A 144179-nucleotide genomic window follows, 5' to 3' on the forward strand; every position below is an offset into this window, starting at 1 on the left:
GGTACTGTGCGTGGTGTATTAGTTGGTAGAGAGTATAAACTCAGATTAATGACTGAGTAGACGGCAGGTAGTCTAGTGGTTTAGAGCATTGGGCCTGTAACTGAAAGGTTGGAATCCCAGAGCCAACTAGGTGAAGCATCTCATGAGCCCTTGAGCAAGGCACTTAGCCGTGACCGCTCCTGTTGTTCTGGGGACCATGGTCTGCTTAATGACTCACGGTGTGGTTGTGTTCAGGAAGACCAGTGGTACTATCGACGTGATCGGAGGAGGGACTGCTACCATCAGCAGAGTGGAGGGACGACGAAGACACAACCTGGAGGGAAACAACATCCAGGTACACACACACACACACACACACACACACACACACACACACACACACACACACACACACACACACACACACACACACACACACACACACACACCTGGAGGGAAACAACATCCAGGTACACACACACACACACACACACACACACACACACACACACACACACACACACACACACACACACACACACACACACACACACACACCTGGAGGGAAACAACATCCAGGTACACACACACACACACACCTGGAGAGAAACTACATCCAGGTACACACACACACACACACACACACACACACACACACACACACACACACACACACACACACCTGGAGAGAAACTACATCCAGGTACACACACACACACACCTGGAGAGAAACTACATCCAGGTACACACACACACACACACACACACACACACACACACACACACACACACACACACACACACACACACACACACCTGGAGGGAAACAACATCCAGGTACACACACACACACACACACACACACACACACACACACACACACACACACCTGGAGAGAAACTACATCCAGGTACACACACACAACCCAATATTTAGGTAGTTGTTCTTAATGTTTTGTAAAGTCAGTGTATATTATGGGGAGCTAAACAGAAAAATATATATTATTAATTGAAATAAAATAATGAGCCATACATTGACACATCGAGTCCAAAACGTCAGTTATAAACAATAAATAACTAGCTAGTTTTAAATGTTCCAGGAACGCTTCTGTCATTTCTGGAGGAAAACAGTCCTGTTATGAAAAGCTTATGTTGACACCCAGAGTCACATGAGTTTATGTTGAAGGCTAAAGCAGAGCGTGTTTTTAAAGGACTATTTAGTCTGGTAATACTGGTGTCTGGACAACCCTACACGGACACATGAAAGGACCTTCATAGAAGTCAATGTAACTGTTCCATTGGCTGTTGAATCACATACCCGCTTGTGATTTGGCCGTTTCTTCGTTGTCTAGGTGATTTCGGAACACTCGTCGTCGGACGCTGAGCCAAACCCCAACAAGATGCCCCCCTTCTTCCCCCCCGGCCCCCTCCCCCCAAACATCCCTCCTCCCCCATTCCTCCCCCCTCCTCCCAACGTCAGCCAGGCTCCCCCTCTCATCCCCCCACCAAGTAAGTCTACACCTCTCTCACTTTGTCTCTCTCTCATCTTTCTTTCTGTCTCTCGCCATCTCTCTCTCTCATCGTTCTTTCCCTCTCTAACTTTCTCTCCCACATTTCTCTCCCTTTTATATATTTGAATATTCACCCTGTTTAACTTTCCCACAGAGAGGAATTTGCTAACAATTGTTTTTATTTGGTAGGAATACCTATGAATGTCCCTCCTCCTGGTAAGAACAATACTCCAACTATACTCACTATTACTACACAAAATACACAATGACATTCATGATGTGGGAAAGACTGAGGAGTTCCACATATTAGAATACTATACAGCTTTATGTCTTAATGTACCGTTAGAATGTGGTGATGTCATAATGTGGTATAGACTCAACAGTTAGAATGTGTCAGTGTGGTGATGTCATAATGTGGTATAGACTCAACAGTTAGAATGTGTCAGTATGGTGATGTCATAATGTGGTATAGACTCAACAGTTAGAATGTGTCAGTGTGGTGATGTCATAATGTGGTATAGGCTCAACAGTTATGTGTCAGTGTGGTGATGTCATAATGTGGTATAGGCTCAACAGTTAGTGTGTGTGTGTCTTAATAGTAACACTGTGTGTGTGCAGGTTTCCCTCCTCCCAGCGGCCCCCCTCCCTCTCTCATCCCCACCTTGGACAGGTAAGACACCTCCACAGCTCCACCTTATAGACATGGATAGATTGACCCCTAGTCTCTCCCCTCCTATGTACTTGTAGAGATCTAAGGCAGCGTTTACACAGGCAGCCCAATTCTGATCTGTTAAACCAATTATTTACAAAAGAGCTGATCTGTTTAAATAGCATTAGCGCGTTGACTGGAAGTCTATGGGTATCTGCTAGCATGCTAGTCAACGCGCTAACGCTATTTAACATTGGCTCACGAAAACTACCTCTAACTTCCTTCATACTGGACACAGAGACATAAAAATGGTGTCCATCTGACTCTGGGGAAGTAGATAAAGAGCATCATTGTCAAATCCTGAAATATCCATTTAATATGATTGATTGGATCAATATGTAATTGGCATCTAAAGTATGCGATAAAATGATCATGACGACTTTGATATATTGAACGTTTTTGTTGCGTGTTTTATTTATAGCAGTGGGCATCCAGGTGGATATGATGGCCGTCCCGTTCCACCATACCCCTTCCCCACAGGTAGGGGGCGACAACACACACTATCACTTTCAATCAGTATTCTATTATATATAAGTCTGTCCAAAATGGATCCCTATTCCCTATGTAGTGCGCTACCGTTGACTAAGGTGCCATTTCGGATGCAGCCTCACTCTCAATCACTTTCAATTAATAAGTTATTATATTAAATTGTATTAAATCAATCCATGGGCTTCACTTAGCAACATATGTAGGATGGGACCCAATTTGGCCTATATAATGCACTTATTTTAAGCAGGGCCAATAGGGGTGTGGTCAAAAGTAGTGCACTATATAGGGAATAGGGTTCCAGTTGGGTAGTACCCATTTATGAACTTGATCCAAAGTTTGATTGATATTAGGGCCGGTACGATACCAGTATCGCGATACTCGTTAGTATCGTGTCAAGAAAACAAAACACAAAGCAGATTTACCTTCTTTAGGAAAACAGCCCTGATGTTGGAAACAAACATCATTATGTTGGAAACAAACATCATTATGTTGGAAACAAACATCATTATGTTGGAAACAAACATCATTATGTTGGAAACAAACATCATTATGTTGGAAACAAACATCATTATGTTGGAAACAAACATCATTATGTTGGAAACAAACATCATTATGATGGAAACAAACATCATTATGATGGAAACAAACATCATTATGTTGGAAACAAACATCATTATGTTGGAAACAAACATCATTATGATGGAAACAGCCCTGATGTTGGAAACAAACATCACTTATGATGGAAACAAACATCATTATGATGGAAACAAACATCATTATGTTGGAAACAAACATCATTATGTTGGAAACAAACATCATTATGATGGAAACAAACATCATTATGATGGAAACAAACATCATTATGTTGGAAACAAACATCATTATGATGGAAACAAACATCATTATGTTGGAAACAAACATCATTATGATGGAAACAAACATCATTATGTGGAAACAAACATCATTGATGTTGGAAACAAACATCATTATGATGGAAACAAACATCATTATGTTGGAAACAAACATCATTATGATGGAAACAAACATCATTATGTTGGAAACAAACATCATTATGATGGAAACAAACATCATTATGTTGGAAACAAACATCATTATGTTGGAAACAAACATCATTATGATGGAAACAAACATCATTATGATGGAAACAGACATCATTATGATGGAAACAGACATCATTATGTTGGAAACAAACATCATTATGTTGGAAACAGACATCATTATGTTGGAAACAGACATCATTATGATGGAAACAGCCCTGATGTTGGAAACAAACATCATTATGTTGGAAACAAACATCATTATGTTGGAAACAGACATCATTATGTTGGAAACAGACATCATTATGTTGGAAAACAGCCCTGATGTTGGAAACAAACATCATTATGTTGGAAACAGACATCATTATGTTGGAAACAGACATCATTATGTTGGAAACAGACATCATTATGTTGGAAACAGACATCATTATGATGGAAACAGACATCATTATGTTGGAAACAAACATCATTATGTTGGAAACAAACATCATTATGTTGGAAACAAACATCATTATGATGGAAACAAACATCATTATGATGGAAACAAACATCATTATGATGGAAACAGACATCATTATGTTGGAAACAGACATCATTATGTTGGAAACAAACATCATTATGTTGGAAACAAACATCATTATGTTGGAAACAAACATCATTATGATGGAAACAAACATCATTATGATGGAAACAAACATCATTATGTTGGAAACAAACATCATTATGTTGGAAACAGCCCTGATGTAGGAAACAAACATCATTATGTTGGAAAACAGCCCTGATGTTGGAAACAAACATCGTTATGTTGGAAACAAACATCGTTATGTTGGAAACAAACATCGTTATGTTGGAAACAAACATCGTTATGATGGAAACAAACATCATTATGTTGGAAACAAACATCATTATGTTGGAAACAGCCCTGATGTTGGAAACACACATCATTATGTTGGAAACAAACATCATTATGCTGGAAACAAACATCATTATGCTGGAAACAAACATCATTATGATGGAAACAAACATCATTATGTTGGAAACAAACATCATTATGATGGAAACAAACATCATTATGTTGGAAACAAACATCATTATGTTGGAAACAAACATCATTATGATGGAAACAAACATCATTATGATGGAAACAAACATCATTATGTTGGAAACAAACATCATTATGTTGGAAACAAACATCATTATGTTGGAAACAAACATCATTATGTTGGAAACAAACATCATTATGATGGAAACAAACATCATTATGTTGGAAACAAACATCATTATGTTGGAAACAAACATCATTATGATGGAAACAAACATCATTATGATGGAAACAAACATCATTATGTTGGAAACAAACATCATTATGTTGGAAACAAACATCATTATGTTGGAAACAAACATCATTATGATGGAAACAGCCCTGATGTTGGAAACAAACATCATTATGTTGGAAACAAACATCATTATGATGGAAACAAACATCATTATGATGGAAACAAACATCATTATGATGGAAACAAACATCATTATGATGGAAACAAACATCATTATGTTGGAAACAAACATCATTATGATGGGAAACAAACATCATTATGATGGAAACAAACATCATTATGATGGAAACAGCCCTATGTGGAAACAAACATCATTATGATGGAAACAGCCCTGATGTTGGAAACAAACATCATTATGATGGAAAACAGCCCTGATGTTGGAAACAAACATCATTATGTTGGTAAACAGCCCTGATGTTGGAAACAAACATCATTATGTTGGAAACAAACATCATTATGATGGAAACAAACATCATTATGTGGAAACAAACATCATTATGTTGGAAACAAACATCATTATGATGGAAACAAACATCATTATGTTGGAAACAAACATCATTATGATGGAAACAAACATCATTATGTTGGAAACAAACATCATTATGTTGGAAACAAACATCATTATGATGGAAACAAACATCATTATGATGGAAACAAACATCATTATGTTGGAAACAAACATCATTATGTTGGAAACAAACATCATTATGATGGAAACAAACATCATTATGTTGGAAACAAACATCATTATGATGGAAACAAACATCATTATGTTGGAAACAAACATCATTATGTTGGAAACAAACATCATTATGTTGGAAACAAACATCATTATGTTGGCAAACAGAGTCACATTTATTTATTTTCCAAGTTGTAGCACACCATATTTTTCATCCAGCAGGTTTTTAAAGCACCAAACAGTTTAGTCTGTTACGATACTGCTATCGTCTCGGGTAATTGATATGGGATGTATTTTAACTCCACGTGTAAGTTTTGATATGTACACACACAATATTGTAATAATCCATCATGTTTATTATCCCTCAGGTGGTTTCCCTCCTCCTATGACAGGTATGTCCTCATCACTACAGTATACAGTGAGGGGAAAAAAGTATTTGATCCCCTGCTGATTTTGTACATTTGCCCACTGACAAAGAAATGATCAGTCTGTAATTTTAATGGTAGGTTTATTTGAACAGTGAGAGACAGAATAACAACAACAAAATCCAGAAAAACGCATGTCAGAAATGTTATAAATTGATTTGCATTTTAATGAGGGAAATAAGTATTTGACCCCTCTGCAAAACATGACTTAGTACTTGGTGGCAAAACCCTTGTTGGCAATCACAGAGGTCAGACGTTTCTTGTAGTTGGCCAACAGGTTTGCACACATCTCAGGAGGGATTTTGTCCCACTCCTCTTTGCAGATCTTCTCCAAGTCTTTAAGGTTTCGAGGCTGACCTTTGGCAACTCGAACCTTCAGCTCCCTCCACAGATTTTCTATGGGATTAAGGTCTGGAGACTGGCTAGGCCACTCCAGGACCTTAATGTGCTTCTTCTTGACCCATTCCTTTGTTGCCTTGGCCGTGTGTTTTGGGTTATTGTCATGCTGGAATACCCATCCACGACCCATTTTCAATACCCTGGCTGATGGAAGGAGGTTCTCACCCAAGATTTGACGGTACATGGCCCCGTCCATCGTCCCTTTGATGCAGTGAAGTTGTCCTGTCCCCTTAGCAGAAAAACACCCCCAAAGGATAATGTTTCCACCTCCATGTTTGATGGTGGGGATGGTGTTCTTGGGGTCATAGGCAGCATTCCTCCTCCTCCAAACACAGCAAGTTGAGTTGATGCCAAAGAGCTCCATTTTGGTCTCATCTGACCACAACACTTTCACCAGTTGTCCTCTGAATCATTCAGATGTTCATTGGCAAACTTCAGACGGGCATGTATGTGCTTTCTTGAGCAGGGGGACCTTGCGGGCGCTGCAGGATTTCAGTCCTTCACGGCGTAGTGTGTTACTAATTGTTTTCTTGGTGACTATGGTCCCAGCTGCCTTGAGATCATTGACAAGATCCTCCCGTGTAGTTCTGGGCTGATTCCTCACCGTTCTCATGATCATTGCAACCCCACGAGGTGAGATCTTGCATGGAGCCCCAGGCCGAGGGAGATTGACAGTTCTTTTGTGTTTCTTCCATTTGCGGATAATCGCACCAACTGTTGTCACCTTCTCACCAAGCTGCTTGGTGATGGTCTTGTAGCCCATTCCAGCCTTGTGTAGGTCTACAATCTTGTCCCTGACATCCTTGGAGAGCTCTTTGGTCTTGGCCATGGTGGAGAGTTTGGAATCTGATTGATTGATTGCTTCTGTGGACAGGTGTCTTTTATACAGGTAACAAACTGAGATTAGGAGCACTCCCTTTAAGAGTGTGCTCCTAATCTCAGCTCGTTACCTGTATAAAAGACACCTGGGAGCCAGAAATCTTTCTGATTGAGAGGGGGTCAAATACTTATTTCCCTCATTAAAATGCAAATCATTTTATAACATTTTTGACATGCGTTTTTCTGGATTTTTTTGTTGTTATTCTGTCTCTCACTGTTCAAATAAACCTACCATTAAAATTATAGACTGATCATTTCTTTGTCAGTGGGCAAACATACAAAATACAGTATATCCTCCTCCTCCTCACTACAGTATATCCTCCTCCTCCTCCTCACTACAGTATATCCTCCTCCTCCTCACTACAGTATATCCTCCTCTTCCTCCTCAATACAGTATCTCCTCCTCTCCCTTCTCAATACAGTATCTCCTCTTCCTCCTCAATACAGTATATCATCCTCCTCACTACAGTATATCGTCCTCCTCCTCCATACAGTATCTCCTCTTCCTCCTCAATACAGTATCTCCTCCTCCTCCATACAGTATCTCCTCCTCCTCCTCACTACAGTATCTCCTCCTCCTCCTCAATACAGTATATCATCCTCCTCACTACAGTATTTCCTCCTCCTCCTCACTACAGTATATCATCCTCCTCACTACAGTATATCATCCTCCTCCTCACCACAGTATCTCCTCCTCCTCCTCCTCACTACTATAACGTCTCTGTCTCCAGGTGGCTACCCTCCTCCTATGCCAGGTGTGGTGTCTCCATGGCCTCCTATGATGGACCAGTCTAAACAGTGGGACTACTACCCTCCAGGTAAACCAGTCTAAACAGTAGTACTACTACCCTCCAGGTAAACCAGTCTAAACAGTAGTACTACTACCCTCCAGGTAAACCAGTCTAAACAGTAGTACTACTACCCTCCAGGTAAACCAGTCTAAACAGTAGTACTACTATCCTCCAGGTAAACCAGTAGTACTACTACCCTCCAGGTAAACCAGTCTAAACAGTAGTACTACTACCCTCCAGGTAAACCAGTCTAAACAGTAGTACTACTACCCTCCAGGTAAACCAGTCTAAACAGGAGGGTGGTATAGACAATGTATTTATTTAATGTGATCAGTGGTAGATCTATGTAATAGCAGAAGTTAAAGGTCCTATCTGATTGAGCTGACGTATGCAGCGGTTACCGTGACTACGGTGTCCGTGAACACAGGAACATTGCCTTTAACAGGGTCATAGCTGACAAAGCAGGTTCAGATTGAATCCCAGCCTTACTCTCTGTTAGTCAGCGCCTCTACAAACTGTTTATGGGTGTCAGCTGTTTTTTACTAGTGATCAATAACCAACCTGTCAATCAATAACCAATCAATCAGTGTGACCTGATGTTCTTTACTGTACTACTACCCACCAGGACCGGGACCAGGACCAGGACCCAGACGGGAGGACAAGAGGGAGAAGGAGAGAGAGAGACCCAGGGAGAGACCACATGAGAGGGAGAGAGAGAGGGAGCACAGCCCTTCCACTATGGCTTACAACAGGTTAGCCGAGGACGACGCGGCGACCGTGTTCTCCTAACAGTACATCTTCCCCCACTGTCCCTGTCCCCGTACCGGGCTCGGACCAACGGTCCTCTGCTCGCTAACACAAGTGACCGCATTCCTTGGCAAACCGGTTGAGCTATAGAAACATATTGAATATGATAGCTAGCTGTGGAGTTCGCTTACGGCACATTCTTAACGGCAGCTAGCCTAGTGGTTAGAGGAGGCAGCTAGCCTAGTGGTTAGAGGAGGCAGGTAGCCTAGTGGTTAGAGGAGGCAGCTAGCCTAGTGGTTAGAGGAGGCAGGTAGCCTAGTGGTTAGAGGAGGCAGCTAGCCTAGTGGTTAGAGGAGGCAGGTAGCCTAGTGGTTAGAGGAGGCAGCTAGCCTAGTGGTTAGAGGGGAGGCAGGTAGCCTAGTGGTTAGAGGAGGCAGCTAGCCTAGTGGTTAGAGGGGAGGCAGCTAGCCTAGTGGTTAGAGGAGGCAGGTAGCCTAGTGGTTAGAGGAGGCAGCTAGCCTAGTGGTTAGAGGAGGCAGCTAGCCTGGTGGTTAGAGGAGGCAGCTAGCCTAGTGGTTAGAGGAGGCAGCTAGCCTAGTGGTTAGAGGAGGCAGCTAGCCTAGTGGTTAGAGGAGGCAGCTAGCCTAGTGGTTAGAGGAGGCAGCTAGCCTAGTGGTTAGAGGAGGCAGCTAGCCTAGTGGTTAGAGGGGAGGCAGCTAGCCTAGTGGTTAGAGGGGAGGCAGCTAGCCTAGTGGTTAGAGGGGAGGCAGCTAGCCTAGTGGTTAGAGGGGAGGCACGCTAGCCTAGTGGTTAGAGGGGAGGCAGCTAGCCTAGTGGTTAGAGGGGAGGCAGCTAGCCTAGTGGTTAGAGGGGAGGCAGCTAGCCTAGTGGTTAGAGGGGAGGCAGCTAGCCTAGTGGTTAGAGGGGAGGCAGCTAGCCTAGTGGTTAGAGGGGAGGCAGCTAGCCTAGTGGTTAGAGGGGAGGCAGCTAGCCTAGTGGTTAGAGGGGAGGGCAGCTAGCCTAGTGGTTAGAGGGGAGGGCAGCTAGCCTAGTGGTTAGAGGGGAGGCAGCTAGCCTAGTGGTTAGAGGGAGGCAGCTAGCCTAGTGGTTAGAGGGGAGGCAGCTAGCCTAGTGGTTAGAGGGGAGGCAGCTAGCCTAGTGGTTAGAGGGGAGGCAGCTAGCCTAGTGGTTAGAGGGGAGGCAGCTAGCCTAGTGGTTAGAGGGGCGGCAGGTAGCCTAGTGGTTAGAGCGTTGAGCCAGTAACCCAAAAGTTGCTAGATTGAACCCCCGAGCTGACAAGGTAAAAATCTGTCGTTCTGCCCCTGAACAAGGCAGTTAACCCACTGTTCCTAGGCCGTCATTGTAAATAAGAATTTGTTCTTAACTGACTTGCCTACTTAAATAAAAATTAACTCTGTTACTAGGGCCCAATAAAATCTGGAGACCGCGGACGGAATCGCAGAATCCAGACAATAAAAACTAAACGCATTGAACATTAATTAATTTGCCCCAAGTCTATGATAAGAGATTAGCAGAGTGCCATCAGTGATTCGTATTTCCACCAACTTTCTGAAGAGGCAACGAGGAATGCGTGGTTGCGCTCAGCTACCCCTTTATGTAGCCGTTAGCCACGATGCTAATGGAAAATCTTCTGGTAGGTGCAACGTTTTCCGTTAACATTTAATTGAGAAGTTTTTTTTTTAACTACAAAGTAGCCTATGCTTTTACCTGGCTGAATGACATCATGATTATTTGCATTGGCGCGATTTGTTTTGCAAACTCTTACCATCACATGTGCTATAAAAACGCAGCTAACATCCTCTTGCTAGGTGGGTAATGGAATTAAAGGGTAACTACAACCCTGCATAAAATATCAACAAACATGACCAGATCTCAAACCTGGTTTTAAACTTTGTGTTGTGGACTTAGTTGTTTTTCTATTAATGTGTGAAACTGAGGCAAACCGAAACCTTGAGAAACAGAATTTTATTGGGCCTTATGTTACACGTTAACACACATTCAGATGCATGGTCACACATACACACCTCATCCAGTTTCACATGTTCTCTACCAAGAGAGAGCAAGATCTGTTTAAACAACGACCAACAGATTGACACACCTCATCTCACTGTCCAATCAGAAAGCATCTGTTTAACAACGACCAGATTGAACAGTGAGTTGTTTCAATCAGAAAAGATGATTAGTCATGTCGCTGTCCAGCGTCCAATGAGATATTCTGTCTGTCTGTGGTCTCCATAGTGATGAGGAGCGGTACCGCGGTTACCGGGAGTACCAGGCGGAGCGTGGCTACAGCGGCGGTGACCGTGGAGGAGGTGACCGTGGAGGGGGGGAGCGTGGAGGCGTAGACCGTGGGGGTGATCGTGGAGGGGGGGAGCGTGGTGGTGACCGTGGCAGTGGTGGTGAGCGTGGTGGTGGTGGAGGGGAGCGTCACAGAGAGAGGTCGAGCCGTGAGAAGGAGGAGAGACACAGAGAGAGAAGACACAGAGAGAAGGAGGAGGGGAGACACAAGTCATCACGCAGGTACGCCCCCCCCCCCCCCACACACACACACACACACACACTATTTCACCTCTTTGTTGTATCAGAATCAGAACTGTCTTCCTTTTCTCTCCCCCCCCCCCCCCTCTCTCTCTCTCCCCCTCTCTCTCTCTCCCTCTCCCCCTCTCTCTCTCTCCCCCTCTCTCTCTCTCCCCCTCTCTCTCTCTCCCCCTCTCTCTCTCACTCTGAGCAGTAGCAGCAGGAGGAGACATGATAGTGAAGAAGGAGACGGGCACAGGAGACACAAACACAAGAAGAGCAAGAGAAGCAAGGAGGGCAAGGAACCTAGTGATGACATGGGAGGAGACCAGGAGAACCAGGACACCATGGAGTGATGAAGAGAACACCCTCCTCTGCCTCTCTCTCCTCCGCATCTCTCTCCCTCTGTTTCCCTCTATACGTCCCTCCATCTCTCTCCCTCTGTTTCCCTCTATACGTCCCTCCATCTCTCTCCCTCTGTTTCCCTCTATACGTCCCTCCATCTCTCTCCCTCTGTTTCCCTCTATACGTCCCTCCATCTCTCTCCCTCTGTTTCCCTCTATACGTCCCTCCATCTCTCTCCCTCTGTTTCCCTCTATACGTCCCTCCATCTCTCTCCCTCTGTTTCCCTCTATACGTCCCTCCATCTCTCTCCCTCTGTTTCCCTCTATACGTCCCTCCATCTCTCTCCCTCTGTTTCCCTCTATACGTCCCTCCATCTCTCTCCCTCTGTTTCCCTCTATACGTCCCTCCATCTCTCTCCCTCTGTTTCCCTCTATACGTCCCTCCATCTCTCTCCCTCTGTTTCCCTCTATACGTCCCTCCATCTCTCTCCCTCTGTTTCCCTCTATACGTCCCTCCATCTCTCTCCCTCTGTTTCCCTCTATACGTCCCTCCATCTCTCTCCCTCTGTTTCCCTCTATACGTCCCTCCATCTCTCTCCCTCTGTTTCCCTCTATACGTCCCTCCATCTCTCTCCCTCTGTTTCCCTCTATACGTCCCTCCATCTCTCTCCCTCTGTTTCCCTCTATACGTCCCTCCATCTCTCTCTCTCTGTTTCCCTCTATACGTCCCTCCATCTCTCTCCCTCTGTTTCCCTCTATACGTCCCTCCATCTCTCTCCCTCTGTTTCCCTCTATACGTCCCTCCATCTCTCTCCCTCTGTTTCCCTCTATACGTCCCTCCATCTCTCTCCCTCTGTTTCCCTCTATACGTCCCTCCATCTCTCTCCCTCTGTTTCCCTCTATACGTCCCTCCATCTCTCTCCCTCTGTTTCCCTCTATACGTCCCTCCATCTCTCTCCCTCTGTTTCCCTCTATACGTCCCTCCATCTCTCTCCCTCTGTTTCCCTCTATACGTCCCTCCATCTCTCTCCCTCTGTTTCCCTCTATACGTCCCTCCATCTCTCTCCCTCTGTTTCCCTCTATACGTCCCTCCATCTCTCTCCCTCTGTTTCCCTCTATACGTCCCTCCATCTCTCTCCCTCTGTTTCCCTCTATACGTCCCTCCATCTCTCTCCCTCTGTTTCCCTCTATACGTCCCTCCATCTCTCTCCCTCTGTTTCCCTCTATACGTCCCTCCATCTTTCTCTCTCCATCACTCCCTCGGAGCACTGTTGTAGTTGATCATGCTCAGAGATTGTTGTTGTTTACCCGTTCCCTTCGTCGTCATGACGATCATAAACAACCCTCATCTTCTGTCATTTATTTTCGTCCCTCTATTTTCTTAACCAAACACCTCGCTGAAAGATGTCAATTTGTTGAATTAAAAAACAAGCTTTTGATAACTTCTGTGTGTGCCTGGGTGGTTTCTGTGTGTGCCTGGGTGGTTTCTGGGTGGTTTCTGTGTGAGGCTGGGTGGTTTCTGGGTGGTTTCTGTGTGAGGCTGGGTGGTTTCTGTGTGAGCCTGGGTGGTTTCTGTGTGTGCCTGGGTGGTTTCTGTGTGGGGCTGGGTGGTTTCTGGCTGGGTGGTGTCTGTGGGGCTGGGTGGTTTCTGGCTGGGTGGTTTCTGTGTGAGGCTGGGTGGTTTCTGTGTGTGCCTGGGTGGTTTCTGTGTGAGGCTGGGTGGTTTCTGGGTGGTTTCTGTGTGAGGCTGGGTGGTTTCTGGCTGGGTGGTGTCTGTGGGGCTGGGTGGTTTCTGGCTGGGTGGTTTCTGTGTGTGCCTGGGTGGTTTCTGTGTGAGGCTGGGTGGTTTCTGGGTGGTTTCTGTGTGAGGCTGGGTGGTGTCTGTGGGGCTGGGTGGTTTCTGTGTGGGGCTGGGTGGTTTCTGGGTGGTTTCTGTGTGAGGCTGGGTGGTGTCTGTGGGGCTGGGTGGTTTCTGTGTGGGGCTGGGTGGTTTCTGTGTGGGGCTGGGTGGTGTCTGTGTGGGGCTGGGTGGTTTCTGGCTGGGTGATGTGTCTTTGCTCTTCCTTCCTCTATGACTGACGGAGGGGTAATGAAGCAATAAGGCCTGAGGGGGTGTGGTAGATGATAGCAGATTATAGGCTGTGAGGCTTTTAAAGCACCGTTCCCGCGCTGGGGGAGAAGGCATTCACGCTAAACGCTGCATGTCGGCTCAATCAGAAATCACATTTCTATGGTGGAATCTGTAACGCTTCAGCGATAACACATTAAATAGCGCCCTCAATCTAGGCCAAAGGCTTTGTCCTGTTAATGTTTAGCTACAGTAAGGGATACATAGACTACAATAGAAGCCATAAGGGATACATAGAGGCTACATTAGAAGCCATAAGGGATACATAGAGACCACATGACAAGTCATAAGGGATACATAGAGACTACATTAGAAGCCATAAGGGATACATAGAGACTACATTAGAAGCCATAAGGGATACATAGAGGCTAAATTACAAGCCATAAGGGGTACATAGACTACATGACAAGTCATAAGGGATACAGTGCATTCGGAAAGTATTCAGACACCTTGACTTTTTCCACATTTTGTTACGTTACAACCTTGTTCTAAAATGGATTAAATTGTTTTTTTCCCCCTCATCAATCTACACACAATACCCCATAATGACATCACAATACCCCATAATGACATCACAATACCCCATAATGACATCACAAACACCCCATAATGACAAAGCAAAACAGTTTAGAAATGTTAGAAAATGTAATAAAAAATAAAAACTGACATCACATTTGCATAAGTATTCAGACCCTTTACTCAGTACTTTGTTGATGGACCTTTGGCAGCGATTACAGCCTCAAGTCTTCTTGGGTATGACGCTACAAGCTCGGCACACCTGTATTTGGGGAGTTTCTCCCATTCTTCTCTGCAGATCCTCTCAAGCTCTGTCAGGTTGGATGGGGAGACTGGTAGACTGGATTACTGTAAAAGTACTATGAGACATTTTTAAAGGGGCTATAGAATAACTATCTTTAAACTAATGACTCGGGACGTCGGTTATAAGATTAAAGCGTATTTTAATAATACTTAACGTTACATTTGACCACTTTAGATTCTATAAAACAAAAGAAAGTTGCTAGCGAAAGGCAGGTTTATCACTTGCCACTTGCTCATAAGTGGAGCGTTTTCGTTCTCACTTCCACTTCCTGTCGCAAAGCATTTTGGTAATTGCAGTCTAAGACGCAGTATGCGGAAATAGCTCCATCATTACATGGCTGCTAAATTTCAGATGGTTCGTCTAAACAAGTCATGCATAGTGTAGAGAGAATCTGAACCACTGAAATATATTTTCAAGAACTCATTTTTAATGATATATTTTTTCAGCTGTTTGAAGCTGTTGTACAAAACCGAGAGTAAAAAAATATGCCTACATTTACGGACGGGAAGCAGAGAAATAGCACACATCAGACTTGCTTTCAACCAGAAGACATATCTATAACTGACGTGAATTTTTGGTCGGGTCGCCCACAAAGTTACATATTTAGGGTGACCATACGTCCTCTTTTTCCCGGACATGTCCTCTTTTTGGACCTAAAAAAATGCGTCCAGCCGGGATTTCTAAATCGCCCAAAATGTCGGGGATTCGGCTTTTGCTTTCTACTGTCGCCATTCATTGTGTGCGTTTTGGGGTTTTTGCATTGCTTTCACCTTTCTCTTTAGGTCACGCCTTCTCACACGCCACCATTGGTGGGTCATGTAGGCCTACGCAAACATTGGTCAAACTGCATCTCAATCATTACCTTCACCATGGCAACAGCCAAGAGCCATAGCAGCAGCTTGCTTGTCAACAGTGGCACATGGCTCCAGAACAGCGTAAAAATGCCCAAACGCAAATTTAAATTCACAGACGATTTACAGAGAAAATTCCCGTGTTTTCGTCTTGGTCGGGATCCGTGTGAAGCAGAATGCATGACCTGCAAAGCTGGCACGTACGTGTCAGTGTCAAATAAAGGTGCTAGCGACCTAGAAGCCCACATAAGCTCCGCAAAACACAATTTTCAGCTAAAGGAGAGAGTTCGTCAGGTAAATTTGACTGACTATTTTATGAGAGCAGGTAAAACAGAAGATGCTGTTACTGCTGCGGAGGGAGTTTTTGCCTTCCACAACACTAGGGTGACCATACTCTTTTTCCGGGACATGTCCTCTTTTTTGATAACTAAAATATGGTCACTCTATACATATTACACTTTTAATTAGTTCGTGAGGAAGAGAACTCCAGACCGACATTGAGAAATGAATTTGTCAAATGACCTGGGTGTCATGGATGTTGGAAATGTTAAAGGTACAGTTGGGTATCTAGTGGACTGGATTACTGTAAAGTTCCATGGCTGTGTCTACACAGGAAGCCCAATTCAAATCTTTTTCTTTACTCATTGGTCTTTTGACCAATCAGATAAAATCTGATGTGAAAAGATCTGATGTGATTAGTCAAAAATACCAATTAGTGGTAAAAATATCAGAATTGGGCTGCCTGTGTAAACGCAGCCTAGAAAACATTTTGAATCACATTATTCTAGGTGAAATAGGCCCCCAGACACCACAGGAGGTTTTGTGAAGGGAGGAAGGACGATATACATTTCTGGAATGGTGTGAAAGGAATGGAAACCATATGTCTCATGTGTCTTGATACCATTTCATTCATTCTGTCCTCCCCAATTGAAGTGCCACCAGCCACCTGTGCCGCACACACTCACGTTGTACAGCTGATGTAGGCCTAGAAAAGTGAACTAATTTGAATCACGTTATTCTAGATCAGCCTTTTTCAAACCTCTCCTCCGGGACTCCCAAGAGATCCGTGTTTTAGTTTTTGCCCTAGAATTAACACCTATTGCATCTTGCCTATGCCGCTCGGTCATCGCTCATCCATATCTTTATATGTATATATTCTTATTCCATCCCTTTACTTAGATTTGTGTGTGTTATTTATTATTATTCTTGTTGTGGAATTGTGAGATTAGATTAGCCCCCAGGTACCCATCTAATAATTTAATTTATATTACAGCTGTCCACCAATAAGGCATCAGAACCAGAGACTCTGATACCGCCTGTTTTAAATGGAAGAGTCTATCTGGGAAGAACACTTTTTATTTACCGGCGCTGTTGAGTGGAACAAACTACCACAGTAACTCCATGCCGAGCATAACTTCATTTAAATAATGTGTAAAGCTGACTAATGGTGGTTTATATTCCATGTCAGTATGTAAGGCTCTACGCTATGACAATGTCCTCCTGTCCTTTGTATTGTGTTGTGTGGAGCCGAGGCCTACTATGACTAGAAAAATATTAAAGAGGACCACAATGGAAATATGTTTTCAAACATATTTTTGTGTCATTCTCGATGATTGTAAATGCTTTATCAACGTGTGGTTGCATTGACAGGCATAATCACCAGTGCTACAATAACAGATCTCAAACATTGGGGTTTTTATCTTTCAGGCCTTACTAAGCTTTTAAATTGATCCTACATTCTAACACCATTCACCTGATAAGAACATATAAATACACCTCTTCTTCGACGAAACACTAAATATAACTCAAGCATTTTAAATCTAAATATTACTTTAACATCAAGATCAGGGGAGAGCGCGAACGCAGTCCCCCACTACCAGAAATTATGCAATCGAGATTTCCACATTTGGGAAATTCGCAGGGGTCAGCACAGCCGGAGTGCAATGGCTGAGCCTCGCCCTGGGTGAACCGCCTTCTTGATCACGGTGTCTCCCTTGCCAGGTAAGTATGAGTTGTACACGTTGGTAGAGGGGCACTCATTCCAGGACAAAGGTGTTTGACTAACGGTTACCACTTGTACTACTGACAATACCACATCATATCGACCAGGGTCTAATAACGTTTACTAATACAGTTGCGGACAAAGCGGTGGAAAAGCGATGCACTTTGTTAAATTATATTATATCACTGTCTGACTGTATTCCCATCATGCAACACGGTAGAAATGCTAAATACATTGAACTGTTTGTCTAAATGTCCGTCTGATTACACACAAGTAGGCGATGTACCAAAATGCTGAAATCACATTCGTGCTCCCACAGCCAACCGAAAGACACCAACTATTTCTGGTGTTTTGTAGCGTTCCAGACATTGTAGGAATAGTTTCATCACGCTTGTTTTCTGCTCTCAGTAAAATATGATTCCACCATCGACCACAGGGTGGCATACGACTCCAGATACGGAGGAGAAACAGTCGCCGACTACTTCATCAACAACAAGACATAGCAGCTACTCGGGGTGTGCTCACATGGACATACTCGTATTTGTAATTGTATCTGTAACTTGACAGTTGATAGTCGTTTTAATATGCCTAAATAGATGTTGGCTAAATAACTTCCTGCAAATTCTCACTGCAAAAACAAACCTGGGGATGATGAGCAGCGCGCTGAGGTGTGCGGCGTGTGTGTGTGTGTGTGTGTGTGTGCGTGGGGGGGACAGCCACGTTTGCTGTCACTCAGTCAGAATACGCATTAGCATCTCAACTTTATTCCCTACCCTTTACCTGCTAGTGAGATATTATGCACCACAATATGCTGCTGAGAGGAGAACTGCTCATAAGAGTAAAGGTTGCAAGGATATCATGTCAAAGTGGGTTATCATGTCAAAGTGGGTTATCCTCTCTTGGGTAGGGGGCAGTATTTTGACATCCGGATGAAAAGCGTGACCAAAGTAAACTGCCTGTTACTCAGGCCCAGATGCTAGGATATGCATATAATTGGTAGATTTGGATAGACTCTAAAGTTTCTAATAATGTCTGTGAGTATAACAGAACAGATTTGGCAGGTGAAACCCCGAGGACAAACCATCCAGGGGGGAAAATAGTGAGGTCATAGGATTTTCCAATATTTTCTCTGGGATACCCTTATTATTAGGAACCTGGTTGCAGTTCCTATGGCTTCCACTAGACGTCAACAGTCTTTAGAAATTGTTCAATGTTTTTTTTTTGTCTTTATTTATCTAGGCAAGTCTGTTAAGAACAAATTCTTATTTAGGAACAGCGGGTTAACTGCCTTGTTCAGGGGCAGAATAACAGATTTGTACCTTGTCAGCTCAGGGATTTGAACTTGCAACCTTTCGGTTACTGGCCCAACTTTCTAACCACTAGGCTACCCTGCCGTCCCAGGCAGTGATACAGCCCGACATGATGCTTTCGATTGTGCATCTGTAAAAGTTTGAGGGTTTTAGGTGACAAGCCAATTTTCTTTAGCCTCCTGAGTTTGAAGAGGCTCTGTTGCGCCTTCTTCACCACGCTGGTAGCGAAACGAGTAGAGACCATCCCCCAGGCAGTGGCCATGGTAGCCACGGAACCCCATTTTTCTTTTAAGAAATGAAGAAGTAGTCCTATTCATTGTAAGTGTCACTCCAGGTGGATTCCACTGTTTTGGTGCGTGTGAACAGGAGCGCACTCCACGTTGTTTTTATCCGGTATTAGAAACAGTTTATTCTGTCTTAAATTTTATCGATTATTTACGTTGTAGGGTACCTGAGGTTGGATTAGGAACGTTGTTTGAAATGTTTGACCCAAGTTTACAGGTAACTTATTAGATACTTTGTAGGCATGTTGGGCGAGTTGAAACCGGTGTATTTCTGAATCAAACGCGCCAAATAATTTGACTTTTTGGGACATAAAGAAGGACATTATCGAACGAAAGGACCATTTGTGATGTTTCTATCCAAATCTCCTAATAATTTGCAAATATTTGACTCTGGGCCCGAGTATTTGGCAGTTTACTCTGAGCACGCTTTTCATCCGAAAATGAAAATACTGCCCCCTATACCTTAAAAAGTAAATTATATCGCTATTTCTGACTTTTGTGTCGCACCTGCCTGGTTGAAAAATGATTTTCATGTGTTTGTATGCGTGGCACTGTCCTCAGATAATCGCATGGTGTGCTTTCGCCGTAAAGCCTTTTTGAAATCTGACACAGCGGCTGGATTAACAAGATAAACTTTATTTTGATGTATAACACATGTATTTTCAAGAATGTTAAATATTTGAATTTAGTATTTTTGAGTTTCGCGCTCTGCAATTTCACCGGATGTTGGCCAGGTGGGAAGCTACTGCCCATAAGAAGTTAACAAAAGTAAAATATTTTTAAGACATGAAAACATGTTAAAAAGTGACTGTTAAAAAGCTGTCTTCGGTCCTTTGTACAGGAACAGGGTGAGTCCTTATCAAGCTCGCCCCCTCCTGCTCTTCCGAATCAATAACCGTCCAGTCTTTCGGGGCCCAGAGGAGATCCCTCCCCGAGGCGCATCGCCCCAGGCACAGCAGCGCTGTCAGGCCGTGGCCGCTGGGACCTTGGGTGTTGTGGGTGACCCTTCGTTTGGGGTCGAGGCCCCCTTTCTTCTGTACCACCCCAGGGCTTCCGTGGCTACCTTGGCCTCTGCCTGGGGGGTGGTCTCTACTCCTTTCACTACCAGCGAGGTGAAGAAGGCGCAACAGAGCCTCTTCAAACTCAGGAGGCTAAAGAAATTTGGCTTGTCACCTAAAACCCTCTAACTTTTACAGATGCACAATCGAAAGCATCATATCGGGCTGTTTCACTGCCTGGTATGGCAACTGCAGTGCCCGCAACAGCATGGCTCTTCAGAGGGTGGTGTTGTCTACCCAATGCCAGGGGGCAAACTACCCGCCCTCCAGGACACCTACAGCCCCCGATGTCACAGGAAGGCCAAAAAGATCATCAAGGACAACAACCACCCGAGCCACTGCCTGTTCACCCCGCTATCAGAAGACAAAATGTATCTATAAGGCCTTAGTTCACACTGGTTGATGCTTATTTATAAAACCCTTTTAGGCCTCACACCTCCCTATCTGAGATACCTACTGCAGCCCTCATTCTCCACATACAACATCCGTTCTGCCAGTCACATTCTGTTAAAGGTCCCCAAAGCACACACACAACCGTTCGGATCGCTGCAGCTAGTGACTGCAGAAACACTCTACAGAAACATTTAGACAACGGATATGATTTGAAATGTGTTAACTTTTACAAAGAAATCAGGGGAGAGCGCGAACGCAGTCCCCCACTACCAGAAATTATGCAATCGAGATTTCCACATTTGGGAAATTCGCAGGGGTCAGCACAGCCGGAGTGCAATGGCTGAGCCTCGCCCTGGGTGAACCGCCTTCTTGATCACGGTGTCTCCCTTGCCAGGTAAGTATGAGTTGTACACGTTGGTAGAGGGGCACTCATTCCAGGACAAAGGTGTTTTACTAACGGTTACCACTTGTACTACTGACAATACCACATCATATCGACCAGGGTCTAATAATGTTTACTAATGCAGTTGCGGACAAAGCGGTGGAAAAGCGATGCACTTTGTTTTATTATATTATATCACTGTCTGACTATTTTCCCATCATGCAACACGGTAGAAATTATACACACATTGAATTGTTTGTCTAAATGTCCGTCTGATTACACACAAGTAGGCGATGTACCAAAATGTTGAAATCACATTCGTGCTCCCACAGCCAACCGAAAGACACCAACTATTTCTGGTGTTTTGTAGCGTTCCAGACATTGTAGGAATAGTTTCATCACGCTTGTTTTCTGCTCTCAGTAAAATATGATTCCACCATCGACCACAGGGTGGCATACGACCCCAGATACGGAGGAGAAACAGTCGCCTACTACTGCAAATCAAATCTTATTGGTCACTTTCACGTGATTATCAGACGTTATTGCGGGTATAGCGAAGTGCTTCTAGCTCTGACAGTGCAGTAATATCTAACAAATTACACAACATTTACCCAATACATACAAATCTCAGTAGGAATGAATTTAGACTATATAAATATGGATGAGCGATGTCAGATCTGAACGGACTAAGATACAGTAGAAAAGTCCCACACAGCAAACTGTCCTTAAAAAGACGACTATGCCCGACGGCTAATATACATTCGGTTTTGGTTGAAAGTTGAAAAGACGTCCGTCTACGGCCCGTTTTGGTTGAAAGTGAAAGTTGAAATCATGTATTTTTCAGGTCGTTGTTTAAACGACTTGCAAATAACATAATTTCAGTGTACTTGTAACCTATACACGTGGAGGCAGTAACCACAAAATGGTCTGTCATTTTTTTAAATGAACAATCACACTACTCATTACATTACTCTAGTATTTGCACAAAACATTCAGTCAAAGAACACGATATAAAACAATGATAATAAACAAAATACAGTTAAGTTCAAATAAATATAATTAATTGAATAATTATCCATCAAAATGATAGATGTATTTCGCTGCGTTAGCAACAGCGCCGTTGTTGTGGAGACTTGGAAACCACCACTTCCGGCTCTACCAGGAGCTTGAGGTGGTCTGCCACAGCTCTCTGAACATCATGGTCAGTGGTCTTGCTGTTCCATTTCTAGACTGCAGCTCTTAACACCAAAATAAACACAGTAAGTTATAGAAAAGACTAATGGATATGGAGGATCTTACAGGTTCCCCACGACAATTAAATCAGCATTCAGGGCTCAAACCACAGGTTTATCACTAATCAATGGTGGATATTTTGTGTGGTCCAGTAATAATTATAATGTATTACATTTATTCAGAATAATTTACAAGTGGATAAATGTGTTTTGCTTTTCCGCGTCTATCAAAAAATATAAAACAATATATTTACAAGATAAGTTGTTAAAGTTGTCCTTCTCAGGGGTTGACGATTGATTAGGGCCGGGCTCAAACTTGCACGCAGTGTAGAAAAGACGAGGGCCTGTTTGAATGGCGCCAGTTGTCTCCTTCACTCCTCCCTAATAGACTATTATAATCACATTCATTGGTAAACTCTGAACAACTGCAGCCTAATATATGTGTCAATATGCAGAGATCACAAGTAAACAATTCAGCTTAAATGGTGGAATGTTTAGCGGACTGGTTGCTCAGGAGACAAAGGCAGATGATGTCAGACGTATAGAAGGCATGTGACTTGAGCTCATAGGAAGGAGCCAGCACTGCGGCGATGTGACAAACAAGTGCTGTAGGCTACTATATATAGATATGGTACCAATATATATATATTGTTCCTGATTGCTTGGTACAGTGTAAACAACACAAAATAAATGATAGGTGTACCAGAGAGTTGATCTGTACTGTTGATCTGTACACCTCTCCCTCCCTCCCCCCACCCCCCCTTTCTCCTCCCTCTCTCTTCTTCTCCCTCCTTCCCTCCACCTCTCCCTTTCTCTCTTCCCTCTCTCCACCTATCCCTCTCTCCTCCCTCCACCTCTCTCCTCCCTCCACCCCCCCTTTCTCTCCTCCCTCTCTCCACCTATCCCTCTCTCCCTCCTCCCCTCTACCTCTCCCTCCTCCCCTCTCTCCACCCCCTCTCTCCTCCCTCCACCTCTCTCCTCCCTCCACCCCCCTTTCTCTCCTCCCTCTCTCCACCTATCCCTCTCTCCTTCCCTCCCTCTATCTCTCCCTCCTCCCCTCTACCTCTACCTCCTCCCCTCTATCTCTCCCTCCTCCCCTCTACCTCTCCCTCCTCCCCTCTACCTCTACCTCCTCCCCTCTACCTCTCCCTCCTCCCCTCTCTCCACCCCCTCTCTCCTCCCTCCACCTCTCTCCTCCCTCCACCCCCCTTTCTCTCCTCCCTCTCTCCACCTATCCCTCTCTCCTTCCCTCCCTCTATCTCTCCCTCCTCCCCTCTACCTCTCCCTCCTCCCCTCTACCTCTCCCTCCTCCCCTCTACCTCTCCCTCCTCCCCTCTCTCCACCCCCTCTCTCCTCCCTCCACCTCTCTCCTCCCTCCATCCCCCTTTCTCTCCTCCCTCTCTCCACCTATCCCTCTCTCCTTCCCTCCCTCTATCTCTCCCTCCTCCCCTCTACCTCTCCCTCCTCCCCTCTACCTCTCCCTCCTCCCCTCTACCTCTCCCTCCTCCCCTCTCTCCACCCCCTCTCTCCTCCCTGCACCTCTCTCCTCCCTCCACCCCCCTTTCTCTCCTCCCTCTCTCCACCTATCCCTCTCTCCTTCCCTCCCTCTATCTCTCCCTCCTCCCCTCTACCTCTCCAACCTCCCCTCTACCTCTCCCTCTCTCCACCTATCCCTCTCTCCTTCCCTCCCTCTATCTCTCCCTCCACCTCTCTCCTCCCTCCACCCCCCCTTTCGCTCCTCCCTCTCTCCACCTATCCCTCTCTCCTTCCCTCCCTCTATCTCTCCCTCCTCCGCTCTACCTCTACCTCCTCCCCTCTCCACTTCATGTCCCAACACAGAAAGTCCGTGTTTAAGGAACAAGAGGAAGAAATGGACTTTACAGGTAGAAGACAAAAACATCAGAGGTTTGTAACGTTCTTTATAATTTAATGTAGAAAAGTTTTGTGGAGAAGTTAGGCTTTCATGGAGAGACAGATGATTTAAGGGAAAGACATTGAAGAATTGTAAAGTTAATACAATACTGATTTCAACTTTCCAAAATGATAAGTTTAGTCTTATTTACATTGGTGTTGATTGATATTGATTAGCCTAATCAATATGATCCAATGTGATGTTATAGGCTACAGAGATATGAGGTAGAGTATTATTGGTAAAGGCGACTGACAGCACATTATCGTGATTATTATCCGCATGACGAAACTGCGTTAGAAGATGTGCATCGGAATTATGTAAAGCTGTCACTATAGAAACACTCTGTGTCGTCAAGTCAGTCAAGTAAATGTGACGAGCAACAATGGTCATAGAAACTATTTGAATGTAGGGCTAAATCAAAGTTGAAAATGCTTTCCTGCGACACGGATCAGGAAGGTGGTGGTCCGTTTTGCTCATTGCTGTGCGCTCGATATAAGTTGGCCGGCGCACCGTTGCGTAATGTTACCCACTGGTTTAATCGTTGTCAGAACACCTTTCTTCTGAATACAAGCCCCGGTACAACGGGCGAGAGAAACTGATCGCACCTCATGTTAACTCAAGCAGTGCATGGGTGTATTCACTAAGGGCACTATTCCAACTTATGAAATGACGCCTTTCTTATACACGCCTTTCGTATACACGCCTTTCCTACGTACTTGTCATCAGTTTATATTCAGACTTACCTTATTAAGTTGAATAACGGGTCTTTGCAGGCGTGGCTCCCTCGCGTGCGCTGAATAAATGTAATTTAACCGCTGAAAACACCCACTTGCTGGGCAACAGATTTTCTGGTGGAGTTTTCATTCAACAGCGTTTTCGCAGGAAATATATTGATAAATAATAAATACAGCGGTTTGATTCATCCTGAAAGTTGTCATATTCAAGTTCAATCCATGAAACATTGGAAGGTGTAAAAAAGTATACAATAGGGGTTGATTAGGGAGGGGTCCTATACATCTACCCTAATTCTCACTAATCATGGAACTGTATAACAACGGTCCAGTCGTCGTGAACCGAGCACCGGGCTACAGGTTTAACCTGCTCCGTGGGGTCTGAGATCCATAACGATTCAAACAGGCCCACATTCTAATGCTAACGACACTCAGGAACAACTTACACTGACTTGACAGAGGAAAGAAAGGTGAACAGAATGGAATGATGCAAAATGTAAGATACAATTTGAAGAAAACGAAAACTCAAGTGACAGTTATAAATGTATGTCGGTATTACTGACCGTGGTTCTCGATAGTGGCTGGTATTTAATGACATTATACAAATTGTAAAATAAAACGGAGAAAAGCCCGGACATAGCCTATAATTAAAACATTCTGAAGCATACATCAACTTGGCATGTTAAAGTGCGGGTGTTAAAATTGCATCCACACCTATTATGAGGGCACACCAGTAGCGGTGGGGGGTAAAATCACTGTTAATTCACGTCTTTCAACCGTGAGATAGACGATGGGCCTAAAGGCCGAGACAATAAGAAGACACAGTGGCAGAATAAATTCAACCACCACAAAACCGGAAAGCAACATCTGTCCGGTTAAATCCACACAGCATATTACATGTAACAGACATGACCTACAGACCTACAGACCTACAGACATGACCTACAGCATGGTCAAGCAAGGTCGTGTGTCTGACATTTTCTGACTACTAAACAACTATTGATTTAGAACCACAGAGAGTTACTGCACGTTGTAAAGAATGGTTCATGGTACTGATGTCTGTGCGTGTTCATACATGTAGAAAAAACATGTTGACTCACCCTACTTGTAGAGAAACACCAATGACATCCTCCTCTCTGTCATGTTGACAAAACGGTCTATCACTCTGTTATACAGTACACTGTTATACAGTACACAGTCTATCACTCTGTTATACAGTACACTGTCTATCACTCTGTTATACAGTACACAGTCTATCACTCTGTTATACAGTACACAGTCTATCACTGTTATACAGTACACTGTCTATCACTCTGTTATACAGTACACAGTCTATCACTCTGTTATACAGTACACAGTCTATCACTCTGTTATACAGTACACAGTCTATCACTCTGTTATACAGTACACTGTCTATCACTGTTATACAGTACACAGTCTATCACTCTGTTATACAGTACACTGTCTATCACTCTGTTATACAGTACACAGTCTATCACTGTTATACAGTACACAGTCTATCACTCTGTTATACAGTACACTGTCTATCACTGTTATACAGTACACTGTCTATCACTCTGTTATACAGTACACAGTCTATCACTGTTATACAGTACACTGTCTATCACTCTGTTATACAGTACACGGTCTATCACTCTGTTATACAGTACACAGTCTATCACTGTTATACAGTACACTGTCTATCACTGTTATACAGTACACGGTCTATCACTCTGTTATACAGTACACGGTCTATCACTGTTATACAGTACACTGTCTATCACTGTTATACAGTACACTGTCTATCACTGTTATACAGTACACAGTCTATCACTCTGTCATACAGTACACGGTCTATCACTCTGTCATACAGTACACAGTCTATCACTCTGTTATACAGTACACTGTCTATCACTCTGTTATACAGTACACAGTCTATCACTCTGTTATACAGTACACAGTCTATCACTCTGTTATACAGTACACAGTCTATCACTGTTATACAGTACACAGTCTATCACTCTGTTATACAGTACACTGTCTATCACTCTGTTATACAGTACACAGTCTATCACTCTGTTATACAGTACACTGTCTATCACTGTTATACAGTACACAGTCTATCACTCTGTTATACAGTACACGGTCTATCACTCTGTTATACAGTACACAGTCTATCACTCTGTCATACAGTACACTGTTATACAGTACACGGTCTATCACTCTGTCATACAGTACACTGTCTATCACTCTGTTATACAGTACACAGTCTATCACTCTGTTATACAGTACACTGTTATACAGTACACAGTCTATCACTCTGTTATACAGTACACAGTCTATCACTCTGTTATACAGTACACAGTCTATCACTCTGTTATACAGTACACTGTCTATCACTGTTATACAGTACACAGTCTATCACTCTGTTAAACAGTACACAGTCTATCACTCTGTTATACAGTACACAGTCTATCACTCTGTTATACAGTACACTGTCTATCACTGTTATACAGTACACAGTCTATCACTCTGTTATACAGTACACTGTCTATCACTGTTATACAGTACACAGTCTATCACTCTGTTATACAGTACACTGTTATACAGTACACAGTCTATCACTCTGTTATACAGTACACAGTCTATCACTGTTATACAGTACACAGTCTATCACTCTGTTATACAGTACACAGTCTATCACTCTGTTATACAGTACACAGTCTATCACTCTGTTATACAGTACACAGTCTATCACTCTGTTATACAGTACACAGTCTATCACTCTGTTATACAGTACACAGTCTATCACTCTGTTATACAGTACACTGTCTATCACTCTGTTATACAGTACACAGTCTATCACTCTGTTATACAGTACACAGTCTATCACTCTGTTATACAGTACACGGTCTATCACTGTCATACAGTACATGCTTTTATTTTCTGTTGTCCTAAACTACGTGTCTAAAATGCTCGTTAGCCTAACTTCCATTCATGGGCAACGTTAGCTAGTAAACATTAGCCTTCTACATCTAGCTACATGTTGAACTTCCATCCTCTCAGGCCAGGAGCACAACAATGTATGAATTAATGGTTGGATCAGAATCACCGTTATAATCATTAGCCAGTATGGAGAATTAAATAAAACCACAAGTCCAAATCCCCATCTCCATCCATGTCTAATTTAGGAAAGGACCAGTTTACACTAGCTAGCCACCACAAGACAACGAGATAAAACAATTCAAGTTGTTTCTGTCAATGACGTATGAATAGGATTTGATAGGAGTGACGCCAAAATCCAAACTGGTCTACCTTGACACTTTTTTTGGTGCGCCAGGACCAATCACAGTTTAGCTCAACGATGATTGGCTAATTTCTAATACTTTTTTTTTTATCAAGGGACATATTCTCTCTGGCTTCCCTTTGCCTTCAATGCTACAGGCAACATTGTCATACCGGTTTGGACCAGACAGCATCAGATACATGGTCTACACATACTGAGACAGAGAGGAGCTGTTTCACTGACCAGACAGCATCAGATACATGGTCTACACATACTGAGACAGAGAGGTGCTGTTTCACTGACCAGACAGCATCAGATACATGGTCTACACATACTGAGACAGAGAGGAGCTGTTTCACTGTCCAGACAGCATCAGATACATGGTCTACACATACTGAGACAGAGAGGAGCTGTTTCTCTGTCCAGACAGCATCAGATACATGGTCTACACATACTGAGACAGAGAGGAGCTGTTTCACTGTCCAGACAGCATCAGATACATGGTCTACACATACTGAGACAGAGAGGTGCTGTTTCACTGACCAGACAGCATCAGATACATGGTCTACACATACTGAGACAGAGAGGAGCTGTTTCACTGTCCAGACAGCATCAGATACATGGTCTACACATACTGAGACAGAGAGGTGCTGTTTCACTGTCCAGACAGCATCAGATACATGGTCTACACATACTGAGACAGAGAGGTGCTGTTTCACTGTCCAGACAGCATCAGATACATGGTCTACATGTAGAGAGACAGAGAGGTGCTGTTTCACTGTCCAGACAGCATCAGATACATGGTCTACACATACTGAGACAGAGAGGTTCTGTTTCACTGTCCAGACAGCATCAGATACATGGTCTACACATACTGAGACAGAGAGGTGCTGTTTCACTGTCCAGACAGCATCAGATACATGGTCTACACACACTGAGACAGAGAGGAGCTGTTTCACTGTCCAGACAGCATCAGATACATGGTCTACATGTAGAGAGACAGAGAGGTTCTGTTTCACTGTCCAGACAGCATCAGATACATGGTCTACACATACTGAGACAGAGAGGAGCTGTTTCACTGTCCAGACAGCATCAGATACATGGTCTACACATACTGAGACAGAGAGGTTCTGTTTCACTGTCCAGACAGCATCAGATACATGGTCTACACATACTGAGACAGAGAGGAGCTGTTTCACTGTCCAGACAGCATCAGATACATGGTCTACACATACTGAGACAGAGAGGAGCTGTTTCACTGTCCAGACAGCATCAGATACATGGTCTACATGTAGAGAGACAGAGAGGTGCTGTTTCACTGTCCAGACAGCATCAGATACATGGTCTACATGTAGAGAGACAGAGAGGAGCTGTTTCACTGTCCAGACAGCATCAGATACATGGTCTACACATACTGAGACAGAGAGGTGCTGTTTCACTGACCAGACAGCATCAGATACATGGTCTACACATACTGAGACAGAGAGGTGCTGTTTCACTGTCCAGACAGCATCAGATACATGGTCTACACATACTGAGACAGAGAGGAGCTGTTTCACTGTCCAGACAGCATCAGATACATGGTCTACACATACTGAGACAGAGAGGTGCTGTTTCACTGACCAGACAGCATCAGATACATGGTCTACACATACTGAGACAGAGAGGTGCTGTTTCACTGACCAGACAGCATCAGATACATGGTCTACACATACTGAGACAGAGAGGTGCTGTTTCACTGTCCAGACAGCATCAGATACATGGTCTACACATACTGAGACAGAGAGGTTCTGTTTCACTGACCAGACAGCATCAGATACATGGTCTACACATACTGAGACAGAGAGGTTCTGTTTCACTGACCAGACAGCATCAGATACATGGTCTACACATACTGAGACAGAGAGGTTCTGTTTCACTGACCAGACAGCATCAGATACATGGTCTACACATACTGAGACAGAGAGGTGCTGTTTCACTGACCAGACAGCATCAGATACATGGTCTACACATACTGAGACAGAGAGGTTCTGTTTCACTGACCAGACAGCATCAGATACATGGTCTACACATACTGAGACAGAGAGGTGCTGTTTCACTGTCCAGACAGCATCAGATACATGGTCTACACATACTGAGACAGAGAGGTGCTGTTTCACTGACCAGACAGCATCAGATACATGGTCTACACATACTGAGACAGAGAGGTGCTGTTTCACTGTCCAGACAGCATCAGATACATGGTCTACACATACTGAGACAGAGAGGAGCTGTTTCACTGTCCAGACAGCATCAGATACATGGTCTACACATACTGAGACAGAGAGGTGCTGTTTCACTGACCAGACAGCATCAGATACATGGTCTACACATACTGAGACAGAGAGGTGCTGTTTCACTGACCAGACAGCATCAGATACATGGTCTACACATACTGAGACAGAGAGGTGCTGTTTCACTGTCCAGACAGCATCAGATACATGGTCTACACATACTGAGACAGAGAGGTTCTGTTTCACTGACCAGACAGCATCAGATACATGGTCTACACATACTGAGACAGAGAGGTTCTGTTTCACTGACCAGACAGCATCAGATACATGGTCTACACATACTGAGACAGAGAGGTTCTGTTTCACTGACCAGACAGCATCAGATACATGGTCTACACATACTGAGACAGAGAGGTTCTGTTTCACTGACCAGACAGCATCAGATACATGGTCTACACATACTGAGACAGAGAGGTGCTGTTTCACTGACCAGACAGCATCAGATACATGGTCTACACATACTGAGACAGAGAGGTTCTGTTTCACTGACCAGACAGCATCAGATACATGGTCTACACATACTGAAACAGAGAGGTGCTGTTTCACTGTCCAGACAGCATCAGATACATGGTCTACATGTAGAGAGACAGAGAGGTGCTGTTTCACTGTCCAGACAGCATCAGATACATGGTCTACATGTAGAGAGACAGAGGGGCGCTGTTTCGCTCGCTCGAATGCTTTCTCCTGTGAGATACATTCAGCCTCTTGTGAATTGAAGGACAATTATTAAGCACAGAGAGACGAAAGATACATTATTTTATGTTTTTTCCTTGGTCAATTTTTTTACGAAGCCTGGCTTCCCTTGGTATAGAATAAATACCTGTCAGCTATGTTAACTGTCTCTAATGTCTACTTGTTAAATGTTTATGTCTACTACCGTCTGTCAATCTAAACTGTAACATATTTTTAGTTGTGTGTAGACTAGCTGTTGTTATGACGTCAGCTAATGGGGATCCAAGTCAAATCAAATCAAATGAATAACATATTGGACTGTGTATGTTTAAATGCAACATGAAGTCTCTGTTTGAACTCTGACCTCAGACAGTAAATGTGTTGTTAATGGTTCTTCAACAATGTTCAGAAATATTGACTGTTCTGTTATTTATTATTGTAGCTGAGTGAGCTGTGACTTACATCTAAAATGAGTCTTTCTGGGGAGAGAGAGGAGGAGACCACTGCCTCTAAAATGAGTCTCTCTGGGGAGAGAGAGGAGGAGACCACTGCCTCTAAAATGAGCCTCTCTGGGGAGAGAGAGGAGGAGACCACTGTCTCTAAAATGAGTCTCTCTGGGGAAAGAGAGGAGACCTCTGCCTCCAAAATGACTCAAGACACCAGTTCTAAGAGGTAAGAGATGAATTGTAAAATATATAGTTCGCTTAAAAATATCAAACTAATGAAGAGAATAGTGTTCCCAAATTACAATAAATATAGGACTAAATCATTAATTTAAAAGGCCAAAAATGTATTTACGAATTGCAGACAGTAGCTTTAAAATAAACTTCAGGACTTCTATGAGTTCAGCTATACAGTTGTTGAAATGATGTAGATGAGGTATTGATGTGATATTGATGAGGTGATCTGTCTCCCTGTTTTGTTCAGTGTCCAGAAGCCCAGAGCAGAGTCCCCTACAACCAGCCTGCTATCAATAAAGAGTGATCAGCCACCTGCTTTCAGCCAGGAACCATTACCAGATGACAATAAGGAAGTGGAGAGTTTGGACAGTGAGGATGTATTAAAGATCACATACAACCTTCTGGTCAGCAGAAGTAAGACTGTGTTTCATACAATATCACAAAGTAAGGTACACACACACACACACACACACACACACACACACACACACACACACACACACACACACACACACACACACACACACACACACACACACACACACACACACACACACACACACACACACACACACACACACACACACACACACACACTAACTGATGAGTCCCAACTCTCATTGTTTTCCTACAGGTCAAACTCTGCTGACAGTCCAACAAGACATTAAGGCTAAACTGAAACACAAGTATCAACACATATCTGAAGGAATTGGACACCATGGAAACCAAAGTCTGTTAAAGGACATCTACACAGAGCTCTACATCACAGAGGGTGGAAGTGGAGGGCTCAATAATGAACATGAGGTTAGACAGATAGAGATGGCATCCAAGAAACAAACCACACAAGAGACACCAATCAAATGCAACGACATCTTCAAGCCTTTACCTGGACAAGACAAACCTATCAGAACTGTGCTGACAAAAGGAATCGCTGGCATTGGAAAAACAGTCTCTGTGCAGAAGTTCCTCCTTGACTGGGCAGAGGGGAAAGCAAATCAGGACGTTCATTTCATGTTTCCTCTTCCTTTCCGTGATCTGAACCTGAAAAAGGACCAATACAGTCTGATGCAACTTCTTTCCCACTACTTCCCAGAGCTGAAAGAGATTGACAGCATTGAAGATGGTGAAACCAAAACTGTTTTCATTTTTGATGGTCTGGATGAGTGTCGACTTCCTCTAGACTTCAAAAACGATGAGAAGTGCTGTGATGTCACGAAGCCAACCTCAGTGGACGTGCTACTGACAAACCTCATCGAGGGGAATCTGCTTCCCTCTGCTCTCCTCTGGATAACCACACGACCTGCAGCAGCCAATCAGATCCCTCCTGAGTGTGTTGACCAGGTGACAGAGGTACGAGGGTTCAATGATCCACAGAAGGAGGAGTACTTCAGGAAGAAAATCACAGATCAGAATCTGGCCAATGATATCATCAAAAACATGAAGACATCAAGGAGCCTCCACATCATGTGCCACATACCAGTCTTCTGTTGGATATCAGCCACTGTCCTTGAGATGATACTGAAAGAGGCAGAGAAGGATGAAGTCCCCAAAACTCTGACACAGGTGTACTCACACTTCATTCTCATCCAAATCATTGTGAAGAACAGGAAGTACAACAAAGCCACAGAAACAAACCCAAAGGAACTTTCTCAGTCAGACAAAGAGATGATCCTGAAACTGGCCAAGCTGGCTTTCCAACAGCTGCAGAAGGGCAACCTGATCTTCTATGAGGAGGACCTGAGAGAGTGTGGCCTTGATGTCACAGAGGCATCAGAGTACTCAGCATTGTGTACAGAGATCTTTAAAGAAGAATCTGGGCTGTACCAAGAGAAGGTCTACAGCTTTGTGCATCTGAGCATTCAGGAGTTTCTAGCAGCAGTGCATGCTTTAGAATCATGTCTGGACAAGAAGGAAAATGTTTTCTCCCCCACTAGTGATGAAGAGAAGGAGTCAATCCGGTTGTCTGACTTACACAGGAGAGCAGTGGACCAGGCTTTGAAGAGTGAGAATGGACACCTGGACCTGTTCCTCCGCTTCCTTCTGGGTCTCTCACTGGAGTCCAATCAGAATCTGTTACGAGGCCTTCTGACACAGACAGGAAGTACAACACAGAGCAATAAGAAAACAGTGGAGAGAACAGTCAGGTACCTTTCAGACAAGATCGACAAGGAATCCTCACCAGAAAGGATCATCAACTTGTTCCACTGTCTGAATGAACTTGGTGCCAACTCTCTAGTTGAAGACATGCAGACCTCCCTGCGATCAGGAACTCTTTCAGAAACAAGACTAAAACCTGACCAATGTTCAGCCCTGGTCTACCTGTTACTGATGTCAGAGGAGGTGCTGGAGGAGTTTGACCTGAAGACATACAACACATCAGAGGAAGGTTATCAGAGGTTGCTGCCGGTAGTGAAAACCTGCAAGAGAGCACTGTAAGTTCTGTTATTGAGTTGATGTATACAGTATCATTATAATGAAGGATTTGTATATCTAACATATTATCTCCTCTCTGCAGACTGAATGGCCGTAAAGTCACATATAAATCCTGTGAGACTCTGGCCTCAGCTCTGCAGACACCAAACTCCCCCCTGAGAGAACTGGACCTCAGCTACAATGACCTGGGAGACAGAGGAGTGGAGCTGCTCTGTGTTGGACTAACCAGTCCACTCTGCAACATACAGACACTAGTGTGAGCTTACTATCTTCAGTATTAGTTATTATGTGGATGTTTTAAACATGTGTTAATCATGTGATCTTCTGCCCTCTAGTCTAGGTCAGTGTGGTCTGACAGAGGGTTGCTGTTCACATCTGGCCTCAGTCCTGAGTTCACCCAACTCACAACTGAAACAACTGGAGCTGAGAGACAATGATCTGCAGGACTCAGGAGTTACACTGCTGTCTGCTGGACTGGAGGATCCAGACTGTAAACTACACACACTGGGGTAAGTACAGCTGTTTCAGTCAGGTCTGTACTGAGCTGAGTTACACTGCTGTCTGCTGGACTGGAGGATCCAGACTGTAAACTACACACACTGGGGTAAGTACAGCTGTTTCAGTCAGGTCAGTACTGAGCTGAGTTACACTGCTCTCTGCTGGACTGGAGGATCCAGACTGTAAACTACACACACTGGGGTAAGTACAGCTGTTTCAGTCAGGTCTGTACTGAGCTGAGTTACACTGCTGTCTGCTGGACTGGAGGATCCAGACTGTAAACTACACACACTGGGGTAAGTACAGCTGTTTCAGTCAGGTCGGTACTGAGCTGAGTTACACTGCTGTCTGCTGGCCTGGAGGATCCAGACTGTAAACTACACACACTGGGGTAAGTACAGCTGTTTCAGTCAGGTCGGTACTGAGCTGAGTTACACTGCTGTCTGCTGGACTGGAGGATCCAGACTGTAAACTACACACACTGGGGTAAGTACAGCTGTTTCAGTCAGGTTGGTACTGAGCTGAGTTACACTGCTGTCTGCTGGACTGGAGGATCCAGACTGTAAACTACACACACTGGGGTAAGTACAGCTGTTTCAGTCAGGTCGGTACTGAGCTGAGTTACACTGCTGTCTGCTGGACTGGAGGATCCAGACTGTAAACTACACACACTGGGGTAAGTACAGCTGTTTCAGTCAGGTCTGTACTGAGCTGAGTTACACTGCTGTCTGCTGGACTGGAGGATCCAGACTGTAAACTACACACACTGAGGTAAGTACAGCTGTTTCAGTCAGGTCTGTACTGAGCTGAGTTACACTGCTGTCTGCTGGACTGGAGGATCCAGACTGTAAACTACACACACTGAGGTAAGTACAGCTGTTTCAGTCAGGTCTGTACTGAGCTGAGTTACACTGCTGTCTGCTGGACTGGAGGATCCAGACTGTAAACTACACACACTGAGGTAAGTACAGCTGTTTCAGTCAGGTTGGTACTCAAATCCAATTTTATTTGTCATATGCGCCGAATACAACAGGTGTAGACCTTACAGTGAAATGCTTACTTACAAGCCCTTAACCAACAATGCAGTTCAATAAATAGTTAAGACAATATTTACGAAATAAAAAGTAAAACAATAAAATGACATAACAATAATGAGGCTATATACAGGGGATACTGGTACCTAGTCAATGTGTGGGGGTACAGGTTAGTAATGAGGCTATATACAGGGGGTACTGGTACCGAGTCAATGTGTGGGGGTACAGGTTAGTAATGAGGCTATATACAGGGGGTACTGGTACCTAGTCAATGTGTGGGGGTACAGGTTAGTAATGAGGCTATATACAGGGGGTACCGGTACCGAGTCAATGTGTGGGGGTACAGGTTAGTAATGAGGCTATATACAGGGGGTACCGGTACCTAGTCAATGTGTGGGGGTACAGGTTAGTCGAGGTAATTTGGGGGTAAAGTGATAAATAATAAACAGCGAGTAGCAGCAGTGTAAAAACAAAAGGGGGGGTGTCAATGTAAATAGTCCAGGTGGCCATTTGGCTAATTGTTCAGCAGTCTGATGGCTTGGGGGTAGAAGCTGTACTGAGCTTAGTAAAACAAATACTCTGAAAATCTGATGTTTCATGACATTGTTTGTGTCATGGACAAATGTATTGGTGTCCTACAAGATGATTGACACCAGTACATCAACCTAGACAGCTGTTGTGTGTCTCTCTGTAGGCTGTCTGGCTGTCTGGTCACAGAGGAGGGCTGTGCAGCTCTGTCTTCAGCTCTGAGGTCAAACCCCTCCCACCTGAAAGAGCTGGACCTGAGCTACAATCACCCAGGAGACTCTGCAGGGGGACTGCTTTCAGCTGCTCTGGTGGATCCCACATATAAACTGATGAAGCTGAAGTAAGTCACAATAGATGTCCTAATAGTGTGAGCAGTGGTTGTGTCATATGTAGTGTAGTAGGGTCAGTAACATGAGGACATGATGGTAGATTTAAGGGGAAGTTTATCCAGCAGGCTTAGCACTCCAACACAGCATACATCATCACCACATGAATACTCTTCTTCTGCATCTCTGATATCCTGGTGGAGCTGTACTCCGTTCTGAATGCAGTAGGTAGGATAGAATACCTGTATGTCTCTAATAATGAATTGTACTCTGTTCTGTATGCAGTAGGTAGGATAGAATACCTGTATGTCTCTAGTAATGAATTGTACTCTGTTCTGTATGCAGTAGGTAGGATAGAATACCTACATGTCTCTAGTAATGAATTGTACTCCGTTCTGTATGCAGTAGGTAGGATAGAATACCTGTATGTCTCTAGTAATGAATTGTACTCTGTTCTGTATGCAGTAGGTAGGATAGAATACCTGTATGTCTCTAGTAATGAATTGTACTCCGTTCTGTATGCAGTAGGTAGGATAGAATACCTGTATGTCTCTAGTAATGAATTGTACTCTGTTCTGTGTGCACTAGGTAGGATAGAATACCTGTATGTCTCTAGTAATGAATTGTACTCTGTTCTGTATGCAGTAGGTAGGATAGAATACCTGTATGTCTCTAGTCATGAACTTGGATAGTGCACCAGAACACAACAATGTGCTTTAAATGTTGACTGCTTTATTAGGTCTTTGTCAGTCAATAACCTGTTTCTCCTACAGTGTGGATCATGGTGGAGAGTGCAGGCTGAAATCAGGGCTGAAGAAATGTAAGTCTCTTCAATCCTAATTAACTGCATATTCAGAACTATAGTAACTAATCAATACTTGTTCTGTATCTACAAAACAACATTTTATATCAAGATGTGGTTTGATTAAACTCTCCTTTTGTCTACAGATGCCTGTCATCTCACCCTGGACCCAAATACAGCAAACCCAAACCTGATACTGTCTGAGGGGAACAGGAAGGTGACATGTGTGGAAGAGGAGCAGAATTATGAAGACCATCCAGACAGATTTGATAGTCATCTCCAAGTTCTCTGCAGAGAAGGCTTATCTGGATCTCGTTATTACTGGGAGGTGGAGAGGGATGGTAGCATGGCTGACATTGGTGTGGTGTACAAAGGAATGAAGAGGAAGGGATGGGAGGATGACAGTTGGATTGGAGGCAATAGGGAGTCCTGGTGTTTACTCTGCTCTCATAGTGGTTATTGCTTTTACCATCCTGGAGTCAGTAGATCCATCTCTGGTCCTGTTTCTAACAGAGTTGGAGTGTATCTGGACTGGCCAGCTGGTACTTTGTCCTTCTATAGTGTGTCCTCCTCTGGTACACTGACACACCTTTACACAGAACACACCACATTCACTGAACCCCTCTATCCTGGGTTTGGGATTTCCTTCTTCTCAGAGACCTCAGTGACCCTGTGTCAGATAGATGACCAACACATTCAGAGGTGAGTCATATAGCAATGTTTCATCATTTGTTTTCCTCTGGAATCATTTCTACAATTACATTAGTAGTGGTGTGTTTTCATGTGTTCTGTTGGACCTACAGACAGTTACATTAGTAGTAGTGGTGTGTTTTAATGTGTTCTGTTGGACCTACAGACAGTTAGATTAGTAGTAGTGGTGTGTTTTAATGTGTTCTGTTGGACCTACAGACAGTTAGATTAGTAGTAGTGGTGTGTTTTAATGTGTTCTGTTGGACCTACAGACAGTTAGATTAGTAGTAGTGGTGTGTTTTAATGTGTTCTGTTGGACCTACAGACAGTTAGATTAGTAGTGGTGTGTTTTAATGTGTTCTGTTGGACCTACAGACAGTTAGATTAGTAGTAGTGGTGTGTTTTAATGTGTTCTGTTGGACCTACAGACAGTTAGATTAGTAGTGGTGTGTTTTAATGTGTTCTGTTGGACCTACAGACAGTTAGATTAGTAGTAGTGGTGTGTTTTAATGTGTTCTGTTGGACCTACAGTTAGATTAGTAGTGGTGTGTTTTAATGTGTTCTGTTGGACCTACAGACAGTTAGATTAGTAGTAGTGGTGTGTTTTAATGTGTTCTGTTGGACCTACAGACAGTTAGATTAGTAGTAGTGGTGTGTTTTAATGTGTTCTGTTGGACCTACAGACAGTTAGATTAGTAGTAGTGGTGTGTTTTAATGTGTTCTGTTGGACCTACAGACAGTTAGATTAGTAGTAGTGGTGTGTTTTAATGTGTTCTGTTGGACCTACAGACAGTTAGATTAGTAGTAGTGGTGTGTTTTAATGTGTTCTGTTGGACCTACAGACAGTTAGATTAGTAGTAGTGGTGTGTTTTAATGTGTTCTGTTGGACCTACAGACAGTTAGATTAGTAGTAGTGGTGTGTTTTAATGCTTTCATTTAGATGTTTCCTCTAATGTCATTATCTCTCTAACCACTAGAGGGCATCAGAACCTGTTGAATAGGACAGCCTCACTGTCATGTCAGTCTCAATTTTGTGTCACAAGCGCAGTCCAGTGTTTTGAGGGGGGTAGAGTGTGTGTAACTCATGATACCTGGTGACTTCACATCTCTAGGGGGGTATGTAACTCATGATACCTGGTGACTTCTCTGTAGCTCAGTTGGTAGAGCATGGTGTTTGCAACGCCAGGGTTGTGGGTTCGATTCCCACGGGGGGCCAACACAGGAAAAAAAATGTATGAAATGTATGCATTCACTACTGTAAGTCGCTCTGGATAAGAGCGTCTGCTAAATGACTAAAATGTAAAAAAAACAAAAATGTAAAATGTACTTCACATCTCTAGGGGGGGTATGTAACTGATGATACCTGGTGACTTCACATCTCTAGGGGCTTTCCTCAAGATATGCAATGTCACATGTAATGTCACCATCAGTATTGATTTGATCAAAGTTGACATAGAGGGTTATGTCACATTTACATAATTTAGCATATGCTCTTCCCCGGTGGGAATCGAACCCTCAACCCTAACATTGCAAGCACCATGCTCTTCCCCGGTGGGAATCGAACCCACAACCCTAACATTGCAAGCACCATGCTCTTCCAACTGAGCTACACAGGACCACATTTTGAAGTTGACATAGTATGTTATGTCACATTTCACAATGCACCCTACATAGGGAGCTGTTCTGTCACCCTTTATGCACTTGTTGTATTGTTATGAAGACTGTATGTATGCTATATAAAGCCTTTATAAGTTGTATTTAGTTTACTAACAGTCTATCCTTCTGCTTTACCAACACCAGAGACCATGGTGGAGAGAGTTGGATCAAGCCTGGACCTGAGGACACCAGAGACCATGGTGGAGAGAGTTGTATCAAGCCTGGACCTGAGGACACCGGAGACCATGGTGGAGAGAGTTGTATCAAGCCTGGACCTGAGGACACCGGAGACCATGGTGGAGAGAGTTGTATCAAGCCTGGACCTGAGAACACCAGAGACCATGGTGGAGAGAGTTGTATCAAGCCTGGACCTGAGGACACCGGAGACCATGGTGGAGAGAGTTGGATCAAGCCTGGACCTGAGAACACCAGAGACCATGGTGGAGAGAGTTGGATCAAGCCTGGACCTGAGGACACCGGAAACCATGGTGGAGAGAGTTGGATCAAGCCTGGACCTGAGGACACCAGAGACCATGGTGGAGAGAGTTGGATCAAGCCTGGACCTGAGGACACCAGAGACCATGGTGGAGAGAGTTGTATCAAGCCTGGACCTGAGAAATGTGAGTGTTAACTGATAATTGTTTGTTAAATCAAAATACTTTTAAAGCATTCATTATAGTTGAGTCCCAGACAAAGAACACAATCCACAATCATGATCTATTGTCAAAACAAACTTAAAGGTAGAGTCAGCGATTATAACGTAGATGCACAAAGCAAACAGTTTAGAGGGTCAATTTCTACAACAACTAAGAGCGTTGTACCGCAAGGCTAGACCACTGTTTTGTTTCCGTGGTTACCACGCTGTAAGAGAGTGAAGAGAACCCTTCCACATGGGCAGATACTGTGTGTGAGAGAAGTCAGGCATCTTGCTCATCACAATATCTGTGGTGCTGCTTGTACGTCATCATTTATCTGACTCTACCTTTAAGCTCTCATCCTAGGATCTACCAGAAATCAGACCCCCAACATCTACAAAACATGGACCAGAACGATGTTGTTTCCTGCTTCCACAAACATTAATTAATATAACACTAATGTCAGATTATGGTATGCTAATGAGTGTACATTCTGAGACTGTTGCTCACTTATATTCATTTTTATTAAAAGTCTATTTAATAATTATTAATTAATTATTCCATGAGATTGTCAATTTTAAATAACAACTACTTTTGACTTCAGGGATTCCTCAGAGCTGTAAGACTTGTGACAATGTTGAGGTAAGTCATAATGTCAATTCTTACTTTTACATACCTGCAGGAGTCAGGCACAGTCTCAAAGCCAGGTGTGTACTGACCAACCATTCATACTGGGATATAGAGAGTCCTGTGTTCTGCTTTAGTAATATAAACACAGTCTCAAAGCCAGGTGTGTACTGACCAACCATTCATACTGGGATATAGACAGTCCTGTGTTCTGCTTTAGTAATATAAACACAGTCTCAAAGCCAGGTGTGTACTGACCAACCATTCATACTGGGATATAGACAGTCCTGTGTTCTGCTTTAGTAATATAAACACAGTCTCAAAGCCAGGTGTGTACTGACCAACCATTCATACTGGGATATAGACAGTCCTGTGTTCTGCTTTAGTAATATAAACACAGTCTCAAAGCCAGGTGTGTACTGACCAACCATTCATACTGGGATATAGACAGACCTGTGTTCTGCTTTAGTAATATAAACACAGTCTCAAAGCCAGGTGTGTACTGACCAACCATTCATACTGGGATATAGACAGTCCTGTGTTCTGCTTTAGTAATATTAACACAGTCTCAAAGCCAGGTGTGTACTGACCAACCATTCATACTGGGATATAGACAGTCCTGTGTTCTGCTTGTAGGCATGCAGGATTTTAGATGTTGTCATATTTTGTCATTAGACAGTTTAATTGATAATTCACCAGCATTCCATGGAACATTGAATACATACATTAGATTAGTTACTTTTATTAATGGGCCAGTTTCCCGGACACAGATTAAGCCAAGTCCTGGACCTTAAAGAACTTTATATTGAAACTTCCATTGAGCATGCTTTAAATCCAGCACTAGACTCAATCTGTGTCCAGGAAGCTGGCCCCATATGTATTACTGACATGCTTGCTCTTGTTCAGGACTCCACACACTGGCTTCAGATTGAACCCTTGACTTCCACTGTCCAGGGAGTGACAATGTTCAGGTAAAATAACTACTTTTAACATTTCATTCTACTTGCTAGTGTATTTCCCCATTACCTTTGGGAATAGTCTTCTAATCCAACCTCTCCATTTGACCATTGACCCTCTCTACCATATCTTGTTGTTTCCCTCAGACACAGGACACCCAAAGGGAGTTATGAGTGCACAGTGTCTGGGCTCCGCTGGCTGTGTGAGAGATTTGTCATTCTGAAGTATCACTTCAGGAACTGGGATCCCTACAGTCATCTTCTGAAAGACATGCAGTACACACAAGGTGGTCCATTGCTGGACATCACTATGGAGTTAGGTGAACTGGAGGAAGTTCATCTGCCACACTTTGTCTGTTTAGGTAAAACCATATAGAAATAGTATTCAGAAAGACATTTCCATGTAACTGAGTTTCACTTCCTGAATGAATGAATGAGCTATTCTGGGAGTTTGAGTTTACTGTGATCTGGTACTGCATATTCTTTGTGTTTTAGTTGGATGAATAATACAATATTTGTCTTTCTGCCTCCTTTTTATTGTGTTGTTCAGGGACTAACCCTTCCCTGAGGAATAAGATGAAGATTCTTCATGTAGAGGAACATGGAGTGTCTTTAGAGGAAGTGCATGAGGTCACCAGATTCCATGCTAAGATTCTCCATCCCAAGTTCTCAGCTTTCTCTATTATACTGAGATATATATTTTCTTGGAAAGTAGATGTCCACTGTGAGCTGATGCTCTATCTGACAGTGAAAAGGGAAACATTAATTTCTCGCCTATACCTGTTCCCCAGTAACCGCGGCCAAATACAGGTGAGGGACCATTATTTTAGAGATTACCTTAACTAACCAGTGGTGCAGTTTATGTTGACCCTCATTAAATGAAGATAAGTGTGTTGCTAGTTTTCTGAATAATGTTTGAATTAGACTATACATTGACTGGCTGGGTATTCCATGCCTCGTGTCGCAGGCTGTGAAACAACAGGAAATGTCTGAAGGGTCTAAAAGGATTCTCATCACAAATCCAGAGCAGTCCCTAAAACTGAATAGTTCCTTCAGACTGAACATTCCCTGTTCTACCTCCATCAATCCACAGGTACAGTTTCAGTAGAATAAGAACATGAATCTGACATTTAAGTTACATCTCTCTGTCACATCTCTCTGTCTCTCTCTCTGTCACATCTCTCTCTCTCTGTCTCTCTCTCTGTCACATCTCTGTCTCGTTCTCTGTCACATCTCTCTCTATCTCTATGCTACTAGTAATGGGGTACAGGAGGGGGTTCAGGTGGGGCTAGTCTCCCAGGTAGTGGAGGAGATGTCCACTACTAGTAATGGGGTACAGGATGGGGTTCAGGTGGAGCTAGTCTACCAGTCAGTGGAGGAGATGTCCACTACTAGTAATGGGGTACAGGAGGGGGTTCAGGTGGGGCTAGTCTCCCAGGTAGTGGAGGAGATGTCCACTACTAGTAATGGGGTACAGGATGGGGTTCAGGTGGAGCTAGTCTACCAGTCAGTGGAGGAGATGTCCACTACTAGTAATGGGGTACAGGAGGGGGTTCAGGTGGGGCTAGTCTCCCAGGTAGTGGAGGAGATGTCCACTACTAGTAATGGGGTACAGGAGGGGGTTCAGGTGGGGCTAGTCTCCCAGGTAGTGGAGGAGATGTCCACTACTAGTAATGGGGTACAGGAGGGGGTTCAGGTGGGGCTAGTCTACCAGTCAGTGGAGGAGATGTCCACTACTAGTAATGGGGTTCAGGTGGGGCTAGTCTACCAGTCAGTGGAGGAGATGACCGGTACTAGTGATGTGATACAAGTGGGGAGGTTTTATTTTATTTTTATTTCACCTTTATTTGACCAGGTAGGCTAGTTGAGAACAAGTTCTCATTTACAATTGCGACCTGGTCAAGATAAAGCAAAGCAGTTCGACACATACAACAACACAGAGTTACACATGGAATAAAACAAACATACAGTCAATAATACAGTAGAAAAAGTCTATATACAGTGTGCAAATGAGGTAGGATAAGAGAGGTAAGGCAATAAATAGGCCATAGTGGCAAAATAATTACAATATAGCAATTAAACACTGGAATGGTAGATGTGCATAAGATGAATATGCAAGTGGAGATACTGGGGTGCAAAGGAGAAAGATAAATGAATAAATACAGTATGGGGATGAGGTGTTGGGTAGGCTATTTACAGATGGGCTATGTACAGGTGCAGTGATATGTGAGCTGCTCTGACAGCTGGTGCTTAAAGCTAGTGAGGGAGATATGAGTCTCCAGCATCAGTGATTCTTGCAGTTCGTTCCAGTCATTGGCAGCAGAGAACTGGAAGGAAAGGCGGCCAAAGGAAGAATTGGCTTTGGGGGTGACCAGTGAGATATACCTGCTGGAGCGCGTGCTACGGGTGGGTGCTGCTATGGTGACCAGTGAGCTGAGATAAGGCAGGGCTTTACCTAGCAGAGACTTATAGATGACCTGGAGCCAGTGGGTTTGGCGACGAGTATGAAGCGAGGTCCAGCCAACGAGAGCGTACAGGTCGCAGTGGTGGGTAGGTGACAAAACGGATGGCACTGTTATAGACTGCATCCAGTTTGCTGAGTAGAGTGTTGGAGGCTATTTTATAAATGACATCACCGAAGTCAAGGATCGGTAGGATGGTCAGTTTTATGAGGGTATGTTTGGCAGCATGAGTGAAGGATGTTTTGTTGCGAAATAGGAAGCCAATTCTAGATTTAACTTTGGATTGGAGATGCTTAATGTGAGTCTGGAAGGAGAGTTTACAGTCTAACCAGACACCTAGGTATTTGTAGTTGCCCACATATTCTAAGTCAGAACCGTCCAGCGTAGTGATGCTGGACGGGCGGGCAGGTGCGGGCAGCGATCGGTTGAAGAGCATGCATTTAGTTTTACTTGTATTTAAGAGCAGTTGGAGGCCACGGAAGGAGAGTTGTATGGCATTGAAGCTCGTCTGGAGGTTAGTTAACACAGTGTCCAAAAGGGCCAGAGGTATACAGAATGGTGTCGTCTGCGTAGAGGTGGATCAGAGAATCACCAGCAGCAAGAGGGACATCATTGATGTGTACAGAGAAGAGAGTTGGCCTGAGAATTTAAGCCTGTGGCACCCCCATAGAGACTGTCAGAGGCCCGGACAACAGGCCCTCCGATTTGACACACTGAACTCTATCAGAGAAGTAGTTGGTGAACCAGGCGAGGCAATCATTTGAGAAACCAAGGCTGTTGAGTCTGCCGATGAGGATGTGGTGATTGACAGAGTCGAAAGCCTTGGCCAGGTCAATGAATATGGCTGCACAGTAATGTCTTATCGATGGCGGTTATGATATCATTTAGGTCCTTGAGCGTGGCTGAGGTGCACCCATGACCAGCTCTAAAACCAGATTGCATAGCGGAGAAGGTACGGTGGGATTCGAAATGGCCGGTAATCTGTTTGTTAACTTGGCTTTCGAAGACTTTAGAAAGGCAGGGCAGGATGGATATAGGTCTATAACATTTTGGGTCTAGAGTGTCACCCCCTTTGAAGAGGGGGATGACCGCGGCAGCTTTCCAATCTTTGGGAATCTCAGACGATACAAAAGAGGTTGAACAGGCTGGTAATAATTTCGGCAGATAATTTTAGAAAGAGAGGGTCCAGATTGTCTAGCCTGGCTGATTTGTACGGGTCCCAATTTTGCAGCTCTTTCAGAACATCAGCTATCTGGATTTGGGTGAAGGAGAAATGGGGAGGCTTGGGCGACTTGCTCTGGGGGGGAGGGGGGGGGGGGGGGGCAGGGCTGATGATCGAGGTAGGGGTAGCCAGGTGGAAAGCATGGCCAGCCGTAGAAAAATGCTTATTGAAATTCTCAATTATAGTGGATTTATTGGTGGTGACAGAGTTTCCTAGCCTCAGTGCAGTAGGCAGCTGGGAGAAGGTGCTCTTATTCTCCATGGACTTTAGTGTCCCTGAACTTTTTTGAGTTTATGCTACAGGATGAACATTTCCGCTTGAAAAATCTAGCCTTAGCTTTCCTAACTGCCTGTGAATATTGGTTCCTAACTTCCCTGAAAAGTTGCATATCACGGGGGCTATTCGATGCTAATGCAGAACACCACAGGATATTTTTGTGCTGGTCAAGGGCAGTGTCTGGAGAGAACCAAGGGCTATATCTGTTCCTGGTTCAACATTTTTTTTAAATGGTGTGTTGAGATGGATGTAGCAGAGGGAAGTCAGGGGTCTGTGGCCTCAGTTGAGGAGGATCAGAAGAAGGATATGGATATTTCAGCTGATAGCAGCTGGCGATGACTCAATTCACAATCTAGGTGAGGTAAATGGGTTCCTGGACCAGATTTGGGGAAATCTGTTAAATTGGCCTGGGTATTAGAAGTAATAAAACAGAAAAGGCTTAATATAGTTTTTCAACAGGAGATACATAGTGATGAAGCTAATGAGGTTGACTGGGGAATATGGTGGGAGGGGCAGCATATACTCAGTCATAGTACTACTTTCAGTGCTGGGACGGCAATTTAGTTTTCCTCAGGCTTAAGGGTGACTGTGGTATCTAGAGATTGTCAAGGGTTGGGTTTTATTGGTCAATGTTTTTTTTGTATTGTTTCTGCTCCTAATGAGGGTAGAGAGCGTATTGCTGTATTTGATCAAATAAAGGAAACCTTAAGACAGTGTGACCAAGAGGGGTGTATGGTTTTAGGGGGAGACTGGAATGGTACAATGGATTTTACTGTTGATCGCACTGCTGAAGAACCTCACCTGCGGTCAGCTACTTGTCTGTCTGGTCTACTAACTGAGTTTGAGCTTTCTGATATGGGGAGAGTAAGAAATGAAAAAGTTAGGCAGTACACATGATTAAAAGTTAATGAAGGTGGTGTCAGTGCAGCAAGGTTAGACAGGTTGTATGTATCTGATCACTACTGTAGTAGTTAATGAAGGTGGTGTCGGTGCAGCAAGGTTAGATAGGTTGTATGTATCTGAGCTCTACTGTAGTAGTTAATGAAGGTGGTGTCAGTGCAGCAAGGTTAGACAGGTTGTATGTATCTGATCACTACTGTAGTAGTTAATGAAGGTGGTGTCAGTGCAGCAAGGATAGACAGGTTGTATGTATCTGAGCTCTACTGTAGTAGTTAATGAAGCTGGTGTCAGTGCAGCAAGGTTAGACAGGTTGTATGTATCTGAGCACTACTGTAGTAGTTAATGAAGGTGGTGTCGGTGCAGCAAGGTTAGACAGGTTGTATGTATCTGAGCACTACTGTAGTAGTTAATGAAGGTGGTGTCAGTGCAGCAAGGTTAGACAGGTTGTATGTATCTGAGCACTACTGTAGTAGTTAATGAAGGTGGTGTCAGTGCAGCAAGGTTAGACAGGTTGTATGTATCTGATCACTACTGTAGTAGTTAATGAAGGTGGTGTCGGTGCAGCAAGGTTAGACAGGTTATATGTATCTGAGCTATACTGTAGTAGGGTTGTAAGGTGACATTACTCCTGATGGTTTTTCTGATCACCATATTGTTACTGTTGATATTCACTTGTCCTGTTATTAAGGTCATCACCATATTGGTATTTTAATGTGAAGATATTACATGACGTCATGTTTTGGGGAAAGTTTTCGTTGTTCTGGGAAAAATTGAGGGTTATTAATTAGAATTTTGAATCCTTGAGACAATGGTGGGAGGTTGGGAAGGCCCAAATATGTGTGTCTTGTCAACAGTGTACTGCTCTGTCTAGTATTGAAGTTAAAGAGACTATCAGGGTCCTTGAACAGGGCATCAAATCTATTGAATTGAAGTTGCTCACTCAGAGGGACCCCGGAGCCCCTGGCATCGATGGTTTACCATCTGAGTTCTATAAGCACTGGGGTGCTACCCCAGCTGTCTATTGGGGGGGATTTTTATGAAGTGGTGTGAATCTTTTCATGAGGATTCTCTTCCTGTATCCTGTCAACGTGCTGTGCTTTCATTGTTGCCAAAAAGGGGGATTTGGCCCTTTAAAAAAAAACTGGTGACCTGTTGCATTGCTGTGTGCAGAATATAAAATGATATCTAAGTGTCTCTCAAACAGGTTGAAAGAATATCTGGGGCTGTTGGTCCACAAGGACCAGTCTGACTGTGTACCTGACCGCTCTATCGTTGAGAACTTGTTTCTGATAAGAGATGTTTTAGATGTTTGTAAACTGTCTGATGTGAATGTGGGTTTACTTTCTTTGGATCAGGAGAAGGCTTTTGACTGTGTGGACCACCAGTACTTGTTCAAAACAATGAAAGCCTTTGGGTTTGGGGATGTTTTTTTGTCTTGGATGAGTTTACTGTATGCTGGGGCCTCATGTATGATGAAGGTGGGGGGTTGGGTTGAGTTGCCCCATCCCTGTCCATAGGGGTATTAGGCAGGGATGCCCAACTTCAGGACAGTTATATTGTCTGGCAATTGAACCAATGCTTTGTTTTTTAAGAGCGAGGCTTACTGGTTTCTCTGTGCCAGGGGTTATGAAGGGTCCCACGATAGCACTGTCTGCGTATGCAGATGACGTGACAGTTTTTATTACAGGGGGTGAGGATGTTAAGGTTCTCTCAAACGCTCTAAAGGTGTGTGAGGGGGCCTCCTCAGGTAGAGTTAATTGGGGAAGGAGTGATTCACTGTGGGCAGGTCAGCTTCAGATAGGGTCCAATCCACGATTGGGATGAAGACTTTTTCTAGGCTCCGATGTCGTTCAGAAATAGAACTGGGATGATGTAGTGAAGGTGTGTTCCAGATTGTCTAGGTGGAAATGGGTGGTACCCCAGCTGTCTTATAGGGGAAGGGTGCTGGTAGATAATAACCTAGCCACCTCTACCCTGTGGCACAGACTAATGATTTTACAGCCACCTGATACAAGAGCTGTCCATTTCTTCTGGTCGGGACAACATTGGATTAAAGCTGCAGCCCTGTACCTGCCACTGCACGAGGGTGGACAAGGCCTGGTGGACATCTCTTCTAGGATCATGGCTTTCTGGCTTCAAGCAGCCCAGAGACTGTTGTACAGTGATGGTTCTAGCTGGGTGGATACAGTCTACACAGTGATGAGGAGAGCAGGCTGTTTGGGCTTAGACAAGCACCCTTTCCTCTTAAAGCTGGAGGGGGGTGATTTTGTCTGGCCTGACTCCATTCTATGAGTCTGTTATGCAGACTTGGAGAGTTTGTCATGTTGGGGAGGGGTGTCCATTCTGAGTCTGAAACTCTGGTACATCTGTTCTTACAGTGTCCCAGGTTGTGGGGATGATTGACCTGATCACTGGTTGGTTCTCAGCTCTAGGAGAGGTTTTCTCTTCCCAAATGTTTATATTTAGGACAAAGTCCAGGTTTAGTAGAAGGGCTGTAGTTCTCTTAACTTTGTGTCAGGGACAGCTAAATTAACAACATGGAAGACATGAAAGAACAGTATTCGAGGACAGGGGTCTGTGGACGTGGTGGGAATGCTGGAGGGGATGTTGGCAGCCAGACTGAGGGTTGAGTTTGCCTGTTACAAAATGGTTAACATTGATCTGTTTGAGTATATGGGGTATTCAGAGGCTGTTGTGTTGAGTTACTGTGGAGGAAGATTTGGTGTTGTGTTTTTAATTGATGTTTAACCATGTTTTTGTTTGTTGTGGGTTCCCAGACCCAATAATGTTTTTTTAAAACTCTTTCTCTCTCACTCTCTCCAGAAGATTCAGCTCATACATAGAGACAACACACCAAGCTTTTTCAGGGCGGTTATGAAAATTACAGGGATTGAGATGGAGTTAATCGGTGATGATGAGAGGATAGTATGGAAAGAAAATGTACCAAAAGGTAGGAGCACATGTCAATTATCACTTTGTACTTTTGTACCAGATGCTATTTAGAGTGATATAACCTCATGTTGTTTCTTTCAGATGAATACATCACTGAAACCCATTCAACTAGTAAGTAAACATGAGAGATACAAACCAATGACATGAGGGCCAGTCAACATGGTTTATTATAGGACCTGGACTAGTTCTGATTGTTTTCAAGAACAATGACATCTCCTCCAGGACTTGATGTAGATTAGCCTGGTTCTGAATGACCCAATGACATCTCCTCCAGGACTTGATGTAGATTAACCTGGTTCTGAATGACCCAATGACATCTCCTCCAGGAATTGATGTAGATTAGCCTGGTTCTGAATGACCCAATGACATCTCCTCCAGAACTTAACCACTCTAGGGAAGGTGGGACGAAATCGTCCCACCTACGTAACAGCCAGTGGAATCCTGTGGCGCGTTATTCAAATACCTTAGAAATGCTATTACTTCAATTTCTCAAACATATGACTATTTTACACCATTTTAAAGACAAGACTCTCGTTAATCTAACCACACTGTCCGATTTCAAAAAGGCTTTACAACGAAAGCAAAACATTAGATTATGTCAGCAGAGTACCCAGCCAGAAATAATCAGACACCCATTTTTCAAGCTAGCATATAATGTCACATAAACCCAAACCACAGCTAAATGCAGAACTAACCTTTGATGATCTTCATCAGATGACAACCCTAGGACATTATGTTATACAATACATGCATGTTTTGTTCAATCAAGTTCATATTTATATCAAAAACCAGCTTTTTACATTAGTATGTGACGTTCAGAACTAGCATACCCCCCGCAAACTTCCGGTGAATTTACTAAATTACTCACAATAAACGTTCACAAAAAACATAACAATTATTTTAAAAATTATAGATACAGAACTCCTCTATGCACTCGCTATGTCCGATTTTAAAATAGCTTTTCGGTGAAAGCACATTTTGCAATATTCTAAGTACATAGCCCGGCATCACAGGGCTAGCTATTTAGACACCCACCAAGTTTGGCACTCACCAAAGTCAGATTTACTATAAGAAAAATGTTATTACCTTTGCTGTTCTTTGTCAGAATGCACTCCCAGGACTTCTACTTCAATAACAAATGTTAGTTATGTTAAAATATCCTCTGTTTTGTTCGTGCGTTCAAGACACTATCCGAAGTGTAAAGAAGGGTGAAGCGCCCGACGCGTTTCGTGACAAAAACATTCTAAATATTCCATTAACGTACTTCGAAGCATGTCAACCGCTGTTTAAAATCAATTTTTATGCCATTTTTCTCGTAAAAAAGCGATAATATTCTGACCGGGAAACCGTGTTTTAGTACAAAGAGAGAGGAAATAAAAACATGGGGTTGCCTCGTGCACGCGCCTCAGTCTCATTGTCCTCTGATAGACCACTTACCAAAGGCGCTAATGTTTTTCAGCCAGGGGCTGCCTCGACATCATTCAGCTTTTTCCCGGGTTCTGAGAGCCTATGGGAGCCGTAGGAAGTGTCACGTTACAGCAAAGATCCTAAGTTTTCAATAAAAAGAGTCAAGAAGCCCAAGGAATGGTCAGACAGGGCACTTCCTGTACAGAATTTTCTCAGGTTTTTGCCTGCCATATGAGTTCTGTTATACTCACAGATACCATTCAAACAGTTTTAGAAACTTTAGGGTGTTTTCTATCCAAAGCCAATAATTATATGCATATTCTAGTTTCTGGGCAGTAGTAATAACCAGATTAAATCGGGTACGTTTTTTTATCCGGCCGTGTAAATACTGCCCCCTAGCCCTAACAGGTTAATGTAGATTATCCTGGTTCTGAATGACCCAGACTGTTTTTCTATGTCTGTGAAACCGGCCTTAAATGTGAATGTCATATTTTCACTGATGCAGGTCGTTATTGTAAAATATATATTTTTCTCAATACTTGTTATTTTAGGAGGAAAGTGTCTGTTTCTAAATTACTGAAATGTAAATGTACAAATGTAGTTATTTTGTAACCTGACTCTCTCAGGTGCTGTGTCGGGGGCAGGGCGTCCGGCTGAGAGCAGTCTGACTGGTTCTGCAGAGCAGCAGCTGCATTCTGTACGGACAAAGTTTGTGAAACGAGTGTCAAGAGCTGTCCTGAATGAACTGCTGGACGGACTCCTGCAACACACAGTCATCAACCAGGAGGAAATGGAGTCCGTGAAGGTGATAGCTGAGAGGACAGAGAAGGCACGTGACATCATCGACATGGTGTTGAGAAAAGGAACTGAGTCATGTTCCAGGATGATCAACCTTCTTGGGGAGCTGGACCCCTGTCTTTACACAGAGCTTCAGATCAACAGTGTTGGAGTACCAACCTAATGGTAGAATGGATAGTAACAGTGTTGGGGTACCAACCTAATGGTAGAATGGATAGTAACAGTGTTGGGGTACCAACCTAATGCTAGAATGGACAGTAACGGAGTCAACAAACTCTGTCACACACTCTGTTACTGTGACGACCCTCCCACTTTGCAGAATTCTTTCTCTTTGCTCTTGTTTTCCTTAATAGGATGATGGTGGGCGGAGCTGGGAGGGTCGTCAGCAAAATGGGACATCTGGTGTCATGACGTTGCCCTCTTTGGGTACAGCGAGCACAGTTGACCCCCCCTCCCTCTGCACCAGCCTTTTCTATGTACCATCCCCCAACCTCTATACTCCTGACCCAGGCTGCTGTGGTCAGAAGAGGTCGTAAATTCCCATGAGGAGAATCTCTCCTCATGGCCACAGTATAGAGACAGAGTGGGTTTCATAGAGAACAAAGGAGTTCTTCCACCTCACAGAACTGGAGAACCGAACGACATCTATGTTCTGGAGAAGGTATAAAAGATTGGTGAAGAATCCAGCTACGAACTGGTCCGTTTGGTACAATTTTGTGAAACTCATGAGAGACAATATGGCCACATTACCATGGCGCTGTTTATATAATAGCCTCAGTTGTGAGACTTACATCTAATGGTTGTATAAAATGAATGAATAAGGATAAAGCTATTTGTGATATGATGGGATGCTATGTAATGATGTTAATTTGAGAGATATATATTGATTGCAATTGTTCCTGAATGAGTGAGCGTTCATGTGCAAAGGATTAGCATTTCAATTGTTATAATTATCAACTCTGTAGTGCCTTCTCAGCTGACCCCCACTCCCTTTTGTCTAACAAGCCGCCATTCCGGTTTAGCCCACTAGGGCACATTCCTCTAGCATTTCTTTGTAAACATATCTACTGTTTGTTATGCATTTCTGTGAATTACTTAGTTAGTAAATAAATACTTTTAAGACAATTGATGTATGGATGACTCATAGTGAAGACTGGGTTCGTGCAGATAACCAACAATTTACGACGTTTGGAATGAGACTGACGAGGTAAAGAATACGTCATTAATCAGAAGACTAATTGATCAGATATTAAAAATATCTGAAAGTTATATTAGGAAAATTATAACTTTGTAATCTGAATATTTTCCTTGGTGCCCCGACTTCCTAGTTAATTACAGTTACACGATTAATCAGTTAATCGCGTAATAATAATTACAGAGAGTTATAAATATGTCTTCAGTTTTAATGATGCCAAAGACACGACACTGTGCTCCCCCCATACATCGAGGAGACTTAATGCAGACACACTGTTGGTTTTGGCATTTTGGGGCTTCTTTGTGTTCATTTATTTTGGCACCTCTCAACACCCATCATTATCATCATCTATGAACACATCCACTCACGCCTACTGACTACACACACCAAAGAATATAAAAGGGGTGACCAAGATCCAATCAGATTACAGTTGACAACATCACTACCCACACAGGAAATCTGCTTATGGCATTAAACTTGCTTTATATGTGAGGTAACCAATCAGAAAGCTAGTTGATGGCCGGTAAACCAATCAGAAAGCTAGTTGATTCCGTATGAACCTAAGTGATCTTGGTGATACCAACCCTCCTCCCAGAGAGCTACTGGGTCTGCAGGCTTTTGCTTCAGCCCTGCTCTAACACACCTCATTCTGCCAGTCAAGGTTCTGATTAGATTGATTAGTAGAATCAGGTGTGTTAGAGCAGGGTCAGAGCAAAAGCCTGCACTGCCAGTAGTATCTCCTATCATGTTACCACACAGATGTGACTGACTAGCTCAGCGGTTTCCAACCTTTTCCATTCTGGAGACCATCAAATCACCGTCAAAAGCTCTTGACGACAACCATTCACAGAGTCGCTGATTTTTTTTCACATCAAATATATTGATGGTCAAATCCTATCAATACATGTGAATGTAACAAGGTCGGTACAGGCCTATTATTATTATTATTGTTATTATTATTATAATAAACTATTTGCATTGTGAAAAAGAACGTAAAATAGCTTATAATACCATTAATACTCCATACTGCTATTATTTTTTAATAATAAAATACTACAATCTAAAAATAATTGTGGACCAGCTGCACCACCCCCAGGGACCACTGGTCTGGAGTCCTTCTGCCAAACCTGGTTGTTGTGTCACACTGCCCCCTCCTGGTTACACTGCTAAACATCACCTAATTAAATCTAATCGTTAAATAAAAAATGTAACTGCACTTTTACTAGATAGAATCTTAATTTATAGGCTGAATGAAGTGTATGAAGACTTTGCATGACATAAATATCAACAAATAAACCTATAGGTGTTGAATCCGCCCACTGTTTAAACAGGAAGTCCATTTATAAGGAAGCAGAGGAAAGGGTCTCTCTTATTATAGATCAATGGTGCCGCTACTTTGCTTCACCTCCGTTCTGCCAGTAAGAAGACCTAGCAAGAAATAAGGCTCGTGACCGCGGAGATATTCCTTCAAAATAAAAGTCCCAAAATGATGAGTGTGATTTTTTTCAAACTCAAATTCGTAACATTTTATGAGGAAATATTAGCAGACTTAGAATGTATGAAAAAAAGCAAAAGAATCCATCGTATTTATATCACAAATAATATTATAGCTTTGACATTTGTTAACAGCATTAAAAGTCATGGCCCATGGCAGCTCCTTCCAGTCAGCCCTGGGGGCGCTACGGTGTGTGATGGAGAGGGTGGCTGCCGCAGGCCTGAAGCTCCACCCCGAGAAGTGACACTTCATGAGGAGAGAGGTGTCCTTCTTGGGCCACCAAGTGGGGGAGGAGGGTGTCAGCACAATGGAGGACAAGGTGGGAGCTGTCCGAGACTGGCCCACCCCCAACGATCAGCAACAGCTGAAGAGCATCCTGGGCCTGGCCTCGTACTACAGGAGGTTTGTACGGGGCTTCCTGGGCCTGGCCTCGTACTACAGGAGGTTTGTACGGGGCTTCTCAAGCATCGCTGCTCCCCTGAACCACCTGCTGCCAAAGGACAAGGCCTTCACCTGAACAGTGGAGTGGGAGGAGGCCTTCACCTGGACAGTGGAGTGGGAGGAGGTCTTCACCTGGACAGTGGAGTGGGAGGAGGTCTTCACCTGGACAGTGGAGTGGGAGGAGGCCTTCACCTGGACAGTGGAGTGCGAGGAGGCCTTCACCTGGACAGTGGAGTGGGAGGAGGCCTTCACCTGGACAGTGGAGTGCGAGGAGACCTTCACCTGGACAGTGGAGTGGGAGGAGGTCTTCACCTGGACAGTGGAGTGCGAGGAGGCCTTCACCTGGACAGTGGAGTGCGAGGAGACCTTCACCTGGACAGTGGAGTGCGAGGAGGCCTTCACCTGGACAGTGGAGTGCGAGGAGGTCTTCACCTGGACAGTGGAGTGGGAGGAGGCCTTCACCTGAACAGTGGAGTGGGAGGAGGTCTTCACCTGAACAGTGGAGTGCGAGGAGGTCTTCACCTGGACAGTGGAGTGTGAGGAGGTCTTCACCTGGACAGTGGAGTGGGAGGAGGTCTTCACCTGGACAGTGGAGTGCGAGGAGGCCTTCACCTGGACAGTGGAGTGCGAGGAGGTCTTCACCTGGACAGTGGAGTGCGAGGAGACCTTCAACACCCTCAAACGTGCACTGATCTCGTCTGTGTCCAGGATAAAGGGCAAGCTCGCCCCCTCCCCTTGACCTCACCTTGCCCTTTATCCTGGACACAGACGTGAGCAATGTGGTTATGGGTGGGGTGCTGGCCCAGCTGGGGCCAGAGGGGGAGGGGAGCAATGTGGTTATGGGTGGGGTGCTGGCCCAGCTGGGGCCAGAGGGGGAGAGAGAGGAGCAATGTGGTTATGGGTGGGGTGCTGGCCCAGCTGGGGCCAGAGGGGGAGAGGAGCAATGTGGTTATGGGTGGGGTGCTGGCCCAGCTGGGGCCAGAGGGGGAGAGAGGGGAGCAATGTGGTTATGGGTGGGGTGCTGGCCCAGGTGGGGCCAGAGGGGGAGAGGAGCAATGTGGTTATGGGTGGGGTGCTGGCCCAGGTGGGGCCAGAGGGGGAGAGGAGCAATGTGGTTATGGGTGGGGTGCTGGCCCAACTGGGGCCAGAGGGGGAGAGAGGGGAGCAATATGGGCATGGGTGGGGTGCTGGCCCAACTGGGGCCAGAGGGGGAGAGAGAGGAGCAATGTGGTTATGGGTGGGGTGCTGGCCCAGCTGGGGCCAGAGGGGGAGAGAGAGGAGCAATGTGGTTATGGGTGGGGTGCTGGCCCAGCTGGGGCCAGAGGGGGAGAGGAGCAATGTGGTTATGGGTGGGGTGCTGGCCCAGCTGGGGCCAGAGGGGGAGAGAGGGGAGCAATGTGGTTATGGGTGGGGTGCTGGCCCAGGTGGGGCCAGAGGGGGAGAGGAGCAATGTGGTTATGGGTGGGGTGCTGGCCCAGGTGGGGCCAGAGGGGGAGAGGAGCAATGTGGTTATGGGTGGGGTGCTGGCCCAACTGGGGCCAGAGGGGGAGAGAGGGGAGCAATATGGGCATGGGTGGGGTGCTGGCCCAACTGGGGCCAGAGGGGGAGAGAGAGGAGCAATGTGGTTATGGGTGGGGTGCTGGCCCAGGTGGGGCCAGAGGGGGAGAGGAGCAATGTGGTTATGGGTGGGGTGCTGGCCCAGGTGGGGCCAGAGGGGGAGAGAGAGGAGCAATGTGGTTATGGGTGGGGTGCTGGCCCAGGTGGGGCCAGGGGGGGAGAGAGGGGAGCAATGTGGTTATGGGTGGGGTGCTGGCCGAGGTGGGGCCAGAGGGGGAGAGGAGCAATGTGGTTATGGGTGGGGTGCTGGCCCAGGTGGGGCCAGAGGGGGAGAGAGGTGGCGTACTTCAGAAAAACATTCAACAAACATGAGCGCCACTACTGTGTCACCCAGCGGGAGCACCTCGTTGTTGTGGCTTCCATCAAACACTTCAAGTACTACCTGGGTGGCCTGCCCTTTGCTGTAAGGACTGACCACTCTGCTCTCCAGTGGCTCATGTCTTTCAGAGAGCCAGAGGGGCAGGTGGCTCGCTGGTTGGAGGAGCTTCAGCTATACAACTTCAACGTGGTGCACAGGGCAAGGGGCACGCCACTCCAACGCCATGTCCCGTCGGCCCTGTACTGTAGACGGCTGCCGCCACTGTGAGCGGGAGAGCGGGCCGGTCTGCTGTGAGCTGCAGACTGTCGACATGGCTGAATGGGGGCAGCAGCAGGGACGGGACACAGACCTACAGCCAGTGCTAAAGTGGGTAGAGGCACAGGTGAGGCCACCAAGGGAAGAGGTGACAGCGCTCTCTCTCTCACAACCGAAGGGTTGCGGTCAAAGTTTGAGAGACTGAGGATGGCTGATGGCGTGCTACAGCGGGCATGGAAGGAGCCAATTACGGGAGAGGAGAGGTGGCAGGTGGTGGTCCCAAAAGCACTGTGGGAGGCTGTGCTCCAGAGTACTCATTGGGGGTTGGGGACTGGACGCTTTGGGGTCACAAAAACCCTCTGCTGCCTCCTTCAGGGCTTTTATTGTGGGCAGCACAAGAGGGATGTGGAGGACTTTTGCCGCCGCTGTGACAACTGCACATGCTCAGCTCCGACAGTTCCCAGTTCTGGCTCCCATGAGGAGGGTGGGAGAGGATGTAGTTGGGCCGTTCCCCACCACAGACAGTGAAAACTCCTCTCCATCCTCAAAGTGATGGCCTTGTGGAGCGCTTCAACAAAACGCTTGGACAGCAGCTGGCCATCATCTCTGCCAAACACCAGCGTGACTGGGACAAGCACCTGCCCATAGTCCTCATGGCATGCCTCTAGCACTCCGGCATGCCTCCAGAGAGATCCGCACCCCTGCAGAGATGGCGTTTGGTCGGCCCCTGCATAGCCCTCCTGTTCCCCCGGGGCCGGAGTATGCCCGGAGACTCCAGGACCGCCTGGAGATAGCCCACACCTTCGCCAGAGAGCAGCTGGTGAATGCAGGTGTGAGGCAGAAGAGGAACTATGACGTGCACACCCAGGGAAGGCACTTTGTGGCTGGGGAGCTGGTCTGGGAAAGATAGGCAGATGCCCCAAGTTGGACAGCCACTGGGTGGGGCCCTGCAGCGTCCTGGAGAGGGTAGGGGAGGTTGTGTACTGGGTGCAGCTTCCTCCCAGGGTGGCGCCTCTTCAAACTCAGGAGGCTGAAGAAATATGGCTTGTCACCTAAATCCCTCACAAACTTTTACAGATGCACAATTGAGAGCATCCTGTCGGGCTGTATCACCACCTGGTACAGCAACTGCACCGCCCGCAACCGCAGGGCTCTCCAGAGGGTAGTGAGGTCTGCACAACGCATCACCAGGGGCAAACTACCTGCCTTCCAGGACACCTACAGCACCTGATGTTACAGGAAGGCCGAAAAGATCATCAAGGACAACAACCACCCGAGCCACTGCGTGTTCACCCCGCTACCATCCAGAAGGCGAGGTCAGTACAGGTGTATCAAAGCAGGGACCGAGAGACTGAAAAACAGCTTCTTTCTCAAGGCCATCAGACTGTTAAACAGCCATCACTAACACAGAGAGGCTGCTGCCTACATACAGACTTAAAATCATTGGCCACTTTAATAAATGGATAACTAGTCACTTTAATAATGTTTACATATATCCTACATTACTCATCTCATATGTATATACTGTATTTTATACCTTATATATATATATATATCTATTGCATCTTGCCTATGCCGCTCGGTCATTGCTCATCCATATCTTTATATGTATATATTCTTATTCCATCCCTTTACTTAGATTTGTGTGTATTATTTATTATTATTCTTGTTGTGGAATTGTGAGATTAGATTAGCCCCCAGGTACCCATCTAATAATTTAATTTATATTACAGCTGTCCACCAATAAGGCATCAGAACCAGAGACTCTGATACCGCCTGTTTTAAATGGAAGTCTATCTGGGAAGAACACTTTTTATTTACCGGCGCTGTTGAGTGGAACAAACTACCACAGTAACTCCATGCCGAGCATAACTTCATTTAAATAATGTGTAAAGCTGACTAATGATGGTTTATTTCCCATGTCAGTATGTAAGGCTCTACGCTATGACAATGTCCTCCTGTCCTTTGTATTGTGTTGTGTGGAGCCGAGGCCTACTATGACTAGAAAAATATTAAAGAGGACCACAATGGAAATATGATTTCAAACATATTTTTGTGTCATTCTCGATGACTGTAAATGCTTTATCAACGTGTGGTTGCATTGACAGGCATAATCACCAGTGCTACAATAACAGATCTCAAACATTGGGGTTTTTATCTTTCAGGCCTTACTAAGCTTTTAAATTGATCCTACATTCTAACACTGTTCACCTGATAAGAACATATAAATAAACCTCTTCTTCGACGAAACACTAAATATAACTCAAGCATGGTAACTCTAAATATTACTTTAACATCAAGATCAGGGGAGAGCGCGAACGCAGTCCCCCACTACCAGAAATTATGCAATCGAGATTTCCACATTTGGGAAATTCGCAGGGGTCAGCACAGCCGGAGTGCAATGGCTGAGCCTCGCCCTGGGTGAACCGCCTTCTTGATCACGGTGTCTCCCTTGCCAGGTAAGTATGAGTTGTACACGTTGGTAGAGGGGGACTCATTCCAGGACAAAGGTGTTTGACTAACGGTTACCACTTGTACTACTGACAATACCACATCATATCGACCAGGGTCTAATAACGTTTACTAATGCAGTTGCGGACAAAGCGGTGGAAAAGCGATGCACTTTGTTTTATTATATTATATTGCTGTCCGACTATTTTCCCATCATGCAACACGGTAGACATTCTATATACATTGAACTGTTTGTCTAAATGTCCGTCTGATTACACACAAGTAGGCGATGTACCAAAATGTTGAAATCACATTCGTGCTCACACAGCCAACCGAAAGACACCAACTATTTCTGGTGTTTTGTAGCGTTCCAGACATTGTAGGAATAGTTTCATCACGCTTGTTTTCTGCTCCTCAGTAAAATATGATTCCACCATCGACCACAGGGTGGCATACGACCCCAGATACGGAGGAGAAACAGTCGCCTACTACTTCATCAACAACAAGACATAGTAGTAGCTATTAGGGGTGTGCTCACATGGACATACTCGTATTTGTAATTGTATCTGTAACTTGACAGTTGATAGTCGTTTTAATATGCCTAAATAGATGTTGGCAAAATAACTTCCTGCAAATTCTCACTGCAAAAACAAACCTGGTGATTATGAGCAGCGCGCTGAGGTGTGTGTGTGTGTGTGTGTGTGCGCGCGCGCGCGCGCGGGGGGGGGGGGGGTGGCGGGGACAGCCACGTTTGCTGTCACTCAGTCAGAATAGGCATTAGCATCTCAACTTTATTCCCTACCCTTTACCTGCTAGTGAGATATTATGCACCACAATATGCTGCTGAGAGGAGAACTGCTCATAAGAGTAAAGGTTGCAAGGATATCATGTCAAAGTGGGTTATCATGTCAAAGTGGGTTATCCTCTCTTGGGTAGGGGGCAGTATTTTGACATCCGGATGAAAAGCGTGACCAAAGTAAACTGCCTGTTACTCAGGCCCAGATGCTAGGATATGCATATAATTGGTAGATTTGGATAGAAAACACTCTAAAGTTTCTAATAAATGTCTGTGAGTATAACAGAACAGATTTGGCAGGTGAAACCCCGAGGACAAACCATCCAGGGGGGAAAATATTGAGGTCATAGGATTTTCCAATATTTTCTCTGGGATACCCTTATTATTAGGAACCTGGTTGCAGTTCCTATGGCTTCCACTAGACGTCAACAGTCTTTAGAAATTGTTCAATGTTTTTTTTGTTGTCTTTATTTAACTAGGCAAGTCTGTTAAGAACAAATTCTTAATTTCAATGACGGCCTAGGAACAGTGGGTTAACTGCCTTGTTCAGGGGCAGAACAACTGTGTTGTACCTTGTCAGCTCAGGGATTCAAACTTGCAACCTTTCGGTTACGGGCCCAACTCTCTAAGCACTAGGCTACCCTGCCATCCCAGGCGGTGATACAGCCCGACATGATGCTTTCGATTGTGCATCTGTAAAAGTTTGAGGGTTTTAGGTGACAAGCCAAATTTCTTTAGCCTCCTGAGTTTGAAGAGGCTCTGTTGCGCCTTCTTCATCACGCTGGTAGCGAAACGAGTAGAGACCACCCCCCAGGCAGTGGCCATGGTAGCCACGGAACCCCATTTTTCTTTTGAGAAATGAAGAAGTAGTGCTATTCATTGTAAGTGTCACTCCAGGTGGACTCTACTGTTTTGGTGCGCGTGAACAGGAACGCGTTCCACGTTGTTTTTATCCGGTATTAGAAACAGTTTATTCTGTCTTAAATTTGATAGATTATTTACATTTTAGGGTACCTGAGGTTGGATTTGGAACGTTGTTTGAAATGTTTGGACCAAGTTTACAGGTAACTTATTAGATACTTTGTAGGCATGTTGGGCGAGTTGAAACCGGTGTATTTCTGAATCAAATGCGCCAAATAATTTGACTTTTTGGGACATAAAGAAGGACATTATCAAACGAAAGGACCATTTGTGATGTTTCTGGGACATTTTGGAGTGCCAACAGAAGAAGATCTTCAAAGGTAAGGCATTAACTTCTATGGGCTACGTGGGACACTAGCGTCCCACCTGCGGGACACAGCCAGTGAAATATCAGGGCGGCAAATTCAAAACAAAATCTCATAATTCAAATTTCTCAAACATACAACTATTTTACACCATTTAAAAAAAATACACTTGTCCTTAATCCAACCACATTGTCCGATTTCAAAAAGGCTTTACAGCGAAAGCATAAAGTTAGATTATGTTAGGACAGAGCGTCAACAAGAAAAACCACACAGCCATTTTCCAAGCAGGAGAGGCGTCACAGATTTCAAAAAAGCTTCACGGGGAAAGCACACTTTGCAATAATCTGAGTACAGCGCTCAGAAAACCAAACCAACAATACAGATACCCGCCATTTTGGAGTCATCTAAAATCATAAATAGCATTATAAATATTCACGTACCTGTGATGATCTTCATCAAAATGCACTCTCAGGAATCCCAGGTCCACAATAAATGTATGTTTTGTTCGTTAAAGTCCATAATTTATGTCCAAATACCTCCTTGTTGTTTGCACGTTCAGTAAGCTACTCCAAATGTAGGAAGCGTGCCGAAAATTTCACGACGAAAAGTCAAAAAAAGTTATATTTACGTTCGTAAAAACATGTCAAACGTTGTATAGCATCAATCTTTAGGGCTTTTTTAACATAAAACTTAAATAATATTCCAATGTCTTGAAAAATGTTATGGAACACAGCTACCTCATCACGTGATCGTGCGCCACTGAAGTCATGTCATTTTCTGAGTCACCAACTTCCTGGCCTTCTTGTTCGCTCTCTGTTCCTTGGCCTCTGCCTGGGGGGTGGTCTCTACTCATTTCGCTACCAACGTGGTGAAGAAGGCGCAACAGAGCCTCTTCAAACTCAGGAGGCTAAAGAAATTACAGATGCACAATCGAAAGCATCATGTCGGGCTGTATCACCACCTGGTATGGCAACTGCAGTGCCCGCAACAGCATGGCTCTTCAGAGGGTGGTGTTGTCTACCCAATGCCGGGGGCAAACTACCCGCCCTCCAGGACACCTACAGCCCCCGATGTCACAGGAAGGCCAAAAAGATCATCAAGGACAACAACCACCCGAGCCACTGCCTGTTCACCCCGCTTTCAGAAGACAAAATGTATCTATAAGGCCTTAGTTCACACTGGTTGATGCTTATTTATAAAACCCTTTTAGGTCTCACACCTCCCTATCTGAGATACCTACTGCAGCCCTCATTCTCCACATACAACACCCGTTCTGCCAGTCACATTCTGTTAACCTCTCTGGGAAATGTGGGACGCTAGCGTCCCACCCGCGGGACACACTATTCAACAGCCAGTGAAATAGCAGGGCGGCAAATTCAAAACCACAAAAATTTCATAATTCAAATTTCTCAAACATACAACTATTATATCCCATTTTAAAGATACATTTCTCGTTAATCCAACCACATTGTCCGATTTCAAAAAGGCTTTACGGTGAAAGCATAACATTAGATTATGTTAGGACAGCGCTGAGACAAGAAAAACCACACAGCCATTTTCCAAGCAAGGAGTGTCACAAAAACCAGAAATACAGCTAAAATGAATCACTAACCTTTGATGATCTTCATCAGATGGCACTCATAGGACTTCATGTTACACAATACGTGTATGTTTTGCTCAAGAAAGTTCATATTTATATCCAAAAACCCCATTTTACATTGGCGTGTAATGTTCAGAAATGTTTTGCCTCCCAAAACTTCCGGTGAATAAGCACATCAATTTACAGAAATACTCATCATAAACGTTGATAAAATATTAAACTGTTATTCAATGAATTATAGATACACTTCTCCTTAATGCAACAGCTGTGTCAGATTTAAAAAAAACTTTACAGCGAAAGCACACTTTGAAATAATCTCAGTACAGTGCTCAGGCAACAACAGCAAGCAATACAGACACCTGCCATTTTGGAGTCAACTAAAATCAGAAATAGCATTATAAATATTCACTTACCTTTGATGATCTTCATCAGAATGCACTCCCAGGAATCCCAGTTCCACAATAAATGTTTGTTTTGTTCGATAAAGTCCATCATTTATGTCCAAATACCTCCTTTTTGTTCGCACGTTTAGTCCACTACTCCAAATGCAGGAAGCGCGCGCAAAATGTCACGACGAAAAGTCTAAAAAAGTTATATTTACGTTCGTAGAAACATGTCAAACGATGTATAGCATCAATCTTTAGGATGTTTTTATCATAAATCTTCAGTAATATTCCAACCGGACGATTCCTTTGTCTTCAAAAAAGAAAAGGAACACAGCTAACTCTCACGGGAGCGCGCACCACTGAACTCATGTCATTCTCTCAGTCATCTGACTCTAGGACCTCTTATTCTCTCCCCAGTCACAGTAAAAGCATGAAACAACGTTCTAAAGACTGTTGACATCTAGTGGAAGCTTTAGGAAGTGCAAAATGACCCCACAGACACTGTATACTGGATAGGGAATCACTTGAAAAACTACATACCACTTCCTGGTTGGATTTTTTTCTCAGGTTTTTGCCTGCCATATGCGTTCTGTTACACTCACAGACATCATTCAAACAGTTTTAGAAACTTCAGAGTGTTTTCTATCAAAAGTAGCAGGCAGTTTAATTTGGGCACGTTATTCATCTGAATTTCCAAATACTGTCACCATGAGGTTTTAAAGGTCCCCAAAGAACCCAGATCTGTTGGTCGCTGCTCTTTTCGGATCGCTGCAGCTAGTGACTGCAGAAACACTCCAACTTGACCAACAGACAACGAAAATAATACTTTCTGTGTTTACTTTTCACAAAGAAATCAGGGGAGAGCGCGAACGCAGTCCCCCACTACCAGAAATTATGCAATCGAGATTTCCACATTTGGGAAATTCGCAGGGGTCAGCACAGCCGGAGTGCAATGGCTGAGCCTCGCCCTGGGTGAACCGCCTTCTTGATCACGGTGTCTCCCTTGCCAGGTAAGTATGAGTTGTACACGTTGGTAGAGGGGCACTCATTCCAGGACAAAGGTGTTTGTCTAACGGTTACCACTTGTACTACTGACAATACCACATCATATCGACCAGGGTCTAATAACGTTTACTAATACAGTTGCGGACAAAGCGGTGGAAAAGCGATGCACTTTGTTTTATTATATTATATCACTGTCTGACTATTTTCCCATCATGCAACACGGTAGAAATTATACACACATTGAATTGTTTGTCTCAATGTCCGTCTGATTAGACACAAGTAGGCGATGTACCAAAATGCTGAAATCACATTCGTGCTCACACAGCCAACCGAAAGACACCAACTATTTCTGGTGTTTTGTAGCGTTCCAGACATTGTAGGAATAGTTTCATCACGCTTGTTTTCTGCTCCTCAGTAAAATATGATTCCACCATCGACCACAGGGTGGCATACGACCCCAGATACGGAGGAGAAACAGTCGCCTACTACTTCATCAACAAAAAGACATAGTAGTAGCTATTAGGCGTGTTTTTTATATTTTATTTCACCTTTATTTAACCAGGTAGGCCAGTTGAGAACAAGTTCTCATTTACAACTGCGACCTGGCCAAGATAAAGCAAAGCAATGCGACGAAAACAACACAGACTTACACATAAACAAACGTAGTCAATAACACAATAGAAAATAAAAATAGAAAGATATATTTACAGTGACATGTAATCTATGTACTGTGAGTGTAATTGTAAATTGACAGGATGATACTCGTGATCGGGGATAAACTGAAGTGTTTTAATATGCCTAAATACATTTTTGCAAAATACACGCTGAGGTGTGTGTGCAGCTAAATTTGCTATGACTCAGTCAGAATACGCATTAGCGTTTCATCTTTGTTCCCAAGCCTTTACCGCTTGTGAGATATTATGCACATTGATAGCAAACGTCCTCGTCGTGTGGTTTGTATCATAGCAACAGGCAGACCAAAAACATGCCAGGAAAATTGACCTCGCATGTTGTGTCGTGCATAAGAACAGCCATTAGCCGTGGTATATTGGCCATATACCACACCCCTTCGGGTTAATTCGATAAATGGATTTAGAATTTTTTTTTTAAGAGCTGGAATACATTTCCTCATATAATGTTGTTCCTCTGTGAATGCGATTTTACTGCTAAGAAAAACATTCAAAATTAAAAGTCCTCGTCAAACTCCCCGTTCCATGGCTACTACTACTTCCGGGTCAGCTTCGCTCCATGCAATGACATTGTAACCACATATTTTCGAAATCAATACGGGGAGTGTGTCTGTGCACGTTTTTGCTATACATGCTATGAATTTGTACCCGCTATTTACGAAATCAATACAGGGAGTGTGTCTGTGCACGTTGTTGCTATACATGCTATGAATTTGTACCCGCTATTTACGAAATCAATACGGGGAGTGTGTCTGTGCACGTTGTTGCTATACGTGCTCTGAAAGACAAAGTTGACCGACATAGTTTTACAATATGACACCAATGTCTACGGGATTCAGTGAAGAGCGACAGGGCGAAGCACAGGTAAACATATAACAGTAAGCTGCTACAGTAACTAAGCTACTGTACCATAGCTAGCCTCACCTGTCACTTGCAGTCAGTTAGCATGTTTGCTGTAGGCTAGCTAGTTAACGTTTTCTATGCACTCGAGATCTTGACAAAAAAAAAACACAAACCGGTTACTTCAGTTGATATGTATTGATAAAATCAATGGAGGTAAGGTTTTGGGACTGTGTGTGTGTGTGTGTGTGTGTGTGTGTGTGTGTGTGTGTGTGTATAGAGTCCTGTAGGAATGGATTACATCCCCACAGAAGATGAGAGGAGTGTCTTCAGGGAATGCAACCAGGAGAGTTTCTGGTACAGATGTAAGTTACCATGGGTAACACAGACTAACAAAATAGCAATAGATTTGACAGAAGTCTATATTTGACAGGAGTCTGTATTTGACAGGAGTCTGTATTTGACAGGAGTCTGTATTTGACAGGAGTCTGTATTTTACACGAGTCTATATTTTACAGGAGTCTGTATTTTACACGAGTCTATATTTTACAGGAGTCAGGTTCATGCTCAATATATCATTCATTCTATGTACAGGTATTGGTGCGCATGTGATTCTAACCTTGTTTCTCCCCTCCCTTCCTACAGCCGTGCCCTTCTCAGTGGTCAGCATGCTTGTCACTCAAGGCCTCATCCATAGAGGTAGGCCCACCTCCCATATCCGTCATCACTATATCTTAGTGTACATGTATGATCTAGGAGCGCATCCAAGGGACATCTCAATAATCTGATATAGAATAGTAGCTTCCAGTTAGAGATACCTTAATGACAAGTAAGTTCAGAGAAAGCAGCCAAATAGATGAAGGTGTTTGCTGCAGAGGGCAGCAGATGTATCACACCTATACATTTGAGTGTCTGCAACCCACCTGGTCGACACTTGCCTTTTCTACCATGAATTGGACTAGTGACATCAAGACTGACTCTTCTGTGTTCCTTCCTGTGTTTTAGGAGCTCTGACATCGTCATCCAAGTTTGGATCTCTCCCTAAAGTGGCCTGTGAGTTCACTGAACCCAGATGTTTGTGTATAAAGTGTGTGCTCCTTGTTATTATGAGAATGTAATACAGATGTGTGTCCAGTTGCGGGGCTGTGTGGCTACCTGGCAGGGAAGATATCGTACATGAAGCATTGTCAGGAGAAGTTCAAGAGGCTGGAGCACTCCCCTCTAGGAGAAGCACTGAGACAGAGGACCAGACCCAACACACAGTCAGTAACACACACACACATACATACATACATACATACATACATACATACATACATACATACATACATACATACATACATACATACATACATACACTCACTCCTCTTCTTCTTTCTCAGGTCGTCTCAGGGCCCCCAGTCAGAGATGAGTGACCCCGACCAGGTGTCGTTTGACCCCATGTTCCAGGCCTCTGACCCCCAGAGCCAGGTACAAACACACGTTTAAATACTTTCTTTGAATCCACCCATCAAATGTACATAGAAAATGGAACCAAACATTTCAAAGGTCCCTGTATGCATGGCAACCAACAGTACAGGAAGCACCTCCTTCTTCAAACAGCTAGGCTGCCCACGACAGCTGAAACAGAGCGGTACCTAGCCAACTGGTCTCCTTCTCCAAACAGCTAGGCTGCCCACGACAGCTGAAACAGAGCAGTACCTAGCCAACTGGTCTCCTTCTCCAAACAGCTAGGCTGCCCACAACAGCTGAAACAGACCAGTACCTAGCCAACTGGTCTCCTTCACCAAACAGCTAGGCTGCCCACGACAGCTGAAACAGAGCAGTACCTAGCCAACTGGTCTCCTTCTCCAAACAGCTAGGCTGCCCACGACAGCTGAAACAGAGCAGTACCTAGCCAACTGGTCTCCTTCTCCAAACAGCTAGGCTGCCCACGACAGCTGAAACAGAGCAGTACCTAGCCAACTGGTCTCCTTCTCCAAACAGCTAGGCTGCCCACGACAGCTGAAACAGAGCAGTACCTAGCCAACTGGTCTCCTTCTCCAAACAGCTAGGCTGCCCACGACAGCTGAAACAGAGCGGTACCTAGCCAACTGGTCTCCTTCTCCAAACAGCTAGGCTGCCCACGACAGCTGAAACAGAGCAGTACCTAGCCAACTGGTCTCCTTCTCCAAACAGCTAGGCTGCCCACGACAGCTGAAACAGAGCAGTACCTAGCCAACTGGTCTGCCAAGGTTATCGTCACCTCGCCCTGGCCCCCCTGTTCTCCCTGGCCCCCCTGTTTTCTCTGGCCCCCCTGTTCTCCCTGGCCCCCCTGTTTTCTCTGGCCCCCCTGTTTTCTCTGGCCCTCTTGGCCTCTCCACACAACAACAAAATATGGTGTATTTGACACACAGGAAAAGACATCATCATCATCATCATCAAACCAGCTTCCTATTACACAAGACTGTTAATGGATGTGGGGAGGCAGGTAGCCTAGTGGTTAGAGTGTTGGGCCAGTAACCGAAAGGTTGCTAGATCGAATCACCAAGCTGACAAGGTAAAAATCTCTGTCGTTCTGCCCCTGAACAAGGCAGTTAACCCACTGTTCCTAAGCTGTCATTGTAAATAAGAATTTGTTCTTAACTGACTTGCCTCGTTAAATCAAAATGTGTGCTGTTGGTGAGACTACCGGTCCGACCTCGCTGGCTATCAGGTCAACAAGGAGGTCGTCTAGCAATGTACAAATCCTTGTATGAACAGCAACCATTCACAACATGGGCAATGGACTCCATTACATTTGACTCATGTAGAATACAAATGGGTCATGGTTTGCAGAGTGCTAGATTATTGTAGTAGCTGGGAGACAGAGTGGTCAGCACAGTCCAGAGCAGCCTCAGGCCAGTCTAGTGTTGTAGTAGCTGGGAGACAGAGTGGTCAGTCCAGAGCAGCCTCAGGCCAGTCTAGTGTTGTAGTAGCTGGGAGACAGAGTGGTCAGTCCAGAGCAGCCTCAGGCCAGTCTAGTGTTGTAGTAGCTGGGAGACAGAGTGGTCAGCACAGTCCAGAGCAGCCTCAGGCCAGTCTAGTGTTGTAGTAGCTGGGAGACAGAGTGGTCAGCACAGTCCAGAGCAGCCTCAGGCCAGTCTAGTGTTGTAGTAGCTGGGAGACAGAGTGGTCAGCACAGTCCAGAGCAGCCTCAGGCCAGTCTAGTGTTGTAGTAGCTGGGAGACAGAGTGGTCAGTACAGTCCAGAGCAGCCTCAGGCCAGTCTAGTGTTGTAGTAGCTGGGAGACAGAGTGGTCAGTACAGTCCAGAGCAGCCTCAGGCCAGTCTAGTGTTGTAGTAGCTGGGAGACAGAGTGGTCAGTCCAGAGCAGCCTCAGGCCAGTCTAGTGTTGTAGTAGCTGGGAGACAGAGTGGTCAGTCCAGAGCAGCCTCAGGCCAGTCTAGTGTTGTAGTAGCTGGGAGACAGAGTGGTCAGTACAGTCCAGAGCAGCCTCAGGCCAGTCTAGTGTTGACAGAGTGGTCAGTCCAGAGCAGCCTCAGGCCAGTCTAGTGTTGTAGTAGCTGGGAGACAGAGTGGTCAGTACAGTCCAGAGCAGCCTCAGGCCAGTCTAGTGTTGTAGTAGCTGGGAGACAGAGTGGTCAGCACAGTCTGATACCGAGGGGTGTTGTCCTGGTTGTAGGATGAGCTTCTACAACAACACTGCAGTCTGCCACAACTGCATCCAAGGCAGTCACTGGCTCAGTTTGCATATCAGTCCGTGTCCATCTGATCTCCATTCATTCCAACACCATGTGTTCTGTGTTCCCGTTTGATTCTGTGTGTCAGGTCCCACCCCACGCCAGAGACTATGGATACAGTGACGCCCCCACCGCAGCACAGACCAGCCGCACCGCTGCAGACATCGACTACAACATGCCAGGTAACCGTGGCAGCAAGTAGTAACCTAACTACAGCGTTAACCATGACAACCCTTCAACGGTGTCCTCCTAGTTAACTGCCTGATTTAACCTCAGTTTGACCCCCCCCCCTCCTGCAGCCCAACCTCTGACCTCTAACCTGTATTTCTTGGATGTCTGTCCCCTGCAGCCCAGGGTCGTTTTCACTAGGAACCGAGCGGAAGGGTGCAGGGTTAAGTTCCCTTAGACACTGATCTTAGGTCAGTTGCATTCTCTCCCCCCCCCCCCCCCCCCACTAGTGGTTAAAGTTACCATTGGGGGGGATGGAGAAGCTGATCCTAGATCTGCACGATAGACTTAGATAGATGACATCATTTGTATCTGTCCCATTGTGGCGTCTGAGGGCACGAGCAGCACCATTAAGGTAATCTCCAGATTGAAGTAGTCCATCTTTCTTCAAAGTCAAGGTTGGTGATTTACTGCCCCCTGGAGGATGTTGTTTTAACAGGTATGGTTGGTGATTTACCCTGCAGTTATGAAATGTTTATTCACAAGTAGATAATTCATTGGCTGATCCCTCCTTATGACCTGGATGGAATGGTGTTATCTTTCCTTTAACCTGTTTAGCATAGGGGGCAGAATTTTCACAGCCGGATGAAAAACGTACCCGATTTAAACTGGTTACTACTCTTGCCCAGAAACGAGAATATGCATATTATTAGTAGATTTGGATAGAAAACACTCTGAAGTTTCTAAAACTGTTTGAATGGTGTCTGTGAGTATAACAGAACTCATATGGCAGGCAAAAACCTGAGAAAATTCCAAGCAGGAAGTGGAATGTCTGAGAATTGTAGTTCTTCTTTTGATTCTCTATCGAAACTACAGTATCTGTGGGGTTACGTTGCACTTTCTAAGGCTTCCATTGGCTGTCTAAAGCCTTCAGAAAGTGGATTGAGCCTTCTCCTGTCTCTGGGCAGAGTATAGTAGCTCAGTTTCTCAGTGGTCTGCCTGGGGACAAAGAGATTGGATATGCGCGTTCCTGCGAGCACGCAGTTTTTTTTCTTTTCCTCCTTGAATGAATACACTATTGTCCGGTTGGAATATTATCGCTATTTTACGAGAAAAATACCATAAAAATTGATTTGAAACACCGTTTGACATGCTTCTAAGTACGGTAATGGAACATTTTGACTTTTTGTGTCTCGAAATGCGCTCGCGCGTTAGCCTTTGGATAGTGACCTGAACGCACGAACAAAACGGAGGTATTTGGACATAACCATGGATTATTTGGAACAAAAACAAAATTTCTTGTGGAAGTAGCAGTCCTGGGAGTGCATTCTGACGAATTTCAGCAAAGGTAATACAATATTTCTAATACTAATTCTGAGTTTAGTTTGCCCCGAACTTGGCGGGTGTCAAAATAGCTCGCCGTGATGGCGAGCTATGTACTCAGAATATTGAAAAATGTGCTTTCGCCAAAAAGCTATTTTAAAATCTGACACAGCGATTGAATAAAGGAGTTCTGTATCTATAATTCTTAAAATAATGATGTATTTTGTCAACGTTTATGATGAGTATTTTTGTAAATTCACCGGAAGTTTTTGGGTGGAATAGATGTTCTGAACATCACACGCCAATGTAAAAAGCTGTTTTTGGATATAAATATGAACTTGATTGAACAAAACATACATGTATTGTATAACATAATGTCCTAGGAGTGTCATCTGATGAAGATCATCAAAGGTTAGTGCTTCATTTAGCTGTGTTTTGGGTTTTATTGACATATATGCTTGCTTGGAAAATGGCTGTGGGATTATTTTGGTCTATGTACTCTCCTAACAATCTAATGTTTTGCTTTCGCTGTAAAGCCTTTTTGAAATCGGACAATGTGGTTAGATTAACGAGAGTCTTATCTTTAAAATGGTGTAAAATAGTTGATTGTTTGAAAAAATTGAATTGTGGTATTTTAGTAGTTTTTGTATTTCACGCCATGCGATTCCATTGGCTGTTGGCTAAGGGTCCCGCTGGCGGAACAGAACGCCTGTCCACAACAGGTTTTAACTAACTCATCGGAAGTCCCACTCAGTTGACCACTTTAGAATGGTGGAAGTCCTCAATGACAATGTCCATGTTAAAACAAGTTATTTCCAAGTAGATATCCATCTACACTGAACAAAAATATAAAAAACACAACATGCAACAATTTCAAAATTACAGTTCATATAAGGAAATCAGTCAATTTATGTAAATTAATTAGGCCCTAATCTATGAATTTCACAGGACTGGGAATAGATACCTTAAAAAATTTTTTAAAAAAATACAAAAAGTAGGGGCTTGGATCAGAACCACTCACTATCTGGTGTGACCACCATTTGCCTCTTCAATGGCTGTGCAAAGTTGCTGGAAATTGGCGGGAACTGCAACACACGACTGTCGTACGCGGTCTTTTCAGAGCATTCTAAACATGCTCAATGTCTGGTGTACACAGGTAATGGAACTGGGACATGTTCAGCTTCCAAGAATTGTTTACAGATGTTTGTGCCATGGGGCAGTTCTTTATCATGCTGAAACATGAGGTGATGGCGGTGGATGAATGGCACGACAACGGGCCTCAGGATCTCGTCACGGTATCTCTGTGCATTCAGATTGCCATCTATAAAATGCAATTGTGTAAACTGGGATGGGCCTACCTGAATTTGTCAAGTAAAAAGTGCTCTTGTTCTTTTTCCTGACCCGACCCCTGAAGCCCAGTTGTTCCAATATGACGAGGAGCCCAGGAGGAAGCCAATCATGTACGAGGACTTCTAACCTTTACCCTCTAACCTCTGCCCCCTCCAGCCCAGTCGTTCCTGGATGACGAGGAGCCCAGGAGGAAGCCCATCATGTACGAGGACCTAAGGAACAAGAACCGAGAAACCTATGAGGTCACGCTTACCCAGAAGGCTGAGACGCTGCTCAAACCAGAGTCTGACCGGCCAGGGAGAACCGCCCCCAAGAAGGACGGTGAGTCGGTGGATGTGTCCCAAATGGCACCCTATTCCCTATATAGTGCACTACTTTAGACCAGAGCCCTATGGCACCCTATTCCCTATATAGTGCACTACTTTAGACCAGAGCCTATAGGCTTCTGTGTGCCATTTGTTCTGATCCTTGTCTTATGTGTGAGAATAGAATTTTTCCTAGTATGTGTATTATAATTAAGCAATAAGGCCAGAGGGGGTGTGGTATACGGCCAATATACCACATTTAAGGGCTGTTCTTAGGCACGATGCATCGTGGAGTGCCTAGATACAGACCTTAGCCGTGGTATATTGGCCATATACCACAAAACCCAGAGGTGCCTAATTGCTATTATAGACTAGTTACCAACGTAGTTAGAGAATTAAAAATAAATACAAGTGGTATGTGGTCTGATATACCACGGCTGTCAGCCAATCAGAATTCAGGGCTTGAACCACCCAGTTTATAATTATTATATTTTAAATGCCAGTATGTCATACTCATTCCGGCTTTTCATCTAGTATGAATTGGCTGCACGTTACTGAGGAAGAGAAGTCTGATTGGCTGCACGTTACTGAGGAAGGGAAGTCTGATTGGCTGCACGTTACTGAGGAAGGGAAGTCTGATTGGCTGCACGTTACTGAGGAAGGGAAGTCTGATTGGCTGCACATTACTGAGAAAGAGAAGTTCAGACCCACTTGTCTGACAACAGCTGATAATCAAGCCAATAGGGTCATGTTCATTAGGGTGTAATGTTACAGAAATAATAATGGTGTTTATCATCCCTTCATCCTCTCCTTTCTTTTAGCAGGGAAGAAGAATGTCTACGGAGACAGCTTGGAGGAGTGAGTCTCTCCATCTTATCACTGACAGTGCTGATTGGACTACAATACCCACAAACCCCGGTGGTTGCTTTGCTGTTATTTACGTCTCAATTTATGAATGTATGGGATAATCTCAATTGCATTTCCTTGATGCCTTGTGTCCTCTCTCCTCGTCTTCTCAAAACCCATTGGATGAGAAGGTCAGAGGGGTAGGCAGGTAGCCTAGTGGTTAAGAGCATTGGGCCAGTAACCGAAAGGTCGCTGGTTCAAATCCCTGAACCGACTAGGTGAAAAATCTGTCTGTGCCCTTGAGCAAGGCATTTAACCCTAATTTGCTCCTGTAAGTTGCTCTCGATAATTACTCAAATATATTTTAAAAATTAGGCCCCCCCCGCGAGGATTCAAGGAAATGTAATTGAGATTCTCCCATTGTCTGTCTGATTCTGTCTTTTGAAAAAAACATGTCAATAAACCCAATTGGTTTTGAAATTGAATAACGTTGTCTTTGTGTGTCTGTCAATCAGAGAATGATAGAGGCCTCTAGTGGCCAAATGGCCTTTCCACCTCAAACACCTGTGTTTTTTATTGCAGAAAAATCAGTATACAAACAGACAATGATAACATGTGCTGGGGGGGTACAACAAATTATACAAACAGACAATGATAACATGTGCTGGGGGGGTACAACAAATTATACAAACAGACAATGATAACATGTGCTGGGGGGGGTACAACAAATTATACAAACAGACAATGATAACGTGCTAGGAGGGGTACAACAAATTATACATTATACAAACAGACAATGATAACATGTGCTGGGGGCGTACAACAAATTATACAAACAGACAATGATAACATGTGCTAGGAGGGGTACAACAAATTATACAAACAGACAATGATAGCATGTGCTGGGGGGGGGGGGGGTACAACAAATTATACAAACAGACAATGATAACATGTGCTAGGAGGGGTACAACAAATTATACATTATACAAACAGACAATGATAACATGTGCTAGGAGGGGTACAACAAATTATACAAACACCTTAAAAGATACATTGATTGTTTTAACAGATTTCTTAGAAGAATGTAGAATGGCCTTAATGTACTGCTCAAATTCCTTCTAGAAAACATAGATGTGTGGTTTGTTATTAGTGAATTTTATGATATTTTGCCATTGGCACAATTAGATTTGAGGTAAAATTGTTTTTCCTTATTATAGTTAAGGATACCGAGCAGCACATTCTCCCATTAAAAAACCCCCCAAAAGTAATCAAAAACTAATGTTGCCATTTCTTTACATGTAGACAATGCAATAATAAATGCAAAACTGTTTCTGGATGCTCAACACAAAGTACAGTTCATGTTAATGTATTTTTTTAGTTTCTGCAGGTAATGAATCACAGGGTCATACTGATGGATCATTCTCAAAGAGACCTCTTTCACCTTGTTAACAAGCAGGTATTTGTGTGGTAATAACCAGACTTTTTTTCCCAACAGACATTATTGACGAATGTATTCCAGTAAGTTGTGACATAAGGAATGGATTCAAAATATCCCGTTCTGAGGGAGCAAGGAGAAACAAATGTTTTCCTATTGGAGAGTCAACTGGATTAATTGGGGGGGGGTAGGTCAAGAAGGTGAAATCTGGCTACACCTCTAAACAACATGAGAGTTCCAGATGGAATAGCATCAAAGACTATGGCGAACTCTCTAGGTGTGTAAAGGATATTGTAACAAAATAAAAAATTCCTCATAACTGAGTAACAATCCTGCTGCATTAAAAAGTTGCCTCATCAGCAGGATGTGATTATTGAACCAGTTGTTAAAAAAGAAAGACTTGTTTCTATATGAAATATCTGTATTGTTCCAAATGAAATACCTATGAGGGGAATTTGTTTGTATATATTAACCACGCTAAGAATACTTGTCTATAAAAAAAGCAGATCATTCTGTAGTAATATTATCAGCTGACACCTGGTGACCCTGTAGGAGTCATGTCCAACCGCGTCATCAGGATGGATCAGCCAATCGTGAAGAAAATCTACAAACAAAAATCAGATGGCCTCAATGGTGCTGCCACAGAAGCAACAATGGCACAAGATAAGTCCTCTATCTATATGGCTGCAAACTGCCGACCTAGGGTCAATAAACCAATAAACAGTATGGATTGAAATGTGTCATTTTTGGATCAGTGTCCCTAAACTGGCCCTAATGTGACTAGAATGACGTAAGTAACAGCCAACTTTCTAGGACATTGACATGTCTTATATAGGCAGAAAGCTTCAATTCTAGTTAATCCACCTACAGTGTCCAATTTACAGTAGCTAAACACAAAACACTTATCACGGACACTGGTTTGATACATTCACCTCTGAAGGTAAATAATGTACTTACATTCAGTAGTCTTGCTCTGTTTTGTCATCATGAGGGTTCCAGAGATAAAATGTAGCATGGTTTTGTTTGATAAAATCAATTTTTATATTCAAATATAGGAACTGGGTTCTACAGTTTGAACCCCTGCTGTCTCTGGCCCCACAACCACCCCGCTCGGCCATCTAGATGTGTGAAGGTTAGTGTTTTTTCTGTAGGGAAGCTAATTATCCATCATTTATGATATTCCTGGGAGTGTTAACTTGAATTTTTTTTTTATTACCATAGCATTTTTGTATGTTCCCTATAGATATGTACTTGAAAATGTATCAATTGGCCAATTCGGCACATTTGAGCAAACTCCTGGCTGACCTGATACAAAATATTGTGTAGAAAATGAAATGCTTCACTGGATCAGTCTGAAACTTTGCACACACACTGCTGCTATCTGGTGGCCAAACTCTAAATTACAACTAAACTGTCTGACTGTATGGCCTTTCTCTTGGATTTTAAAGATGATGAAAAAAAATAGAAAACGCATGTTTTTTTTGTTTGCATTATCTTTTACCAGATCTAACGTGTTATATTCTCCTACATTCATTTCACATTTCCACAAACTTCAAATTGTTTACTTTCAAATGGTATCAAAAATATGCATATATATTTTTTTAACTAGGTAAGTCAGTTAAGAACAAATTCTTATTTACAATTACGGCCTACCCCGGACGATGCTGGGCCAATTGTGCTTCGCCCTATGGGACTCCCGATCACGGCCGGTTGTGAAACAGCATGGGAACGAACCAGGGTCTGTAGTGACGCCACTAGCACTGCAATGCCTTAGATTGCTGCGCCACTCAGGAAGCCATAAAAGCCACATAGCTCAGTAGCTACAACTAATGGAAACAATTGCTTTCCTATATACGGTTGTTTCATATAATACAGCTTTAGTGGTATGGACAGAAGGAAGAGGTTTAGCTCATGTGTGATCATCACGGTACAAGTAGGCCTAATAATCTCAACATGTCTGTTCTTTACCGCAACCATAAATACATTACAAATAGCTACATAGTTTAACCAAGAACATACGATAGCTAGTTACTGTCGGATAAATATGTTGAGATATTTATAAGTAGAATATAATGACAATTTGAATACAGAATACATTCTGTGGAATTCCTGAATCGGTGACGAAAGAACGTCTCTCCCCTTCCGGTTTCGTCAGGGCACTGCGGCGGATGTTGATATTCTGTTTTGGAGACACAACCAGAGCTAGCTAGCGAGCCTTCGTCGTTGTCGGAGTTTTTTTTATTGTTTGTTGTTGTTTGGTTGTTGTCTGACGTTTTTAAATCGTTTTCAACCAGGGAAGGATCCACTCCCCAACGACGGCACCGTGTCTCTCCCGGCGCCTCACCGGGGAAGCGCGAGGCCGAGTCGTGCGATGATGGAGGACTTCGACGAGATCTACGAGGAGGAGGAAGAGGACGAGGAGGAGGACGAGGAGAGGGCCGCGGAGGAACAGCTGCTAAAGTACGCTCCAGACCCGGTGGTCGTCCGAGGATCTGGCCACGTCACTGTGTAAGAAACCGGCAGGGCTCAAGGGGGGGTTGGGGAAAGACCCGAGCACCCGTAGATGGCTGGTTGTCATAAAAATAACGCTAACTAGATAACGAAAGTTACACTACGGCATTAACTAGCTTGTTAGCGGAAAGCTAGCTAACGTAATCAGGTCGGTGTATTTACGATAACAGGGCCAAGAAGCTAGCCTATTAGCATGTCAACGTAGCTATTAACATGACCTAGTTTATTTAGTTCGGACCATAAAATGACTATACAAACCGTAACTAACGTTACCTGGTTAACTAAATATACTTTCCATATGTGGTCTAGTCAAACAGTTAAATAGCCTCATATCCCTTGAGTGACGTTCTATCTAGTTTTGTGTGCATGAAATAATGCATTTACTTACCATGTTCTTGTCCCCGAAGGTTTGGACTCAGTAACAAGTTTGAGTCAGAGTTCCCATCGGCACTTACAGGGAAGGTGAGTCAACGGAAAATACATACATTTCCTGTAAATCTGCCATTGTCGACGTGTGTCCCTCAGAGTTTTAACGAGTGCAGGTGGTCAGGGCGGTTGCCAGGTGTGCATCAATCATGATTGTATATATTTTTTAGTGTTGATGTGCATTTGTTGAGAATAACTATCATACCTGGCAACCCTGCATTTCCAGCTAGCTACATATTCTGAGAGAATACCTTGCAAACGGCACTTTTACAGTATTGTAACTTTGTAGTATTGTATTTGCTGCTTTAAAATATAAAGATCCACCCGAATTCATTGTAATAATCATGTTTATTAGCAAGTAATATTGACTCTCCCAGGACAGCTAACTAGCTTTCCTGGAGATGTTGAAAGTGTGCAGGTCTCCCCAGCAGAATCTTGTGTGTTTGATTCCATCCTTGGACAAGCTCACTCTCCCTACTTGTTTCATGAATATGACCTGATTTGAGTATTTCCCCTGTCTGTCCTCTGTGTTCCTAGGTGGCGCCAGAGGAGTTCAAGGCCAGTATAAACCGTGTTAACGGCTGTCTGAAGAAGACGCTGCCAGTGAATGTGCGTTGGCTGCTGTGTGGCTGTCTCTGTTGCTGCTGTACACTGGGCTTCAGTCTCTGGCCCGTCATCTGTCTGAGCAAGAGGGTGGGAGACACACACACTCAGACATATACACACAGATCATCCCTCTGCGTACTATACTCAAGGTTACCTGTCTCTCTCCTCCTCAGACACAGAGATCCATGGAGAAGCTGTTGGATTGGGAGAACAGCAGACTGTACCACAAGGTGTGTAGGGGTTGGAGGAGGGCTGGGAGAGGTAGTGAAGTTTGACTGATCTCTCCCTCTCTTTTTCTCCTCTCTCTCTCTCTCTCTCTCTCTCTCCCCCTCTCCTCTCTCTCCCCTCCTCTCTCTCTCTCCCCTCCTCTCTCTCTCTCTCTCTCTCTCCCTCCTCTCTCTCTCTCTCTCTCTCTCCTCTCTCCTCTCTCTCTCTCTCTCTCTCTCGCTCTCTCTCCCTCTCTCTCTCTCTCTCTCTCTCTCTCTCTCTCTCTCCCCCTTCCTCTCTCAGCTATGTTTGCATTGGAGGCTGAGCAAGAGGAAGTGTGAAACCAACAACATGATGGAATATGTGAGAACACACACACACACACATGATGGAGTACTTGAGTAATGCACACACACACACTTTGAATAACCTCTCTCTCTTCCCCCCTCAGGTAATCCTGATAGAGTTCCTACCCAAGATCCCCATCTTCAGACCGGACTAGCTCTCCGCGGCCCCACACACATCCTCCCATGGTGCCTCTCTTCACTCACCTCTCCAAAATGGCCTCCTCTTTCCTCCCCTAACCAGGCCCATACCCCTAAAACTACACCACCATTTAGTGTTTACTGGACATTATCTATCTTCTCTATCTAGCCCCTCTATATACCCAGAAAACACCTGTTTACACCCTAAAGCCCCTCCCCTTCTCTGATATCAACCTTTGACCCCTGATCTGTTGGAGGAGCCGTGACCTTTTGACCCCCTGGGGTGGCGTTGACTGTCATCGGTCTTTGGGTCATCATGGGAGACCCAGCTCAGAAAGGGTGTAACGGTGCCATAGAACTGTGGAACTGGAGAAAGTGGACTCCTAATTTTGGACCTGCAATGATGAACCTTCCTCTTCACAGCCCTTCCCTGTACACGAGGCACAATCTTTACTCAGATTTATACCCCCGTATATTGTACCCCAACCTGAACTATGAGACACTCTGTGCTGTTGGAACAGTTGATATTATACGCTGTTCTAGAACCTCTATGGAACCGCTGAGGTAACAATCAATGGATTAGCTACGGAACTTCTACAGAACTTCAATGGAACTAATATAGAACATTGACAGAACTTTGATGGATTAGCAACGGAACAGCTATGGAACTGACAGCATCATTAGAACAGCTATGGAACTGACAGAACATCATTAGAACAGCTATGGAACTGACAGAACATCATTAGAACAGCTATGGAACTGACAGAACATCATTAGAACAGCTATGGGACTCCCAACGGAACGTCATTGGGCTCCCGAGTGGCGCAGCCGTCTAAGACACTGCATTTCAGTGCAAGATGCGTCACTGCAGTACCTGGTTCAAATTCAGGCTGCATCACATCTGGCCGTGATTGGGAGTCCCATAGGGCGGCGCACAATTGGCCCGGCGTCGTCCGGGTTTGGCGCGGGGTAGGCCGTCATTGTAAATAATAATTTGTTCTTAAATGACTTGCCTAGTTAAATAAAGGTTAAATAAAAATGGAACATTGGTAGAACAGTTGTGGAACTTGCAGCATCATCTGCCTTTGACTGGTCATAGTATCAGTAGAGAACAGCCAAACTAACAGCAGTGGATCAGTAGAGAGAACAGCCAAACTAACAGCAGTGGATCAGTAGAGAGAACAGCCAAACTAACAGCAGTGGATCAGTAGAGAGAACAGCCAAACTAACCGCAGTGGATCAGTAGAGAGAACAGCCAAACTAACAGCAGTGGATCAGTAGAGAGAACAGCCAAACTAACAGCAGTGGATCAGTAGAGAGAACAGCCAAACTAACAGCAGTGGATCAGTAGAGAGAACAGCCAAACTAACCGCAGTGGATCAGTAGAGAGAACAGCCAAACTAACCGCAGTGGATCAGTAGAGAGAACAGCCAAACTAACAGCAGTGGATCAGTAGAGAGAACAGCCAAACTAACCGCAGTGGATCAGTAGAGAGAACAGCCAAACTAACCGCAGTGGATCAGTAGAGAGAACAGCCAAACTAACAGCAGTGGATCAGTAGAGAGAACAGCCAAACTAACCGCAGTGGATCAGTAGAGAGAACAGCCAAACTACGCAGTGGATCAGTAGAGAGAACAGCCAAACTAACAGCAGTGGATCAGTAGAGAGAACAGCCAAACTAACAGCAGTGGATCAGTAGAGAGAACAGCCAAACTAACAGCAGTGGATCAGTAGAGAGAACAGCCAAACTAACAGCAGTGGATCAGTAGAGAGAACAGCCAAACTAACAGCAGTGGATCAGTAGAGAGAACAGCCAAACTAACCGCAGTGGATCAGTAGAGAGAACAGCCAAACTAACAGCAGTGGATCAGTAGAGAGAACAGCCAAACTAACAGCAGTGGATCAGTAGAGAGAACAGCCAAACTAACAGCAGTGGATCAGTAGAGAGAACAGCCAAACTAACAGCAGTGGATCAGTAGAGAGAACAGCCAAACTAACAGCAGTGGATCAGTAGAGAGAACAGCCAAACTAACAGCAGTGGATCAGTAGAGAGAACAGCCAAACTAACAGCAGTGGATCAGTAGAGAGAACAGCCAAACTAACAGCAGTGGATCAGTAGAGAGAACAGCCAAACTAACAGCAGTGGATCAGTAGAGAGAACAGCCAAACTAACAGCAGTGGATCAGTAGAGAGAACAGCCAAACTAACAGCAGTGGATCAGTAGAGAGAACAGCCAAACTAACCAGCAGTGGATCAGTAGAGAGAACAGCCAAACTAACAGCAGTGGATCAGTAGAGAGAACAGCCAAACTAACCGCAGTGGATCAGTAGAGAGAACAGCCAAACTAACAGCAGTGGATCAGTAGAGAGAACAGCCAAACTAACAGCAGTGGATCAGTAGAGAGAACAGCCAAACTAACAGCAGTGGATCAGTAGAGAGAACAGCCAAACTAACAGCAGTGGATCAGTAGAGAGAACAGCCAAACTAACCGCAGTGGATCAGTAGAGAGAACAGCCAAACTAACAGCAGTGGATCAGTAGAGAGAACAGCCAAACTAACCGCAGTGGATCAGTAGAGAGAACAGCCAAACTAACAGCAGTGGATCAGTAGAGAGAACAGCCAAACTAACAGCAGTGGATCAGTAGAGAGAACAGCCAAACTAACCGCAGTGGATCAGTAGAGAGAACAGCCAAACTAACAGCAGTGGATCAGTAGAGAGAACAGCCAAACTAACAGCAGTGGATCAGTAGAGAGAACAGCCAAACTAACCGCAGTGGATCAGTAGAGAGAACAGCCAAACTAACAGCAGTGGATCAGTAGAGAGAACAGCCAAACTAACCGCAGTGGATCAGTAGAGAGAACAGCCAAACTAACAGCAGTGGATCAGTAGAGAGAACAGCCAAACTAACAGCAGTGGATCAGTAGAGAGAACAGCCAAACTAACAGCAGTGGATCAGTAGAGAGAACAGCCAAACTAACAGCAGTGGATCAGTAGAGAGAACAGCCAAACTAACCGCAGTGGATCAGTAGAGAGAACAGCCAAACTAACAGCAGTGGATCAGTAGAGAGAACAGCCAAACTAACAGCAGTGGATCAGTAGAGAGAACAGCCAAACTAACCGCAGTGGATCAGCTACATGAAACCCCTGAATCTCTCTCTGCATCCACTCAAACTAGTCTTCATCCCAAATGGCGCCCTGTTCCTCCCCCCTCCTAGGGGCTACGTCTGCAATGGTACCCTATTACCTAACAGGGTCTGGCCAAAATTAGGGTACTATCTAGACTAGAGAATAGACTGCTATTTCAGATGGTAGTCCTAGACTCTCCTCATCTCCTCCAATAGGGTGTCATTTCAGATGGTAATCCTAGACTCTCCTCATCTCCTCCAATAGGGTGTCATTTCAGATGGTAATCCTAGACTCTCCTCATCTCCTCCAATAGGGTGTCATTTCAGATGGTAATCCTAGACTCTCCTCATCTCCTCCAATAGGGTGTCATTTCAGATGGTAGTCCTAGACTCTCCTCATCTCCTCCAATAGGATGTCATTTCAGATGGTAGTCCTAGACTCTCCTCATCTCCTCCAATAGGGTGTCATTTCAGATGGTAATCCTAGACTCTCCTCATCTCCTCCAATAGGGTGTCATTTCAGATGGTAATCCTAGACTCCCCTCATCTCCAATAGGGTGTCATTTCAGATGGTAATCCTAGACTCCTCATCTCCTCCAATAGGATGTCATTTCAGATGGTAATCCTAGACTCTTGTCTCCTCCAATAGGATGTCATTTCAGATGGTAGTCCTAGACTCCCCTCATCTCCTCCAATAGGGTGTCATTTCAGATGGTAGTCCTAGACTCTCCTCCAATAGGGTGTCATTTCAGATGGTAGTCCTAGACTCTCCTCCAATAGGGTGTCATTTCAGATGGTAATCCTAGACTCTCCTCATCTCCTCCAATAGGGTGTCATTTCAGATGGTAATCCTAGACTCTCCTCATCTCCTCCAATAGGGTGTCATTTCAGATGGTAATCCTAGACTCTCCTCATCTCTGCCCACTAGACTGTCACCTCTAAACCAGAGACAATCACACAAACTGTCTGACTGTACTCTATGGTCACACCCTCAAATGGAACTCTTCTCCTTATATAGTGTACTGCTACTACTTCCCCCACAGCTCAAAACAAAATGTATTTGTCACGTGCGCCGAATACAACAGGTGTAGGTAGACCTTACAGTGAAATGCTTACTTACAGGCTCTAACCAATAGTGCAAAAAAAGGTATTAGGTGAACAATAGGTAAGTAAAGAACTAAAAAGACAGGCTATATACAGTAGCGAGGCTATAAAAGTAGCGAGGCTACATACACGCACCGGTTAGTCAGGCTGATTGAGGTAGTATGTAGATATGGTTAAGGTGACTATGCATATATGATGAAGAGAGAGTAGCAGTAGCGTAAAAGAGGGGGTGGTGGGACACAATGCAGATAGCCCGGTTAGCCAATGTGCGGGAGCACTGGTTGGTCGGCCCAATTGAGGTAGTATGTACATGAATGTATAATTAAAGTGACTATGCATATATGATAAACAGAGTAGCAGCAGCAGAGCACAATTGGTTGGACGCCCGTAAATCTGCTGCCATTTCTTCCGGCGCCATTTTGGCTCTGGTCTAAAGTAGTGCACTTCATAGGGAACAGGGTGCCAGTTGGGATTAGAGCCTATTTGTATGGACCCGTATGCTACACACATGGACATGGGCCGGTTTCCTGTATCCATGCCGCTGGGTTGTAGTGTCAGCCTAGCAACCGTTGCCTAGCGACAGGCCTAGAGGACTGATGATCAGAAGGAAGGCAACTGATTGTTTTTCTTCACCTTGTTTTGTTTACCTGTTCTGTGACAAGGGGCAGTGGATGTTTTTGCGTTACTGCTCTCAGTGTGTGTATGTGCGTGTGTGTGTTCGTCTCATGTTGAATGTGTGTATATTAGATGAATGCTAACAGGCTTCCCAGCCAACCAGTGGTGAACAGACATAACCGTGGTGGAATAATACTCACCTGAGTTAAAGGCGAAGTCCTAAATGGTACACTGTGTAGTGGACTACCTTTGACCAGTAATACACTAGATAGTGACTAGGGGGCCATTTGGAAGTCAAACCAAGCTACACTCCTCATGACCCTTGTTGTTGCTCAAACACTAATGGCTGGGTTTTGGTTAGTCTTTAATCACTAATGGCTGGGTTTTGGTTAGTCTTTAATCACTAATGGCTGGGTTTTGGTTAGTCTTTAATCACTAATGGCTGGGTTTTGGTTAGTCTTTAATCACTAATGGCTGGGTTTTGGTTAGTCTTTAATCACTAATGGCTGGGTTTTGGTTAGTCTTTAAGCTTTTGGTTAGTCTTTAATCACTAATGGCTGGGTTTTGGTTAGTCTTTAATCACTAATGGCTGGGTTTTGGTTAGTCTTTAATCACTAATGGCTGGGTTTTGGTTAGTCTTTAATCACTAATGGCTGGGTTTTGGTTAGTCTTTAATCACTAATGGCTGGGTTTTGGTTAGTCTTTATCACTAATGGCTGGGTTTTGGTTAGTCTTTAATCACTAATGGCTGGGTTTTGGTTAGTCTTTAATCACTAATGGCTGGGTTTTGGTTAGTCTTTATCACTAATGGCTGGGTTTTGGTTAGTCTTTAATCACTGGTATCTATCTCTCTTCACTGGTAGCTCTCGCTTTTCTACTAGTGTCTCTCTCCATCGGTGCTCTCCCTACTTTTAACATACTTCTCTGTTGTCATTTCTCAATCTCTTTTTACTGTTATACACTCAGCCTTGAGTCTCTGTCTGTCCCAAATGGTACTCTTCCCAATGTAGTGCACTACTTTAGACCAGGGCCTATAGGGAATAGGATGCCATTTGGTACAGCATTGGCTGATCAGTAAAGGTCGAGGGTCATGCTCAAGGGGTTACCATGTAGAATTAAAACAGGACGGCCAAACCTACTACTGGCAGTGCAGGATTTTGCTCCGACCCTGCTCTAACACCTGATTCTACTAATCAGTCTAATCAGAACCTTGACTGGCAGAATGAGGTGTGTTAGAGCAGGGCTGAAGCAAAAGCCTGCAGACCCAGTAGCTCTCTGGGAGGAGGGTTGGTATCACCAAGACCACTTAGGTTCATACGGAATCAACTAGCTTTCTGATTGGTTTACCGGCCATCAACTAGCTTTCTGATTGGTTACCTCACATACAGTTGAAGTCGGAAGTTTACATACTCCTTAGCCAAATACATTTAAACTCAGTTTTTCACAATTCCTGCCATTTAATCCTAGTAGAAATTCCCTGTCTTAGGTCAGTTAGGATCAACACTTTATTTTAAGAATGTGAAATGTCAGAATAATAGTAGTGATTTTATTTCTTTCATCACATTCCCAGTGGGTCAGAAGTTTACATACACTCAATTAGTATTTGGTAGCATTGCCTTTAAATTGTTTAAGTTGGGTCAAACGTTGCGGGTAGCCTTCCACAAGCTTCCCACAATAAGTTGGGTGAATTTTGGCCCTTTCCTCCTGACAGAGCTGGTGTAAGTGAGTCACGTTTGTAGGCCTCCATGCTCGCACACGCTTTTTCAGTTCTGCCCACAAATGTTCTATGGGATTGAGGTCAGGGCTTTCTGATGGCCATTCCAATACCTTGACTTTGTTGTCCTTAAGCTATTTTGCCACAACTTTGGAAGTATGCTTGGAGTCATTGTCCATTTGGAAGACCCATTTGCCACCAAGCTTTAACTTCCTGACTGATGTATTGAGATGTTGCTTCTCTCCTCATGATGCCATCTATTTTGTGAAGTGCACCAGTCCCTCCTGTAACAAAGCACCCCCACAACATACTGCCACCCCCGTGCTTCACGGTTGGGATGGTGTTCTTCAGCTTGCAAGCATCCCCCTTTTTCCTCCAAACATAACGATGGTCAGTATGGCCAAACAGTTCTATTTTTACGATCTTTGTCCCCATGTACAGTTGCAAACTGTAGTCTGGCTCTTTTATGGCGGTTTTGGAGCAGTGGCTTCTTCCTTGCTGAGCGGCCTTTCAGGTTATGTCGTTATAGGGACTCGTTTTACTGTGGATATAGATACTTTTGTACCTGTTTCTTCTAGCATCTTCACAAGGTCCTTTGCTGTTGTTCTGGGATTGATTTGCACTTTTTGCACCAAAGTACGTTCATTTCTAGAAGACAGAAAGAGTCTCCTTCCTGAGCGGTATGACGGCTGTGTGGTCCCATGATGTTTATACTTGCGTACTATTGTTTGTACAGATGAACGTGGTACCTTCAGGCATTTGGACAGTTCTCCACAACTCTGGTTCATACTTGGGAGGTCTACGATTGTTTTTCTGAGGTCTTGGCTGATTTATTTTGATTTTCCCATGATGTCAAGCAAAGAGGCACTGATTTTGAAGGTAGGTCTTGAAATATATCCACAGGTACACCTCCAATTGATCAAATTATGTCTATTAGCCTATCAGAAGCTTCTAATGCCATGACATTTTCTGGAATTTTCCAAGCTTTTTAAAGGCACAGTCAACTTAGTGTATGTAAACTTGTGACCCACTGGAATTGTGATACAGTGAAATAATCTGTCTTTTAACATTTGTTGGAAAAACATCTCACTCCTCCACTCCAAAACTATAGTTTAACAAGAAATTTGTGGAGTGGTTGAAAAACGAGTTTTGACTCCAACCTAAGTGTATGTAAACTTCAGACTTCAACTGTATAAAGCAAGTTTAATTCCATAAGCAGATTTCCTGTGTGTGTAGTTTAACTGTTATCTCAGTCCATGATTGGATCTTGGTCACCCCTTTTATATTTGTATAGTATTTCTGAACAGGTGTGTTCTGATCGTAGCAGACGTGTGTGTATATGAGGCATATGGACAGTAAACTACCCAGAAACAAACATTTATTGACAAAGAATTACAGCCCAGTCAGATCAGGGGTGAATTCATTAGTCACCCACCGTAGCATAACGTTTTGCAACAACAAAAACAAGTGTTTATTTTGGACAAATTCATGTTGGTTGAGTAGTAGTACTGATCTAGGATCAGGTCTGTTTCCTAGTGAATACACCCCATGGTGTTGAATAGGAGTGTTACTGTCCATTCTACCATTAGGTTGGTACCCCAACACTGTTACTATCCATTCTACCATTAGGTTGGTACCCCAACACTGTTACTATCCATTCTACCATTAGGTTGGTACTCCAACACTGTTGATCTGAAGCTCTGTGTAAAGACAGGGGTCCAGCTCCCCAAGAAGGTTGATCATCCTGGAACATGACTCAGTTCCTTTTCTCAACACCATGTCGATGATGTCACGTGCCTTCTCTGTCCTCTCAGCTATCACCTTCACTGACTCCATTTCCTCCTGGTTGATGACTGTGTGATGCAGCAGTCCGTCCAGCAGTTCATTCAGGACAGGTCCTGATACTCGTATCACAAACTCTGTCCGTACAGAACGCAGCTGCTGCTCTGGAGAACCAGTCAGACTGCTCTCAGCTGGACGCCCTGCCCCCGACACAGCACCTGAGAGAGGTTACAACATTTAAAAAAAAGCGACCTAAAATAACAAGTATCGAGAAATGTTTTTTTTTAACAATAACGACCTGCATCAGTGAACATATTTAAGGCCGGTTTCACAGACATAGAACAACAGGCTGGGTCATTCAGAACCAGGATAATCTACATCAAGTCCTGGAGGAGATGTCATTGGGTCATTCAGAACCAGGCTAATCTACATCAAGTCCTGGAGGAGATGTCATTGTTCTTGAAGACAGTCTTTTATAATCAGGACTAGTCCAGGTCCTACAGTAAACCATGTTGACTGGCCCTCATGTCATTGGTTTGTACAGTGCATTTGGAAAGTATTCAGACCCCTTGACTTTTCCCACATTTTGTTACGTTACAGCCTTATTCTAAAATTGATTAAGTGTTTTTCCCTCAATCTACATACACAATACCCCATAATGACAAATTGAAAACAGGTTTTTAGACGTTTACAAATGTATTAAAAATAAATATACCTTATTTACATAAGTACTTAGACCCTTTACTATGAGACTCAAAATTCAGCTCAGGTGCATCCTGTTTCCATTGATCATCCTTGATGTTAACAACTTGATTGGAGTGCACCTGTGGTAAATTCACATGTTTGGAAAGGCAAACACCTGTCTATATAAGGTCCCACAGTTGACAGTGCATGTCAGAGCAAAAACCAAGCCATGAGGTCGAAGGAATTGTCCGTAGAGCTCCGAGACAGGATTGTGTCGAGGCCCAGATCTGGGGAAGGTTGCGAAAACATTTCTGCTGCATTGAAGGTCCCCACGAACACAGTGGCCTCCATCATTCTGAAATGGAAGAAGTTTGGAACCACCAAACTTCCTGGCTGCACGGCCAAACTGACCAATCGGGGGAGAAGGGCCTCGGTCAGGGAGGTGACCAAGAACCCGATGGTCACTCTGACAGAGCTCTAGTGTTCCTCTGAGGAGATGGGACAACCATCTCTACAACACTCCACCAATCAGGCCTTTATGGTAGAGTGGCCAGACAGAAGCCACCCCTCAGTAAAAGGCACATGACAGCCTGCTTAGAGTTTGCCAAAAGGCACCTAAAAAACAACATTCTCTGGTATGATGAAACCAAGATTGAACTCTTTGGCCTGAATGCCAACCTGGCACCATCCCTATGGTGAAGCATGGTGGTGGCAGCATCATGCCGTGGGGATGTTTTTCAGCGGCAGGGACTGGGAGACTAGTCAGGATTGAGGGAAAGATGAATGGAGAAAAGTACTGAGATCCTTGATGAAAACCTGCTCCAGAGTGCTCAGGAGTCAAGGGGTCTGAATACTTTCTGAAGGCACTGTAACTCATGTTTACTTACTAGTTGAACGGGTGTCAGTGACGTATTCATCTGAAAGATAAACAACATGAGGTTATATCACTATAAATAGCATCTGGTACAAAAGTACAAAGTAATGATTGACATGTGCTCCTACCTCGTGATACAATTTCTTTCCATACTGTCCTCTCATCATCACTGAATAACTCCATCTCAATGTCAACCCCTGTCATTTTCACAATCGCCTTGAAAAAGCTTGGTGTGGTGTCTCTTTGTATGAAATGAATTCTCTGGAGGGAGAGAGAGAGAGATTGCTTTGGCAATGTAAACTTATGTTTCCCATGCCAATAAAGCCATTAGAATTTAATTGAGAGCGAGAAGGCGACAGCGAGAGAAAGACAGAGAGCAATGGATAGAAATGTGACTTAAATGTCAGATTCATGTTCTTATTCTACTGAAACTGTACCTGTGGATTGATGGAGGTAGAACAAGGAATGTTCAGTCTGAAGGAACTATTCAGTTTGAAGGACTGCTCTGGTCTGGAGATGAGAAACCTTGAAGACCCATGAGACTTTTCCTGTTGTTCCACAGCCTGCGACACGAGGCATGGAATACCCAGCCAGTCAATGTATAGTCTTATTCAGAAAACTAGCAACACACTATTCGCTTCATTTAATGAGTGTCAACATTAAGATCATCTCTAAAATAATGGTCCCTCACCTGTATTTGGCCGGGGTTCCAGGGGAACAGGTATAGGCGAGAAATTAATGTTTCCCTTTTCACTGTCAGATAGAGCATCAGCTCACAGTGGACATCTACGTCCCAAGACAGTAAACTCAGTATCAGAGAGAAAGGTGAGAACTTGGGATGGAGAATCTTAGCATGGAATCTGGTGACCTCATGCACTTCCTCTAAAGACACTCCATGTTCCTCTACATGAAGAATCTTCATCTCATTCCTCAGGGAAGGGTTGGTCCCTGAACAACACAATAAAAAGGAGGCAGAAAGACAAATATTTTATTATTCATCCAACTAAAACACAAAGAATATGCAGTACCAGATCACAGTAAACTCAAATTCCCAGAATAGCTCATTCATTCATTCAGGAAGTGAAACTCAGTTACATGGAAATGTCTTTCTGAATACTATTTCTATATGGTTTTACCTAAACAGACAAAGTGTGGCAGATGAACTTCCTCCAGTTCACCTAACTCCATAGTGATGTCCAGCAATGGACCACCTTGTGTGTACTGCATGTCTTTCAGAAGTTGACTGTAGGGATCCCAGTTCCTGAAGTGATACTTCAGAATGACATCTCTCTCACACAGCCAGCGGAGCCCAGACACTGTGCACTCATAACTCCCTTTGGGTGTCCTGTGTCTGAGGGCAACAACAAGATATGGTAGAGAGGTCAAATGGAGAGGTTGGATTAGAAGACTATTCCCAAAGGTAATGGGGAAATACACTAGCAGGTGGAATGAAATGTTAAAAGTAGTTATTTTACCTGAACATTGTCACTCCCTGGACAGTGGAAGTCAAGGGTTCAATCTGAAGCCAGTGTGTGGAGTCCTGAACAAGGACAAGCATGTCAGTAATACATATGGGGCCAGTTTCCTGGACACAGTTTGAGTCTAGCGCTGGACTTAAAGCACGCTCAATGGAAGTTTCAACAGAAAGTTCTTTAAGGTCCAGGACTAGGCTTAATCTTTGTCTGGGAAACTGGCCCATTAACCAAAGTAACTAATCTAATGTATTTATTCAATGTTACATGGAATGCTGGTGATTTATCAATTAAACTGTCTAATGACAAAATATAACTCCAGCTAAAATCCTGCATGCCTACAAGCAGAACACAGGACTGTCTATATCCCAGTATGAATGGTTGGTCAGTACACACCTGGCTTTGAGACTGTGTTTATATTACTAAAGCAGAACATAGGACTGTCTATATCCCAGTATGAATGGTTGGTCAGTACACACCTGGCTTTGAGACTGTGCCTGACTCCTGCTGTTTTCAACTCTCTAGAGACAGCAGGAGCGGTAGAGATACTCTGAATGATCGGCTATGAAAAGCCAACTGACATTTCCTCCTGAGGTGCTGACCTGTTGCACCCTCGACATCCACTGTGATTATTATTATTTGACCCTGCTGGTCATCTATGAACATTTGAACATCTTGGCCATGTTCTGTTATAATCTCCACCCAGCACAGCCAGAAGAGGACTGTCCACCCCTCATAGCCTGGTTCCTCTCTAGGTTTCTTTCTAGGTTCAGGCCTTTCTAGGGAGTTTTTCCTAGCCACCGTGCTTCTACACCTGCATTGCTTGCTGTTTGGGGTTTTAGGCTGGGTTTCTGTACAGCACTTTGAGATATCAGCTGATGTAAGAAGGGCTATATAAATACATTTGATGCAAAAGTAAGATTTGAGATGATGATTTACCTCAACATGGTCACAAGTCTTACAGCTCTGAGGAATCACTAAAGTCAAAAGTAGTTGTTATTTAAAACAGACAATCTTATTGTAATAAAAATGAATATAAGTGATCAACAGTCTCAGAATGTACACTCATTAGCATACCATAATCTGACATTAGTGTTATATTAATGAATGTTTGTGGAAGCAGGAAACAACATCGTTCTGGTCCATGTTTTGTAGATGTTGGGGGCCTGATTTCTGGTAGATCCTAGGATGAGAGCTTAAAGGTAGAGTCAGATAAATGATGATGTACGAGCAGCACCACAGATATTGTGATGAGCAAGATGCCTGACTTCTCTCTCACACAGTCACACACAGTATCTGCCCATGTGCATGGGTTCTCTTCACTCTCTTTCAACGTGGTAGCCACGGAAACAAAACAGTGGTCTAGCCTTGCGGTACAACGCTCTTAGTTGTAGAAATTGACCCACTATACGGACCTGTTAATGGTGGGTCACGACGTGTCAGAGTAAATGTATAATTATTTCATTAATTACTGGAATTGATTGGGCCTTTTAGCAGCGACACATCGTTCAGCAGCAGATGATGCCCTGTCAGCCACTGACTTGTCATTCCCACTCAACATCACTCACCGCTATCATTTACATTTTTACATTTTTTGTCATTTAGCAGACGCTCTTATCCAGAGCGACTTACAGTAGTGAATGCATACATTTCATACATTTTTTTCTCCGTACTGGTCCCCCGTGGGAAACGAACCCACAACCCTGGCGTTGCAAACACCATGCTCTACCAACGGGACCATAGTTCTGGGCGGATTCCTCACCTCACCATGATCATTGCAACTCCACGAGGTGAGATCTTGCATGGAGCCCCAGGCCGAGGGAGTTTGACAGTTCTTTTGTGTTTCTTCGAATAATCGCACCGACTGTTGTCACCTTCTCACCAAGCTGCTTGGCAATGGTCTTGTAGCCCATTCCAGCCTTGTGTAGGTCTACAATCTTGTCCCTGACATCCTTGGAGTTCTTTGGTCTTGGTGGAGAGTTTGGAATCTGATTGATTGCTTCTGTGGACAGGTGTCTTCTATACAGGCAACAAGCTGAGACCAGGAGCACTCCCTTTAAGAGTGTGCTCCTAATCTCAGCTCGCCACCCGCACAAAAAGACACCTGGGAGGCAGAAATCTTTCTGATTGAGAGGGGGTCAAATACTTATTTCCCTCATCAAAATGCAAATCAACCTACAACACCCCTGACATGCGCTTTTCAGGATTTTTTTGTTGTTGTTATTCTGTCTCTCACCGCTCAAACAAACCCACCATTAAAACCACAGACCGATCACCTCCTTGTCTGTGGGCAAACGCACAAAATCAGCAGGGGATCAAATACCTTCCCCCCCCTCACTGTACATGTAACTACTTATCTTCCAAGAGATTCGATCTTTAGTCGATTAATTGATAAAGTATGAACATATTAGTTCACAGGTGAGACAGTCAAGTTCTCACTTGAGGCCCTTGAGATGGGAGACTTGCGGGTGACAGGAACACGAAGACCCAGTAAGCAACTTGAGAAAGAAGTTGATCCCGGCCAGGTATGTCCAGATGGAGGCTGTCTGCATGGAGAGGGGTGACAAAGGCAGGTAATAGATGGTATGGAAACATCTCCAGGCTGTCCAGTAAGAGGACAGTGTCCTTGGTGCAACGGCAGATAGGATGGAGTGGCTGGGAGATTAGGAGAAGGTTCACGGAAAAGTCGTCATGGCTTAAGGAGGGATTAGGGTTGGTAGGGGTTCTCCATACGGGGCCAAGCACCTGCATCTCTGAAATTGGAGACGGGACAGAGAATCATCAAATGGACTCATGCTAGCCACAAGTTCTGAATGAGCTCAATTGTCATAAAACGCAAATACAGGGATGAGTTGCTCTCTCTTTCATACAAACGGAGAAATAACGAGGAGCGCCCACTGTGTGTTTTGTGCGGGGACGTGTTTAACGGTAGTAATGAGTCTCTCAAAACGAAGAAATGAATAAAAACGCCACGTCCTGACCAAACATCCACAACATGATGGTAAACCCAGGGAGGTCTTTCAGAACAAGGCAGAATGCTTCAGGATGCTTCAAGTCAGCTAGCAAGGCATTGTTGTCATTTTATAACAGGCGGTGATAAGCAGAAATAAGGGAGTACTAACTCTCATTGTAGTAGAAGTGAGTTGTACACAGCTATTAGCTCAAATTAGCCAAAGCAAGCTAGCTAGTTACTGATGGTGCAACCCTTAGTAACAGTACAGATGAATATAAAAAATGATCAGGCCTACTGTACATCTACCTGTAGATATTATTGTTGAAACCTAGTCTAGGTTGGAACTGTTGCTGTTTAAATACAAGTAATACATTAGTATTCTGAACTGGAATAAACTGATTGAAGCAAGTTGATTTGAGGTAAACACTCATCTACAGCAGGAAGCGGTCTCCTGTCTGACTGAGAAAGGCAAACACTCATCTACAGCAGGAAGCGGTCTCCTGTCTGACTGAGAAAGGCAAACACTCATCTACAGCAGGAAGCGGTCTCCTGTCTGACTGAGAAAGGTAAACACTCATCTACAGCAGGAAGCGGTCTCCTGTCTGACTGAGAAAGGTAAACACTCATCTACAGCAGGAAGCGGTCTCCTGTCTGACTGAGAAAGGCAAACACTCATCTACAGCAGGAAGCGATCTCCTGTCTGACTGAGAAAGGCAAACACTCATCTACAGCAGGAAGCGGTCTCCTGTCTGACTGAGAAAGCAGTAGATGTTCTGATCCAGTTTGGTTCCACATACCCATGTGAGTCAGGGTTCTCAACTCTGACATACTTAAAACAAGTACAGAAACAAGGTTGAGTATGACCTCAGTGTTGCATTGTTAAACACGGAGCCCAGAATAGACCTGCTCGTTGAAAACTTAAACCAGCCACACACCTCTCATTAGGACTGTGTTTTCTAGTCTACACCTGTGTGATGTGATCAATCACTTTATTCCAGTTAAGGATGAAAATGATTTATTGTATTTTAGCAGCAACAGTTACATCCTACACAGATATGTAAGAGTGTTTTTAATGGGGGAAAATGAACATGAATATATATTTATTTAATTTCATTGTTTTTAGTTTTTGTCTATATTGCATCCGTTTTAGACATAAGGTCAATGAAATGTACCGATATTTACGTATAGTTGCATATTTTCCTAAGCTTGGGTCCCAGGAAAACACAACATTTGTAATTTGGGTCCCAGGCTGAAAAAGTTTAAGAACCCCTGCATTATGGTGTTTACTTTGTGCATCTACGTCATATTGCTGACTCTACCTTTAAGTTTGTTTTGACCAAATAGATCACGATTGTGTTCCTTGTCTGGGACTCAACTATGATGACCGCTTTAATCATATTTTCACGTAAAAAAATGTATCAGTTAACTCACATTTCTCAGGTCCAGGCTTGATACAACTCTCTCCACCATGGTCTCTGGTGTCCTCAGGTCCAGGCTTGATACAACTCTCTCCACCATGGTCTCCGGTGTCCTCAGGTCCAGGCTTGATACAACTCTCTCCACCATGGTCTCCGGTGTCCTCAGGTCCAGGCTTGATCCAACTCTCTCCACCATGGTCTCTGGTGTCCTCAGGTCCAGGCTTGATCCAACTCTCTCCACCATGGTCTCCGGTGTCCTCAGGTCCAGGCTTGATCCAACTCTCTCCACCATGGTCTCCGGTGTCCTCAGGTCCAGGCTTGATACAACTCTCTCCACCATGGTCTCCGGTGTCCTCAGGTCCAGGCTTGATCCAACTCTCTCCACCATGGTCTCCGGTGTCCTCAGGTCCAGGCTTGATCCAACTCTCTCCACCATGGTCTCTGGTGTTCTCAGGTCCAGGCTTGATCCAACTCTCTCCACCATGGTCTCTGGTGTTCTCAGGTCCAGGCTTGATCCAACTCTCTCCACCATGGTCTCTGGTGTCCTCAGGTCCAGGCTTGATCCAACTCTCTCCACCATGGTCTCTGGTGTTGGTAAAGCAGAAGGATAGACTGTGATTAAACTATATACAACTTATAAAGGCTTTATATTTCATACATACAGTCTTCATAAGCAATAAAAAGTGTGTATAAAGGGTGACAGAACAGCTCCCTATGTAGGGTGAAATGTGACATAACATACTATGTCAACTTCAAAATGTGGTCCTGTGTAGCTCAGTTGGAAGAGCATGGTGCTTGCAATGTTAGGGTTGTGGGTTCGATTCCCACCGGGGAAGAGCATGGTGCTTGCAATGTTAGGGTTGTGGGTTCGATTCCCACCGGGGAAGAGCATGGTGCTTGCAATGTTAGGGTTGTGGGTTCGATTCCCACCGGGGAAGAGCATGGTGCTTGCAATGTTAGGGTTGTGGGTTCGATTCCCACCGGGGAAGAGCATGGTGCTTGCAATGTTAGGGTTCGATTCCCACCGGGGAAGAGCATGGTGCTTGCAATGTTAGGGTTGTGTGTTCGATTCCCACCGGGGAAGAGCATATGCTAAATTATGTAAATGTGACATAAACCTCTATGTCAACTTTGATCAAATCAATACTGATGGTGACATTACATGTGACATTGCATATCTTGAGGAATGCCCCTAGAGATGTGAAGTCACCAGGTATCATGAGTTACATTCCCCCCTAGAGATGTGAAGTCACCAGGTATCATGAGTTACATTCCCCCCAGAGATGTGAAGTCACCAGGTATCATCAGTTACATACCCCCCCTAGAGATGTGAAGTCACCAGGTATCATCAGTTACATACCCCCCCTAGAGATGTGAAGTCACCAGGTATCATGAGTTACATTCCCCCCTAGAGATGTGAAGTCACCAGGTATCATGAGTTAACATACCCCCCCTAGCGATGTGAAGTCACCAGGTATCATGAGTTACATTCCCCCCTAGAGATGTGAAGTCACCACAACTACTAATCTAACTGTCTGTAGGTCCAACAGAACACATTAAAACACACCACTACTACTAATCTAACTGTCTGTAGGTCCAACAGAACACATTAAAACACACCACTACTACTAATCTAACTGTCTGTAGGTCCAACAGAACACATTAAAACACACCACTACTACTAATCTAACTGTCTGTAGGTCCAACAGAACACATTAAAACACACCACCACTACTAATCTAACAGTCTGTAGGTCCAACAGAACACATTAAAACACACCACTACTGCTAATCTAACTGTCTGTAGGTCCAACAGAACACATTAAAACACACCACTACTACTAATCTAACTGTTTGTAGGTCCAACAGAACACATTAAAACACACCACTACTAATCTAACTGTCTGTAGGTCCAACAGAACACATTAAAACACACCACTACTACTAATCTAACTGTCTGTAGGTCCAACAGAACACATTAAAACACACCACTACTACTAATCTAACTGTCTGTAGGTCCAACAGAACACATTAAAACACACCACTACTACTAATCTAACTGTCTGTAGGTCCAACAGAACACATTAAAACACACCACTACTACTAATCTAACTGTCTGTAGGTCCAACAGAACACATTAAAACACACCACTACTACTAATCTAACTGTCTGTAGGTCCAACAGAACACATTAAAACACACCACTACTACTAATCTAACTGTCTGTAGGTCCAACAGAACACATTAAAACACACCACTACTACTAATCTAACTGTCTGTAGGTCCAACAGAACACATTAAAACACACCACTACTACTAATCTAACTGTCTGTAGGTCCAACAGAACACATTAAAACACACCACTACTACTAATCTAACTGTCTGTAGGTCCAACAGAACACATTAAAACACACTACCACTACTAATCTAACAGTCTGTAGGTCCAACAGAACACATTAAAACACACCACTACTGCTAATCTAACTGTCTGTAGGTCCAACAGAACACATTAAAACACACCACTACTACTAATCTAACTGTCTGTAGGTCCAACAGAACACATTAAAACACACCACTACTAATCTAACTGTCTGTAGGTCCAACAGAACACATTAAAACACACCACTACTAATCTAACTGTCTGTAGGTCCAACAGAACACATTAAAACACACCACTACTACTAATCTAACTGTCTGTAGGTCCAACAGAACACATTAAAACACACCACTACTAATCTAACTGTCTGTAGGTCCAACAGAACACATTAAAACACACCACTACTAATCTAACTGTCTGTAGGTCCAACAGAACACATTAAAACACACCACTACTACTAATCTAACTGTCTGTAGGTCCAACAGAACACATTAAAACACACCACTACTACTAATCTAACTGTCTGTAGGTCCAACAGAACACATTAAAACACACCACTACTACTAATCTAACTGTCTGTAGGTCCAACAGAACACATTAAAACACACCACTACTAATCTAACTGTCTGTAGGTCCAACAGAACACATTAAAACACACCACTACTACTAATCTAACTGTCTGTAGGTCCAACAGAACACATTAAAACACACCACTACTACTAATCTAACTGTCTGTAGGTCCAACAGAACACATTAAAACACACCACTACTAATGTAATTATAGAAATTATTCCAGAGGAAAACAAATGATGAAACATTGCTATATGACTCACCTCTGAATGTGTTGGTCATCTATCTGACACAGGGTCACTGAGGAAGAGGAGGAGGAAACCCCAAACCCAGGATAGAGGGGTTCAGTAAATGTGGTGTGTTCTGTGTAAAGGTGTGTCAGTGTACCAGAGGAGGACACACTATAGAAGGACAAAGTACCAGCTGGCCAGTCCAGATAGACTCCAACTCTGTTAGAAACAGGACCAGGGATGGATCTGCTGACTCCCGCATGGTTAATGTGATAACCTCTATCAGAGCAGAATAAACACCTGGACTTCCTATTGGCTCTAAACCTAATGTCACTCCCCCGTTCTTTCCTCTTCATTCCTTTGTACACCACACCAATATCAGCCATGCTACCCTCCCTCTCCACCTCCCAGTAATAACGACATCCAGATAAGCCTTCTCTGCAGAGAACTTGGAGATGACTATCAAATCTGTCTGGATGGTCTTCATAATTCTGCTCCTCTTCCACACATGTCACCTTCCTGTTCCCCTCAGACAGTATCAGGTTTGGGTTTGCTGTATTTGGGTCCAGGGTGAGATGACAGGCATCTGTAGACAAAAGAAGCGTTTAAGCAAACCACATCTTGATATAAAATGTTGTTTTGTAGATACAGAACAAGTATTGATTAGTTACTATAGTTCTGAATATGCAGTTAATTAGGATTGAAGAGGCTTACATTTCCTCAGCCCTGATTTCAGCCTGCACTCTCCACCATGATCCACACTGTAGGAGAAACAGGTTATTGACTGACAAAGACCTAATAAAGCAGTCAACATTTAAACCATATTGTTGTGTTCTGGTGCACTATCCAAGTTCATTACTAGAGACATACAGGTATTCTATCCTACCTACTGCACACAGAACAGAGTACAATTCATTACTAGAGACATACAGGTATTCTATCCTACCTACTGCATTCAGAACGGAGTACAATTCATTACTAGAGACATACAGGTATTCTATCCTTCCTACTGCATACAGAACGGAGTACAATTCATTACTAGAGACATACAGGTATTCTATCCTACCTACTGCATACAGAACGGAGTACAATTCATTACTAGAGACATACAGGTATTCTATCCTACCTACTGCATACAGAACGGAGTACAATTCATTACTAGAGACATACAGGTATTCTATCCTACCTACTGCATACAGAACGGAGTACAATTCATTACTAGAGACATACAGGTATTCTATCCTACCTACTGCATACAGAACGGAGTACAATTCATTACTAGAGACATACAGGTATTCTATCCTACCTACTGCATACAGAACAGAGTACAGCTCCAACAGGATATCAGAGATGCAGAAGAAGAGTATTCATGTGGTGATGATGTATGCTGTGTTGGAGTGCTCAGCCTGCTGGGTAAACTTCCCCTTAATTCTACCATCATGTCCTCATGTTACTGACCCTACTACACTACATATGACACAACCACTGCTCACACTATTAGGACATATATTCTGACTTACTTCAGCTTCATCAGTGTATATGTGGGATCCACCAGAGCAGCTGAAAGCAGTCCCCCTGCAGAGTCTCCTGGGTGATTGTAGCTCAGGTCCAGCTCTTTCAGGTGGGAGGGGTTTGACCTCAGAGCTGAAGACAGGGCAGAACAGCCCTCCTCTGTGACCAGACAGCCAGACAGCCTACAGAGAGACACACAACAGCTGTCTAGGTTGATGTACTGGTGTCAATCATCTTGTAGGACACCAATACATTTGTCCATGACACAAACAATGTCATGAAAAATCTGATTTTCAGAGTATTTGTTTTACTAAGCTCAGCACAGCTTCTACCCCCAAGCCATCAGACTGCTGAACAATTAGCCAAATGGCCACCTGGACTATTTACATTGACACCCCCCCTTTTGTTTTTACACTGCTGCTACTCGCTGTTTATTATTTATCACTTTACCCCCAAATTACCTCGACTAACCTGTACCCCCACACATTGACTAGGTACCGGTACCCCCTGTATATAGCCTCATTACTAACCTGTACCCCCACACATTGACTAGGTACCAGTATCCCCTGTATATAGCCTCATTACTAACCTGTACCCCCACACATTGACTAGGTACCAGTATCCCCTGTATATAGCCTCATTACTAACCTGTACCCCCACACATTGACTCGGTACCGGTACACCCAGTATATAGCCTCATTACTAACCTGTACCCCCACACATTGACTAGGTACCAGTATCCCCTGTATATAGCCTCATTATTGTTATGTCATTTTATTGTTTTACTTTTTATTTCGTAAATATTGTCTTAACTATTTATTGAACTGCATTGTTGGTTAAGGGCTTGTAAGTAAGCATTTCACTGTAAGGTCTACACCTGTTGTATTCGGCGCAAATGACAAATAAAATTGGATTTGAGTACCAACCTGACTGAAACAGCTGTACTTACCTCAGTGTGTGTAGTTTACAGTCTGGATCCTCCAGTCCAGCAGACAGCAGTGTAACTCAGCTCAGTACAGACCTGACTGAAACAGCTGTACTTACCCCAGTGTGTGTAGTTTACAGTCTGGATCCTCCAGTCCAGCAGACAGCAGTGTAACTCCTGAGTCCTGCAGGTCATTGTCTCTCAGCTCCAGTTGTTTCAGTTGTGAGTTGGGTGAACTCAGGACTGAGGCCAGATCTGAACAGCAACCCTGTGTCAGACCACACTGACCTAGACTAGAGGGCAGAAGATCACATGATTAACACGTGTTTAAAACATCCACATAATAACTAATACTGAAGATATTCAACTCACACTAGTGTCTGTATGTTGCAGAGTGGACTGGTTAGTCCAACACAGAGCAGCTCCACTCCTCTGTCTCCCAGGTCATTGTAGCTGAGGTCCAGTTCTCTCAGGGGGGAGTTTGGTGTCTGCAGAGCTGAGGCCAGAGTCTCACAGGATTTATATGTGACTTTACAGCCATTCAGTCTGCAGAGAGGATATAATCTGTTAGATATACAAATCCTTCATTATAATGATACTGTATACATCAACTCAATAACAGAACTTACAGTGCTCTCTTGCAGGTTCTAACTACCGGCAGCAACCTCTGATAACCTTCCTCTGATGTGTTGTATGTCTTCAGGTCAAACTCCTCCAGCACCTCCTCTGACATCAGTAACAGGTAGACCAGGGCTGAACATTGGTCAGGTTTTAGTCTCGTTTCTGAAAGAGTTCCTGATCGCAGGGAGGTCTGCATGTCCTCAACTAGAGAGTTGGCACCAAGTTCATTCAGACAGTGGAACAAGTTGATGACCCTTTCTGGTGAGGATTCGTACTTGATCTTGTCTGAAAGGTATCTGACTGTGCTCTCACTGGTCTGTGTGGTACTTCCTGTCTGTGTCAGAAGGCCTCGTAACAGATTCTGATTGGACTCCAGTGAGAGGCCCAGAAGGAAGCGGAGGAACAGGTCCAGGTGTCCATTCTCACTCTTCAAGGCCTGGTCCACTGCTCTCCTGTGTAAGTCAGACAACTGGATTGACTCCTCTTCATCATCACCAGTAGGGGAGAAAACATTTTCCTTCTTGTCCAGACATGATTCTAAAACATGCACTGCTGCTAGAAACTCCTGAATGCTCAGATGCACAAAGCTGTAGACCTTCTCTTGGTACAGCCCAGATTCTTCTTTAAAGATCTCTGTACACAATGCTGAGTACTCTGATGCCTCTGTGACATCAAGGCCACACTCTCTCAGGTCCTCCTCATAGAAGATCAGGTTGCCCTTCTGCAGCTGTTGGAAAGCCAGCTTGGCCAGTTTCAGGATCATCTCTTTGTCTGACTGAGACAGTTCCTTTGGGTTTGTCTCTGTGGCTTTGTTGTACTTCCTGTTCTTCACAATGATTTGGATGAGAATGAAGTGTGAGTACATCTGTGTCAGAGTTTTGGGGACTTCATCCTTCTCTGCCTCTTTCAGTATCATCTCAAGGACAGTGGCTGATATCCAACAGAAGACTGGTATGTGGCACATGATGTGGAGGCTCCTTGATGTCTTCATGTTTTTGATGATATCATTGGCCAGATTCTGATCTGTGATTTTCTTCCTGAAGTACTCCTCCTTCTGTGGATCATTGAACCCTCGTACCTCTGTCACCTGGTCAACACACCCAGGAGGGATCTGATTGGCTGCTGCAGGTTGTGTGGTTATCCAGAGGAGAGCAGAGGGAAATAGATTCCCCTTGATGAGGTTTGTCAGTAGAACGTCCACTGAGGTTGGCTTCATGACATCACAGCACTTCTCATCGTTTTTGAAGTCTAGAGGAAGTCGACACTCATCCAGACCATCAAAAATGAAAACAGTTTTGGTTTCACCATCTTCAATGCTGTCAATCTCTTTCAGCTCTGGGAAGTAGTGGGAAAGAAGTTGCATCAGACTGTATTGGTCCTTTTTCAGGTTCAGATCACGGAAAGGAAGAGGAAACATGAAATGAACGTCCTGATTTGCTTTTCCCTCTGCCCAGTCAAGGATGACCTTCTGCACAGAGACTGTTTTTCCAATGCCAGCGATTCCTTTTGTCAGCACAGTTCTGCTAGGTTTGTCTTGTCCAGGTAAAGGCTTGAAGATGTCGTTGCATTTGATTGGTGTCTCTTGTGTGGTTTGTTTCTTGGATGCCATCTCTATCTGTCTAACCTCATGTTCATTACTGAGCCCTCCACTTCCACCCTCTGTGATATAGAGCTCTGTGTAGATGTCCTTTAACAGACTTTGGTTTCCATGGTGTCCAATTCCTTCAGATATGTGTTGATACTTGTGTTTCAGTTTAGCCTTAATGTCTTGTTGGACTGTCAGCAGAGTTTGACCTGTAGGAAAACAATGAGAGTTGGGACTAATCAGTTAGTGTGTGTTTTATAAGGGCCTTTGTACCGTTCTTTGTGATATTGTATGAAACACAGTCTTACTTCTTCTGTCCAGAAGGTTGTGTGTGATCTTTAATACATCCTCACTGTCCAAACTCTCCACTTCCTTATTGTCATCTGGTAATGGTTCCTGGCTGAAAGCAGGTGGCTGATCACTCTTTATTGATAGCAGGCTGGTTGTAGGGGACTCTGCTCTGGGCTTCTGCACACTGAACAAAACAGGGAGACAGATCACCTCATCAATATCTCATCAATACCTCATCTACGTCATTTTAACAACTGTATAGTGGAACTTTTAGAAGTCCTGATGTTTGTTTTAAAACTACAGTCTGCTATTGGTAAATCGATTTGGGGACTTTTAAATTAATGATGTAGACCTACATTTCATGTAATTTGGGAACACGTTTCTCTTTAGTTTCATATCTTTAAAACATGTTACGGACGCCAACAGCCAATGTAATAGCAGGGCGCGAAAAACAAAACAGCAAAAATCTCATAATTCAATTTTCTCAAACATAGAACTATTATACACCCTTTTAAAGATAATCTTCTCGTTTATCCAACCACATTGTCCGGTTTCAAAAAGGCTTTACGGCGAAAGCAAAACATTAGATTATGTTAGGACATCAACTTCACAAGAAAAACCACACAGCCATTTTCCAAGCAAGGAGTCAACACAAAAACCAGAAATACAGCTAAAATGAATCACTAACCTTTGACGATCTTCATCAGATGACACTCCCAGGACTCAATGTTACACAATACATGTATGTTTTGTTAGATAAAGTTAATATTTATATTAAAAAAAAACATTTTACATTGGCGCGTGATGTTCAGAAAATGTATTGCCACCCAAAACTTCCGGTGAATGAGCACATCAATTAAAAAAAATACTCATCATAAATGTTGATAAACTTTAAAACAGTTATTGAAATAATTATAGATATACTACTCCTTAATGCAACCGCTGTGTCAGAATTCAAAATAGCTTTACAGCGAAAGCACATTTTTCAATGTTCTGAGTACAGAGCACAGCCATCAAAGCAAGCTATACAGTTACCCGCCAAGTTCTGGAGTCAACTAAAATCAGAATTAGTATTATAAATCTTCCCTTAACTTTGCTGATCTTTGTCGGAATGCACTCCTAGGACTCCCACTTCCACAAATGTTATTTTTGTTCGAAATACTCCATATTTATGTCCAAATACCTCCTTTTGTTCGCGCGTTCAGATCACTATCCAAAGGCAAAATGCACGAGCGTAAAACCAGAGACAAAAAGTCAAATTCCATTACCATTCTTAGAAACATGTCAAACGATGTCTACAACCAATCCTTAGGGTCTTTTTAACATCAAACTTTGATAAAATTCCAACCGGTCAATAGCATATTCATTACAGATGAAAAATAAGGAGCTCACTGCTCCCAGGCAGTCCACTGATTGACTGAGCTCCTATTCTCTGCCCAGTAACAGTAGACGGATTAAACAAGTTTCTAAAGGCTGTTGACAGCCAATGGAAGCCTTAGGAAGTGCAATGTGACCCCACAGACACTGTAGTTTCGATAGGGATTAGAAAGAAAAACTACAAGCCTCAGATTTCCCACTTCCTGGTTGGATTTTTCTCAGTTTTTTTCCTGCCATATGAGTTCTGTTATACTCACAGACATCATTCAAACAGTTTTAGAAACTTCAGAGTGTTTTCTATCCAAATCTACTAATAAAATGCAAATATTTGACTCTGGGCCCGAGTAGCAGGTAGTTTACTCTGGGCATGCTTTTCATCCGAATGTGAAAATACTGCCCCCTATCCCTAACAGGTTTAAGAGAACTGTATATTTTACATGTTAAACAACAACTGCATGGCTGATCTCAAGTCCTTAAAACGGAGTGGCTGCTGTTCTGAATCCTCTGGAAGCCTTTTCCAGATAGCAAAACAATCTGAAGCTCCTGCACATGTCTGGGATCTCGACTTTACATAGTCTCTGCTCTGCTCATTCACTGTATGGGATTCTGTACTTTACGTAGTCTCTGTTCTACTCATTCACTGTATGGGATTCTGTACTTTACGTAGTCTCTGCTCTAATTCACTGCCCAGAGAACAGACCACTCTGGTGATTTCAGTGATGAATGTTAAAAAATGAAAGTTAGATCTCAATCAATATCTACAAGATCACATACTGATAGTATTCTACAGAACCCAATATACAGTACCGGTCAAAGGTTTTACAACACCTACTCATTCAAGGGTTTTTCTTTATTTTTACTATTTTCTACATTGTAGAATAACAGTGAAGACATCAAAACTATGAAATAACACATATGGAATCATGTAGTAACCCAAAAAGTGTTAAACAAATCAAAATATATTTTATATTTGAGATTCTTCAAATAGCCACCCTTTGCCTTGATGACAGCTTTGCACACTCTTGGCATTCTCTCTGCACTGCATCTCAGTGTTAGAGGCAACACTACAGACCCTGGTTCGATTCCAGGCTGTATCATAACCGGCCGTGATTGGGAATCCCATAGGGCAGTGCACAATTGGGAGTCATTGTAAATAAGAATTTGTTCTTAACTGACTTGCCTAGTTAAATACACACACACACACACACACACACACACACACACACACACATACATATACATATATATATGTATATGTAGAAAAAAAAAAAGAAAGGCATGAAATGAAATGCATGCATTCACTACTGTAAGTCGCTCTGGATAAGAGCGTCTGCTAAATGACTAAAATGTAAATGCAAATATATATATATATATATATATATATATATATATATATATATATATATATATATATATATATATATATATATACACACATACACACACACATACATTAATAATCTATGGGATTATAATAATGACAGATCCCTGTGAGTTTGTATTCTGAATCTCATGGTAGCACATTGAGATTCATCGTTACAAGTACGAATCCTCTTCGCTACTTCCTGAGATTTGATTGATGGAACAATCCAGCCAATGGTTGCAACAATAGGCAGCTGTGGTTTTGGCTGATTGGTCAGGAGTAAAAAGATCCTGTCCCCAAAGCAGCTGAAACCATTTTTTTTTAATAGAAATCTCTTTCTATGAACTTACTAAACTGTTTACAAGTTTACAAATCTCTTGGTAACGTGACACTGACAGAACTCTGAGCGTGCACAGATAAAACATCTGCAAGTGTATTTTTGATTCACAGCAGAATGTTAATAGTAGTAAATGGGCCTGTAATAATTCTGAAAATAAATCATTCTTGCAAATCGTATTGAATGTATTCAAATGTCAAGTTATAAGTTTGCCACCATTATTCAATTTCACACAACAAGGACTCCCGAGTGGCGCAGTGGTGTAAGGCACTGCATCGCAGTGCTAGCTGTGCTACTAGAGATTCTGGGTTCGAGTCCAGGCCTGGTCGCAGCCGGCCACAACCAGGAGACCCATGGGGCGTACAATTGGCTCAGCGTCGTCCAGGTTAGGGAGGGTTTGGCCAGCAGGTGTCCCATTGCACACTAGCGAATCCTGTGGCGGGGTGGGCGCAGTGCACGCTGACACGGTCGCCAGGTGTACGGTGTTTCCTCCGACATGTTGGTGCGGCTGGCTTCCGGGTTAAGTGGGCATTGTGTCAAGAAGCAGTGCGGCTTGGCTGGGTTGTGATTTCGGAGGACTCTCGGCCTTCGCCTCTCCCGAGTCCGTACGGGAGTTGCAGCGATGAGGCAAGACTGTAACTACCAATTGGAAACCATGAAAAACGGGTAAAAAAAACAACACAACATGATACAAATGACAGATTTGTGAATCGTACTTGCAACCAAGAATCTCAATGTGTGACCACGAAATTCAAACTCACAGGGTTTTGTCATCATTATCATCCCATTGCTTGGCTGCTGTTTGACCCCAAAAATTATATTCCTCTTGTTCCTATAACAGGAACGTCATCATGTAGGTAGTCAACCTGCACCATAACAGGAATCTATTAATGTAGGTAGTCTACCTGCACCATAACAGGAATCTATTAATGTAGGTAGTCTACCTGCACCATAACAGGAATCTATGAATGTAGGTATTCTACCTGCACCATAACAGGAATGTCATCATGTAGGTAGTCTACCTGCACCATAACAGGAATGTCATCATGTAGGTAGTCTACCTGCACCATAACAGGAATGTCATCATGTAGGTAGTCTACCTGCACCATAACAGGAATGTCATCATGTAGGTAGTCTACCTGCACCATAACAGGAATCTATTCATGTAGGTAGTCTACCTGCACCATAACAGGAATGTCATCATGTAGGTAGTCTACCTGCACCATAACAGGAATGTCATCATGTAGGTAGTCTACCTGCACCATAACAGGAATCTATTCATATAGGTAGTCTACCTGCACCATAAGAGGAATCTCATTAAATGTAGGTAGTCTACCTGCACCATAACAGGAATCTATTCATGTAGGTAGTCTACCTGCACCATAACAGGAATCTATTCATGTAGGTAGTCTACCTGCACCATAACAGGAATGTCATCATGTAGGTAGTCTACCTGCACCATAACAGGAATGTCATCATGTAGGTAGTCTACCTGCACCATAACAGGAATGTCATCATGTAGGTAGTCTACCTGCACCATAACAGGAATGTCATCATGTAGGTAGTCTACCTGCACCATAACAGGAATGTCATCATGTAGGTAGTCTACCTGCACCACAACAGGAATGTCATCATGTAGGTAGTCTACCTGCACCATAACAGGAATGTCATCATGTAGGTAGTCTACCTGCACCATAACAGGAATGTCATCATGTAGGTAGTCTACCTGCACCATAACAGGAATGTCATCATGTAGGTAGTCTACCTGCACCATAACAGGAATGTCATCATGTAGGTAGTCTACCTGCACCATAACTCATGTAGGTAGTCTACCTGCACCATAACAGGAATCTATTCATGTAGGTAGTCTACCTGCACCATAACAGGAATGTCATCATGTAGGTAGTCTACCTGCACCATAACAGGAATGTCATCATGTAGGTAGTCTACCTGCACCATAACAGGAATGTATCATGTAGGTAGTCTACCTGCACCATAACAGGAATCTCATGTAGGTAGTCTACCTGCACCATAACAGGAATCTATTCATGTAGGTAGTCTACCTGCACCATAACAGGAATGTCATCATGTAGGTAGTCTACCTGCACCATAACAGGAATGTCATCATGTAGGTAGTCTACCTGCACCATAACAGGAATGTCATCATGTAGGTAGTCTACCTGCACCATAATAGGAATGTCATCATGTAGGTAGTCTACCTGCACCATAACAGGAATGTCATCATGTAGGTAGTCTACCTGCACCATAACAGGAATGTCATCATGTAGGGAGTCTACCTGCACCATAACAGGAATGTCATCATGTAGGGAGTCTACCTGCACCATAACAGGAATGTCATCATGTAGGAAGTCTACCTGCACCATAACAGGAATGTCATCATGTAGGTAGTCTACCTGCACCATAATAGGAATGTCATGTAGGTAGTCTACCTGCACCATAACAGGAATCTATGAATGTAGGTATTCTACCTGCACCATAACAGGAATCTATTCATGTAGGTATTCTACCTGCACCATAACAGGAATGTCATCATGTAGGTAGTCTACCTGCACCATAACAGGAATGTCATCATGTAGGTAGTCTACCTGCACCATAATAGGAATGTCATCACGTAGGTAGTCTACCTGCACCATAACAGGAATGTCATCATGTAGGTAGTCTACCTGCACCATAACAGGAATGTCATCATGTAGGTAGTCTACCTGCACCATAATAGGAATGTCATCATGTAGGTAGTCTACCTGCACCATAACAGGAATGTCATCATGTAGGTAGTCTACCTGCACCATAACAGGAATGTCATCATGTAGGTAGTCTACCTGCACCATAACAGGAATGTCATCATGTAGGTAGTCTACCTGCACCATAACAGGAATGTCATCATGTAGGTAGTCTACCTGCACCATAACAGGAATGTCATCATGTAGGTAGTCTACCTGCACCATAACAGGAATGTCATCATGTAGGTAGTCTACCTGCACCATAACAGGAATGTCATCATGTAGGTAGTCTACCTGCACCATAACAGGAATCTATTCATGTAGGTAGTCTACCTGCACCATAACAGGAATGTCATCATGTAGGTAGTCTACCTGCACCATAACAGGAATGTCATCATGTAGGTAGTCTACCTGCACCATAACAGGAATGTCATCATGTAGGTAGTCTACCTGCACCATAATAGCAATGTCATGTAGGAAGTCTACCTGCACCATAACAGGAATCTATGAATGTAGGTAGTCTACCTGCACCATAACAGGAATGTCATCATGTAGGTAGTCTACCTGCACCATAACAGGAATCTATTCATGTAGGTAGTCTACCTGCACCATAACAGGAATGTCATCATGTAGGTAGTCTACCTGCACCATAACAGGAATGTCATCATGTAGGTAGTCTACCTGCACCATAACAGGAATGTCATCATGTAGGTAGTCTACCTGCACCATAACAGGAATGTCATCATGTAGGTAGTCTACCTGCACCATAACAGGAATGTCATCATGTAGGTAGTCTACCTGCACCATAACAGGAATGTCATCATGTAGGTAGTCTACCTGCACCATAACAGGAATGTCATCATGTAGGTAGTCTACCTGCACCATAACAGGAATGTCATCATGTAGGTAGTCTACCTGCACCATAACAGGAATCTATTAATGTAGGTAGTCTACCTGCACCATAACAGGAATGTCATCATGTAGGTAGTCTACCTGCACCATAACAGGAATGTCATCATGTAGGTAGTCTACCTGCACCATAACAGGAATCTATTCATGTAGGTAGTCTACCTGCACCATAACAGGAATGTCATCATGTAGGTAGTCTACATCCCTGGTGGGAAAATATTAATGTAATTTTTCTGCTGATTTTAGAATATTGACATTAAAATATGTTTCGCCAGCTGGAAAGAAACCTAGCTTGTGTTTGCAGTTGGTCCTAGGATTTTTTAACTTAATGATATAGGCCTACATGTTATGTAATTTGGAAACACTTCTCTTAAAATTTGTTGTATATCTTTAAAATAACTATATTTACAATTGATCTCTTACCTCTTAGAACTGGTGTCTTGAGGCAGACTCTTTTTAGAGGGTGTGGCCCCCTCCTCTCGGTCAGAATACTTCCTCTTAGAGGCAGTGCCTCTCTTCTCGCTCTCCCCAGAGAGACTCATTTCAGAGGCAGTGGTCCCCCTCCTCTCTCTCCCCAGAGAGACTCATCAGCTATCTGGATTTGGGTGAAGGAGAAATGGGGAGGCTTGGGCAAGTTGCTAGACTTGGGCAGCCGTAGAAAAATGCTTATTGAAATTCTCAATTATCACAGATTTATCGGTGGTGACAGTGTTTCCTAGCCTCAGAGCAGTGGGCAGCTGGGAGGAGGTGCTCTTGTTCTCCATGGACTTTAGTGTCCCACAAGTTTTTGGAGTTTGTGCTACAGGATGCAAATTTCTGTTTGAAAAAGCTAGGCTTTCCTAACTATCTGTGTGTATTAGTTCCTAACTTCCCTGAAAAGTTGCATATCGCGGGGGCTATTCGATGCTAATGCAGTACGCCACAGGATGTTTTTGTGCTGGTCAAGGGCAGTCAGGTCTGGAGTGAACCAAGGGCTATCTGTTCTTGGTTCTACATTTTTTTGAATGGGGCAAGCTTATTTAAGATGGTGAGGAAAGCACTTTTAAAGAATAACCAGGCATCCTCTACTGACGGAATGAGATCAATGTCCTTTCAAGATACCCGGGCCAGGTCGATTAGAAAGGCCTGCTTGCTGAAGTGTTTTAGGGAGCGTTTGACAGTGATGAGGGGTGGTCGTTTGACCGCAGACCCATTACGGACGCAGGCAATGAGGCACCGACAGAGATGGTCACCTCGCTTCGCGTTCCTAGGAAACTACGCAGTATTTAGTTTGTGTTATTTCTTACAATGTTACCCCAGGAAATCTTAGGTTTTATTACATACGGTCGGGAGGAACTATTGGATATAAGAGCAGCGTCAACTCACCAACATTATGACCAGGAGTACAACTTTCCCGAAGCGGATCCTCTGTTTGGCCCACCACCCAGGACAATGGATCGGATCCCAGCCGGCGACCCAAAACAACGACGCCGTAGAAGGGGCAGACGGAGCGGTCTTCTGGTCAGGTTCCGTAGACGGGCACATCGCGCACCGCTCCCGAGCATACTACTCGCCAATGTCCAGTCTCTTGACAACAAGGTAGATGTAATCCGTGCAAGGGTAGCCTTCCAGAGAGACAACAGAGACTAACGTTCTTTGTTTCATGGAAATATGGCTCACGCGAGACACGCTTTCGGAGTCGGTACAGCCACCTGGTTTCTTCACGCATTGCGCTGACAGAAACAAACATCTTTCTGGTAAGAAGAAGGGCGGGGGTGTACGCCTTATGATTAATGAGACGTGGTGTGATCATAACAACATACAGGAACTCAAGTCCTTCTGTTCACCTGACTTAGAATTCCTCACAATCAAATGCCGACCGCATTATCTACCTAGAGAATTCTCTTTGATTATAATCACAGCCGTATATATCCCCCCCAAGCAGACACATCGATGGCCCTGAACGAACTTCCTTTGACTATGTAAACTGGAAACCACATATTCTGCGGCTGCATTTATTGTAGCTGGGGATTTTAACAAGGCTAATCTGAAAACAAGGCTCCCTAAATTCTATCAGCATATCGATTGCGCTCCAGGGCTGGCAAAACCCTAGATCATTGTTATTCTAACTTCTGCGGCGCATATAAGGCCCTCCCCCGCCCTCCTTTCGGAAAAGCTGACCATGACTCCATTTTGTTGCTTCCAGCCTATAGACAGAAACTAAAACAGGAAGCTCCCGCGCTCAGGTCTGTTCAACGTTGGTCCGACCAATCGGAGTCCACGCTTCAAGATTGCTTCGATCACGTGGACTGGGATATGTTCTGCATTGCGGCGAACAACACCATTGATGAATACGCTGATTCGGTGAGCGGGTTTATTAGCAAGTGCATTGGCGATGTCGTACCGACAGCGTCTATTAAAACATTCCCAAACCAGAAACCGTGGATTAATGGCAGCGTTCACGCAAAACTGAAAGCGCGAACCACTGCTTTTAATCAGGGCAAGGTGACCGGAAATATGACCGAATACAAACAGCGTAGCTATTCCCTCCGCAAGGCAATCAAACAAGCTAAGCGTCAGTATAGAGACAAAGTAGTCGCAATTCAACGGCTCAGACACGAGAGGTATGTGGCAGGGTCTACAGTCAATCACGGACTATAAAAGGAAAACCAGCCCTGTTGCGGAGCAGGATGTCTTGCTCCCAGACAGACTAAACAACTTCTTTGCTCGCTTTGAGGACCAGTGCCACTGACACAGCCCACTACCAAAACCTGCGGGCTCTCCTTCACTGCAGCCGACGTGAGCAAAACATTTAAACGTGTTAACCCTCGCAAGGCTGCAGGCCCAGACGGCATCCCCAGCCACGTCCTCAGAGCATGCGCAGACCAGCTGGCTGGTGTGTTTACGGACATATTCAATCAATCCGTATCCCAGTCTGCTGTCCCCACATGCTTCAAGAGGGCCACCATCGTTCCTGTTCCCAAGAAAGCTAAGGTAACTGAGCTAAATGACTACCGCCCCGTAGCACTCACTTCCGTCATCATGAAGTGCTTTGAGAGACTAGTCAAGGACCATATCACCTCCACCCTACCTGACACCCTAGACCCACTCCAATTTGCTTACCACCCCAATAGGTCCACAGATGACGCAATCACACTGCCCTAACCCATCTGGACAAGAGGAATACCTATGTGAGAATGCTGTTCATCGACTACAGCTCAGCATTTAACACCATAGTACCCTCCAAACTCGTCATCAAGCTCGAGGCCCCGCCCTGTGCAACTGGGTTCTGGACTTCCTGACGGGCCACCCCCAGGTGGTGAGGGTAGGTAACAACATCTCCACCCCGCTGATCCTCAACACTGGGGCGCCACAAGGGTGCGTTCTCAGCCCTCTCCTGTACTCCCTGTTCACCCACAACTGCGTGGCCATGCACGCCTCCAACTCAATCATCAAGTTTACAGATGACACTAGTGGTAGGCTTGATTACCAACAACGACGCGACGGCCTACAGGGAGGAGGTAAGGGCCCTCGGAGTGTGGTGTCAGGAAAATAACCTCACACTCAACGTCAACAAAACAAGGTGGGTGATCGTGGACTCCAGGAAACAGCAGAGGGAGCACCCCCCTATCCACATCGACGGGACAGTAGTGGAGAGGGTAGAAAGTTAAGTTCCTCGGCGTACACATCACGGACAAACTGAAATGGTCCAACCACACAGACAGCGTGGTTAAGAAGGTGCAGCAGCGCCTCTTCAACCTCAGGAGGCTGAAGAAATTCGGCTTGTCACCAAAAACACTCACAAACTTTTACAGATGCACAATTGAGAGCATCCTGTCGGGCTGTATCACCGCCTGGTACGGCAACTTCTCCGCCCATAACCGTAAGGCTCTCCAGAGGGTAGTGAGGTCTGCACAACGCATCACCGGGTGCAAACTACCTGCCCTCCAGGACACCTAGACCACCCGATGTCACAGGAAGGCCAAAAAGATCACCACCCGAGCCACTGCCTGTTCACCCCGCTATCATCCAGAAGGTGAGGTCAGTACGGTGCATCAAAGCTGGAACCGAGAGACTGAAAAACAGCTTCTATCTCAAGGCCACCAGACTGTTAAACAGCCATCACTAACGTTGAGTGGCTATTGCCAACATACTGACTCAACTCCAGCCACTTTAATAATGGAAAAATTGATGTAATAAATGTATCACTAGCCACTTTAAACAATGCCTCTTCATAGAATGTTTACATACCCTACATCACTCATCTCATATGTATATACTGTACTCTATACCATCTACTGCATCTTGCCATCTTGATGTAATGTACCCCTAGCCACTTTAAACAATGCACTTTTATATGTTTACATATCCTACACTACTCATCTCATATGTATATACTGTACTCTATACCATCCACTGCATCTTGCCTATGCCGTTCTATACCATCACTCATTCATATATTTTTGTATGTACATATTCATTCCTTTACACTTGTGTGTATAAGGTAATTGTTGTGAAATTGTTAGGTTAGATTACTTGTTGGATATTACTGCATTGTCGGAACTAGAAGCACAAGCATTTCGCTACACTCGCATTAACATCTGCTAACCATGTGTATGTGACAAATAAAATTTGATTTGATCGCTGAGATCCTGGTTGAAGACAGCAGAGGTGTATTTGGAGGGCAGGTTGGTTAGGATGATATCTATGAGGGTGCCCGTGTTTACGGCTTTGTGGTTGTACCTGGTAGGTTCATTGATCATTTGTGTGAGATTGAGGGCATCAAGCTTAGATTGTAGGATGGCCGGGGTGTTAAGCATGTCCCAGTTTAGGTCACCTAGCAGCATGAGCTCTGAAGATAGATTGGGGGCAATCATTTCACATATGGTGTCCAGGGCACAGCTGGGGGCAGAAGGTGGTCTATAGCAAGGGGCAACCGTGAGAGACTTGTTCTGAAAAGGTGGATTTTTAAAAGTAGAAGCTCAAATTGTTTGGTCACAGACCTGGATAGTTTGACAAAACTCTGCAGGCTATCTCTGCAGTAGATTGCAACTCCGCCCCCTTTGGCAGTTCTATCTTGTCGGAAAATGTTATAGTTAGGGATGGAAATTTCAGGCTTGGCTGGGTTGTGATTACGGAGAACGCACGACTCCGCACGGGAGACGCAGAGATGAGACAAGACTAATTACCAATTGGATGCCACAAAATTGGGGAGAAAAAAAAGGCAAAAAAAAAAAAAAAAGGATAATCACGATCATGTGCAGTCAATCGCCCATACACTACCTCATAGCCCCAAACCCTACCTCACAACCCTACCTCATAGCCCCATACCCTACCTCATAGCCCCAAACCCTACCTCACAGCACCATACCCTACCTCACAGCACCATACCCTACCTCACAGCCAAATACCCTACCTCACAGCCCCATACCCTACCTCACAGCCCCATACCCTACCTCACAGCCCCATACCCTACCTCATAGCCCCATACCCTACCTCATAGCCCTGTAGCCTATAATATAACCCCATACCCTAACTCATAGCCCTGTAGACTATAATATAACCCCATACCCTAACTCATAACCCTGTAGAATATAATATAACCCCATACCCTACCTCATAACCCTGTAGACTATAATATAACCCCATACCCTACCTCATAACCCTGTAGACTATAATATAACCCCATACCCTACCTCATTACCCTGTAGACTATAATATAACCCCATACCCTACCTCATAACCCTGTAGACTATAATATAACCCCATACCCTACCTCACAGCCCTGTAGACTATAATATAACCCCATACCCTACCTCATTACCTTGTAGACTATAATATAACCCCATACCCTACCTCATAGCCCTGTAGACTATAATATAACCCCATACCCTACCTCATAACCCTGTAGACTATAATATAACCCCATACCCTACCTCACAGCCCTGTAGCCTATAATATAACCCAATACCCTACCTCACAGCCCTGTAGACTATAATATAACCCCATACCCTACCTCATAGCCCTGTAGACTATAATATAACCCCATACCCTACCTCATAGCCCTGTAGACTATAATATAACCCCATACCCTACCTCATGACCCTGTAGACTATAATATAACCCCATACCCTACCTCATTACCCTTTAGCCTATAATATAACCCCATACCCTACCTCATAGCCCTGTAGACTATAATATAACCCCATACCCTACCTCATAGCCCTGTAGACTATAATATAACCCCATGCCCAACCTCATAGCCCTGTAGAATATAATATAACCCCATGCCCTACCTCATAACCCTGTAGACTATAATATAACCACATACCCTACCTCATAACCCTGTAGACTATAATATAACCCCATACCCTACCTCATTACCCTGTAGACTATAATATAACCCCATACCCTACCTCATAACCCTGTAGACTATAATATAACCCCATACCCTACCTCACAGCCCTGTAGACTATAATATAACCCCATACCCTACCTCATTACCCTGTAGACTATAATATAACCGCATGCTCTACCTCATAGCCCTGTAGACTATAATATAACCCCACTACCCTACCTCATAGACCCTGTAGACTATAATATAACCCCATACCCTACCTCACAGCCCTGTAGCCTATAATATAACCCCATACCCTACCTCATAGCCCTGTAGACTATAATATAACCCCATACCCTACCTCATAACCCTGTAGACTATAATATAACCCCATACCCTACCTCATAGCCCTGTAGACTATAATATAACCCCATACCCTACCTCACAGCCCCATAGCCTACCTCATAGCCCCAAACCCTACCTCATAGCCCTGTAGACTAAAATATAACCCCATACCCTACCTCATAGCCCTGTAGACTATAATATAACCCCATACCCTACCTCATAGCCCTGTAGACTATAATATAACCCCATACCCTACCTCATAGCCCTGTAGACTATAATATAACCCCATACCCTACCTCATAGCCCTGTAGACTATAATATAACCCCATACCCTACCTCATAACCCTGTAGACTATAATATAACCCCATACCCTACCTCACAACCCTGTAGACTATAATATAACCCCATACCCTACCTCACAGCCCTGTAGACTATAATATAACCCCATACCCTACCTCATAACCCTGTAGCCTATAATATAACCCCATACCCTACCTCACAGCCCTGTAGACTATAATATAACCCCATACCCTACCTCATAACCCTGTAGCCTATAATATAACCCCATACCCTACCTCATAGCCCTGTAGCCTATAATATAACCCCATACCCTACCTCATAACCCTGTAGACTATAATATAACCCCATACCCTACCTCATAGCCCTGTAGACTATAATATAACCCCATATCCTACCTCATTACCCTGTAGCCTATAATATAACCCCATACCCTACCTCATAGCCCTGTAGACTATAATATAACCCCATACCCTACCTCATAGCCCTGTAGAATATAATATAACCCCATACCCTACCTCATAGCCCGGTAGACTATAATATAACCCCATACCCTACCTCATAGCCCTGTAGAATATAATATAACCCCATACCCTACCTCATAGCCCTGTAGACTATAATATAACCCCATACCCTACCTCATAGCCCAGTAGACTATAATATAACCCCATACCCTACCTCATAACCCTGTAGCCTATAATATAACCCCATGCCCTACCTCATAGCCCTGTAGACTATAATATAACCCCATACCCTACCTCATAACCATGTAGACTATAATATAACCCCATACCCTACCTCATAACCCTGTAGACTATAATATAACCCCATACCCTACCTCATAACCCTGTAGACTATAATATAACCCCATACCCTACCTCACAGCCCTGTAGCCTATAATATAACCCAATACCCTACCTCACAGCCCTGTAGACTATAATATAACCCCATACCCTACCTCATAGCCCTGTAGACTATAATATAACCCCATACCCTACCTCATAGCCCTGTAGGCTATAATATAACCCCATACCCTACCTCATAACCCTGTAGACTATAATATAACCCCATACCCTACCTCATTACCCTTTAGCTTATAATATAACCCAATACCCTACCTCATAGCCCTGTAGACTATAATATAACCCCATACCCTACCTCATAGCCCTGTAGACTATAATATAACCCCATACCCTACCTCATAGCCCTGTAGACTATAATATAACCCCATACCCTACCTCATAACCCTGTAGACTATAATATAACCCCATACCCTACCTCACAGCCCTGTAGACTATAATATAACCCCATACCCTACCTCATTACCTTGTAGACTATAATATAACCCCATACCCTACCTCATAGCCCTGTAGACTATAATATAACCCCATACCCTACCTCATAACCCTGTAGACTATAATATAACCCCATACCCTACCTCACAGCCCTGTAGCCTATAATATAACCCAATACCCTACCTCACAGCCCTGTAGACTATAATATAACCCCATACCCTACCTCATAGCCCTGTAGACTATAATATAACCCCATACCCTACCTCATAGCCCTGTAGACTATAATATAACCCCATACCCTACCTCATAACCCTGTAGACTATAATATAACCCCATACCCTACCTCATTACCCTTTAGCCTATAATATAACCCCATACCCTACCTCATAGCCCTGTAGACTATAATATAACCCCATACCCTACCTCATAGCCCTGTAGACTATAATATAACCCCATGCCCAACCTCATAGCCCTGTAGAATATAATATAACCCCATGCCCTACCTCATAACCCTGTAGACTATAATATAACCACATACCCTACCTCATAACCCTGTAGACTATAATATAACCCCATACCCTACCTCATTACCCTGTAGACTATAATATAACCCCATACCCTACCTCATAACCCTGTAGACTATAATATAACCCCATACCCTACCTCACAGCCCTGTAGACTATAATATAACCCCATACCCTACCTCATTACCCTGTAGACTATAATATAACCCCATGCCCTACCTCATAGCCCTGTAGACTATAATATAACCCCATACCCTACCTCATAACCCTGTAGACTATAATATAACCCCATACCCTACCTCACAGCCCTGTAGCCTATAATATAACCCCATACCCTACCTCACAGCCCTGTAGACTATAATATAACCCCATACCCTACCTCATAGCCCTGTAGACTATAATATAACCCCCTACCCTACCTCATAGCCCTGTAGACTATAATATAACCCCATACCCTACCTCATAGCCCTGTAGACTATAATATAACCCCATACCCTACCTCATAACACTGTAGACTATAATATAACCCCATACCCTACCTCATAGCCCTGTAGACTATAATATAACCCCATACCCTACCTCATAACCCTGTAGACTATAATATAACCCCATACCCTACCTCATAGCCCTGTAGACTATAATATAACCCCATACCCTACCTCACAGCCCCATAGCCTACCTCATAGCCCCAAACCCTACCTCATAGCCCTGTAGACTAAAATATAACCCCATACCCTACCTCATAGCCCTGTAGACTATAATATAACCCCATACCCTACCTCATAGCCCTGTAGACTATAATATAACCCCATACCCTACCTCATAGCCCTGTAGACTATAATATAACCCCATACCCTACCTCATAGCCCTGTAGACTATAATATAACCCCATACCCTACCTCATAACCCTGTAGACTATAATATAACCCCATACCCTACCTCACAACCCTGTAGACTATAATATAACCCCATACCCTACCTCACAGCCCTGTAGACTATAATATAACCCCATACCCTACCTCATAACCCTGTAGCCTATAATATAACCCCATACCCTACCTCACAGCCCTGTAGACTATAATATAACCCCATACCCTACCTCATAACCCTGTAGCCTATAATATAACCCCATACCCTACCTCATAGCCCTGTAGCCTATAATATAACCCCATACCCTACCTCATAACCCTGTAGACTATAATATAACCCCATACCCTACCTCATAGCCCTGTAGACTATAATATAACCCCATATCCTACCTCATTACCCTGTAGCCTATAATATAACCCCATACCCTACCTCATAGCCCTGTAGACTATAATATAACCCCATACCCTACCTCATAGCCCTGTAGAATATAATATAACCCCATACCCTACCTCATAGCCCTGTAGACTATAATATAACCCCATACCCTACCTCATAGCCCTGTAGAATATAATATAACCCCATACCCTACCTCATAGCCCAGTAGACTATAATATAACCCCATACCCTACCTCATAACCCTGTAGCCTATAATATAACCCCATGCCCTACCTCATAGCCCTGTAGACTATAATATAACCCCATACCCTACCTCATAACCATGTAGACTATAATATAACCCCATACCCTACCTCATAACCCTGTAGACTATAATATAACCCCATACCCTACCTCATAACCCTGTAGACTATAATATAACCCCATACCCTACCTCACAGCCCTGTAGCCTATAATATAACCCAATACCCTACCTCACAGCCCTGTAGACTATAATATAACCCCATACCCTACCTCATAGCCCTGTAGACTATAATATAACCCCATACCCTACCTCATAACCCTGTAGACTATAATATAACCCCATACCCTACCTCATTACCCTGTAGACTATAATATAACCCCATACCCTACCTCATAACCCTGTAGACTATAATATAACCCCATACCCTACCTCATTACCCTGTAGACTATAATATAACCCCATACCCTACCTCATAACCCTGTAGACTATAATATAACCCCATACCCTACCTCACAGCCCTGTAGACTATAATATAACCCCATACCCTACCTCATTACCCTGTAGACTATAATATAACCCCATGCCCTACCTCATAGCCCTGTAGACTATAATATAACCCCATACCCTACCTCACAGCCCTGTAGCCTATAATATAACCCCATACCCTACCTCATAGCCCTGTAGACTATAATATAACCCCATACCCTACCTCATAGCCCTGTAGACTATAATATAACCCCCTACCCTACTTCATAACCCTGTAGACTATAATATAACCCCATACCCTACCTCATTACCCTGTAGCCTATAATATAACCCCATACCCTACCTCATAGCCCTGTAGACTATAATATAACCCCATACCCTACCTCATAGCCCTGTAGACTATAATATAACCCCATACCCTACCTCATAACCCTGTAGACTATAATATAACCCCATACCCTACCTCATAGCCCTGTAGACTATAATATAACCCCATACCCTACCTCATAACCCTGTAGACTATAATATAACCCCATACCCTACCTCATAGCCCTGTAGACTATAATATAACCCCATACCCTACCTCACAGCCCCATAGCCTACCTCATAGCCCCAAACCCTACCTCATAGCCCTGTAGACTATAATATAACCCCATACCCTACCTCATAGCCCTGTAGACTATAATATAACCCCATACCCTACCTCATAGCCCTGTAGACTATAATATAACCCCATACCCTACCTCATAGCCCTGTAGACTATAATATAACCCCATACCCTACCTCATAGCCCTGTAGACTATAATATAACCCCATACCCTACCTCATAACCCTGTAGACTATAATATAACCCCATACCCTACCTCATAACCCTGTAGACTATAATATAACCCCATACCCTACCTCACAGCCCTGTAGACTATAATATAACCCCATACCCTACCTCATAACCCTGTAGCCTATAATATAACCCCATACCCTACCTCACAGCCCTGTAGACTATAATATAACCCCATACCCTACCTCATAACCCTGTAGCCTATAATATAACCCCATACCCTACCTCATAGCCCTGTAGCCTATAATATAACCCCATACCCTACCTCATAACCCTGTAGACTATAATATAACCCCATACCCTACCTCATAGCCCTGTAGACTATAATATAACCCCATATCCTACCTCATTACCCTGTAGCCTATAATATAACCCCATACCCTACCTCATAGCCCTGTAGACTATAATATAACCCCATACCCTACCTCATAGCCCTGTAGAATATAATATAACCCCATACCCTACCTCATAGCCCTGTAGACTATAATATAACCCCATAGCCTACCTCATAGCCCTGTAGAATATAATATAACCCCATACCCTACCTCATAGCCCTGTAGACTATAATATAACCCCATACCCTACCTCATAGCCCTGTAGACTATAATATAACCCCATACCCTACCTCATAACCCTGTAGCCTATAATATAACCCCATGCCCTACCTCATAGCCCTGTAGACTATAATATAACCCCATACCCTACCTCATAACCATGTAGACTATAATATAACCCAATACCCTACCTCATAGCCCTGTAGCCTATAATATAACCCCATACCCTACCTCATAACCATGTAGACTATAATATAACCCAATACCCTACCTCATAGCCCTGTAGCCTATAATATAACATTGATACATATTGACTAGGCTGATCACTATGAATCAGCATCAATGTAAGGAAGCCTAAAATGATCATTATTGAAAGTTGAAATCAGTCATGTTATAATATAAGAATTCTGCCGATGTCTTACCCCCTAAATCACCTTTCTCTGCGATGGCCTAACTTCTCCAAAACACGTTTCTACATAACATTGTAAAAGAAAGCTACAAACCTCAGAAACATTTTTCTTCGACCGATGGTGTCCAGTTCTTCCTCTACTTCCTTATAAATGCACTTCCTGTTTCAACACGGTAGGCGGGTTCAACACGTTTAAGTTTATATTATATATTCATATTTATGTTATGTAAAGTCTCCATACACTTTGTGTAAGTATTCAGCCCATATAATATGAATTTCTGGTAAAAGTGAATTTAGATTTTATTTCAGGATTTGATTGAGTAATGTTTTGCAGTGCTACCAGCAGAGGGCAGTGTGACAACAACCAGGTTTGGCAGAAGGACGCTAGACGGTCATATCTGTGTTGTTATGGTAACATGATAGGTTGGGTAACCAACGATATACAATGATTCTGCAAACCCAAAAAATATGTATTATAATATATAGCATATGAAAAAATATACTATTTATAATGTGAAGTTACAGTGAACTAATCACACTTATCAAAAACACATTACCACACACAGACCGACACACATTCACAGATAGACACACACGCACACACAGACCGACATACATTCACAGATAGACACACACGCACACACAGACCAACACACATTCACAGATAGACAGACACACACACACACACAGACCGACACACATTCACAGATAGACACACACACACACACACACACTGACCAACACAAATTCACAGACAGACACACAAACAGACTGACTCTCATTCACAGGTAGACACACACACAGACCGACACACATTCACAGAAACACACACACATAAATACATTCCATTCATCGAAAATGTATTTGACAGGGATACTGCGTATCAATCAACATTTCTGTAAATGTGACAGATTTAGCCAGCTAGCTAAACTTATTGTTGCCCCCCTAACACTTACACACATGATTCTACCAATCAAAAGGCTTGATGATGACTTCATTAGTAGAATCAGAATCAGTTGTTCTAAAGGGCAACTAAAATGTACAGCTCCTTGAGGGTCCCAGAGGAGAGGTTCGGACTAAACTGACCTAGAACAATGTGATACAAATTAACTCATTATTTATTAATTATCTCAACAATTCACACACACAGACAGAGAGAGAGAGAGACGGACACACACACAAAAGAGCATGTACGCACACACAGACTCACAGAAAGAGATACAGAGACACAGAGATTAAAAGACTACAGAAAAATAAACACAATATTTCACTTTTACTAAAAAATATAATTCAGGTCTATATTTTCATAGTGACTATGTACATGGTGTGGAAGTGGCCCCCACTTCCATTTGAATTCCAGTCAATTCAAAAAATCAACCAAATTCCAAATCTAAATTGTTTAAATTGAAAAGCATTGAGGAGAATTTGAATTAGAGTTTCAGTCTACTTCCTGAATAACTGGAATTTAAATGAAATTGACCCCAGCCCTGACTATGTATTGGTTTACCAATCTTTCTCAATATATTTTTCAATTATGAATTCTCACACCCAGGGGCCATTTAAATCAAATCAAATTTTATTGGTCACATACACATATTTAGCAGATGTTATTGTGGGTGTAGTGAAATGCTTGTGTTCCTAGCTCCAACAGTGCAGCTGTATCTAACAATACACAACAATACACACAAATCTAAAAGTAGAAGAATGGAATTAAGAAATATAGAAATATGTGAAGACAGACACACGCACACAAGCGCAGGCGCAGACAGACACATTGACGAACACACACTCACCTTCCCGCTAACTTTATAACATGCATATGCACCGTTTCTAGTGGTTGAAGAATTGCATTTCAACAAGGCAAGTAGATTAGTGTTTTGTGCAAATGAGGGATATGATGGACACGTTTATTCATAACAATAAAAAGGTTAATAACAAGATGCAATCATTTGCCCTTAGTGAGAATAGAGAACATCCATTTCGTTTCTTTGCATTTTTAAATAATTAGAAATAGCGATCTATTTCCGAGGCTTTTATTTATTTCGTTTCCATGATCGTTTCATAATAAATCCCTCATCTTTTCTGTGATGGTTTCATACTCACGACGTAGAATATAGGCCTACAAGTTTACCATTCGTCCCATCTCTCGTTTAGTTGGACCCACTACACAGCAGTAAATAGAAAAGTTATTTCAAGTATTTCGCTCTAACACCAGATGCCTAATTTGTAAACGTTGTCTACACATGCATGTGCACGTTTTCACGCAAATGTTGTAATTTATAAAAACTGAACTTGACATGAGAATTTGCTAATCCAACCTTTAGACCATGTGCATGCACAGTTTCTAGTGGTTGAGGTCTTGCATTGCAACAGTAGACTAGTTTTAGTCTTGTACATGTAACAGTGTAGGTTCCGTCCCTCTCTTCGCCCCGACCTGGGCTCGAACCAGGGACCCTTGCACACATCAACAACTGACACCCTACGAAGCATCGTTACCCATCGCGCCACAAAAGTCGCAACCCTACTTCAAGTCTCAGAGCGAGTGACGTCACCGATTGAAACACAATTAGCGCGCACCACCGCTAACTAACTAGCCATTTCACATCGGTTACATACAGATGGGGAATATATGACGAGACTCTTATTCAGAACTAAAGAACAGACCGAGCTAAATATAATAAGATGCAAATCATTTGCTGTTAGTGAGAATGGCGAAAATCGATGTATCTTTACATTCTAAAATAGTGAATAATCTTTGCTGTTATTTATTTAATGTCCTAGATCATTGCAAAATAAATGCCTCACCTTTTCTGAATGTGTGATGGTTTCAAAGGCTACTCGCAAAATAACATACAGACCTACAAGTTAGGACTGGCTACTATTCGTCCATTCTCTCATTTAATTGGACCCACTTCACAGTAGTACATAGATAAACTACAGTATTTCAAGCAGACTATTTTGCTTTATGCGCTCGGATCCAAAGCGCAGTTTAACGTGAGAACAGACCGTTCTCCTTTTCCATTGACGTGTGTAGGCTAAGCCTGAATACTGTCATGTGACATTTCTTGAGTGGACAATATTTCATTTATAAACATAATTCATTATCATAATCCTTGTACAGTACATTCCTCATATTTTCTGGCCATGATGAGGTCATATTCCCGATGTAGCCATACAACAAATGACCATGCGCATTTCTCATTTAATTGGGAAAATTAGAGGCTATTATTTAAAATGTTTTCTCTATGCAGATGACACAGCCCAACCTCACATTCAATTCACGCATAAATGTACATAATTAATTTCAGCAGATTTTGTGCGTTTTTGTGCATTTTTGTGTGGTATGAAAAGGAAAACTGTAATGACTGTTTTCCTACTTGCACTTGTTGCAAAATCCTCCGTGTCTCCTCCTATCACTATAACAGTGATGTTGAATCACCCAGTTACACCGCCCTGCTCTGGATCATGCCATGGTGGCAGAAATAAGAAGGGAAGGAAAGAACCATAGAATAAATGGAACATTCTGCTATCACTCCGTGGATCCAAGACCAAGAAAACACACATCCCCTCAGGAAAAAACACTGGCATGTCACGCTCTGCTCTGCCGTCGCTGCCAGCCACCAGCATGACTGACACTTCATCGGTGTCTCTCTACTGGCACTGTGCGATAGTCTCTGCTCCCATTGAGAACTTGGGGAGAGAGATTCGGAAGAAATGCTGACTTCCACTGCAGCCCAGCCCACTGAATTTGTACGAGGCCGCCTACAATTGACACGCCACATTGCATCAACCAATGGTTGTGTGCCATGTCACTGACAATAATAAAGTACATATTTCATGCAGAACGCTCCGTTTTCAGTCTTTCAAATAATATGTTTAGATATTCAGGAGGCTGTATGTTTGTATTATCACAGCACTATAAGAAAAGGGGCTCCTCAAAATCCATTGTGAGACTAAAAACGTCCTAAGGCTCGTCAATAACAACGACGAGACAGCCTATAGACAGACAAGAAGCGCAGTGTCTAACAGCGATGTGCAGTGGAAACAACCTGGAGATGAACACAAAGAAAAGAAAGGACATCATAGAGGATTTTAGAAATGTTTTATTTGTCTGTTTTACTGTATACCTCGGTGTGCTATGTAGGCCTATTATATGTGAGAGAGCTCCAAAGAATAATTCCAATTTTGACGCTCGAAAAGCGGCTTCACTCCGAGGAGCAGCTGTAGTGTTGCCGGTCCGGAGAAGAGAGGCTGGGCTCTGTGAGGACGATGGTAGTCAGAGGCAGGAACAAGGCTGCGTTATGACACCAGTGAAGCAGCGGAGCAGCTTTACTGTCTCGGGTGAAGCTCGTTTTGGCTCGGCGGACGAGTATTTCACTTCATTGTTTGATCCGTGCATAATGCAAAAAGTCCTTATAAAAGGTTATGTTCGTGGGAGAGGTGATCAACGCTGTTATCAGGGCTGGTTAGGCACAATTCTCTGTGATGCAGTGGCTTTGGTATATTCAGTCTTTGTTCTGTTAGAAAACGGACTGTGATCTGCATTCTCAGTGTCTCGGTCTGACAAGACTCCCGACTCGACAGTGCTCTAGTAGACTACAGGCATCTCTCAATATCTACAATAACACTTATTAGGAAGGTTATCCAAGTGAATTAGGATATGAAATGGCATGTCAAGTCAGTCACTATAAAACCAAGCTGTATTGGATAGAAAATAGTAGACAGTAAATTATCCTACCCGGACGAAGCATACTACTAATCTACTGGAGAAATGTATGTCTCACTTTTGTAAGTGAATGGAAATACAAGTCACTATAAAACCAGCACTGCCTCTCTACTCACTGACACTGAGCTGTCCGAAGAAACCAGAAGAGAGCTGCCAACTGTCATCATCAGAAGAAGAACAAATCAGCCAGAAGTCAGAAACACTCAGATTGACTGCTGCTAAGGCTTGAACACTGCCAGAGAGAACTGCGTTGATTATGAAGCGGAAAATAACCTTTACGGTTTTTCTACTTGCACTTGTTGCAAAATCCTCTGTGTCTCTTCCTATCACCATAACAGTGATGTTGAATCACCCAGTTACACCGCCCTGCTCTGGATCATGCCATGGTGGCAGAAATAAGAAGGGAAGGAAAGAACCATAGAATAAATGGAACATTCTGCTATCACTCCGTGGATCCAAGACCAAGAAAACACACATCCCCTCAGGAAAAAACACTGGCATGTCACGCTCTGCTCTGCCGTCGCTGCCAGCCACCAGCATGACTGACACTTCATCGGTGTCTCTCTACTGGCACTGTGCGATAGTCTCTGCTCCCATTGAGAACTTGGGGAGAGAGATTCGGAAGAAATGCTGACTTCCTCTGCAGCCCAGCCCACTGAATTTGTACGAGGCCGCCTACAATTGACACGCCACATTGCATCAACCAATGGTTGTGTGCCATGTCACTGACAATAATAAAGTACACCTTTCATGCAGAACGCTCCGTCTTCAGTCTTTCAAATAATATGTGTAGATATTAAGGAGGCTGTATGTTTGTATTATCACAGCACTATAAGAAAAGGGGCTCCTCAAAATCCATTGTGAGACTAAAAACGTCCTAAGGCTCGTCAATAACAACGACGAGACAGCCTATAGACAGACAAGAAGCGCAGTGTCTAACAGCGATGTGCAGTGGAAACAACCTGGAGCTGAACACAAAGAAAAGAAAGGACATCATAGAGGATTTTAGAAATGTTTTATTTGACTGTTTTACTGTATACCTCGGTGTGCTATGTAGGCCTATTATATGTGAGAGAGCTCCAAAGAATAATTCAAATTTTGACGCTCGAAAAGCGGCTTCACTCCGAGGAGCAGCTGTAGTGTTGCCGGTCCGGAGAAGAGAGGCTGGGCTCTGTGAGGACGATGGTAGTCAGAGGCAGGAACAAGGCTGCGTTATGACACCAGTGAAGCAGCGGAGCAGCTCTACTGTCTCGGGTGAAGCTCGTTTTGGCTCGGCGGACGAGTATTCCACTTCATTGTTTGATCCGTGCATAATGCAAAAAGTCCTTATAAAAGGTTATGTTCGTGGGAGAGGTGATCAACGCTGTTATCAGGGCTGGTTTGGCACAATTCTCTGTGATGCAGTGGCTTTGGTATATTCAGTCTTTGTTCTGTTAGAAAACGAACTGTGCTCTGCATTCTCAGTGTCTCGGTCTGACAAGACTCCCGACTCGACAGTGCTCTAGTAGACTACAGTCATCTCTCAATATCTACAATAACACTTATTAGGAAGGTTATCCGAATGAATTAGGATATGAAATGGCAAGTCAAGTCAGTCACTATAAAACCAAGCTGTATTGGATAGAAAATAGTAGACATTAAGTTATCCTACCCGGACGAAGCATACTACTAATCTACTGGAGAAATGTATGTCTCACTTTTGTAAGTGAATGGAAATACAAGTCACTATAAAACCAGCACTGCCTCTCTACTCACTGACACTGAGCTGTCCGAAGAAACCAGAAGAGAGCTGCCAACTGTCATCATCAGAAGAAGAACAAATCAGCCAGAAGTCAGAAACACTCAGATTGACTGCTGCTAAGGCTTGAACACTGCCAGAGAGAACTGCGTTGATTATGAAGGGGAAAATAACCTTTACGGTTTTCCTACTTGCACTTGTTGCAAAATCCTCTGTGTCTCTTCCTATCACCATAACAGTGATGTTGAATCACCCAGTTACACCGCCCTGCTCTGGATCATGCCATGGTGGCAGAAATAAGAAGGGAAGGAAAGAACCATAGAATAAATGGAACATTCTGCTATCACTCCGTGGATCCAAGACCAAGAAAACACACATCCCCTCAGGAAAAAACACTGGCATGTCACGCTCTGCTCTGCCGTCGCTGCCAGCCACCAGCACGACTGACACTTCATCGGTGTCTCTCTACTGGCACTGTGCGATAGTCTCTGCTCCCATTGAGAACTTCACCCCTTACACACCTGCATAGCTGAGTGGGGAGAGAGATTCGGAAGAAATGCTGACTTCCTCTGCAGCCCAGCCCACTGAATTTGTAAGAGGCCGCCTACAATTGACACGCCACATTGCATCAACCAATGGTTGTGTGCCATGTCACTGACAATAATAAAGTACATATTTCATGCAGAACGCTCCGTTTTCAGTCTTTCAAATAATATGTTTAGATATTCAGGAGGCTGTATGTTTGTATTATCACAGCACTATAAGAAAAGGGGCTCCTCAAAATCCATTGTGAGACTAAAAACGTCCTAAGGCTCGTCAATAACAACGACGAGACAGCCTATAGACAGACAAGAAGCGCAGTGTCTAACAGCGATGTGCAGTGGAAACAACCTGGAGATGAACACAAAGAAAAGAAAGGACATCATAGAGGATTTTAGAAATGTTTTATTTGTCTGTTTTACTGTATACCTCTGTGTGCTATGTAGGCCTATTATATGTGAGAGAGCTCCAAAGAATAATTCCAATTTTGACGCTCGAAAAGCGGCTTCACTCCGAGGAGCAGCTGTAGTGTTGCCGGTCCGGAGAAGAGAGGCTGGGCTCTGTGAGGACGATGGTAGTCAGAGGCAGGAACAAGGCTGCGTTATGACACCAGTGAAGCAGCGGAGCAGCTTTACTGTCTCGGGTGAAGCTCGTTTTGGCTCGGCGGACGAGTATTTCACTTCATTGTTTGATCCGTGCATAATGCAAAAAGTCCTTATAAAAGGTTATGTTCGTGGGAGAGGTGATCAACGCTGTTATCAGGGCTGGTTAGGCACAATTCTCTGTGATGCAGTGGCTTTGGTATATTCAGTCTTTGTTCTGTTAGAAAACGGACTGTGATCTGCATTCTCAGTGTCTCGGTCTGACAAGACTCCCGACTCGACAGTGCTCTAGTAGACTACAGGCATCTCTCAATATCTACAATAACACTTATTAGGAAGGTTATCCGAATAAATTAGGATCCCGAAATGGCAAGTCAAGTCAGTCACTATAAAACCAAGCTGTATTGGATAGAAAATAGTAGACAGTAAATTATCCTACCCGGACGAAGCGTACTACTAATCTACTGGAGAAATGTATGTCTCACTTTTGTAAGTGAATGGAAATACAAGTCACTATAAAACCAAGCTGTATTGGATATAAAATACACAGTAAGTTATCCTACCCGGACGAAGCATACTACTAATCTACAGGAGAAATGTATGTCTCACTTTTGTAAGTGAATGGAAATACAAGTCACTATAAAACCAGCACTGCCTCTCTACTCACTGACACTGAGCTGTCCGAAGAAACCAGAAGAGAGCTGCCAACTGTCATCATCAGAAGAAGAAGAACAAATCAGCCAGAAGTCAGAAACACTCAGATTGACTGCTGCTAAGGCTTGAACACTGCCAGAGAGAACTGCGTTGATTATGAAGGGGAAAATAACCTTTACGGTTTTCCTACTTGCACTTGTTGCAAAATCCTCCGTGTCTCTTCCTATCACTATAACAGTGATGTTGAATCACCCAGTTACACCGCCCTGCTCTGGATCATGCCATGGTGGCAGAAATAAGAAGGGAAGGAAAGAACCATAGAATAAATGGAACATTCTGCTATTACTCCGTGGATCCAAGACCAAGAAAACACACATCCCCTCAGGAAAAAACACTGGCATGTCACGCTCTGCTCTGCCGTCGCTGCCAGCCACCAGCATGACTGACACTTCATCAGTGTCTCTCTACTGGCACTGTGCGATAGTCTCTGCTCCCATTGAGAACTTGGGGAGAGAGATTCGGAAGAAATGCTGACTTCCTCTGCAGCCCAGCCCACTGAATTTGTACGAGGCCGCCTACAATTGACACGCCACATTGCATCAACCAATGGTTGTGTGCCATGTCACTGACAATAATAAAGTACACCTTTCATGCAGAACGCTCCGTCTTCAGTCTTTCAAATAATATGTGTAGATATTAAGGAGGCTGTATGTTTGTATTATCACAGCACTATAAGAAAAGGGGCTCCTCAAAATCCATTGTGAGACTAAAAACGTCCTAAGGCTCGTCAATAACAACGACGAGACAGCCTATAGACAGACAAGAAGCGCAGTGTCTAACAGCGATGTGCAGTGGAAACAACCTGGAGCTGAACACAAAGAAAAGAAAGGACATCATAGAGGATTTTAGAAATGTTTTATTTGACTGTTTTACTGTATACCTCTGTGTGCTATGTAGGCCTATTATATGTGAGAGAGCTCCAAAGAATAATTCCAATTTTGACGCTCGAAAAGCGGCTTCACTCCGAGGAGCAGCTGTAGTGTTGCCGGTCCGGAGAAGAGAGGCTGGGCTCTGTGAGGACGATGGTAGTCAGAGGCAGGAACATTGCTGCGTTATGACACCAGTGAAGCAGCGGAGCAGCTTTACTGTCTCGGGTGAAGCTCGTTTTGGCTCGGCGGACGAGTATTTCACTTCATTGTTTGATCCGTGCATAATGCAAAAAGTCCTTATAAAAGGTTATGTTCGTGGGAGAGGTGATCAACGCTGTTATCAGGGCTGGTTTGGCACAATTCTCTGTGATGCAGTGGCTTTGGTATATTCAGTCTTTGTTCTGTTAGAAAACGAACTGTGCTCTGCATTCTCAGTGTCTCGGTCTGACAAGACTCCCGACTCGACAGTGCTCTAGTAGACTACAGGCATCTCTCAATATCTACAATAACACTTATTAGGAAGGTTATCCGAATAAATTAGGATCCCGAAATGGCAAGTCAAGTCAGTCACTATAAAACCAAGCTGTATTGGATAGAAAATAGTAGACAGTAAATTATCCTACCCGGACGAAGCGTACTACTAATCTACTGGAGAAATGTATGTCTCACTTTTGTAAGTGAATGGAAATACAAGTCACTATAAAACCAAGCTGTATTGGATATAAAATACACAGTAAGTTATCCTACCCGGACGAATCATACTACTAATCTACAGGAGAAATGTATGTCTCACTATTGTAAGTGAATGGAAATACAAGTCACTATAAAACCAGCACTGCCTCTCTACTCACTGACACTGAGCTGTCCGAAGAAACCAGAAGAGAGCTGCCAACTGTCATCATCAGAAGAAGAACAAATCAGCCAGAAGTCAGAAACACTCAGATTGACTGCTGCTAAGGCTTGAACACTGCCAGAGAGAACTGCGTTGATTATGAAGGGGAAAATAACCTTTACGGTTTTCCTACTTGCACTTGTTGCAAAATCCTCCGTGTCTCTTCCTATCACCATAACAGTGATGTTGAATCACCCAGTTACACCGCCCTGCTCTGGATCATGCCATGGTGGCAGAAATAAGAAGGGAAGGAAAGAACCATAGAATAAATGGAACGTTCTGCTATCACTCCGTGGATCCAAGACCAAGAAAACACACATCCCCTCAGGAAAAAACACTGGCATGTCACGCTCTGCTCTGCCGTCGCTGCCAGCCACCAGCATGACTGACACTTCATCGGTGTCTCTCTACTGGCACTGTGCGATAGTCTCTGCTCCCATTGAGAACTTGGGGAGAGAGATTCGGAAGAAATGCTGACTTCCTCTGCAGCCCAGCCCACTGAATTTGTACGAGGCCGCCTACAATTGACACGCCACATTGCATCAACCAATGGTTGTGTGCCATGTCATTGACAATAATAAAGTACACATTTCATGCAGAACGCTCCGTCTTCAGTCTTTCAAATAATATGTGTAGATATTCAGGAGGCTGTATGTTTGTATTATCACAGCACTATAATAAAAGGGGCTCCTCAAAATCCATTGTGAGACTAAAAACGTCCTAAGACTCGTCAATAACAACGACGAGACAGCCTATAGACAGACAAGAAGCGCAGTGTCTAACAGCGATGTGCAGTGGAAACAACCTGGAGCTGAACACAAAGAAAAGAAAGGACATCATAGAGGATTTTAGAAATGTTTTATTTGACTGTTTTACTGTATACCTCGGTGTGCTATGTAAGCCTATTATATGTGAGAGAGCTCCAAAGAATAATTCCAATTTTGACGCTCGAAAAGCGGCTTCACTCCGAGGAGCAGCTGTAGTGTTGCCGGTCCGGAGAAGAGAGGCTGGGCTCTGTGAGGACGATGGTAGTCAGAGGCAGGAACAAGGCTGCGTTATGACACCAGTGAAGCAGCGGAGCAGCTTTACTGTCTCGGGTGAAGCTCGTTTTGGCTCGGCGGACGAGTATTTCACTTCATTGTTTGATCCGTGCATAATGCAAAAAGTCCTTATAAAAGGTTATGTTCGTGGGAGAGGTGATCAACGCTGTTATCAGGGCTGGTTAGGCACAATTCTCTGTGATGCAGTGGCTTTGGTATATTCAGTCTTTGTTCTGTTAGAAAACGGACTGTGATCTGCATTCTCAGTGTCTCGGTCTGACAAGACTCCCGACTCGACAGTGCTCTAGTAGACTACAGGCATCTCTCAATATCTACAATAACACTTATTAGGAAGGTTATCCGAATAAATTAGGATCCCGAAATGGCAAGTCAAGTCAGTCACTATAAAACCAAGCTGTATTGGATAGAAAATAGTAGACAGTAAATTATCCTACCCGGACGAAGCGTACTACTAATCTACTGGAGAAATGTATGTCTCACTTTTGTAAGTGAATGGAAATACAAGTCACTATAAAACCAAGCTGTATTGGATATAAAATACACAGTAAGTTATCCTACCCGGACGAAGCATACTACTAATCTACAGGAGAAATGTATGTCTCACTTTTGTAAGTGAATGGAAATACAAGTCACTATAAAACCAGCACTGCCTCTCTACTCACTGACACTGAGCTGTCCGAAGAAACCAGAAGAGAGCTGCCAACTGTCATCATCAGAAGAAGAAGAACAAATCAGCCAGAAGTCAGAAACACTCAGATTGACTGCTGCTAAGGCTTGAACACTGCCAGAGAGAACTGCGTTGATTATGAAGGGGAAAATAACCTTTACGGTTTTCCTACTTGCACTTGTTGCAAAATCCTCCGTGTCTCTTCCTATCACTATAACAGTGATGTTGAATCACCCAGTTACACCGCCCTGCTCTGGATCATGCCATGGTGGCAGAAATAAGAAGGGAAGGAAAGAACCATAGAATAAATGGAACATTCTGCTATCACTCCGTGGATCCAAGACCAAGAAAACACACATCCCCTCAGGAAAAAACACTGGCATGTCACGCTCTGCTCTGCCGTCGCTGCCAGCCACCAGCATGACTGACACTTCATCAGTGTCTCTCTACTGGCACTGTGCGATAGTCTCTGCTCCCATTGAGAACTTGGGGAGAGAGATTCGGAAGAAATGCTGACTTCCTCTGCAGCCCAGCCCACTGAATTTGTACGAGGCCGCCTACAATTGACACGCCACATTGCATCAACCAATGGTTGTGTGCCATGTCACTGACAATAATAAAGTACACCTTTCATGCAGAACGCTCCGTCTTCAGTCTTTCAAATAATATGTGTAGATATTAAGGAGGCTGTATGTTTGTATTATCACAGCACTATAAGAAAAGGGGCTCCTCAAAATCCATTGTGAGACTAAAAACGTCCTAAGGCTCGTCAATAACAACGACGAGACAGCCTATAGACAGACAAGAAGCGCAGTGTCTAACAGCGATGTGCAGTGGAAACAACCTGGAGCTGAACACAAAGAAAAGAAAGGACATCATAGAGGATTTTAGAAATGTTTTATTTGACTGTTTTACTGTATACCTCTGTGTGCTATGTAGGCCTATTATATGTGAGAGAGCTCCAAAGAATAATTCCAATTTTGACGCTCGAAAAGCGGCTTCACTCCGAGGAGCAGCTGTAGTGTTGCCGGTCCGGAGAAGAGAGGCTGGGCTCTGTGAGGACGATGGTAGTCAGAGGCAGGAACATTGCTGCGTTATGACACCAGTGAAGCAGCGGAGCAGCTTTACTGTCTCGGGTGAAGCTCGTTTTGGCTCGGCGGACGAGTATTTCACTTCATTGTTTGATCCGTGCATAATGCAAAAAGTCCTTATAAAAGGTTATGTTCGTGGGAGAGGTGATCAACGCTGTTATCAGGGCTGGTTTGGCACAATTCTCTGTGATGCAGTGGCTTTGGTATATTCAGTCTTTGTTCTGTTAGAAAACGAACTGTGCTCTGCATTCTCAGTGTCTCGGTCTGACAAGACTCCCGACTCGACAGTGCTCTAGTAGACTACAGGCATCTCTCAATATCTACAATAACACTTATTAGGAAGGTTATCCGAATAAATTAGGATCCCGAAATGGCAAGTCAAGTCAGTCACTATAAAACCAAGCTGTATTGGATAGAAAATAGTAGACAGTAAATTATCCTACCCGGACGAAGCGTACTACTAATCTACTGGAGAAATGTATGTCTCACTTTTGTAAGTGAATGGAAATACAAGTCACTATAAAACCAAGCTGTATTGGATATAAAATACACAGTAAGTTATCCTACCCGGACGAATCATACTACTAATCTACAGGAGAAATGTATGTCTCACTATTGTAAGTGAATGGAAATACAAGTCACTATAAAACCAGCACTGCCTCTCTACTCACTGACACTGAGCTGTCCGAAGAAACCAGAAGAGAGCTGCCAACTGTCATCATCAGAAGAAGAACAAATCAGCCAGAAGTCAGAAACACTCAGATTGACTGCTGCTAAGGCTTGAACACTGCCAGAGAGAACTGCGTTGATTATGAAGGGGAAAATAACCTTTACGGTTTTCCTACTTGCACTTGTTGCAAAATCCTCCGTGTCTCTTCCTATCACTATAACAGTGATGTTGAATCACCCAGTTACACCGCCCTGCTCTGGATCATGCCATGGTGGCAGAAATAAGAAGGGAAGGAAAGAACCATAGAATAAATGGAACGTTCTGCTATCACTCCGTGGATCCAAGACCAAGAAAACACACATCCCCTCAGGAAAAAACACTGGCATGTCACGCTCTGCTCTGCCGTCGCTGCCAGCCACCAGCATGACTGACACTTCATCGGTGTCTCTCTACTGGCACTGTGCGATAGTCTCTGCTCCCATTGAGAACTTCACCCCTTACACACCTGCATAGCTGAGTGGGGAGAGAGATTCGGAAGAAATGCTGACTTCCTCTGCAGCCCAGCCCACTGAATTTGTACGAGGCCGCCTACAATTGACACGCCACATTGCATCAACCAATGGTTGTGTGCCATGTCACTGACAATAATAAAGTACATATTTCATGCAGAACGCTCCGTTTTCAGTCTTTCAAATAATATGTTTAGATATTCAGGAGGCTGTATGTTTGTATTATCACAGCACTATAAGAAAAGGGGCTCCTCAAAATCCATTGTGAGACTAAAAACGTCCTAAGGCTCGTCAATAACAACGACGAGACAGCCTATAGACAGACAAGAAGCGCAGTGTCTAACAGCGATGTGCAGTGGAAACAACCTGGAGATGAACACAAAGAAAAGAAAGGACATCATAGAGGATTTTAGAAATGTTTTATTTGTTCCATTTGACTGTTTTACTGTATACCTCTGTGTGCTATGTAGGCCTATTATATGTGAGAGAGCTCCAAAGAATAATTCCAATTTTGACGCTCGAAAAGCGGCTTCACTCCGAGGAGCAGCTGTAGTGTTGCCGGTCCGGAGAAGAGAGGCTGGGCTCTGTGAGGACGATGGTAGTCAGAGGCAGGAACATGGCTGCGTTATGACACCAGTGAAGCAGCGGAGCAGCTTTACTGTCTCGGGTGAAGCTCGTTTTGGCTCGGCGGACGAGTATTTCACTTCATTGTTTGATCCGTGCATAATGCAAAAAGTCCTTATAAAAGGTTATGTTCGTGGGAGAGGTGATCAACGCTGTTATCAGGGCTGGTTTGGCACAATTCTCTGTGATGCAGTGGCTTTGGTATATTCAGTCTTTGTTCTGTTAGAAAACGAACTGTGCTCTGCATTCTCAGTGTCTCGGTCTGACAAGACTCCCGACTCGACAGTGCTCTAGTAGACTACAGTCATCTCTCAATATCTACAATAACACTTATTAGGAAGGTTATCTGAATGAATTAGGATATGAAATGGCATGTCAAGTCAGTCACTATAAAAACCAAGCTGTATTGGATAGAAAATAGTAGACAGTAAGTTATCCTACCCGGACGAAGCGTACTACTAATCTACTGGAGAATTGTGTCTCACTTTTGTAAGTGAATGGAAATACAAGTCACTATAAAACCAAGCTGTATTGGATAGAAAATACACAGTAAGTTATCCTACCCGTACGAAGCATACTACTAATCTACAGGAGAAATGTATGTCTCACTTTTGTAAGTGAATGGAAATACAAGTCACTATAAAACCAGCACTGCCTCTCTACTCACTGACACTGAGCTGTCCGAAGAAACCAGAAGAGAGCTGCCAACTGTCATCATCAGAAGAAGAAGAACAAATCAGCCAGAAGTCAGAAACACTCAGATTGACTGCTGCTAAGGCTTGAACACTGCCAGAGAGAACTGCGTTGATTATGAAGGGGAAAATAACCTTTACGGTTTTCCTACTTGCACTTGTTGCAAAATCCTCCGTGTCTCTTCCTATCACTATAACAGTGATGTTGAATCACCCAGTTACACCGCCCTGCTCTGGATCATGCCATGGTGGCAGAAATAAGAAGGGAAGGAAAGAACCATAGAATAAATGGAACATTCTGCTATCACTCCGTGGATCCAAGACCAAGAAAACACACATCCCCTCAGGAAAAAACACTGGCATGTCACGCTCTGCTCTGCCGTCGCTGCCAGCCACCAGCATGACTGACACTTCATCGGTGTCTCTCTACTGGCACTGTGCGATAGTCTCTGCTCCCATTGAGAACTTCACCCCTTACACACCTGCATAGCTGAGTGGGGAGAGAGATTCGGAAGAAATGCTGACTTCCTCTGCAGCCCAGCCCACTGAATTTGTACGAGGCCGCCTACAATTGACACGCCACATTGCATCAACCAATGGTTGTGTGCCATGTCACTGACAATAATAAAGTACACCTTTCATGCAGAACGCTCCGTCTTCAGTCTTTCAAATAATATGTGTAGATATTAAGGAGGCTGTATGTTTGTATTATCACAGCACTATAATAAAAGGGGCTCCTCAAAATCCATTGTGAGACTAAAAACGTCCTAAGGCTCGTCAATAACAACGACGAGACAGCCTATAGACAGACAAGAAGCGCAGTGTCTAACAGCGATGTGCAGTGGAAACAACCTGGAGATGAACACAAAGAAAAGAAAGGACATCATAGAGGATTTTAGAAATGTTTTATTTGTTCCATTTGACTGTTTTACTGTATACCTCTGTGTGCTATGTAGGCCTATTATATGTGAGAGAGCTCCAAAGAATAATTCCAATTTTGACGCTCGAAAAGCGGCTTCACTCCGAGGAGCAGCTGTAGTGTTGCCGGTCCGGAGAAGAGAGGCTGGGCTCTGTGAGGACGATGGTAGTCAGAGGCAGGAACATGGCTGCGTTATGACACCAGTGAAGCAGCGGAGCAGCTTTACTGTCTCGGGTGAAGCTCGTTTTGGCTCGGCGGACGAGTATTTCACTTCATTGTTTGATCCGTGCATAATGCAAAAAGTCCTTATAAAAGGTTATGTTCGTGGGAGAGGTGATCAACGCTGTTATCAGGGCTGGTTTGGCACAATTCTCTGTGATGCAGTGGCTTTGGTATATTCAGTCTTTGTTCTGTTAGAAAACGAACTGTGCTCTGCATTCTCAGTGTCTCGGTCTGACAAGACTCCCGACTCGACAGAGCTCTAGTAGACTACAGTCATCTCTCAATATCTACAATAACACTTATTAGGAAGGTTATCTGAATGAATTAGGATATGAAATGGCATGTCAAGTCAGTCACTATAAAACCAAGCTGTATTGGATAGAAAATAGTAGACATTAAGTTATCCTACCCAGACGAAGCATACTACTAATCTACTGGAGAATTGTGTCTCACTTTTGTAAGTGAATGGAAATACAAGTCACTATAAAACCAAGCTGTATTGGATATAAAATACACAGTAAGTTATCCTACCCGGACGAATCATACTACTAATCTACAGGAGAAATGTATGTCTCACTTTTGTAAGTGAATGGAAATACAAGTCACTATAAAACCAGCACTGCCTCTCTACTCACTGACACTGAGCTGTCCGAAGAAACCAGAAGAGAGCTGCCAACTGTCATCATCAGAAGAAGAACAAATCAGCCAGAAGTCAGAAACACTCAGATTGACTGCTGCTAAGGCTTGAACACTGCCAGAGAGAACTGCGTTGATTATGAAGGGGAAAATAACCTTTACGGTTTTCCTACTTGCCCTTGTTGCAAAATCCTTGGTGTCTCTTCCTATCACTATAACAGTGATGTTGAATCACCCAGTTACACCGCCCTGCTCTGGATCATGCCATGGTGGCAGAAATAAGAAGGGAAGGAAAGAACCATAGAATAAATGGAACGTTCTGCTATCACTCCGTGGATCCAAGACCAAGAAAACACACATCCCCTCAGGAAAAAACACTGGCATGTCACGCTCTGCTCTGCCGTCGCTGCCAGCCACCAGCATGACTGACACTTCATCGGTGTCTCTCTACTGGCACTGTGCGATAGTCTCGGCTCCCATTGAGAACTTCACCCCTTACACACCTGCATAGCTGAGTGGGGAGATAGATTCGGAAGAAATGCAGAAATAAGAAGTGAAATACTCTCGTCCGCCGAGCTACAACCGAGATAGTAGAGCTGCTCATCAATTTCGCTGGTGTCGTAATGCAGCCGTGTTCCGGATATGAATAGTGAACTCTTTTCATAACATCCTCTGTAAGCTATTATACAATGGCATTGTATAATGCCATTACAGCTAGAGTGTAGTTTGCCTTGACATGAATAAAACCAAATGAATGATCAGTCAGAGATGTGTGTTGTGCTTTTATTCATAATATATATGAAACATGACTGTATAAGATAGTCCTCCTGTACATATCACGCCATTGGTGTTAGCCCATATATGTCGCCCCATAGGAAAAGTTATACCAATCCTTTAAGGACATATGATTATTCAACATTAACTTCAACTGGGTTCTCCTGATCAACACCTCGGTGCTTAACTGTGTGACAGTAGCAAGACTGTCAATGTCTTCTTCCTCACATCCCTCCGCAAGCCTCAGCCCATGGATGAGTTTGGTGTATATGTCCGAGAGTGTTGTTCCGTAGATTATGGTGATGGAGAGATGCCCGGTTATTTCACCTATGTTATCAGAGGTGCTCTGGATCAAGACTTTGATGTGAGGCGTATTTTCGTCTACAATGGCAATTCTATACCTTGATGTATTTGTCTTGTGTAGTTGTGTACTGCACTCATGTGTTATTGTGTACCAATGACACCGGCTTATGTTAGACACCAAACACAAATGTGGTTCACTCATTTATTAGCCTTTACGGTACATATTCCTAACATCATTCTCAATGAAATCTCTTTTATGATGAGAAGCATCAACCAGGAAGTGGTAACAGGTAAAGGACTCTTGTGAAGGTCACATAACCAACAAGGTCATTGCTGCTCCAATACCAGCCAATCCAACAAGGGTCATAATAATGTTCCTAGATCTGGACTCCGGTTCTGCTACTGGAAAGAACTCCACGAACCCATTCTGGAAACACTTCAAAAGAAATATTAGATTACAGGTAGACCAGGACAATGGTGGCATCTCCCAGTCATTACTGAACGTAGCCAGGAGTTATGTTTGACTAGCCAGTCCTTGTGGTGAGTGACCAGGTACGCTGATATCTCCTCTCCCGCCACCTCCACACAGTTGTCTCTCCCCTTGTCTTTCAAGTACTGGCACACCGCAGCTCCAAAAGATGTCAGGCTGGCAACACGGCCCCAGTTGACGGTCCCGTCTTGAAAGATGATAGGGGCTACTGCACTGAGGAACTTCACGTCATCCCCTCTGTCATCCACATAGAGTGTGTTGATCATACCTTTCACGTCCATAGCGCAAACATGTTAAATGACTTTGTCACTGGCTAGTGTTAGCTGTTGGTGTCATAACGCAATACCTACCATTGTATGTGTATCTGTGCTTCTCCAGTAATTGACCAACAACTCTACTCATTGTTGACAGAGCTTTGCTTTCATTCCACCTAGGTTTCAGAAGTCCCGTACATTGTCCTAGGACACATTTAATGAGTTGCCTGGTGTCGGTGTCCAGGGCTCCGGTCTGGTGATGGTATGTTTCCTGATGTGATATCTTCATTGTGTGCATTTACGCGTGGATGGTAACCTATGTCTTCAATGATAGTCTGCAGGCTCACAACAACACAGGATACCTTTACTGTGTTGACACTTATATACACAAGATGGGAGTTATTCACCCTAGCTCTAGCACTGACAGAGTGCAACTATTACACCAGGGGTAACATATGCCTTATGCAGTCAGCAACGTCAAAAGACAAAAGAAGATATCAACGGCGTACTTCATGTTACGTTTATTTAAATACAGCAACACTACACACTACCGTACGCAATATCAAACAGGCTCATAGAATGTGTTATGTTTGTTACAGTAAAAGGTAATTTGCAACAACATAGAAAGGTACCATGTCAAGGTATAAATGTGAAAGTCTTCAGCCTCATCCGAAGTTCTTTGGTCATTTCATCGCAGTGCGGGTGATGTCCCTCGGAGGGTAGGTACCTTCCCTGGATGGTGAGGGCGCTGCAGAAAACGCAGTGGTTCAGGCCGCTGATTGAAGTGTACCCGTAAGCTGATTCGGTGACGATGGTATCAGGGAACGCGATTGTTCCCTTTCTGTACCGTTCCTTCCCCAGTATGAGCATTATCTCGTCTTCTCGATTGGTGTACCTATCTGCAAGGTACTTACAGCGTCCTCTTGTGTTGTATACGTGGTAGATGTGCTCACCGAGTAGGATATCGTTCTCAACAAAGTTGTTGATTTCGAGGTTACACATGAAACATTTGTGTGTGTCAACCGTATGTGGAAGGAGTACACCGAAGTTTGTGGTGTCGTAACCTAAGGCGCTATCGGGTTCGAGGCCTCCCCAGCTGTACTCATGTCCGGGTCCTCTCCTAGTGAACAAAGGAGTGCTGTCGATAGACCCTGCCAGTTTCAGATGCTTCAACTTTGTCTTGAGGAGGTTACCAATCTCAGGGCATGCGATGTAATGATCTTGGCCAGGTGGCGATGCACAGATAATGCAATGTTTTGTACCTGCGATTGTAACGTACCCATCATTCGAGTACAACGTGAACTCGGGGAATGCTAGCAGCCCGCTTTGGAACCTCAGCATCCCTTGTAGGATGATAAGCTCCTTTTCACGTCCCCTGCACTTGAGCTTCACATAGCGACACTGTCATCCCCCGCTCTGCACGTGTTCATTTAAACCAGGGTCACCTCTTTTGTATCCGGAGAGTACTATGTTACAATCGGTACACTTATACGTGTCGTACGTCCCATCCACGTGCATCATGACATTAGGGTCTTCCAGTAAGTCATATTCATTCCTTGAACCTTTGCAACAGTGTTTGGGAGTGGTGTATTGAGGGGTTATACTCCGGTCCTTTATACAACTCCACAAGTAGCCATGTCCCAAGGTTGTATAAGTGTATTTGGGTTGGATATATGGACTCTGGTTGTATATAACAACACTGGTGGATAAAGGACACTGGTGGATAAAGGAGAATGGGAGGATAACAAGGACTCTGGTGAGCAACACTGGCCTGATGAAACCTGGGATTGGTACCCTAGGGGGTTTCAGGTATGATACAATGTGTGACATGTGTACATGAACCATAATAAAGGATGACAATAGTGGGTCAATGTTTATTACATTTATTGGCAATGTGACACAAACACTATGGCACAATATGACATTAAGTCAGTGTGGGTGTACGGTTCATAGATCAACGCATTGTGGCTACTACTACCAACTAGGTGTCATCATTTCCACACCGTACATCAACATGTCTTCCTCATCATACTCCCTCTTCAAAACTATTTCTCCATAGTGAGCGGGTATAGCCCTTTCCATTCCTGAAAAGTAATCTCGGAACACCACAATCACATTTTCATATAACACCATTCGAAGGCTATTGGCATTGTCGAGCCTTGAATGAAGTTCCAA

General features: G+C 43.8%; 5 protein-coding genes and 4 non-coding genes across 17 annotated transcripts in view; 4 read left to right on the forward strand and 5 right to left on the reverse strand.

Moving 5' to 3' along the window:
• Nucleotides 1-14687, forward strand: part of LOC106594676 (pre-mRNA 3'-end-processing factor FIP1) — a 36597-nt gene extending 21910 nt beyond the window's left edge. For 3 of the 4 annotated variants that reach the window (XM_082973959.1, XM_082973961.1, XM_082973960.1), the window contains 10 exons: nt 235-334; nt 1331-1487; nt 1679-1705; nt 2108-2159; nt 2620-2678; nt 6130-6153; nt 8196-8282; nt 8881-9007; nt 11262-11543; nt 11755-12288. In XM_082973959.1, the coding sequence (XP_082830085.1) occupies nt 235-334; nt 1331-1487; nt 1679-1705; nt 2108-2159; nt 2620-2678; nt 6130-6153; nt 8196-8282; nt 8881-9007; nt 11262-11543; nt 11755-11896 (1057 nt within the window). In that variant the 3' untranslated portion in view covers nt 11897-12288. Of the gene's footprint in view, nt 1-234; nt 335-1330; nt 1488-1678; nt 1706-2107; nt 2160-2619; nt 2679-6129; nt 6154-8195; nt 8283-8880; nt 9008-11261; nt 11544-11754 lie in introns of those variants that run through there. The other variant, XM_082973958.1, reaches the window with a different exon arrangement.
• Nucleotides 14688-17528: 2841 nt separating this feature from the next.
• Nucleotides 17529-17692, reverse strand: LOC123733199 (U1 spliceosomal RNA). Its single transcript, XR_006763655.1, has one exon. It is a non-coding gene; the product is annotated as a U1 spliceosomal RNA (small nuclear RNA).
• Nucleotides 17693-20968: 3276 nt separating this feature from the next.
• LOC123733200 (U1 spliceosomal RNA) lies at nt 20969-21132 on the reverse strand. Its single transcript, XR_006763409.1, has one exon. It is a non-coding gene; the product is annotated as a U1 spliceosomal RNA (small nuclear RNA).
• An 11429-nt stretch (nt 21133-32561) lies between these two features.
• LOC106592594 (uncharacterized) lies at nt 32562-53285 on the forward strand. The gene is made up of 15 exons (XM_082973913.1): nt 32562-34390; nt 34474-34647; nt 34727-34900; nt 36618-36791; nt 37551-37597; nt 37726-38281; nt 40070-40545; nt 41165-41202; nt 42094-42158; nt 42291-42505; nt 42694-42953; nt 43111-43236; nt 49827-49953; nt 50037-50066; nt 51989-53285. Exons 1-15 carry the CDS (start codon nt 32562-32564, stop codon nt 52321-52323), a joined length of 4626 nt encoding a protein of 1541 aa, XP_082830039.1. The 3' UTR covers nt 52324-53285.
• Nucleotides 53286-59785: 6500 nt separating this feature from the next.
• On the reverse strand, nt 59786-59949 carry LOC123732777 (U1 spliceosomal RNA). The gene has a single exon (XR_006763408.1). It is a non-coding gene; the product is annotated as a U1 spliceosomal RNA (small nuclear RNA).
• A 4846-nt stretch (nt 59950-64795) lies between these two features.
• On the reverse strand, nt 64796-64959 carry LOC123732146 (U1 spliceosomal RNA). Its single transcript, XR_006762999.2, has one exon. It is a non-coding gene; the product is annotated as a U1 spliceosomal RNA (small nuclear RNA).
• A 1231-nt stretch (nt 64960-66190) lies between these two features.
• Nucleotides 66191-74522, forward strand: LOC106592595 (OCIA domain-containing protein 1). Of its 3 annotated transcripts, none has more exons than XM_045711487.2 (9): nt 66191-66499; nt 66756-66840; nt 67121-67174; nt 67481-67528; nt 67611-67737; nt 67858-67945; nt 70285-70378; nt 73194-73358; nt 74164-74522. In XM_045711487.2, exons 1-9 carry the CDS (start codon nt 66449-66451, stop codon nt 74202-74204), a joined length of 753 nt encoding a protein of 250 aa, XP_045567443.2. In that variant the 5' UTR covers nt 66191-66448; the 3' UTR covers nt 74205-74522. The 3 variants fall into 3 exon arrangements, with proteins under 3 accessions (XP_045567443.2, XP_045567445.2, XP_045567446.2); XM_045711489.2 differs by having other exon boundaries at nt 74167-74467; XM_045711490.2 differs by lacking the exon at nt 74164-74522 and adding an exon at nt 73877-74033.
• A 3257-nt stretch (nt 74523-77779) lies between these two features.
• LOC106590823 (cysteine-rich hydrophobic domain-containing protein 2) lies at nt 77780-80902 on the forward strand. Its single transcript, XM_014181989.3, has 6 exons — nt 77780-78131; nt 78542-78596; nt 79098-79253; nt 79340-79396; nt 79677-79736; nt 79825-80902. The coding sequence occupies exons 1-6, from the start codon at nt 77995-77997 to the stop codon at nt 79873-79875; spliced, it is 516 nt and encodes a 171-aa protein (XP_014037464.1). The 5' UTR covers nt 77780-77994; the 3' UTR covers nt 79876-80902.
• A 6876-nt stretch (nt 80903-87778) lies between these two features.
• Nucleotides 87779-123191, reverse strand: LOC123724017 (uncharacterized). Of its 4 annotated transcripts, XM_082973964.1 has the most exons (19): nt 123106-123191; nt 110860-111031; nt 103727-103893; nt 101842-103627; nt 101585-101758; nt 101332-101505; nt 100296-100469; nt 99490-99536; nt 98809-99361; nt 95614-96185; nt 92169-92206; nt 91233-91297; nt 90894-91108; nt 90449-90705; nt 90195-90320; nt 89886-90018; nt 89771-89800; nt 88047-88417; nt 87779-88006 (listed from the first exon to the last, which is right to left on the reverse strand). In XM_082973964.1, the coding sequence occupies exons 2-18, from the start codon at nt 110976-110978 to the stop codon at nt 88083-88085; spliced, it is 4965 nt and encodes a 1654-aa protein (XP_082830090.1). In that variant the 5' UTR covers nt 110979-111031; nt 123106-123191; the 3' UTR covers nt 87779-88006; nt 88047-88082. The 4 variants fall into 4 exon arrangements, with proteins under 4 accessions (XP_082830090.1, XP_082830088.1, XP_082830089.1 ...); XM_082973962.1 differs by having other exon boundaries at nt 87779-88417; XM_082973963.1 differs by lacking the exon at nt 123106-123191 and adding an exon at nt 111802-112364 and having other exon boundaries at nt 87779-88417.
• Nucleotides 123192-144179: the final 20988 nt, after the last annotated feature.

Source organism: Salmo salar, chromosome 04, assembly GCF_965601325.2.
Source record: "Salmo salar chromosome 04, fSalSal1, whole genome shotgun sequence".
NCBI lineage: Eukaryota > Metazoa > Chordata > Actinopteri > Salmoniformes > Salmonidae > Salmo > Salmo salar.

Coding starts and splice junctions, on each gene's coding strand:
- LOC106592594 (XM_082973913.1), top strand. CDS start 32,562: ATGAGTCCCAACTCTCATTGTTTTCCTACAGGTCAAACTCTGCTGACA. Junction 34,648..34,726: donor TGCAACATACAGACACTAGT/GTGAGCTTACTA, acceptor TCTGCCCTCTAG/TCTAGGTCAGTGTGGTCTGA. Junction 42,159..42,290: donor CAGGGAGTGACAATGTTCAG/GTAAAATAACTA, acceptor TGTTTCCCTCAG/ACACAGGACACCCAAAGGGA.
- LOC106592595 (XM_045711487.2), top strand. CDS start 66,449: ATGACACCAATGTCTACGGGATTCAGTGAAGAGCGACAGGGCGAAGCA. Junction 67,529..67,610: donor ATCTCTCCCTAAAGTGGCCT/GTGAGTTCACTG, acceptor ATGTGTGTCCAG/TTGCGGGGCTGTGTGGCTAC. Junction 73,359..74,163: donor AACCGCCCCCAAGAAGGACG/GTGAGTCGGTGG, acceptor CCTTTCTTTTAG/CAGGGAAGAAGAATGTCTAC.
- LOC106590823 (XM_014181989.3), top strand. CDS start 77,995: ATGATGGAGGACTTCGACGAGATCTACGAGGAGGAGGAAGAGGACGAG. Junction 78,132..78,541: donor GGATCTGGCCACGTCACTGT/GTAAGAAACCGG, acceptor TTGTCCCCGAAG/GTTTGGACTCAGTAACAAGT. Junction 79,254..79,339: donor TCATCTGTCTGAGCAAGAGG/GTGGGAGACACA, acceptor TCTCCTCCTCAG/ACACAGAGATCCATGGAGAA.
- LOC123724017 (XM_082973964.1), bottom strand. CDS start 110,978: ATGAGTCTCTCTGGGGAGAGCGAGAAGAGAGGCACTGCCTCTAAGAGG. Junction 103,628..103,726: donor CAACCTTCTGGACAGAAGAA/GTAAGACTGTGT, acceptor GTTTTCCTACAG/GTCAAACTCTGCTGACAGTC. Junction 90,019..90,194: donor CTACCTCCATCAATCCACAG/GTACAGTTTCAG, acceptor CTCTCCCTCCAG/AGAATTCATTTCATACAAAG.